The sequence below is a fragment of the Lactuca sativa genome, chromosome 1 (genome assembly GCF_002870075.4).
Source record: "Lactuca sativa cultivar Salinas chromosome 1, Lsat_Salinas_v11, whole genome shotgun sequence".
Lineage (NCBI taxonomy): Eukaryota > Viridiplantae > Streptophyta > Magnoliopsida > Asterales > Asteraceae > Lactuca > Lactuca sativa.
In genome coordinates this window covers 127,524,064-127,668,242 of record NC_056623.2, presented here as the reverse complement: position 1 = coordinate 127,668,242, position 144,179 = coordinate 127,524,064, and the positions used below count along the sequence as shown (strand labels likewise).

The 144,179-nt window shown below is 35.4% G+C and overlaps 7 protein-coding genes across 15 annotated transcripts; 5 read left to right on the top strand and 2 right to left on the bottom strand.

The window, feature by feature from the left end:
- The first annotated feature begins 62,316 nt into the window (after positions 1-62,316).
- LOC111893508 (twinkle homolog protein, chloroplastic/mitochondrial) lies at positions 62,317-69,637 on the top strand. The gene is made up of 21 exons (XM_023889586.3): positions 62,317-62,767; positions 62,951-63,096; positions 63,252-63,307; positions 63,386-63,443; positions 63,528-63,638; positions 64,065-64,148; positions 64,231-64,311; positions 64,394-64,459; positions 64,561-64,677; positions 65,128-65,175; positions 65,267-65,352; positions 65,792-65,852; positions 66,334-66,516; positions 66,620-66,751; positions 67,449-67,510; positions 67,617-67,700; positions 67,877-68,008; positions 68,658-68,754; positions 68,890-69,024; positions 69,109-69,176; positions 69,440-69,637. Exons 1-21 carry the CDS (start codon positions 62,509-62,511, stop codon positions 69,486-69,488), a joined length of 2,115 nt encoding a protein of 704 aa, XP_023745354.1. The 5' UTR covers positions 62,317-62,508; the 3' UTR covers positions 69,489-69,637.
- Positions 69,638-69,970: 333 nt separating this feature from the next.
- On the bottom strand, positions 69,971-71,252 carry LOC111893545 (uncharacterized). The gene has a single exon (XM_023889624.3). The coding sequence runs from the start codon at positions 71,109-71,111 to the stop codon at positions 70,167-70,169; it is 945 nt and encodes a 314-aa protein (XP_023745392.2). The 5' UTR covers positions 71,112-71,252; the 3' UTR covers positions 69,971-70,166.
- Positions 71,253-84,346: 13,094 nt separating this feature from the next.
- LOC111893549 (uncharacterized) lies at positions 84,347-87,201 on the top strand. The gene is made up of 7 exons (XM_023889627.3): positions 84,347-84,697; positions 85,050-85,197; positions 85,276-85,467; positions 85,556-85,684; positions 86,184-86,353; positions 86,541-86,671; positions 86,934-87,201. The coding sequence occupies exons 1-7, from the start codon at positions 84,457-84,459 to the stop codon at positions 87,009-87,011; spliced, it is 1,089 nt and encodes a 362-aa protein (XP_023745395.1). The 5' UTR covers positions 84,347-84,456; the 3' UTR covers positions 87,012-87,201.
- Positions 87,202-90,132: 2,931 nt separating this feature from the next.
- Positions 90,133-93,612, top strand: LOC111893536 (primase homolog protein). Of its 2 annotated transcripts, none has more exons than XM_023889615.3 (13): positions 90,133-90,420; positions 90,513-90,664; positions 90,942-90,997; positions 91,145-91,196; positions 91,268-91,369; positions 91,493-91,573; positions 91,662-91,745; positions 91,858-91,929; positions 92,021-92,137; positions 92,825-92,872; positions 93,018-93,103; positions 93,223-93,283; positions 93,362-93,612. In XM_023889615.3, exons 1-13 carry the CDS (start codon positions 90,273-90,275, stop codon positions 93,449-93,451), a joined length of 1,149 nt encoding a protein of 382 aa, XP_023745383.1. In that variant the 5' UTR covers positions 90,133-90,272; the 3' UTR covers positions 93,452-93,612. The 2 variants fall into 2 exon arrangements, with proteins under 2 accessions (XP_023745383.1, XP_023745384.1); XM_023889616.3 differs by having other exon boundaries at positions 90,134-90,420; positions 91,858-91,923.
- A 100-nt stretch (positions 93,613-93,712) lies between these two features.
- On the bottom strand, positions 93,713-95,225 carry LOC111893537 (prefoldin subunit 6). Its single transcript, XM_023889617.3, has 5 exons — positions 95,037-95,225; positions 94,878-94,948; positions 94,483-94,607; positions 94,257-94,317; positions 93,713-93,958 (listed from the first exon to the last, which is right to left on the bottom strand). The coding sequence occupies exons 1-5, from the start codon at positions 95,116-95,118 to the stop codon at positions 93,902-93,904; spliced, it is 396 nt and encodes a 131-aa protein (XP_023745385.1). The 5' UTR covers positions 95,119-95,225; the 3' UTR covers positions 93,713-93,901.
- A 9,594-nt stretch (positions 95,226-104,819) lies between these two features.
- LOC111893509 (putative ALA-interacting subunit 2) lies at positions 104,820-111,111 on the top strand. 3 transcript variants are annotated; one of them, XM_023889588.2, is made up of 10 exons: positions 104,820-105,032; positions 105,161-105,263; positions 105,904-105,965; positions 106,298-106,372; positions 106,517-106,633; positions 107,116-107,186; positions 107,637-107,934; positions 109,146-109,435; positions 110,589-110,646; positions 110,811-111,111. In XM_023889588.2, exons 2-9 carry the CDS (start codon positions 105,185-105,187, stop codon positions 110,641-110,643), a joined length of 1,047 nt encoding a protein of 348 aa, XP_023745356.1. In that variant the 5' UTR covers positions 104,820-105,032; positions 105,161-105,184; the 3' UTR covers positions 110,644-110,646; positions 110,811-111,111. The 3 variants fall into 3 exon arrangements, with proteins under 3 accessions (XP_023745356.1, XP_023745355.1, XP_023745359.1); XM_023889587.2 differs by having other exon boundaries at positions 110,589-110,668; XM_023889591.2 differs by having other exon boundaries at positions 104,820-105,121; positions 105,195-105,263; positions 110,589-110,668.
- A 9,888-nt stretch (positions 111,112-120,999) lies between these two features.
- On the top strand, positions 121,000-131,477 carry LOC111893502 (disease resistance protein RPV1). 6 transcript variants are annotated; one of them, XM_052763959.1, is made up of 9 exons: positions 121,000-121,199; positions 121,654-122,724; positions 122,891-123,600; positions 124,397-125,525; positions 125,617-125,940; positions 126,020-126,937; positions 127,013-127,643; positions 127,964-128,034; positions 130,874-131,025. In XM_052763959.1, the coding sequence occupies exons 3-9, from the start codon at positions 123,026-123,028 to the stop codon at positions 130,931-130,933; spliced, it is 3,708 nt and encodes a 1,235-aa protein (XP_052619919.1). In that variant the 5' UTR covers positions 121,000-121,199; positions 121,654-122,724; positions 122,891-123,025; the 3' UTR covers positions 130,934-131,025. The 6 variants fall into 6 exon arrangements, with proteins under 6 accessions (XP_052619919.1, XP_042758409.1, XP_052619913.1 ...); XM_042902475.2 differs by lacking the exons at positions 121,654-122,724; positions 130,874-131,025 and adding an exon at positions 131,165-131,477; XM_052763953.1 differs by lacking the exon at positions 121,654-122,724.
- The last annotated feature ends 12,702 nt before the right edge of the window (positions 131,478-144,179 follow it).

The window sequence follows — 144,179 nt, the reverse complement described above, 5'->3', positions numbered from 1 at the left end:
ATATCATTTTGCTAGCATATACAGGCTTTTAGCCCTACCTAGCCCATTACCAATATCAAAAGTTATACGAGTCATGCTTTACATAGTCAAAGGCACAAAGCCAATACCAAAAATATTACAACACATGCTCTACATGATCAAAGGTATATTACCAATACGACAATTGCTCTACATGGCCAAAGACTCAAAGTCAATACCAGAATATCACGGGAAAATAACCCGGAATAATAACACTGAAAAGCACATAGCACATATACCACATAACATACAATTATTCCTATATATTGAACTCACCTTGAATTAATCGGGGGTCAAAATAATAATTTGTGCAGCACTTCATTATAATAATATAGCTTTCTTTGATAAAAATCGGGAGATTTATTGACAACCAGGCCCTGCGAGGGTTGGGCTTCAAAACCGAAAAGATAAATTTTTCGGGCTTCACGGGCACTTCGGGGCATGTTTCGGGTGTTAGAAATGACACCAGGGCTTCGGGGAATGTCAAAATAGTGAAAATATGGAATTAGGGGTGAAAAGGGAAATTTCTCAAAATTACCTGAGAAATCTCGCAGGTCTCCTATTTATAGGGGTGAGGTCCGAACGTCAGCTGAAAAGAGGTGGTGCCAGCGAGGGGCTCGGATGCAACACGCGTCACACAAGCGAAGGCAGTAGGTGGAAGGTGCGAGCTTGAGACACGCAAGGAGGCAGGCGGCACAGCAGCAAGGGTCAGATGCAACACGCGTCGCACCTCAGACATGGCACGTCTCAATGACACAGCTGCTTCGTGCAAGGTGACGTGGCCGGTACTATTCATGCGAACATTCTCGGAAAATGTGCCCCAAACTTCTAAAATCCATAACTTTCGCATACGGGCTCCATTTTTGACGTTATTTATATGCATGCATAGGCGGGAATATATTCTACAACTTTCGCTTAGACTTCGTCGGCTAATTTTGAATTTATTTTTAATATTATTATTTTTAACAGACCGGGACAGGAAAATCCGTTAAAAATTCATAACTTCTTCATCTAACATCCGTTTTCGTCAGACTTTTTACCGTTGTCCTACTATTGACGAGACCTTCTATTCTCATTTAGTTTGTGTTGGCTAAAAATCACTCGATCTAAAATTCGAGTTTTTAGCTGTCTACTACTAACTTAGAAAAATCATAACTTCCTCATACGAAGTGAAATTTTGACGTTCTTTTTATCGAACTTCTCGGTTTAACGAATACTACGACGTTCATTTAGATTACTATGGCTAAAAATTAGTTTATCAAAAACTCACTTTTTACGTCATTTGGCATCGTGCCGGTTTTGTCGCGGATCTTCGATTGGTCATAACTTCTTCGTTATAACTCGGATTTCGACGAGGTTTTCGCCTACAAGTTTCTAACGAGATTACCTACAACTTTAAATAATAAAATTTTACTTATATCAAATTTTATATTTTCGCTAAATTTCACTATTTGGCTTTTAATTGGAATCTCATAAGACTTCCAATATTTTCCGAGTGATTCTAAACATAGTTTTACTTCATTTCTAGTAAAAACTATCTGTTAGAATTCAATACTCAAATTCACATAGTATTTCACGATATTATTCATTATAAAATGTCACACCCCCAAACCAGAAAGGCGGAAATGTTCAGGGGCGGACGACGTTATGTACAATATCATAACAATGCAAGTAGTAAATAAGCAACAACATCATCGATTTCATTAATAGTATAATTTCATACAAGTGTGTTCTTTAATAGTAATAAGACACCAAAATGAATAATCAAAATAAAAGAAGAGTCTTGAAGATGCTCCGTCTTCTCAAAACCTGGCATCGGTACCTATCTACTGATGACCTGAGAATACAAGTTATTTTGAAAGCGTAGATCAGCATTTAAGCTGGTGAGTTCATAAGTATTTAATGTTAATGTTTGTCTAAGTTCGAATATAAATGTTTGTAAAAGTTTGAATGTAAATGTCTGTATATGTTTAAAAACCCCTAGAAAACCCCATATTTCCTACTAGTATAAGAAGTAGTCTTCTGCCAAGACCCGACTGTTTTGAATGTTTATTTCTCTATAAAAGTATATGTTTTTCCCTTGTTTGTAACTATTTTAACTCGAAAATAGCTTGCTTTGACTTTCAGGTAGAACTGTCACTATATGAAAGTAACGGGAAAAGTAAGTACTCAGGGGTCTTCAGAATTGACAACCTGCAGTACTGATTACTAGAAAACATATTTGTTTTATTAAGGTCATAATGTGATAAGTAGTTCCCATACTAAGCGTTCTCCCTACAAGAGATTCTGGAAAACAATAGTGACTTCCGCAACGAATTGCTAGGCTATAGTATCCACATTAAAGTTATATGATCATGTATACCCAATTTATTATCACCTTTTGTTTAGAACAATGTGTTAGTGATCATTAGTATAGTTAGATCCTGTAGTTGTTCCATGCTATAGCATCTTAGTATGTTCTTTCTATTATAGTATCTTAGCATGTTCTTTTATATGATAGTATTCTGTGTTGTAGTATTCTCTGTTATAGTATTCTCTGTCTAATATTTGTATATGATAGTATTCTCCTAAACTATACTGTGACAACCCTATATTTTCCAAAAGCATTGTAACACTCGAAAGCCAAATACAACAGAATTAACCTCGAAAATAAAGTGTTCAAGTATCTAAGTTGGGATGCCTCAAATATTTGATATCATGCCAAGGTTTCCAAAACATAAAGAACGCTCAAAACCGGGTTATATTGAAGAAAGTATAACCACTCGTATATTTACGACACGACGATAAAACATTATTTGACGTAAAAAGTAAAATCTCAATAAAATACATTCTTGCCTTAAGTATCTAAACAAAAGTCGTAGATCTCGTTGAAAGGTGAGCGTGCATAAAAAGATCGCCCAAATTGGACCTCGTATGAAGAAGTTACGAATTTTCAAAGTTTCGTAACAGTAGTAGAGGGCTAAAAACTCGGATTGAAGATCGAGTGTTATTTAGCTATCGCCACCTAAATGGAAGTTGAAGATCTACTCAGTGGTAATAAAACGATAAAAAGACAAACGAAAACCGATGTCGAATAAAGAACCTATGAATTTTCTTATGAACTTTAGGAGGCCCGGCCTATTAAAAATATATCATTAAAAATGAAGTCAAAATTAGCCGACGGAGTCTAAATGAAAGTTGTAGAGCATAATCTCACCTACGCGTGGATATAAAGAACACGAAAAACGGAACTCGTACGCGAAAGTTACGGAATTTAGAAGAGGACAGGCCGGATTACGCCCTGCGTTCTCTGGGAGTACGCCCCGCGTACTAGACCCAGAGTCGAGTCCCATCGGCCCGCCCCCTCTACGCTTAGCTAGCCAGGAGTCGTAAGCCATGATGCCATATTACGCCCAGCGTAACGAGGTACGCGCCGCGTACGTGAGTACGCCCCGCGTACTCCAAAATTACGCCCCGCGTACTCACTCTTCCAGCACTATAAATAGATGGCATGAGCTTCGAGTTTTGGCACACCTTCACAATTCCTCAGCCATTCTCCCAGCTCCAGAGACCATTTCCTTACCTTGGTTTCCGCACTCGAGCCCCCGACGAAGGATCTACGCTGCAGAGATTCCCGAGAACCCGAAGACGCAACTTTCCGCGCTCGAAACTCTACTCAACTCTAGCCTCTCTCTTCAAACTTAACGGGTGAGTTCATACCCCTACCATTCAATTCTTTTCATGTTTTAGGGGGGAAATACAAGTACATTACAAGTCAAAGTATCATTTTATAAACGTAAACGTAATATCTATCTTATAGAGTATCGATACAAACATCTTTATGTTTAAAGGGCTATTATATCACCAAGTTATTTTACTAAATGGAAACATACTTTCTGAGAAACTATGATGAGTATAGTTAACAAGTTATTCATACATTTTGCATATACATCTTGACAAACGAAATACTTTCAAATGAAGTAAAGTCTTTCTTATCGTAAATCTGTTTATACCAAGTAATGTGAGATATTCAAACTTCAACGTACTCATATGTATGCATTTCAAGTCCTGTATTATATACCATAATCTCTTGGAGGGAGAGCGTGATACTTGTGTATAGATCTATACGGGATTGACAACCCCGCACCTAAACTATTAGCTATAGTTAGACCGGCAGGTTTGGGGTGACAAATGTCATAACACTACAACACCTGAAGAATGTTGTTACAGGCCGTCAGTGTCAATAGTATGGTTATAAAACTCACATAAAAGTATAAAAACAAGTTTGATTTACGAGATTCATATATGCATTTCAGTTTTCCATTTTATTGTTAACACAAATTTTATCACTATTATTCAAGTATGGAAAATACTAACGCACTCTAACACGGGAAACTTTTCAAATCATTTATAGAAAATATTGGATTTTCTAAAAACCTCGTTCATCGATTTACTATCAAAAAGGACATACTTTTCAATGCAAAACACTTGTGAACTCACCAACTTAATTGTTGACACTTTTTCGAAACCACTTGTATTTCTCAGGGAATCAGTAATACAGGTAACCACCGGCTTTTGGAGAAGGGAACACTAAGGATGTTTTATTATTGAACATTTATCATCTTATTGTAATATTCTTTTGCTAATATGTATAACGCAATAACATAGGTTTTCATTATATATGTGATGGTTGTGTTACTTTCTTTACAATATTCAATGGTTGTGATACTACGTGAAGTCATCCACCCCCGAATGTTTCCGCCATTCTGGTTTGGGGGTGTGACAGATTGGTATCAGAGCATTGTTTATAGTGAACTAAGTATATTGAACCACATACGATATACAAACTATAAATGCAAAGGGGACCAAAAACCCTCTGATGAAACATTTTCATGAAAAAAATACTTTCTTTTAAAGATATACATTTTTACAAGCAGGCATTAATCTCGTATCATAACAAGTTTTACTAAAAAGTATTAAGGCAAGTTACGACACTACGATTGAGCCCCGGGGTATGTAATCAGGTCGAGAATAAATATAGCATGATCAACTATATTTATCCTGGATTTGACCAACGTACGTCGAGGAATGGTCGTAGTGGACAACAAGCCAAGAACTTACCAAATACAAATTATTTTAGTTTCGCCAAATTGAAATATTATAGGAGTATTATTAAAAATAGTTGTACAAATTATAGTTAAAAATAGTAAGTCGTTAAACAGAATTTTCTTTTCTTATAAAGTTCTCATACATCTATCCTAGTACAGACAAATGGCCGGATTCCATTTACCAGGAGATCCCTACTACCCAAACCAAGGCAACGGCGGTTGGATAGAAGAAGACCCGGAGGAAGACCCAGAGGAAATCGAAGAAGAGGTCGAGGAAGAACCCGAAGGGGTTATCGAGGGAGAATTCGAAGTCGAAGTCGGAGAGGAATTCGAAGTCGACGAAGAGATCGAGGAGATTTCTAGCAGGACAGACTCCGAGCCAGAAGTGTTCGACCCTCCCATCCCTCATCCTCCCGAAATCAGACCATATCAACCGGGACCCATTCCCATGTGGGGAAGTCACCTCTACTACTGGAGCCGCCAGTAAGGTGTACGCCCTCCTTTCGGCATGTGCCGAGATTTTTACAATGTCAGTGGGGGAAGCTCAGCTGATCGAGCACTTCCTGTTATTGTGAACGCTATAGCTACCCAGAACTACGAGACGGACAGGCAAGCAGCCAGAGTTCGCGAGGTCAATGCTGCTACCCAAGGTAACGCCGTTGACATCCGCCGTTTGGAAGGACTACATGAGAATACCCAAATCTACACGGGGACACTTCAGAACCAAATGATAACGGCTTTGGCAGATATAAGAGAGATGAAGGAACAACAAGCAGATCTTGAGAGGCGACTGATGGGAGTCAAACGGTCGGATGCCGAATCTAGCTCCAAACGCCGCAAGTAGAACTTGTTCGAGCCCCAACAATTTTGTTATAGATTAGGATTTCGGATAAAAAGTATTTCCCTTATTTTCCCTGTTGTATCTATAATCAGAGACCTCTAGGAGGATCAAATTTTCCAAACAAAAACATGTAATGTAACACGCCTCAGGTGTGACCTATATGAATATGAAGTATTTTTTATTTTATACCTCTCAAAAAAAATTACGAGTTTTAAATTTCTATGCCTACCTTGAAACCATAAACTAAAGTCAAAACAAATTACAAGATACAACTAAAACACGATTGTCAAAACATTAGAAACTTATAGTATTCATTCTTATTTTTCTCTACCAGAACATGCCTCCTCGTAGATCAACACGCAGAAACTCAACTTCAACACCATCTCCACCACCTCCTCCAATTATGGACACCGTTATGTTCCAGACTGCTGTAACCGCTGCTGTAACTGTAGCAATGGCACAAATGAGCAATATCGGATCGGGGGGAGGAACAAACAGTTTTACAAATGGCCAAGGTCAAAGCCGTTTAGGGGTATGCACTTACAAAGACTTCACCAACGGAAAACCTATCCTCTTTTACGAGACTGGGGGAGTATTGGCTCTATCTCAATGGATAGAGAAAACGGAAGTTGTATTCGAAATCTGTGCATGTCCTGAAGAAAGAAAAGTAAAGTTTGCCGCTTTTACTTTCTCTGAACGCGCCCTGACATGGTGGAACGGCCACGTCCAGACACTAACCCTAGTGGTGGCGAACTCCATGGGTTGGGAAAACCTGAAAAGAATGCTCCTTCGAGAATACTGCCCAAGAGGCGAGATTCAGAAGCTTGAACAGGAACTGTGGAACCTCTCGATGGTAGGTTCGGACATAGCAGGTTACACCAACAGGTTCAGTGACTTAATAACACTTTGCCCAGGAATGTTAACCCTGGAAAGCCAAAAGGTCGAGAGATACATCTGGGGACTATCACCCCAACTTCGAGGAAGTGTATTAGCTTCCAAACCCTTGACCTTTGCCAGCGCCAAGGAACTAGCGCAATCTCTTGTTGATCATGGTGTCTGTCAAGGAGTCGCGAATATTATGGCTGAACCAACCAAAGGGAACAGCAACAACGAGATCAATGCCAACAACAACAACAACAAGAAATTCTGGAACAAAAGGAAGGGGCAAACTTCGCAAGAACCTTCAAAGAAGCAAATGGTTGCGGTTCATGCTGCTACTACCCCCACCACAACTCCTGCTACCTCTGCACCAACAAAACCATATGCGGGGAATCTGCCCAAGTGCAGCAAGTACAACTACCATCACCATGGTATTTGTCGCAAGATGCACTGCAAGAACTGTGACAGGAAAGGGCACACAGCCCGTTTCTGTAAAGCACCGGCACGACCAATCACTCAAGTTTCTGGCACTGGAGTAAGTCGGGCGTGTTATGGGTGCGGGGAGACTGGACACTTCAGGAGGGATTGTCCCAAGGAAAGGAATATTGGCGGTGTGGGGAGAGTGCTGGCAGTAGGACAGAATGAAGCAATAGCGGACCCCACGGTGGTTACGGGTACGTTCTTACTCAACAACACTTATGCATGCATACTTTTTAACTGCGGTGCGGAGAGAAGTTTTGTGAGTCATAAATTCAAACACCTACTTAATCAAAAACCCCAACCACTCAATAAAATATTCACTGTAGAAATGGCAAACGGTAAAACAGAACACGCAAACGATTTGTACGTAGGGTGCACACTAAATTTAAACGAGCGCTTGTTTCGAGTCGATCTTATGCCCATTTCCATAAGAAGTTTCGATGTCATCATCGGTATGGACTGGTTGAGCCTTCACCATGCCGATATCCTTTGCCACGAAAGGGTTGTTCGCCTAAATCTGCCAAACAGCGAAACTCTTGTCATTTATGGCGACAAACCTAGTTCAAGTTTACAAATCATTTCCTGTATTAAAGTACAAAAGTATCTTCGTAAGGAATATCATGCCTTTCTAGCCCACGTAGTAGACAAGATACGAGAATCGAAAAACATTAAAGATATTCCGGAAGTCTGCAACTTCCCGGATATTTTCCCAGAAGATCTTCCAGGAATCCCACCGGAACGTCAAGTCGAGTTCAGAATCGACTTAATCCCCGGAGCTACCCCTGTAGCAAAGTCACCTTACCGTTTAGCCCCAGCCGAGATGCAGGAACTATCCAGTCAATTAAACGAGCTACTGAGCAAGGGATTCATCAGACCGAGCTTCTCACCATGGGGAGCGCCAGTCCTATTCGTGAAAAAGAAGGACGGATCCTTTCGCATGTGCATCGATTATCGGGAACTAAACAAACTCACGATCAAGAACCGATATCCCTTACCGCGCATAGACGATCTATTCGACCAACTACAGGGAGCAAGCTACTTCTCAAAGATCGATCTAAGATCTAGTTATCACCAACTGCGAGTGCTGGAGGGAGACATCCCCAAAACGGCTTTCCGAACACGTTATGGTCACTACGAATTTGTAGTAATGCCTTTCGGATTGACGAATGCTCCAGCAGTGTTCATGGATTTGATGAACCGAGTATGTCGTCCCTTCCTGGATAAATTTGTTATCGTATTCATAGATGATATACTCATCTATTCAAGAAGCCAGGAAGAACACAGCCAACATCTCCGCCAAGTACTGGAAACATTAAGGGCAGAGAAACTTTACGCAAAATTTTCCAAATGTGAATTTTGGATTCGGGAAGTGGATTTCCTAGGACATGTTGTAAGCAAAGAAGGAATACACGTGGACCCCTCCAAGATAAAGGCAATAGATAGTTGGACTACTCCAAGAACCCCTACAAAAATTCGGCAATTTTTGGGACTCGCCGGGTATTACCGAAGATTCATACCGAACTTTTCAAAGATTGCCAAGCCACTTACCACCCTAACCCAGAAGAATGTGACCTTCGACTGGGGAGAAAAACAAGACAGCGCATTTCAGACACTAAAGCGAGCCTTATGTAGTGCGCCCATCTTAACCCTGCCAGAGGGAACGGAGGACTTCGTGGTCTATTGTGATGCATCAAACCAAGGACTTGGGTGTGTCTTAATGCAAAGAGGGAAGGTCATCGCCTACGCCTCAAGGCAACTAAAGACGCACGAAGCGAACTACACAACGCATGATCTTGAGCTAGGAGCGGTAGTCTTCGCTCTGAAGATATGGAGACACTATCTCTACGGCACAAAATGTACCATCTTCACTGATCATAAAAGCCTCCAACATATCCTCAATCAGAAGGAACTCAACATGAGACAGAGACGATGGGTAGAACTACTAAGTGATTACGAGTACGAAATTCGATATCACCCTGGAAAAGCTAATGTAGTGGCTGATGCACTCAGTCGGAAGGAGTACCCAGGTCGCCGAGTAAAATCCCTAACTATGACGATCCAATCACACCTGTTCACGCAAATCAAGGAAGCCCAAATAGAAGCCTTGAAATCCGAAAATGTGACAGGAGAAGCCCTAAGGGGAATGGATAAAAACCTTGAGACCAAGAGCAACGGGATTCGTTATTTCATGGATCGAATTTGGATACCGAAGTTTGGTGGATTCAGAGAAATCATTATGGACGAAGCCCATAAAACACGATACTCCATACATCCCGGCTCCGATAAGATGTATCTCGACCTCAAGAAGTTGTACTGGTGGCAAAACATGAAAGCCGAAATTGCTACCTACGTGAGCAAATGCCTGACATGTGCCAAAGTTAAGGTGGAATACCAGAAGCCCTCGGGTTTATTACAACAACCAGAAATACCCGAATGGAAGTGGGAGCGGATAACCATGGATTTCATAACAAAATTACCCAAAACAACAAGCGGACTCGACACCATTTGGGTAATTGTCGACATGTTAACTAAGTCAGCGCATTTCCTACCAATCAAAGAGACGGATAAATTGGAGAAGTTAACAAGGACATACCTCAGAGAAATTGTACGACTGCATGGTGTGCCCATATCCATTATCTCGGACCGAGATAGTAGATTCACCTCAAGGTTCTGGCAGTCGCTACAAAAAGCTTTGGGGACAAGACTAGACATGAGTACCGCTTATCACCCACAAACCGATGGTCAAAGCGAGAGAACTATACAAACCCTGGAAGACATGCTGAGAGCTTGCGTAATCGATTTTGGCAAAGCATGGGACACACATCTACCCTTGGTCGAGTTCTCGTACAACAATAGCTACCACACCAGTATCAAAGCTGCCCCATTCGAAGCCCTCTATGGCCGCAAATGCAGGTCACCTTTGTGCTGGGCCGAAGTGGGGGACACACAACTAGAAAAAGGGCAAGCAACTGACAACACGCTCACTGGGCCAGAAATCATAAGGGAGACTACGGAGAAGATTGTTCAAATCCGAGAACGTCTAAAAGCATCAAGGGATAGACAAAAGAGTTACGCAGATAAGAGACGAAAACCCTTGGAATTCCAAGTTGGAGACCATGTCCTACTCAAAGTCTCGCCTTGGAAAGGTTTAATACGCTTCGGAAAACGTGGAAAACTGAACCCTAGATACATCGGACCATTCGAGATCCTTGCCAGGATCGGTCCAGTGGCTTACAAACTTAGACTACCTCAGGAGCTCCACAACGTACACCCTACCTTTCACGTATCGAATCTAAAGAAGTGCTTATCCGACAAGACCCTTGTCGTCCCTCTAGACGAAATTGCAATAAATGAAAACCTCCAATTTGTGGAGGAACCAGTAGAGATCATGGATCGGGAAGTCAAAAGGACTAAACAAAGCCGCATACCCATTGTAAAGGTCCGCTGGAACGCCAAGCGAGGACCTGAATACACCTGGGAACGCGAAGATCAGATGAAACAAAAGTACCCGAATCTTTTTCCTAAAACTGTACACTCTATCTTAGATTAAATTTCGGGACGAAATTCCCTTAATAGGGGGATGATGTGACAACCCTATATTTTCCAAAAGCATTGTAACACTCAAAAGCCAAATACAACGGAATTAACCTCGAAAATAAAGTGTTCAAGTATCTAAGTTGGGATGCCTCAAATATTTGATATCATGCCAAGGTTTCCAAAACATAAAGAACGCTCAAAACCGGGTTATATTGAAGAAAGTATAACCACTTGTATATTTACGACACGACGTTAAAACATTATTTGACGTAAAAAGTAAAATCTCAATAAAATACATTCTTGCCTTAAGTATCTAAACAAAAGTCGTAGATCTCGTTGAAAGGTGAGCGTGCATAAAAAGATCGCCCAAATTGGACCTCGTATGAAGAAGTTACGAATTTTCAAAGTTTCGTAACAGTAGTAGAGGGCTAAAAACTCGGATTGAAGATCGAGTGTTATTTAGCTATCGCCACCTAAATAGAAGTTGAAGATCTCCTCAGTGGTAATAAAACGATAAAAAGACAAACGAAAACCGATGTCGAATAAAGAACCTATGAATTTTCTTATGAACTTTAGGAGGCCCGGCCCATTAAAAATATATCATTAAAAATGAAGTCAAAATTAGCCGACGGAGTCTAAATGAAAGTTGTAGAGCATAATCTCACCTACGCGTGGATATAAAGAACACGAAAAACGGAACTCGTACGCGAAAGTTACGGAATTTAGAAGAGGACAGGCCGGATTACGCCCCGCGTTCTCTGGGAGTACGCCCCGCGTACTAGACCCAGAGTTGAGTCCCATCGGCCCGCCCCCTCTACGCTTAGCTAGCCAGGAGTCGTAAGCCATGATTCCATATTACGCCCAGCGTAACGAGGTACGCGCCGCGTACGTGAGTACGCCCCGCGTACTCCAAAATTACGCCCCGCGTACTCACTCTTCCAGCACTATAAATAGATGGCATGAGCTTCGAGTTTTGGCACACCTTCACAATTCCTCAGCCATTCTCCCAGCTCCAGAGACCATTTCCTTACCTTGGTTTCCGCACTCGAGCCCCCGACGAAGGATCTACGCTGCAGAGATTCCCGAGAACCCGAAGACGCAACTTTCCGCGCTCGAAACTCTGCTCAACTCTAGCCTCTCTCTTCAAACTTAACGGGTGAGTTCATACCCCTACCATTCAATTCTTTTCATGTTTTAGGGGGGAAATACAAGTACATTACAAGTCAAAGTATCATTTTATAAACGTAAACGTAATATCTATCTTATAGAGTATCGATACAAACATCTTTATATTTAAAGGGCTATTATATCACCAAGTTATTTTACTAAATGGAAACATACTTTCTGAGAAACTATGATGAGTATAGTTAACAAGTTATTCATACATTTTGCATATACATCGTGACAAACGAAATACTTTCAAATGAAGTAAAGTCTTTCTTATCGTAAATCTGTTTATACCAAGTAATGTGAGATATTCAAACTTCAACGTACTCATATGTATGCATTTCAAGTCCTGTATTATATACCATAATCTCTTGGAGGGAGAGCGTGATACTTGTGTATAGATCTATATGGGATTGACAACCCCGCACCTAAACTATTAGCTATAGTTAGACCGGCAGGTCTGGGGTGACAAATGTCATAACACTACAACACCTGAAGAATGTTGTTACAGGCCGTCAGTGTCAATAGTATGGTTATAAAACTCACATAAAAGTATAAAAACAAGTTTGATTTACGAGATTCATATATGCATTTCAGTTTTCCATTTTATTGTTAACACAAATTTTATCACTATTATTCAAGTATGGAAAACACTAATGCACTCTAACACGGGAAACTTTTCAAATCATTTATAGAAAATATTGGATTTTCTAAAAACCTCATTCGTCGATTTACTATCAAAAAGGACATACTTTTCAATGCAAAACACTTATGAACTCACCAACTTAATTGTTGACACTTTTTCGAAACCACTTGTATTTCTCAGGGAATCAGTAATACAGGTAACCACCGGCTTTTGGAGAAGGGAACACTAAGGATGTTTTATTATTGAACATTTATCATCTTATTGTAATATTCTTTTGCTAATATGTATAACGCAATAACATAGGTTTTCATTATATATGTGATGGTTGTGTTACTTTCTTTACAATATTCAATGGTTGTGATACTACGTGAAGTCATCCACCCCCGAATGTTTCCGCCATTCTGGTTTGGGGGTGTGACATATACCTATAATAGCTTACTAGTAATTTCTATTATAGTATTCTTCTTTGTAGTATTTGAATGATTGACTGGTACTTTTATATCTACATATGTATACATAATATATAACTAATGTTTAGACGACCTTCGGACAACTAACCGATTTCTCTAAGTACACATTCAAACAAGAAAAAGGAAATAAAGTGGGTTAGCAGTTCTAAGTCCTTTAAACATTACTTACATAACTATACATATAGAGGCATGCATTTGACGATATATAAGTTAAAAATGAAGTTTTGTAAAGCCTTTTAAAGAGTTTAATAATAAATATTGATGATTTGATGTCAATTTCTAAAACGATTTAAACGTAGTTTGTTTGAAACATAGTTTGAAGTATATGAAATCCTATTGTTTGAAACACAGCTATAAATCACATATGATTGATTAAATAACAAAAAGTAATACATGACTTTAACTGCATACTTGAAAGCACGTGAAGTTGAATGTCTCACAAAACTTAGTATCAAATAGATTTACGTATGAAAAGTCCATTTATTCTTGTATATGAAAGTATTTCCTTGATATACTACTTATAGTATGTAAAATCTCATGATTTCTTTGTAAACTATACCTATTATAGTTTTTCCAAAAGTATGTTTCGTTTGTATGGTAAACCCTAGCGTAGTGTCGACATTGTATGTATAGTATAACATTTGTATTAACATTTATACTCAAAATATAATTAATGTGTTTGATATTTATATAACAACATGTTTTTATTCTGAAAAGACAATGTGTTATTGCAATATGTGTTGCTTGCAAACGTTTTCATATGATAGTTAAAATAACAATATAAAATGCATAGCAAAGGATATATATTTTCACACGATAATAACCGGGTGTTTACTTGTATTCCCCCCTTAAAAGTGTATAAGAATATTTGAAAACGTAGTTTTAGGGGTATGAACTCACTTGATAGATTGAAGAAAGTGAGACGAAAACCGAGCAGAACTTCGACAGGAGAAAGCGGATTTCTCAGGATTCTCGAGAATCTCGGGAGCGTAAAACCTTCCTTCGGAACTTGGATGTGAAGACCGGGGATTGGGGATATTTATTGCACGCAAAATGGGGAAAAAACGCAAGAGAAAGAGAGAAAATGAGCCCTTTAGCCCGGAACCCTCGCATCCCTTTTATAGGGGGCTGGAACCCTCGCGTACGTGGGGCGTACCAACGAGGTTACGCTAGGTGTTCGCGTGCGCCATGGCTTACTGCATCCTCGTACGGAGAATTGGATGGGACCCGGAGCGACGTGGACGAACCGAGGCCTAGCAACCGAGTACGTTAGGCGTACGAGGGTACGTTGGGGGTAAATCCTCTTGGTTTGTGTGCCTCGAACTTGTAAAATCCATAACTTTCGAATACGAGCTCCGTTTTTGACGTTCTTTATATGCACGCGTAGGTGAGAATGTACTCTACAACTTTCCAAAGACTTCGTTGGCTGGTTTTGATTTTATTTTTAATTATTTATTTTTAACAGGTCGGGACAGGAACAATCCTTTAAAAATCCATAACTTCTTCATCTGACGTCCGTTTTCATCAGAATTTTTACCGTTGTAATACCATTCATGAGATCTTAGATTCTCATTTAGGTCATGTTAGCAAAAAGTCACTCAATTTTGATTTCGAGTTTTTAGTTGTGTACTGTTATGTCCGAAACTTCGAAAAATCATAACTTCCTCATATGAAGTCAGATTTGGGCGTTCTTTTTATGTATGTTTACGGTTTAATGATATATATGACTTTCACTTAGATATTTAAGGCTAAAAAGTGGTTTATTGAAACTTTGCGTTTTTACGTTAGTAGGGTTTTACCGGTTTTTACACAAATCTTCGGTTGATCATAACTTCTTCGTTATAATTCGGATTCGAGTGATATGGATATCTCTGAAAACCTTGAAACGATATCTATCATTTAGACAACTCAATTGAGACTGTTTGAACATTTTATTTTCGAAGATATTTTATTAACTTAAAACAGGTTACAAGGTTCGACTGGAATTCATTACATTGGCTTGAAATTTCAGGTTGTCACATAAAACACGATTTCAAAATGTGTATGTTACAGTGTAGTTTCTTGATTTTGGAAGATTTGAAATGGGTCATCCATTCCTAACTTTGAGGGGGAGAATGTTGGGGTGCAAAGTTCTTCATGTATGACTTTGTCTATGGTTTGACTTTTGTAGACTCACTTGCATGTGGTGCATTAGCCTTATGACTAATGAGTATTAGAGAGTGAGAGAGAGACATGTAAACACCTCTATATAAGGTGGGCTCATACCACTTGTAGAGGTGTGCTTGAGAGATGTAAAAGTGAGTGTGTAAGTGTGTGTTATTTATGTAGACTAGATCTAGATCCCTTTTTGGAACACCAAACTTATTCTATACACCTCTTAAACATCCAAATCACCATCTTCGTTGTGCAAACTTTAATTCCGCATGTCAAACCATGTTTTTTTGTCACTACGGAGGTAGATTAGAAATTTCATACAAAAAGATTGTCGATGGCGAGCATAAGTAATAAGAAAGAGGAAGATGAAGATGAGAATGAAGTATGAAAGTTTGTGGTAAGCAATATCGCTTCATTTGCTGCTTTCTTTTTATCCACGTTTATACTATAATTATTATTTTGGTTGGAATGAAAAATATTATATATGCAGATGCTTTAATTTTTGCCTCTAGATTCACATGAGCAACAAAACCACTTCACGACAATACAAAACAAGAATGGATAATGGAGTTTGCAAGATGGTGCAAGTTAATGTTCATTCCACCTACTACTCAATATTTTTTAACTTATGATATTTAATGGTTCTTATGACACCAATTGATTAAAATTGATATATATATATATATATATATATATATACACACACACACACACACTAGATGTAAGACTCGTGTATTACATGGGTTCATTTAAAAAAATTATATATAAAATTGTAAACATTTGAGAAGTTGAAATTATCAGAAAAATAGAAAAATATTGAATTATTAAAATTAAAGTATTTTTTCTTTTAAATCTAAACAAATAATTTAGATAAATAAACATAGAAAAATAATGGATTTTAATTTAGAAAATTTAAAATTAGAAGAAAAATCAATTAATGAAATTGAAATGTCATTATTATTATTTTTATTGGAATTAATACATTTAATAAAAATGAAACAACTATAAAATGTCATGTGGAAAAAATTTAATTGAAAATAACCACAAAATTACATGTATCCAAATCAATGAGAGTGTGACAAGTGGCTAAAAGTTTTTTATTTATTAGGGAGGATATATATATATATATATATATATATATATATATATATATATATATATATATATATATATATATATATATATAGTTCACAATGGTATATTTTTATTAAAATGGTTTAAAGATTTGTGTGAGTGGTTGAGAGGTAGATTAGAAACTTCATACAAAAAATTGTCGATGGAGAGCATAAGTAATAAGAAAGAGGATGATGGCGATGGGAATGAAATATGAATGTTTTTGGTTAGAAATATTGCTTCATTTTCTTCTTTCTTATTATCCAAATTTATACTGTATAATTATGATTTTGGTTGGAATAAAAAATATTATATATGAAGATGCTCTAATCATTGTCTCTAGAATCACATGAGCAACAATATTGCTTCACAACAATACAAAACAAGAATGGATAATAGAGTTTGCAAGATGGTGCAGGTTTATGTTCATTCCACTTCAAATTGTATAACTACACTTTTAAAAAGATTCATTGGGTGTAATTTCTAGGATGATGTAATGGAGTGCATGTCGTCGTTTAATTTTATAGGTCTTCATATTGTGTTGGATGTTCACAATCGCTTACATGGAAATGGTCCTATAGATGACAATTATGTAGTTGATAAAGCTTATTAAAATTGATTTTGTTATATTCCATAAATATGGTAAATTTGAGTTGTTGATATATCATTACATGCTATTATTTGATTATAAATCGTTTAATCATTCATGACCTTTTTAAACGAGAGGTGTATGATTTAACTGTAAGGTAATTAAAAATGAAATAAGATTTAGTCATTGTAATTTACACCTTTAATTTTATGTTATGCTAATGAAAAGCAAAATGACACGAGTGTCTCACAAAATACAAATCGTTTAATTGTTTTGTAACTTATGTTTTATTATATCATTTGAGGACTAAAACTCATTTTGGGTTTTATAATTATTATTAGTCTGCTTAGAATCTATTATAGAATATTTTGACATCAACTATAACATCTTTTATTTATAATTTTAACTTTTTTCTTTTAATTTGTTGTATTTACATTATCAATAATTTTTATGGTTAATTATTTTTTTATATGTTGTAATATTCAATCAATTTATTTCGTAATAAAAAATTAGAACCCCAATACCGATAATTTTAAGAGCAGTTTTGAAATATTAAAAACCGACATAACATGTTTCAGGATCGGTTCCAATATTCTAAGGTCGTAGGTTCCAATTTTAATAGGCTTATATATAAAAAATGACCAAAACCTATAGATAAAATTATAAATTTCTACATATTTTAACCATATATTTGTTTACAGCGCAACGCTCGAGAATACGCCTAGTATATTTAAAAAAGAGACATTTTTACTTGCGCTACATGCATTTGAAACTTCCATGACTTTTCAATTTCTTTCTAATAATTATTATAAATTGGTTAATAATGTTAAATTAATGTAAAAACTAAATTCTAATCATAAATTAACTAAACTATAATATTAAAATATCATATTTTAGTTCTATTCATAAAATTATGGCTTTAACTTTATAACATATTACTTATTAGTTTATATATGTTGTCATACGTGAGCAATTGTTATTTTAAAGTCACAACTTTTGTATAGTTTATGATTTTATGAAGAAAAAAAATATTAATTTTAATATAATGTTAAATGGTTAACTTAAATCAAAATTTTAGTTAAACTTGAAAAAAAACGAGAGACTATTTAATAAATAGTTAAAAGTTATAAATTATATTGTTAAACCTAAATTGTAATCCTAAATTAACACAAAAAAAAAAAAAAAGCCAGAAAACTATTTTTTTATAATCATTGATAATTTTCAAATAACTAGCTTAAAAATAACTTATAATAAGAATAGTTAAAAGAAATATTATAAAAAAATATAATGTTATCTTTAAAAACGAAAACAATGTTTGTTGTTTTAAATAATTACAATCAACGAAACTCACAACATTAATCAAATAAATTTTAAAAAAGTTCAACTTCTGAAACCAAATTAAAATAATTAAGAGTTTTCAAATACATTATTTTAAATAACTTATAACTACAAAAGTTAAAAATAACATTGTGACACCCCGTTTATTAAATAAATAAATTAATTAATTAATTAATGTATAGTAGCCGTAAAATCAATAATTATATAGCATGATGTTGGTCTCGTGAAACAACTCCTATCGCCGCCGTGAGCCGCCAGGTGGGTGGCTGGATCCTTGAACAAATCGGAATCGTGTGTTGTGTGTGTTTTGTCTAGCCGGAAAATCAGGATTAGCCACCGCTACCACCGTGAGGTAGTGGCTGTCACCATGTGCTGCCATATGTATGTTCATGTTAATCAGTGTGTGTGTTATTTTTTGATTTTGCATTGTAAACTATAATCATGTCGGAATAATAATAGAAATCTCAAAACCACCACCGTGAGGGGTGGCTGCCGCCACCGGCCGCTGTGTCGGGTGGCGGTGTGCCTTGCCTTGTTGTGTTTGATTCTATTAGGATGCTTGAAACCTTAATGGGCTTAGTGAAACCCTAATGGGCCTAGTGAAATCATAATGGGCCTAATGAACCCTAATTGGTCAAAAGACCTAGCTATCGGGCCTATTGGGCTAATATAGGTTAGAAACCCTAATTAGGGTTTGGAAAACCCTAATGCCATGAAACCCTAATTTGGGACTTATCAAGACCGCATCGGAATTATTTAATGAACTTAAAATAGTAATTAATAACCATTTGCAATTAACCTAAGGCCATGTGGGACTTAATGGATTAAGTCCTTAATGGGTTAAGTAGGGACACTTAACCCTAATCATCATTTTATGTGAAATCCTAATTTCACTTGGGCCTTAAGTTGGGCCTTTTTATTGGGCTTTGATGATTGGACTATTAATGGGCCATCCAAGAGCTAGCGAATGGACTAGAATAATTAAATGGGCTTTAGGGTAAGACCCATGTAAGGGGTTGGGCCCAATTTGGAAAATTAGGCCATAGATGGGCCATAGTTTGGGCCTTTATGATTATGAGATATTAGGCCATTATAAATACCAAATGTTGGACTGGACTTTTTGGTTAGGCCTTTGAATAAGACATGTAAAGGCTTAGGCCCAATTTGGAAAATTGGGCCATATGTTGGGCTTTGAGCCATAGTTGGACTTTTGGCCCTTTGGATTGGGCCTTGGGCTTGAATCAAGCCAAGTTAGGGGTAGAGTAGTCTTTTGCCCCAAGCATGGACTGTAAGTCCCCAAATCTGATTGTGTATCAATCAGATCTGTTTGATGGTGCGGAATCCCAATCAAACGAATGATTTCAAATCTAATAGAATAGAAGGAGAAGAAGAAGATGATGAATCTATGATGTATTCAATGAAATGATTGAAGCTCCATACACATAGTTCACACACAGTCCATTTTGAAACTGGGTTGACCTTTGTCATCTTTGCAGGGTACTCTCTCCCATGACATATCCTACTTATCACAAACAGAATATGTGGAAACGTTAGAGTCATTAGGCGATTTGGGAGATTGAACCTTTGGAACCCATTTGTAGTTGGGTTTAACCCATTTCTTTTTCGATCTGATGGGTGGCTCAGTACTTGGTTTTGATCTTGATGTCGGCCGTTGAGATGACTTTGACCTAACCGGTCTTTGTTTCACTGGAGCATCTCTTGGATTAGGCTTCTTGGCCGACATTCCCTTCTTTGCCTTGGGATTCAGATTCTTGGCCATGTGGGTTTGATTCTTGGCCTTCTGTGCATTCCAGTCACCATTGAATGAACGTGGCCTCGAAGGGTTTCTTTTGAAGTATCTCCCAATTGGCACGTTCTGCCAGCCGTGTGTGTAGTAAGGAACGTATGCGCGATTTGGACAGTTTCTGGCAATGTGTCCAGGTGTTCCACAGTGAAAACATGTCTTTTTCTTCACTGTGAAGTTGTTTCTTCCTGCCCCTGGTGGCGTATCCTTGCCTCGTTTCTTATTGTTCCCACAAGCACACTTGCAACAGGCCGTCAGTTTCGCTTGTTTTGGTGGCCTGTATTTCTCAACAGTAGGTTGATCAGAAGCAACTGAGTTCGAAGCAACATATTCAGAGTTCAAGGAGACATTGGTTTGTTCAGTAGTATTCTCCTTGTTCTCATCTTCCGCTACTTGACCTACACAGGAAGTAGAAACATCAGTATTCTTCACCTCAACACCCTCAGTTGGCCCTGATTGTTCAGTCTTAACTGAAGCTGGAGCAGGGATTTGTCCATACTGAGCAGACATTTCTTCCTCTATGGTCTCAAGGGGTGGGTTATAGTTGTGATTAAAAGGAGGTGGCACACTGTGATACCCTAAACCCTTGGTTTGATTATCTTTAAAACTCAATTGTTTTTCTACTAAGGACTCGACTGTCTTACTTGATACGGTATAATTTTTGAAACTAACATCTGTTTTCCACACTTAATTTTCAAAGAGTCAAGTTCTTCAGTTAAAGCAGCAAGTTTGCGTTTAATGTGATCGTAATTTTCACACTTGTTACTTAATCTTCTTGTAATTTCCTAAAGTCCTTAGTCTTGGCCTCTAATTGAGCTTTCAGAGGTTTCTGACCTTTCCTAAGAGTATAGTCTTCATATTTAAGGTCCTCATTTTCTCTTTTTAATAAATCGATTTGATCTCGGAGAAATTTAATAGTAGTTTCACAAGATGGAGTACATGAAACTTCATTTACCGGGATTGATGTGGAACTCATTTTTTTTTAATTGCCCATTGACTTAAAAACCGAGAAAGTCAACCTTCAAATTCAAATTTAAAAAGTCAAACGTAAAAGTTAAATCGAAAGGCTAAATTTTAAAATTTAAAAGGTAAACGTAAAAGTCAAAGTTTAAAGTCAAAGGTCAAACTTGAAATTCAAAGTCAAAATTTTAAGGTCAAAAGATAAAAATAAAATCAAAAATTAAAAACTAAAATTTTTGGGTTGAAAATGGAATTTTAAAATCAAAGAAATTGATTTTGGGGTTAAAAGTGCCAATTTTCGAAAGTTGAAACCGAGAAGGACAGCTTATGTTTTAAATTTCGAAGAGATGACACAAAGCATCTACTAGTCGAGTTGGTAAGGCGCAAACTTGATCTACTAGAAGTCCCGGGTTCGATCCCCGGCACCCCAAATCGGCTTCCAATTTTTTGGGAAGCACGTGAGAGGAAACTGCTTGCGAAGACAGCTGCGAAGCGAGGACGAACGCGCTGCTGGGCCGAGAGCGAGACTGCTGAGCCGTGAACCATAGGCGAGACCGAAAACGTGCCAGAACCGAACACGTGCGAACCTCGGACTGAAAAAGTCGGACCGAACACGTGACTTCGGACTGAAAACTCCGACCGAAAACGTGACCGAGAACCTCGGAAATCGCTGGTTACAACGAAAAACAACGTTTTTTGCTCCTTTTTGCTCCAAAACTCGATCAAAAACTTGTTTTTATGAAAAACGCGAAGAACAAACCCCCCTTATTTTGCCAAGATCTATCCAAAAACGTAAAAATATCTTCAAAATAAGATCAAATAAGCTCCAGATCTGAAAAAATTTGATTGATACAACCAAGCCCTGATACCACTTGTAAGTCCCCAAATCTACTTGTGTATCAATCAGATCCAATTGATGGTGCATAATCCCAATCAATTGGATGATATCAGATCAAAATAGAAGAGAAGGAGAAGAAGAAGAAGAAGAAGAAGATGAATCTATAATGTATTCAATTAAATGAGTGAAGCTCCATACATATAGTTCACACACACTCTTCTCTCTATAGTTTCTCTCACACCTTAGAATACACACACTTAAGATCCTTGGTTACATCCCTCACATGCACTCCTCACCCTATATATATGGACCTAAGGCCAAGCCCAAAATACAAATAATCCAATACAATTTTCGGCTCAAATAATAAAAACAATAAATGCTTAGAAAAGCAAAGTATAAACCATATTGTTGACCCAACATGGACTTATGATTATGAGTTGGAACCCAATTATTAATTGGGTGTTATTTTGATTGTTAACAATTTGGGAATTTGTCATCCAACAGCTGGAGTTAGGTCTGCAGGACCTCAACAGTGTGAGGTGAGTTACCTTCCAGTAGAAATGGGTCTAAGGCCACAATGTCGGCTCATCAGTAGGATAGATGATTGTCTTTGTGATAATTATCTACGTTTGCTACTATCTGATATTTTTATGTGCTAGCATGATATGACGTTATGTGATAGTGGTAGTAGGGGGAATAGTCCCTGGTTACTGGTCGATAGGGCCAAAGGGGTAGTCTAGTACCTAATTATGCTAGACAGTATGTTTATGTTATGTTATGTTATTATATGGTAGTGGAAGGAGTGAAATAGTCCCCGTAACCAGTTAAGATACACCGGAGGGTAGGTCGGGCACCCATATATGCCTGAAAGTGGGGTAGGTTGAGCACCCTGGTATGCTCAGCAAGGTAGGTCGGGCACCCAAATATGTCTGATAGGGTAGGTCGGGCACCGAGATAAGCCCGGCAGTATGTGACTTGTAAGGCATGCGGTATGATGGGGGAACTCACTAAGCTTTGTGCGTACGGTTTTCAGTTTTGGTTTCAGGTACTTCATTTTCAAAGGAAAGGAGTCGGCTTGATCGCAGCGCATCACACTATATTTCCGCACATGAGATCTTGGGGATTACACTCTGATATTGTTTTATGATAATATGTTTTGATTACTTCTACTTTGGTTTTTGACATGAGATGTTATTATGGATGTTTTATTGCTTATGGTTTTATGATAACTTATTTAAAAATGAAATTTTTGGCCTGTATTTTTTAGATGTTACAAGTTGGTATCAGAGCCTTGGTTTGAGGGATTCGGGCACACTCCCGGGTGTGTCCGAACTCAAACTAAGGACTTGGTATGAAAATTTTTAAAAGTAAAACCCTTTTATAAAAAGAAGTTTGAAAAGAATTTGAAAAAAGAAAAGAACTTTGAAAAGAAAAAGGTGTGTGATGCGTGTAATCAGCCGAGCTCAAGTAAGTTTTCCCCAAGATACACATACATGTTATGATATGTTATGTTATGATGTGATTATGACAACTGCATTCTAGATTAGGGCTGAGGATCTAGGAGGATGCCTTATATGCCTATTATATGTGCTTGTAGACTTGCATGCTAGTACTGATCATTCAGTGATAGGATAGCCTGTTTAGGTTATGCCTGATTGTATGAGCCTTTGAATTGCATGTACAACTTCTTGATTAGATGATAGAATGGTTTGATTGGAATATGATGGTTAGATTTTCCATTGTCTGAATGTTGCTTTCTTTGTGCTTTGTAGGACTCTTAGTAATGTGAGCTAGCTATTAAGTGAATATGTTAAGTCACAAGTGGCACAGGCTGGATAATCTCAGAGTGATAGATTTGACCATATTGCGCAGCTCTTGTTTGAGTCCAACCGTTCTAGGGATGCGTCTTTTACTTGAAGGATTATCTGATCTCTGTTGTATGTGGCTATATTCATGAGGTAGCTAGTTGACATTACTGGGAATCTTCCAGTAGCTAAAGACTAGGTGAGTTCGGGAACCTAGGAAAGCCTTGGAGGATTCGGTAGGATTGCTGAGGAAAGTATGGGTAGGTGTGAAAGGTAGTATTGGGCCCGTACTACTGAAAGCACTGGATCCATACTTGAATCAGTGAGAGTCTTGGAGAATCTGAGAAGCTTCGGGGAGGAGTTTGTGACCCGGTTTGGGACAGAGGATGTCCCAGTTGTTGCAGTTTAGTCATTGGCCAGTGAGCTAGTGGGCATGACAGGGTGTCAGACCCTGTAGGATATGACTTTTAAGTATGAGGATGCGAGATCGATTTGGAGCACTTTGAAAAGAGAGGTTCGTGCCAGGTGCGTATAGTAGAGGGTCCCAGGAAGAGACCCACGACTTCTGATCATTGGGTAAAAGGCCAGCAGGGCCCGAGTCAGTACAGCGCGTATGGGAAAGTGCACAAGGGGGTTTGTCGCTCCAAGGGTTTAGGCTGTTATAGGTGTGGCAGGGTTGATCATGTCAGCTGAAGGTGATCAGTATTCCTTCAGATGTTGTGGGTATGCCATCTTCTACTGTTATTAGATGGATGTTGGGAATACGTATCGCTTTGGAATTGTGAGTGAGTTTGGATAAGTCAGATATCGGGTTGGTTGTTTGCTAGTGTCTGGGTTATCAAGGATCATATATGGCATCCTGCATGCCGAAATGTCCTTGATGAACCTACAGATGGATGTATCTTCCAGGGTGGGTTCCGCGTATACCGTTATCGTCCTGTGTCCTTGTCGGGACCCGCTCAGGAGTATTATTTGGAAGATCTTTGGTCGGGAATTAGTGGGATGGTTCTCCAGTGAAGCCGATGTTCAGTGGTTCTATCATGGTTCAGGTATGGTCGACAGTTGTCTATGGATGAACCTTGGAGTTCAAGGCACTACCGTTGCTAGGACAGGACTCGTAACATGAAGAGGGTAGTGTCAGTTGCGGGTGTTAGATGCATAAGTGGTTGGTCATTAGATGTTCAAGAGAATTGTATTTTTGCATTGGCTATGTTCGATTAGAGTTCAGTGGTATTGCAAGATTGGAAGTGGGAATGAGGATTCGTCGGCCAAAGAGAAGATTAAGGCCTTCAGTTGACAACATGGGAGATAGACTGAGGTGTTAGACTCGACCGGATTTGTAGAGTACTCTTCACGATTTCAGAGGATGGGCGATCTCAAGGTTTGACTGGTAATTGATCGTTAGCATTGGTAAGCTCAGATTGTTGACAGTGGACTATTAGAGAGTAAGAAGGATTGGGAACCCTTCGACTCTCACGTGCCGTGAAGACTTAGTCGAATCTAAGTGGGGTAGAGACTTTTTGTAAAGTTCTCCAAATGCGAGTTCTGGTTGCACGCGTGATAAGTTATAAAAACTAACTTGAAGATCGTTTGGATCTTTATAACAGGTGAAATAATGAATACAAAAACTGCAAATAACACAAGTATGGATCAAAGTGTGTCGAATGATTAGATCAATTATCCTCAGCAGAGCTCGATAAAGAACTTCCACTGTAGAGGATTTAGGGTTACAGGAACGATAAAGAAATAATGCTCTGATCTATCGTAATAATCGTTTTCTTTCGTTTTTCTAATATGCATGCAAGCATATATATTTATACTGAACCCTATCAAGCTCTCGGTTGGACAGGCCCAAACCGTAGTTACAAAACTGGATTAATAAGCGAGCCCAATAGACGCAATACATAACAAAACGCTACCCAACAACGCGGTGCAATCTCTTGGGCACCTTGTCAACCAGAAGCGTATTCTGGTCGATTCGGCCAAGATAGAGGCAGTGATGCTGTGGCAGATTCCGAGGTCTCCAACTGAGATTCGGAATTTCCTGGGTCTAGCGGGTTATTACTGGAGATTTATACGGGACTTCTCCGAGATTGCGGTTCTTTTGTAACACCCCGTTTATTTATTAGATAAATAAATAAATTAATGAGTGAATAATAGCCCTAAAATAAATAGTTGAAAGCTTAGGGGTTAAAAAGATAAATTATGGATTGATTTTGAAAAGGATTTGTTGAGAAAAGGGATGTTTAGTAAAATTTGGACTTAAATTGTAGAGAATTGAAGGGGCAGAGTTTAAATGGTAATTTATAGACTTTTTATGAAAAGATTTTATGGAGGAGGGGCCGAAACTGTCAATATGGCAATATGCTTACGGGATCAGAGTATATAAACTCATTACCCTCTCTCCAACCCTAACCCTATTCGTAACTATTCAGCCGCCACCCCCTTTTTTGTTGGAATAGTGTCTAAGGCTGCAACTATATTAGGCAGGTATTTGACCCGGTTGTGCATGGTCCTTTTGGGTTGCCTTCACCATAGCAACTTGATAGGATGATTTATTAAGAGTGAGTAAATATTATTAATATATTATGAGAATAATATAAAGTATAATATATTGTTATTTGATTAATATAAGTCATAGAATTAATTAGAATTAATTTGGTGACTTAAAGAGATTAATTAAATAAAGGGGTATAAACTGTCAATTGTTTGATAGTTAAGCTTTAGACTATAATTCCATATAGATATATAGTGGACGGATTCTAGAAGCTAGGATGAGCTTCAAAATCGTCCATGACTTATCTATGGAATGGATTTGGATAGCCTTAAGAGAAGATTATCCAATTAGGGTTTAGACTGTAACCCTTAAGGAGTCTACAAGTATAAATAGACCCCATGGCTAAGGGAAATCGGCACCTCTCCTAAAGTAAGAGAACCCTGGCCGATTTCCTCCCCTCTCCTCTCTCCTAAATCATCTTCCTTGCTATTGGTGTTTGTAAGCCATTAGAGGAGTGACATTTGTGACTCTAGAAGCTCCAAGACTACAAGATCAACAAGGAATTCAAAGGTATGGTTCTAGATCTGTTTCAATGTAATTATTTAACCTAATTAGTCATTAGAAGTCTTGGATGCAAAGCATGTTTAATTAGAAAGCCTAGATCCAAGCATTAGGGTTTTGCATGCGCACGTAGGAAAGTTCTTATGGCTAAAACCCATCAGTGGTATCAGAGCCTAGCTTGGTTTTCTTTAAATTGTTGCTTGATTAACTGAAACAAACCTGCAAAATTCGATTTTTTGGTTTCTGAGTCATGGACTCGGCGAGTTCCAAAGTGGACTCGGCAAGTAGGCCTGACTCGGCGAGTCCCTTTGTGCACTCGGCGAGTCCAGGCGTCAGGAATGGCCAGATTTCGGGATTTTTTCATAATTATCTTATGGAAACTTACCTTAATCATAATAGATCAACCTAAATCCGATTTTTTGATATATATGACTATTATCTTGATCTATTTAAAGGTATTTATCAACTAATAAAATATTTAACTTCCTTATATGATAATTAATTAATTATTTTAATGATTTTGGTAATTATCTTTCAAAGAAATCTTGAATAAAATCAAATATAGATAATTAGGATATTAATTGTTAATTGGAATTATTTGTTATTTGATCCTCCATGTTTTAAATGTTTAAAACTTACCCTCAAGTTTTGAAATTTATATTTGTGATTAAAAGTTTTAATTTAGACAACTTAAATTTCAAACCCTAGATTTTAAAAAGTTTAAAATACAACCCTATACTAATATGATATTACTAAGAATAATATATATATATATATATATATATATATATATATATATATATATATATATATATAACTAAATGCTAGTCTTACCGTTAGTAGGGCTCATTCACGAAGTCGATCTATAAGGTGGGTATAAGGTTGCGGCCTACAAAATGGCGCTTAATGGGTGTACACTCACACCCATCGCTTGCTTGATTGGTGGAGGGTCGTTAGCCGAACGGGTAGGATAGGGCAACCTCATCCTCTCATTAAAAGTATAATAAGTAATACAAAGTAACTACACATTTTTTAAAATTTCTCAATCTTAGTTACTTTAGGAAAAGTGAATTGATGCAAACCCATGACATTACACTTTGCACCACTGCTAAGAAGTTAGTGGAGCGTGTGTGGTTTACCGGCACACTAATTGGTTCTAAGCAAAGGTGGCAAAGGGTGATTCATTGTTTATCATAGTTCGATGGAGCGTGTGTGGTTTACCGGCACATCGAATAGGTGATCGTTACAATGAAGGCACCATGTGAATTTGCATGGTAATTCAAACCGCTTTGTGATCCTCGGTATCCCAGTCACAAACAAGAGGGGCATATCAAGATTTAAACATGCCATTGAATAGTTTCAATGAATCTCATCCGAACCTAGGAACTCTCAATACACTTAGGACTAATAGTTTAAGTTTTTGTGATGGAGAATTAGTGAATCGTCATTCACTTACCTTCAATTTATTTGCATATTAGATTACGGCATCCCTTTTGTAGTATGTAAATGTTATTGTTGGATCCTAGACCTAATTTTTCTTATTGGGTGATAATTAGGGATTCTTGTTCTAATCTATCGTTGTCCTTTTCTTTTGTAGATGTCGAACGCAAACAACGCTGCTGCTAGTTCTTTCACGTTGATGAGCCTTTGCCAAAAGGTCACCTTCGATGGAACGAACTTTAGCGAATGGATAAGATACATTCGCACCATTGCTCGCTATGAGGATAAGGAGTATGTCCTCGATGAGAAGCTCGAGAAAATCAACCCTGAAATCACTACTCCGGCCGAAATCACCGCTTTTAAGACTCATGAGCGAGATGCAACGAAGGTACATTGCATCATGATTGCCACCATGAACTCCGAATTCCAAAAGTCCTACGAGGACATGTACCCGTACGAGATGCATTAAGACTTACTGGAGAGATACCACTAGAACGCGAGACAAGAGCGTTATGAGATTTTCATGAACATGATTTCCGCTAAGATGGGTCATGGAGAATCTCTTACCGTGCACCTGCAAAAGATGCAAAGGTATGTCGACCGCCTTCGCAAGTTAAATGTTGACTTTGGAGAAGACTTGGCAATCGACATGGTGCTTCACTCTTTGCCTCCGATGTACAACCAATTTAGGATGACCTACCACATGAACAAAGAAGAGGTCACCCTAAGCAAACTCCAGGGTCTCTTGAGGGTTGCTGAGAGCAACTTCAAAGACAAGTCTGTTGCACCAACTCCCAATCCGCCTACTGCTCCTGTCTTGGCTATTGGTCAAGGAAAGGGAAAGAAGAGGAAGGCTTCATCGAAGAACTATCGCAAGGTCAAAGCCCGAGATGGTGCCTCTTCTAGTGGGACCAAAGTTGATCCCGCTAAGCCCTGTCCTAACCCGAAGGAGGTAGAGTGCCACCACTGCCACAAGATAGGACATTGGAAGAGAAGCTGCCCAGAGTACCTGCAAGCAATCAAAGAAGGAAAGATCAAGCCATCTTTCGCAGGTATATACACAATTAAATCTAACGATTCTAATCATGCTATTTCTTGGGTTCTTGATACCGGTTATGGTTATCACATTTGTTCTAATATGCAGGGACTAAGAAGAAGTAGGGATGTGGAGCAAGGAAGGATCAATCTAATCATGGGGAACAGAAGATCGTCGCCTGTGACCAAGATTGGAGTGTATTCTTTAGTGCTTAGGAATAATTTGTGTTTAGATTTGAACAATTGTTGCTATTCGCCAGAAACGGCTAGAAACATTATTTCATTTCATGGTTTATATAGACAAGGATTTAGATTTTCTTTTAATAATGAGAATGGTTCTATTTTGGCTTATCTAAATGGTGTCTTTTACTTTGAAGCTATACCATGTAATGGAATATATGAAACTGTTATGATTGTTGATAACTTAGGAAATGATGTTTTGAATATAGATTCTTCCACTAGTATGGATAAAGCATCCTTGTGGCATTGTCGTCTTGGACATGTCAACAAGAAACGCATAGCCCAACTCCAAAAGGATGGAGTGTTGGAGTCATTCGACCTTAGGGAAGATGACAAATGCGAGTCTTGTTTACTTGGAAAGATGACTAAATCACCCTTCACGAGTACGTGTGAAAAGGGTGAGGGTCTATTGGACCTAATACATACCATGTATGTGGACCGTTTAGATCAACCACGAAGGATGGGAATCGCTTCTACATGACTTTTACCGATGATTATAGTAGATATGGGTATATCTATTTAATCAAGCAAAAGTCAGAAACCTTTGAAAAGTTCAAATAGTTTAAGAATGAAGTGGAGAATCAATTGGGCAGGAAAATCAAGATGCTTCGATCCGATCGAGGAGGAGAGTACCTAAGTCTTGAACTCCACGATTATCTCAAGGAGTGTGGAATAGTTTCGCAATTGACGCCTCCTAGGACACCGCAGTTGAATGGTGTGGCAGAAAGGCGTAATCGAACCTTATTGGATATGGTTCGCTCTATGATGAGTCGTGCTTCACTACCTATCTCTTTTTGGGGGTATGCCTTAGAGATTGCCGCCCATATCCTTAACCGAGTCCCTACTAAGAAGGTTGCTAAAACACCTCACGAGATGTGGATAGGGAAAGCTCCCTCGTTGGCACATATCAAGGTTTGGGGTTGCGAGGCTTTCATAAGACGAGATACTCACGAAAAGCTTGAACCTCGAAGTGAGCGATGTATTTTCATCGGCTACCCGCAGACATCCTTTGGATATCTCTTCTATAGATCGAAGGACAATGTTGTCTTTGTTGCGAGGAGAGGAGTTTTCTGAGAGCGAGAACTCATAAGCCAAGGAGACAGTGGGAGGCAAATCGAACTTGAAGAAATTCAAGAGTCGATAGATGAAGGAACCTCTACCGCTGGCACTCAACCCGAGGAGGAAACTCCGGTTGAACCGATTGACGAGTCCTTACCTCTTAGACGTTCCGATAGAGTTAGAGTTCATCCCCAATTTTATGGTTTTCATATTACTACCGAAGGGGACACGTATATTAGTGATGGTACACTAGTAAATCTTGATGAACCTAATAGCTATAAGGAAGCCATGACAAGCCCTGAGTCTGCAAAGTGGAAAGAGGCAATGGATAGCGAGATCCAATCCATGTATGATAACCAAGTTTGGAATTTGGTTGATTTTGTGCCCGGACGTAAGACCGTTGGGTGCAAATGGATCTTCAAGAAGAAGACCGACGTGGATGGAAACGTACACACATATAAAGCGCGATTGGTTGCGAAGGGCTTTACTTAAACTCCCGGAGTTGACTATGATGAGACCTTCTCACCAGTTGCGAAGATTAAATCTATTAGAGTGATGCTAGCAATTACCGCATTTCATGATTATGAGATTTGGCAGATGGATGTCAAGACCGCTTTCCTTAACAGAAAGTTGGCTGAGGATGTTTACATGGCTCAGCTAGAGGGGTTTGTGGATCCGAAGCATCCGAATAGAGTGTGTAAGCTTGAGAAGTCCATTTATGGACTTAAGCAAGCGTCTCGCAGATGCAATCTTTGCTTCGATGAGAAAGTCAAAGAGTTTGGATTTGTACGAAGCGAAGACGAATCTTGTGTATATGTCAAAGCCAGTGGGAGTATAGTAAGCTTCCTCGTTCTATATGTCGATGACATATTACTCATAGGAAACGACATCCCGACTCTGCAGGAGGTTAAGTCCTAGCTCGGGAAGTGCTTCGCTATGAAGGACCTCGGAGAGGCTTCTTACATTTTGGGAATAAGGATAGTAAGAGAAAGAAGTAAGAGACTAATTGGACTTAGTCAGAATACTTACTTAGAGAAGGTACTAAAACGTTTTAGTATGGAAAACTCAAAGAAGGGAGAATTACCGATACAAAGTAATGCCAAGTTGAGTAAGACTCAAAGTCCGAGTACCAAAGCTGAGATAGCGGAAATGAGCCGAGTACCATACGCTTCCACAGTTGGCTCAATCATGTACGCTATGACTTGTACTCGCCCTGATGTAGCCTTCGCTTTGAGCATGGTTAGCAGATATCAAGGGAATCCTGGCAGAGCACATTGGATTGCGGTGAAGAATATCCTTAAGTACCTTCGGAGGACGAAGGAATGGTTCTTAGTCCTCGGAGGGAGTGATAACTTGAAGGTGCGAGGGTATAGTGACGCCCGTTTTCAGACCGACAGGGACAACTACCGTTCGCAGTCGGGCTGGGTCTTTAACCTAAATGGAGGAGCAGTGACATGGAAGAGTTCCAAGCAGGAGACCGTAGATGATTCAACGTGCGAATCAGAGTACATTGCAGCGAGCGAAGCGTCGAAGGAGGCAAAATGGCTAAAGAACTTCATCGGTGATCTTGGAGTTGTACCTGCCATAAAGGAGCCCATGGAGATTTCTGTGATAACGAAGGAGCGGTTGCCTTGACCAAGGAACCGAGGGATCATGGTAGATCAAGACATATCGACAGAAAATATCACTTCATTAGACATCGTGTAGAAGAAGGACAACTCGTAGTGAAGAGGATATCATCAGAAGATAACCCAGCAGATTCGCTTACGAAGGGACTGAGTAGGGTTAAGCACTTGCAGCATGCTAGGAGTATTGGGCTGAAGGATGATATTAGCATAGATTAGATAGTATTAGAAACGTGTAATAGATAAATGTAATTAACATTTGATGATTAAATAAAGGAGTTTTATTTATGAGTAATGTTACTGTCTTATGTTAATTGTTTAACTATTGTTTCACTTTGCATGTTTTGACTTCCAGAATAATTGAGTTTATTAAGAATAATCGAATTGTTCAAATTGTCCACAATCATTTATATGTTGGAAGTAGATATGAATGAAGATTGTCATGAATTGGTGTGTAGATTGTCTAAATGGTGTTAGACATAGCAAAGGGTTGCTGCAATGTTCATGAGTGCTTATGAACTAGTTTTGAGCATTGGAACAAACTCGCGCTTGCTGGAATCACCTTATGGAATATGATATAAAAGGGTGATCGCAAGACGATAATATCATATAGTCTTAAAACCTAGATATATGGTTTGTTATTTGTTAATCGATTGTACATTGATAATGCGAAAACGCATCAGTAACTCGGTGTTATAAAACGCATTGTTGTGTATAGTTGGTTAATGAATAAGTAAATGCATATAAGTCGAAGTTTATCTGTAACTTTTATCTAAGAAGGTAAAAGCGATATCTCGGCCGCTCGATGATTTGATTTGACTTATGTGTCGGGCCCGGTCAGAACTGAATTGATGTGTTCGATTAAGTTCTATGTCAAATAAATCAGAGATCGAGAAACCTAAATGCTTGACTGACTATTCCATAGGATTGTCAGCATGATATCTAACAGAGGACTGTATGATCCCTTATCTAAAGGACAAGATTGATTAGATCAGTGTTTGACAGCATCTTTGAGAGCTACGATTGCAAACCGAATTGTACTTGTGCATATAGTTACTAGACTTATCCAAGTGGGAGACTGTTGGAATAGTGTCTAAGGCTGCAACTATATTAGGCAGGTATTTGACTCGGTTGTGCATGGTCCTTTTGGGTTGCCTTCACCATAGCAACTTGATAGGATGATTTATTAAGAGTGAGTAAATATTATTAATATATTATGAGAATAATATAAAGTATAATATATTGTTATTTGATTAATATAAGTCATAGAATTAATTAGAATTAATTTGGTGACTTAAAGAGATTAATTAAATAAAGGGGTATAAACTGTCAATTGTTTGATAGTTAAGCTTTAGACTATAAATCCATATAGATATATAGTGGACGGATTCTAGAAGCTAGGATGAGCTTCAAAATCGTCCATGACTTATCTATTGAATGGATTTGGATAGCCTTAAGAGAAGATTATCCAATTAGGGTTTAGACTGTAACCCTTAAGGAGTCTACAAGTATAAATAGACCCCATGGCTAAGGGAAATCGGCACCTCTCCTAAAGTAAGAGAACCCTGGCCGATTTCCTCCCCTCTCCTCTCTCCTAAATCATCTTCCTTGCTATTGGTGTTTGTAAGCCATTAGAGGAGTGACATTTGTGACTCTAGAAGCTCCAAGACTACAAGATCAACAAGGAATTCAAAGGTATGGTTATAGATCTGTTTCAATGTTGTTATTTAACCTAATTAGTCATTAGAAGTCTTGGATTCAAAGCATGTTTAATTAGAAATCCTAGATCCAAGCATTAGGGTTTTGCATGCGCACATAGGAAACTTCGTATGGCTAAAACCCATCATTTTTCCCTTAACCTTCAACCATCGCCACCATGCCATTGGTGGTTTCGCCATCGAAGCATCACCATCATCCTATCGTTGGAGGTTGCGTGAAGCTGGGAAAAACCCACCAAGACCGATGACGTGATTTGGGTAGACTGCTAGAAGGTGGTGCTCTTGGGTCTCGTTGTTGCATCACCGCCTTGAGTCACCAAACATTACCATGCCGCCTCCGCTACTATCGAAAATGAAGTGTATTACACCCGACAACGTGTTGAGCAAGGGTGTCAGGAGGAACCGTTGAGATTTGGGAGGGTGCTGCCAAGCTCTAGCCGCCACTGTTTCATCCGTTGCCGGCGAAGAACAAGGTTGTCAGGAAGGGATTTTCATGGTCGTGGGGAGAAGTCGGTGGAGTCGGAGAGTGGCTGCTATCGTCGCAAAGCCTTTCCCGTCCTAGTTCATTGCTATTAAGCCACCGTCCTTTTTCCTCTTCTTTCTGATTAGCCGCCGCTGCTGCCGTTGTTTTCCACTTCTACCGTCGTCAACCGCCACCAGGAGGGTGGCTGGACCCATTTGCAATCAAGAAAATAGTGTAGGTGTTTGTTTTTTCTATAGCATGTGTTGTGTGTAGCTTGTTGGCCGGAAAAGCCGCTGCCACCACCGTGAGGTAGTGGCTGCCACCATAAGCCACCATGTGTGTGTGTTAATGTAGTTAGTGTGTGTGTGTTTATTCTTGGTTAAGGCATTGTAAACTATAATTAGCTAAAGTATAATGAAAAGAAACCCAAAACACCACCGTAGGGTGGTGGCTGCCACCACCGGCCGCCGTGTCGTGTGGCGGTGTGCTTGCCTTGTGAGATTGATTCGTTTAGAGCCTTGTAAACCCTAATGGGCCCAAAGAAGCCTTAATGGGCTTATTGAAACCCTATTGGGCCTAATGAAGCCCTAATTGACATTAAAGTCCAAACCTATGTCTAATGGGTCTAATGGACCCTAATTGGCCTTAGGAAACCCTAATGGGCTTAAGGACCTAGCTATCCGACCTATTGGGCTAAGATGGGTTGGAAAGCCTAATTAGGGTTTGGAAAACCCTAATGCCATGAAACCCTAATTTGGGACTTAGCGGGACCGCATTGGAATAATTTAATGAACTTAAAATATTAATTATTAATCATTGCAAATTAACCTAAGGCTATGTGGGACTTAATGGATTAAGTCCTTAATGGGTTAAGTAGGAAACTTAACCCTAATCATCATTTTATGAGAAACCCTAATTTCACTTGGGTTTATTGTTGGATCTTTCTATTGGTCCTTGATAGTTGGGTTATTAATGGGCCATCCAAAGTCAAGCAATTGGACTAGAATAATTTAATAGGCCTAGGGTAAGGCCCATGTAAGGGGCTTGGGCCTAATTTGGAAAATTGGGCCATAGATGGGCCATAGCTTGGGCCTTTGTGATTATGAGATATTGGGCCAATAAAAAAATACCAAATTATGAACTGGACATTTGGTTAGGCCTTATAATGAAACCATGCAAAGGTTTGGGCCCAATTTGGAAAATTGGGCCATATGTTGGGCTTTGATTTCCTCATTGACTTTGGGCCTATGGATTGGGCCTTGGGCTTGCATAAATCCAAGTTTGGGGTAATGTAGTAGTTATCCAAAGTATGTACTCATGGTTATGTAGTGGAACCCAATTATTAATTGGGTGTTATTTTGGTGTTGACAGTTCGAGAATTTGTCATCCAGCAACTGAGGTTGAGTCTGTGGGACTTCAACAGTGTGGGATTGTGTCTACGGGACTTCAGCAGTGTGAGGTGAGTTACCTTCCAGTAGGGGTGGGTCTACGGCCACAATGCCGACCCACCAATAGGAGTTGTTGTTAGATGACTGTCTTTATGATAATTGTCTATGTTTTCTACTACCTGTTATGTTTATGTGCTAGACATATTATGATATATGTGATATGATATTATGTGGTAGTAGTAGGGGGTGAAATAGTCCCCAGTTACCGGTCGACGGGACCGAAGGGGTAGGCCAGCACCTAGATATGCTAGGCAGTATGTGATTTATGTGTTTATGCTATGCTTTTATGTGGTAGTGGTAGGGGTGAAATAGTCCTCGGATACCAGTTGAAATATACCGAAGGGGTAAGCCGGGCACCCAGATATGCCTAACAGTATATTCATCTATGTTATGCTATGTTATTATGTTGTAGTGGTAGGGGGTGAAATAGTCCCCGGTTACCGGTTGAAAGATACCGAAGGGGAGGCCAGCACCCAGATATGCTAGGAAGCTATCTGGTTGAAAGAGACCGAAGGGGAGGCCAGCACCCAGATATGCTAGGCAATTATCCGGTTGAAAGAGACCGAAGGGGAGGCCAGCACCCAGATATGCTAGGCAGCTACTGGTTGAAAGATACCGAAGGGGAGGCCAGCTCCCAGATATGCTAGGCATTATGTGTTTATACGATATGTGGTATGATGGGGGAACTCACTAAGCTTCGTGCTTACGGTTTTTAGTTTTGGTTTCAGGTACTTCGTTTTCAAAGGAAATGAGCTGGCTTGATCGCAGTGCATCACACTATGGTCTTCCGCACATGAGATCTTTGGTATTACACTCTGATATTGTTTTATGATATTATGTTTTGACTATTTCTACTTTGGTTTTGACATGACATGATATTATGGATGTTATCTTATACTGTTGGTTTTATAATAACTTATTTAAAAATGAAATTTTTGGCCTTGAATTTTGGGATGTTACATCTTTTGACCTGACTAACCAACAAGTCGGTGGCCTTTCGTTGGGGGCCTGAGCAGCAGGTAGCCTTTGAGACTCTCAGACAGCAAGTTTCGGGAACCAAGTTAGAGCTCTAGTGGGACTTAAGTTCAGTTGTGTGTTAGGTCAAGTGCATGTTCGAACGGTATGGAAAGTGTTGTAAGACTGCGGGGGTAGCCGTAGCATTCTCTAACGATCAGGTAGTATGGAAAGTGTTGTAAGACTGCGGGGTAGCCGTAGCATTCACTAGAAACAGATAGTGCTAGAAGTGTTGTAAGTTTGCGAGTGTAGCCGTAGCATTCACCATGTTGGCAAATAGTGTGAGAAGTGTTATAAGTTTGCGGGTGTAGTCGTAGCATTCACAAGGTTAGCAGCTAGTGCTAGAGTGATGTAAGTTTGTGGGTGTAGTCGCAGCATTCGCTAGATTGGTGGATAGTATGAGCGCGTTGTTAGGACGCAGAAGGAACAGTTATACCCACCAGTTTGGGTGTAGCAGTAAGGATATGGAAATCCACAGATTGGTTTTATGGATTTCCCCAAGGGGATTAGATCTAGTTAAGCCAGTGATACGACTGTAGGAACGTCACTACGGTTATGAGATCAGGGAAGCAATGGACTGCTTAAGGACGTGTGAGATAAGGCTACCATTGGTCAGGTAGCAATCACTTTTAGTCTTGGATTTGATAATGACAGGATTCGACGCATGGACCCGATTGGTTAGATTAGAAAGTTGTTAGAGTTACAGTGGCATGATAACTAGTTGCAACTAGTTCCAGAGAAGGATTTCGTTTAGAAGGTGTGAGATACATGTCACACCCCCGAACCAGACGGCGGAAACGTCTGAGGGCTGTCGTGACTTAATTGAATACCATAACATTGAATATATATGAAACATAACAACATTCGTCACCATGCATTAATATAGTACAACCGGTAAAGTTTACACTGAGTACATTGTTTTAATATTACATTCCCAAAAATAATTTGTTCGGTTCATAGATAAACAACTGCAATCCAGCACTGAGTACATATTTCCTTTGGTTCACTTGTTACCTGAGAATACAAGTATTTTGAAAAACGTCAACATATGAAATGTTGGTGAGTTCATAAGCGGTATTTGAAAAGCAACATTTTATATCATTTTGAAAACCACCAGAAAATCCGATATTTTCTTAAAAGAGTTTCTGAAAAAGTTTGTGAAGATCCATAGGTATGCTTGTTTGTTTCTATAGTTGTAAGAAAATTGTTCATCAAAATTGTGTACGTTTTGAAAATCGTGTGTATTGAAAAAAAAAACCCTAGGAAAACCCGATGTTTTCCTAATTCTTTGAATTCCATGAAGAAAACATAAAACCATTGCAGCACGTGAAGTTATTAATCCCAGGCGACGTTGGATTATTTTTGCGCATGATTAATTGCTATAAACACGCGTTACACAAACGACCTGTTTATAACTATACTAACGATCCTGTAGGTGTCGTCCGTACTAATCACGTTATCCAACCGCCCTGACTTCCCCACATCCGAAGAGAAAGAGGACACGAAGACCCCGATGACTCCATTAACCGGTTGGGGATAAAAAAAAAGGTACGAGGGGCCCTTGACCCGCCTCGCATGAAATACCGACTTTACTAGCAATACCAAAGGACCCTTGGGGACCAATAGTATACAAGCCATTGAAAGTCCTTTTACGTTGTGCTAGGTCATGTAAGACCCAACACCTCGTAAGGTAGAAGTCTTCGGGCCTTAAGATCAGGTCATTGGGCTAGCTAGGCCCAACAAACAAGATTTTACACTTTGGGGCCCAAAGATGGTGCGTAGACGTCTGTGCACTCTCACGTGTGTATTGAATTCCCAAATGTTACTTGTATGAATCGAGTTATCGTCGCGTTAGTAGTTTTGGATTTTTATTGGTTCGAGACCGAACCAATTCGTTTAACAACGATTTTTTTTGGTATTGTCGTGTATTGTATTTCGTCGGTAGTCGCGGTGCCAATATTTGATCAAGTTGCGTGTATTGAATTAGCCTTGAAAGTTTTCTGTTTTCAGCCCCTCATTGTTTGTAAAATTTACTTTTTCAACCCTCTAATTAAATAACTTTCCGGTTTGGTCCTTAAATCGTTTTTCTTGACATTTTAACACCAAAAATTATTGAAATTGATATTTTTCAGCATATTTTTCATCGAAAACAGTTTAAGTCCCTAAAAATGCAGTTTTCTTGGTTATAACCCCTCTTTTTCGCAGTTTTTACAATTTTGGCCCAAACTGGAAATTTTTTGCAACTTTGGTCCTTTTTAAATTTGAAAAGCATTTTAAACCTTTGAAAAGTACTTGGAACACTAGTAGTACACTGTTTTACAGAAAAACACAGTTTTGGCCCTCCAAAACAGAAAATTTCGCATAATGGGCCCTATTGGGCCGAAATTGTCATTTTTAGCCCATTAAGCTTGAAATTTATGTCTTTAATCCTCCAACAAGTATATTTTCAGAAAATACATTATGGAAACGGTTTTGATTCATCTCACCTATCAGATTTCGAAATATTTCAATTTGGGCCCTTTAACTTTATATTTTTAACATTTTATGTCCAAAAATTGAGTTTTTAGCCCAAATAAAATGTTATTAAGCCATTTAGCTATTTTTCTTGGAACACTTTGTATGTAGAAATATATTTGATGCTAGTGTCATTTAACATAAAGTATATCTCGATTTTTAGGGGTTTATGACTAGATCCAACATTATAAACACACAAAAACACACATATAAGCATAGAAATCATACAAGGCATACAAAACACATATAGATCTACACTTTCACTTGTATCCCCCCCCCCCCCCCCACAAAACTCATAAAAATAGAAAATAGGGGGTATGAAGCTCACCTTTGGGTGTGATTTCGGTTTTTGAAGAAAAGATGGAAGAAAACTTGGTGATTTTTGGCCTTAGCACCCTTTTCTTGAAGATCTCAAGTTTGATGTGCTTCTAGGATGTAAGATCACGATTTTGGCATGAATTAGGAAAAGATTTTGATGACAAAAAGAATCTAAGTCATAGATCCAAGCATAATCTTACCTTAGATGAAGAATTTGTGGAAATATCCTCTTGGAAGCTTCCTAAATTTCGAGATCTTTGAGTGGAGAGGGAGGAAGTGTTCTTGAGTGTTCTTGAGAGAGTTGTGAGGTGTGTGTGTGTTTGAGATGGCCGAGAGTGAGGGAGAGAGAGGGAGAAATAGACCCTTGAGGTGATATGCATGGAGATATGGAATAAGTTGCATGGATATCCAAAAGACAATAATGAGGTGTCAATGGCAAGTCAACTCTTCATCTCTCCTTGGGTTTGGGCCTTGGGCCGAGAGTTTTGAAGGGAAAAGGAAAAATTTGGGCTTTTTGCCCCTAAGCCCAATATTAGAGTTAGTTTGGGTGAGTTTCAACCTAAAAGAATGTGGTATGATTTTTACATTTTTGTTGGACTAGTTTAGGTTATTCATGGTTCAAAGCTTTTAACTCATTTCATTCTAGGACCAATATGGCCCAAAATGTTGAAATAAATTAATGTGGGTCCAATTAGAGCCCATTTAAGGGTTCTAAGCCCATGATAGTCAAATTGGAAGCTTATTGGTCCATTTGAGTCCAACAAGGAAGTCCTAGTCCAAGATGGACCTAAACAAGAACTTCTAGGGTTTCCAATTACTTGTTGACTATTTGTAGCACTTGTATGATGTATTTGATTGAAGTTTTTGAAGTCATATAATAGGTATCACACATGCTTTTAAGTTTTTGATTTACATTAACTTGCGTGTATAGATTACATGACACAAAATTTCCAGTGGTGACAATACAACTAAGTGGGAATCCTTTGGCTCCACAGCCTGGCCGGAACTCGGTATTTCAGATGACTAGTTAACGAATTGGGATCCGGGAGGTCTTAGTAGATTTTGGAAGGCAGCCAGGGTGCTACATACTGTTTCAGGCAGTTTAGTGTTTCAGGCAGCTCAGTGCTTTATACAGTTCAGCGTCTCAACCAGTAATGGTGTTTTAGGATTTCATGTATGGCTATAGTAACAGATTGCTGAGTAATGTTAAGTCACCCACGGTGGGATTCATCTATAATGATTCAGTATGAGTGGTTTGTCATGGATTCAGACCATCTCGAGACAACAAAATTAAGACGGAGTAGAGGTGATCATGTTGCGAGGAATAAGTTCACCTATAGATTTTAGGGCTTTACAAAGATTAGTCACAGTTACCTTAGGAAGGCTAGGGTGTGCCTAGGATGGTGACCATGTCACTAGAGTTGTTGGGCATGTAAGGAAGGGTAAGGAATGATTTCGAGGACGAAATCTAATTTAAGTGGGGGAGAGTTGTAACACCCTGTTTATTAAATTAATTAATTAATTAATTAATTAATGTATAGTATCCCTAAAATCAATAATTATATAGCACGGTGTTGGTCTTGAGGAGTTAATTGCTACTATCTTAGAAGTTAAGGGTTAAAAGTGTAAGTTTCAAATTTATTTTATAAGTATTTATGAAGGCAGAGACTAAATGGTAACTTTTGGGACTTCATTTGAAAAGATTTTGGGGCTAAGGGGGCTGTTTGGTAAATTAGGGATCGAATTTGAAAGGAATTATAGAGGCAGGGTTCAAATGGTAAATATAGGATTAAGATTCAAAGGAAATGTTATGGAGAGGGGCCGTTCCTGCCATTATGGAAGGAAGTTTGATAGGGCACGGTATTTAACTGTTTCATTGCTCACCCTAACCCTAATAACATGTTCAGCCGCCACCTCCACCTTATGCCTCCTTTGTCGGCGCTGCAACCACTCCACCTTCCGATCAGCCAGCGTTCATCAAGCGACACATAACTTCCTTCAGTTTCGACCGCTCGAAGCTCATTTCAACTGTGGTCATTAGCCGACGACTGTGCCACCACAATGATGTCACTGTTCCATCGTCGTGATGATGAAGACCACTAGCGAGCGTCCGTTCTGCTGTCGCTGCAGCTGTCGTTTGCGACAACCTCACTCCAGTGCCGTCTTCTTCTGATGCATCACCTCGTGAAGACAAAGTCGTCAACTGTCGTCACATGATTCCGACTATGGCTGCGTTGGTGTGTGTTTCCGTGGGTTTCATGTCGGAGTGTGCGTCCCAGTTGCATTTTGGATCTATGTGTATGCTCATTGTTGGCTGGAAGACATGGGAATTGTTAGATTAATGTCTAAGTCTATAACTATAATTGGTAAGACTTGACCCGACCCGGCATGGTCCATTTGGGTTGCATGACATCATGCATTTGGATAGACTATAATGAGAGAAATAACACTTAAGGTTTGTTAATATATTATAAGTTCTAATATATTAATAAGGTTATTTAATTAGTATTGATCAAGAATTAATTTGGAATTAATTAAGTGATCAAAAGGAGACTAATTAAATATATGGGTTGATTGTGTAAATCATTCATTCTTATATATGTGGGCTTGTGATCCAAGATTCCTTATATTGGACTAAGTCCATGGGGTGACCCATGGATACTCCATGGAGGTTAAAATCCATGGAGCATAAGTAATGGGTAAAGTTATGAGTTACATGGTGTAACCCTAATAGCCACCATATAAAAGAATCCCATGGCTCAAGAAATCGGCGACTATGGGTAATAGAATGAAGGGCTAGCCGATTTCATGAAGTGTGTATGTTCTCTCAAGTTATTCCAAGTGTATTTGGTGTTGTGTGAACCATTTGAGGTGTCACACTTAGGGCACTAGGCACTCAAGCTTCATGAAGATAATCTACAGCAAAGAGGTATGTAATTCTAACTTGATATATTCATTTGAATCAATGTTATTATGCTTGTTAGGATGAATACCTTGGAAAGTTCATATTTGCATGTATAATAGAGAAAACATAGATCCAAGGTATTTAGGGTCGCATGTACACTTAGGAGTGTTAGAATGCTAAAAACCCATCAGTGGTATCAGAGCCTAGGCTTGTTTTCAATTATACTTGATGCAAATTGATGAAAAATGCTGAAAAAATCGATTTTCTGGCTTTCTGGGCACTGGACTCGCCGAGTCCACTGATGAACTCGCCGAGTCCATGAAGAAAATCATCCTACTCATCGAGTAGGTTGATACACTTAACGAGTAGGAGCCCCAGACAGCATATTTTCGAGTTTTTTGGCTAGAAATGAACTAGAAACATTACCCTAAGCTGTTTTTGGACTTATAAACTTGTTTTTGATGTGGTAATGTTCATGCTAATCCAATTTCAAAGATAATTGTAAATAGATTCATGTTTTGTATTAGTTGAGTGATTAGGCTAATTAAATGAAAAGGTTTGATTTAAATTATCTTGTTCTTATAAGTTACTTAGACTAATAGAAAAATTTAATTGATTATGTGTTTCAATCCATTTTAATCTAATAGTTGATTCTAAAATGTGTTTTTTTGTAACTTGTCCTCAAGTTATATGAAAAGTCACATTTAAGTTTCATAAAACTCATAAAAGTTGGCAATGGTTACAAAAAATGAAGAGTCTTGTCCTCAAGTTATGGAGGTTCAAGAGTCACTTCATTAAGTAATAAAATATGTAACCTTAATTAATTCCATAAGTTGCAAAATAAAGAAAAGTTACATTCTTTTATTAGTTTAAAGTCTTCCATAACTTGTCCTCAAGTTATGGAACTTGAAGAGTCTTTTATTTAAAACTACTTTAAACACATAAGTTATGGAATTAATTAGTTTTGAATAGTTTCAAAACTTGCCCTCAAGTTTTGGAATTTGAAAAATTTTCACTTATGAATACTTTAATTCCAAGTTAGCCCTTAGAATTTTAAAAGTTAAAATTCAACCCTTATACTTTATAATATTATAAGTTAATAATATTTATATATATGTATAAGAGCAAGTCAGTCTTACCGTTAGTAGGCCTCATTCGCGAAGCCGGTCTATAAGGGGGTATAAGGTTACTGCCTGTAAAATGGCAGTTTAATGGGTGTTCACTCTCACCCACCGTTTCCTTGACCGGTGGAGGGTCATTAGCCGAATGGGTAGGACATAGACTATAAATTCTCCCTTCATTAAAATTATTAATGAAAAATACTAAGTAACTAAACCTTTTAGAAATACCCAATCTTAGTTACTTAGGAAAATGTGAATAAGGTGCTAATCCATGAAATTACACTTTGCACTTTGTTTAAGTCGGTTAGTGGAGCGTGTGTGGTTAACCGACACACTAACCTGGACTTAACAAGGTAGGCAAAGGGTAACTTAATATTTATCATAGTATCGGTGGAGCGTGTGTGGTTAACCAGCACATCAATTAAGAGGTAAATATGAAGGGTACCCAGTATATTTGCATGGTTAATTCACACCTTGTTTTGTGATCCTCGGCATCCCAGTCACAAAACCTGAAGGGCACACTCGAGATTGAAACATGCCATTGAAAAGTTCAATGAATCTCAAAAGATCTAGGAGTTTCAAATCCAATTAAAAAACCTAATAATACATTTCGTTTATCTTGGTGGAAATTGGTGAATCGTCATTCACCTACCTTCAAATATTTTATAGCTTGGATTACGGCATCCCTCTTCCAAGTTATAGAAGTATTGTGTTGGGTCCTAGCCTTAATATTTCATATTGGGTGTTATATTAAAGACTTTAAATCAACTATCTTGAATATCTCCCAAAAGATGTCTGGTTTAGACATCTATGATCTTCCCAAATCTCTTGAAACAAGTTTTCCTAAATGAAGATGATATCCCATGGAAATCATACTTCTTTCACCTCTTCCAATTATTCTCCCTAACCCACAAGTTCTTGAAAAGTTTAAGGTCACTCAATCCCTATTGGCAAGCAAAGGTCTATGTGTGATCACATCTTGGAGATGTAGTCACATATTGAAAAGCCGGGAGAGTTGGGTGTCAAAGTCTTGAGAAAGTTGGTGGCTCAACTACTTTCTAAGTCACATAGTGAGTTACTTTGGGACTCCTATGAAACAGACTATGACAAGACCCTTAATGATCTTATCTATTTGCTAAGATCAACTTCCAAAACTTTATGGACATTGACAATAATGACATTGGATATCCAGTAAAGCTCTCTCTTCCCAATGGAAAGGGATCGGCCTTAGTCAACCCGGTTAACCAAATGGTAAAGAGAAAGGCTAAGTCTGTGATAGTCCCATGTTCCATTACCAAAGCGTCCATATGTTAAATTGCCAAAGGAAGGGGCATTGGTTGCGAAGCTGCCAATTTACGTAAGGGTGTTAAAGTCAATAAGTTTGACTCTACTTCAGGTAAAGTCCACTATTTAACTCTGCTAAGTTTCTACTCTGAGATTCTTGAGACATGATGTGACTGGGTCACATGGTGATGTTTTAAGAATCAAATAAAAGTGAAGAAACTTAAAGAAAGAATATGTTGAATCTGATCGCGTAGATGAATTTCTATCGCATAGTTTGAAGATCGGATTCTTGAGCTACTTCTTAGGAGTTATGAGATATTGCTTAGGAATAGATAACAACAAGTTTTCATATGGATTGTAAGGATAAGTTTTTCCACAAAGTTTTAAAAATAAAAGGAAAATTTTTGATTTTATTTATTTTATGTATCCTTACAATGGCGTTTGTGAAAAAATTGTTGCTTATATGATTCCATTAATAGCAAGAGTGGAAATATGAAATTGATTCTTTCATTTGTGGTAATGTCTAAATTTACCAAATAAGGAAAGATCCTCATCACCTAAGTTTCAATTGGACCGAAACTTGGAATCATGCAAGTTGTATAGCATGATGAATGAGAATTTTTCATCTTTGGAAAAATTAAGACTAACTACTTGTTCACATGGATGTGTGAGTCAAGTAACGAACTAAGGGATCGAGTACACATTCTCGTGCACTAATTAAGTCCACCACAAAAGATCGATCAGACTATTCGTCATAATTTACTATAGCTCAGTAAATATGGTTATACTTACAAGCTTAAGTGTAATTCTGAGACATTGGAAAAGGTTCCAATGTATGGTAGAGAGAATAAGAAGAATCAAATTATGGCAGAAAGATAAAAGCTTCTCAAATCTGAAAAGATGGGAAAGTACTTTATGATATATGATCATCCTAATGATTAAGAGACCTTATCACAATTCATCCTCTAAGTGCATTCTGATAGTTAAGGAGAGGAGTTATGAATTGTTGAAGTGGTTATATCAATAAGATGATTCATACTTCGTTCCAGAAACAATTCTTAGAATTATACTCTAAGATTGTAAATTAAGTGACATGTCTTAGAGAAGGTTTAAAACACATGTCAAATGTAAGAGTAAAAGTTTTCTTCTCTTGTACATTTGAAATTGGTAAGTTGTGATGTTTTGGATAAAACAAAGACCAACTAAGGTCAATTGTGTGAAGTGTTTGTCTTGATTAGAATTCACACTATCTCCTGAATATCTGACAAGAAAGTATTATATGTCAAGAGGACAGTGGGAGTTTTAAAGGTCTTGAAAGTCTCATGAACTAATCAAGAATAAAAACCCGAAGTTCTTCACTAGCACACGACTTGAGGTTCATAACCTATCGTGTTGACATATTTTGTGCCCATTTCAATTAAAGTTGGCTTTGCATATGAGTTCTTAGAGTTCTCAATTGGTTGCATAACAACTTGGAAGCAATGGCAGGCCCTTGAGCTGCCAGATGACAATAAATTAAGATTGAGTTCTGTCCATATGAGTTTGGATTTGTCATTATCCTTGTCTTGTGACTATGGTTTTGACAATTCACATGGATAAGAACACATAAACCATTAAATCTAAGTGTCGTAAGGTTTCTCTCCGATTCATGAAAATGATGGTGAGGAAACACTTTCACTAAGTAGATTTTAGCTAGATAGCAATTATGATATTTGCATTCTCGAAGTCGTTAGTGGAGCGTGTGTGGTTTACTGACACACTAACATGGACTTGTGAGAAGTGGCAAAGGTCTAAACAATCAAGACTATGATTACGGCATCCATTTTCATAGTTCTTAAAACTGTTTAGACACACCTGTGAGCTATCTAAGATAAGGTGTATGATTATGATAAAGTTTTATCAAAGCAATCTAGTATCAGAAATCTGAACTTTGGTAAGAAGGTCAATAAAGTATTGATTTCTAGAAGCCCAAATGATTTCTAAGTACATGTCAAAGCTAGTGGGAGCATAAGTGTTATGCTAATAATCATCATGTTATTGGGAGCATGATAATTATGATAAGTATTGCAAGTTAGCAATGTTAATTATAGAAAACAAAAAGTTTCAATTGGGTAAGAGTTGTTTTGCTATAATTAAGGGAGAGGAAATTATACTCATCTCAAATCTAAAAGCTTAGATTGAGGTTTTAATCGTATTTAGTCAATGATATATATATATATATATATATATATATATATATATATATATATATATATATATATATATATATATATATATATGAATTTCATATTGGAATGGCTCAACCATAAGGAAACTCTATATATTGGTCTATTATTTGTGTTCTCAAATGTGATTATGATTACGAAAACCCTTTTCATAATCTGAATTATGAGAACTTGGCATATTTATAGCAAAAGACTGGTTTAGGTCCCGTTTGATAGTTTCTGTCTGGGAAAGTGTTGTCCGGTAAAATGTTGTTTGGGAAAGTTTTTCTGACTGGGAAAGAAACCATGTTGTTTGATTGTACATCTGAATGACTGTGTTGAATGATGAAAAAAAGTAATAATTCAATAAAAAATAAATTTTAAAAAAAGTTATTTAAAAAAATTAATAATCCAATGAAGAAAGAAAGATGCGGGGTTTGGTATATAATTGTCTTTCCAGCCCATTCAGCCAGAAAGATATGAATTTGGGGCTTTATGGGAAAGACATATCTTACCGGGAAAGACCCCTTCTTTTGTGCAAATCAAACAGTCTTTTCGGTCCATTCAACCAGAAAGATCTGTTTGGACCTGGAAAGATGCGTATCAAACAGGGCCTTAGTTTTTATGTGAGACATCATGAATCGTGTCCCATATGCTTCGGATATAGGATCGATTACATGTGCTATATTTATCCTTTCTAACATTTTCCAAATGTCTGGGGCATTAAGAAGGGAAAAGGTCTAGAATTGGATATGACTAAAAGGATTAAACAATTGTCGAGGACAATCTAAGGTTTATCAAAGATTGGTTACTCGAGGACAGTTGGAAGTATATTGATAATTCTGGAAGGACCATATTGACATAATTTGTAAGGAGGCAACTCTTGTTCAGAAGTGATAGTCAAAATAGAATATGGAAATGTTTCAAAGTTAGAAATTATTCAATCTGTGTAAGATTAGGAAACTTAATGCAAGAAGAATGTTTCCAAGGAGTTGATCTCCTTTGGAATGCTCTGTAATGGTTGTTGTCAAGTCTTTCTGACTTTGTGCATAATCATTACAAGAGGATCAATGCATATAAGTTTAGAATCTAACAAATTTCAGTAAATGGCATGAATTTGGAATTCTTGCATTTGCAGTAAGGATTTGGGACTGTGAAAAGAGGATCATTGGAGTTATGTTCAATTGATATGTTTCACAAAATAAAGATCATAGGAAAACATAGTATGCATACTTGGTGTATGGCATGACTAGTGTTTAGAAAACATAGTGTACATGCTTGGAGCATGGGACAACTATTGTTTTAAATTCAAGAATAAAGTTGATAGCTGAAACAGTATACAATGAATAATGTGTAATCATATGGTGATAAATAAAAGGTGTTTTATTTATGTTCATAGGTTTTGATACCATATTGGATTCAATTATTATTGTGTTTCACTTTGCATGTTTTAACTTCCTGAATAACTAGGTCATTGTTCTGGATGACTAAGTTATTCAAACCATCCACAGTCGGTCATATGTTGGAAGTAGATATGAATTAAGACTGTCATAGGTTGGCTTGTAGAGGTCTAAGATGTTGGACAAAGGGTTACAACACTCATGAGTGCTCATAAGTTCTGAGTATTGGATTCAACCCGCGCTCATTGGAATCACTTCATGGATTTTATCACGAGTGATCATGAGACGATAGTATCTTATATTCTTCAAACCTAGAGATATGAGTTGTTACTATGAGTTAGTTGTACATTGATTGCACGAAAACGCATTCGGTAACTCAATGTTATAAAACATGCCTTTGTGTATGATTCAACAAGTAGTAGAACAAGCCATATGAGTCGAAGTTTATCCATTCCTTTTACCTTCGGGATAAAAGCGATATCTTTGGGCCCATCGATGATTTGGTGATGACAAATGTAAGTGCTCGGCCGGGGCTGGACTGATTTGATTTGTTCAATTAGTCAGTCGTCATAAATCGGAAATCGGGAAACAACAAATGGACAGAGAGAATGATTATAATCCATGCCTCGGTCCATATAATATCTAGATTGGAGGAATATATGATCCCTTATCTAATGGACAAGTCATTGACAAAGGTCAAAGTTCATCTACAAGGTCAGAGTATGACAGAAGCTTTTGAGAGCTACGATTGCCAGTCGGTTCTTGATGTCATACGCAATAATAGTTTTAGACTTATCCAAGTGGGAGACTGTTGGATTAATGTCTAAGTCCATAACTATAATTGGTAATACTTGACCCGACCCGGCATGGTCCATTTGGGTTGCATGACATCATGCATTTGGATAGACTATAATGAGAGAAATAACACTTAAGGTTTGTTAATATATTATAAGTTCTAATATATTAATAAGGTTATTTAATTAGTATTGATCAAGAATTAATTTGGAATTAATTAAGTGATCAAAAGGAGACTAATTAAATATATGGGTTGATTGTGTAAATCATTCATTCTTATATATGTGGGCTTGTGATCCAAGATTCCTTATGTTGGACTAAGTCCATGGGGTGACCCATGGATACTCCATGGAGGTTAAAATCCATGGAGCATAAGTAATGGGTAAAGTTATGAGTTACATGGTGTAACCCTAATAGCCACCATATAAAAGAATCCCATGACTCAAGAAATCGGCGACTATGGGTAATAGAATGAAGGGCTAGCCGATTTCATGAAGTGTGTATGTTCTCTCAAGTTATTCCAAGTGTATTTGGTGTTGTGTGAACCATTTGAGGTGTCACACTTAGGGCACTAGGCACTCAAGCTTCATGAAGATAATCTACATCAAAGAGGTATGTAATTCTAACTTGATATATTCATTTGAATCAATGTTATTATGTTTGTTAGGATGAATACCTTGGAAAGTTCATATTTGCATGTATAATAAAGAAAACATAGATCCAATGTATTTAGGGTTGCATGTACACTTAGGAGTGTTAGAATGCTCAAAACCCATCAGGAACTACCATGACAGCCCATCATGGTGGCCATTACCTTGCTGTCGTTGTTCCTTCCACTTCCGACGTCGCTGCCGTCGTGAAACAACTCCTACCACAGTCGTTAGCCGCTAGGTGGGTGGCTGGATCCTTGAACAAATCGGAATCGTATGTTGTGTGTTTTTTGTCTAGCCGGAAAATCGGGATTAGCCACCGCCACCACCGTGAGGTGGTGGCTGCCACCATGTGTCGCCACGTGTGTGTTTATGTTAATCAGTGTGTGTGTTATTTTTGGATTTTGCGTTGTAAATTGTAATCATGTTGGAATAGTAATATAAATCTCAAAACCACCACCGTGAGGGGTGGCTGCCGCCACCGGCCTCCGTGTCGGGTAGCGGTGTGCCTTGCCTTGGTGTGTTTGATTCGGTTGGGATGCTTGAAACCCTAACAGGCTTAGTGAAACCCTAATGGGCCTAGTGAAATCATAATGGGCCTAATGAACCCTAATTAGTCAAAGGACCTAGCTATTGGGGCTATTGGGCTAATATGGGTTGGAAACAATAATTAGGGTTTGGAAAACCCTAATGCCATGAAACCCTAATTTGGGACTTATCGGGACCGCATCATAATTATTTAATGAACTTAAAATAGTAATTAATAACCATTTGCAATTAACCTAAGGCCATGTGGGATTTAATGGATTAAGTCCTTAATGGGTTAAGTAGGGACACTTAACCCTAATCATCATTTTATGTGAAACCCTAATTTCACTTGGGCCTTAAGTTGGGCCTTTCTATTGGGCTTTGATGATTGGACTATTAATGGGTCATCCAAGAGCAAGCGAATGGACTAGAATAATTAAATGGGCTTTAGGGTAAGACCCATGTAAGGGGTTGGGCCCAATTTGGAAAATTGGGCCATAGATATGCCATAGTTTAGGCCTTTATCATCATGAGATATTGGGCCATTAGAAATACCAAATGTTGGACTGGACTTTTTGGTTAGGCCTTTGAATAATACATGTAAAGGCTTGGGCCCAATTTGGAAAATTGGGCCATATGTTGGGCTTTGAGCCATAGTTGGACTTTTGGGCCTTTGGATTGGGCCTTGTGCTTGAATCAAACCAAGTTAGGGGTAGAGTAGTCTTTTACCCCAAGCATGGACTTATGATTATGAGTTGGAACCCAATTATTAATTAGGTGTTATTTTTATTGTTGACAGTTCGGGAATTTGTCATCCAGCAGATGGGGTTGGGTCTGCGGGACTTCAGAAGTGTGAGGTGAGTTACCTTCTAGTAGAAATGGGTCTAAGGCCACAATGTCGGTCCATCAGTTGGAGTTGTTTGATAGATAATTGTCTTTGTGATAATTATATGGGTTTGCTACTATCTGATATATTTTATGTGCTAGCATGATATGACGTTATGTGATAGTGGTAGTAGGGGGAATAGTCCCCGGTTACCGGTCGATAGGGCCAAAGGGGTAGTCTAGTACCCAACTATGCTAGACTGTATGTTTATGTTTATGTTTATGTTATGTTATTATGTAGTAGTGGTAGGGGTGAAATAGTCTCCATAACCGGTTGAGATGCACCAAAGGGTAGGTCGGGCACCTAGATATGCCTGACAGTGGGATAGGTTGAGCACCCCGATATGCTCAGCAAGGTAGGTTGGGCACCCAGATATGCCTGACAGGGTAGGTCGGACACCTAGATATGCCCGATAGTATGTGATTTGTATGGTATGCGGTATGATGGGGGAACTCACTAAGCTTTGTGCTTACGGTTTTCAGATTTGGTTTCAGGTACTTCGTTTTCAAAGGAAAGGAGTCGGCTTGATCGCAGCACATCACACTATATTTCCGCACATGAGATCTTGGGGATTACACTCTGATATTGTTTTATGATAACATGTTTTTATTATTTCTATTTTGGTTTTTGACATGAGATGTTATTTGGATGTTTTATTGCTTATGGTTTTATAATAACTTATTTAAAAATGAAATTTTTGTCCTGTATTTTTGGGATGTTACAAACATTATATACAAATATTATATTGTTACCTTTAAAAACAAAATTAATGTTTGATGTTTTACATAATTACAATGATAAAAATCAGACAAAACTGCAAATTTAGTCCTTGTGGTTTGCAAAAAAATTTGGATAGGGTCCAAAAAGTTTCCGACTTGCATTGAATGTCCAAAATCAAAACTTTTCTGTGGTTTTGGTCCAAATAAATATGAAAAGACCATTTTACCCTTATTATTTCTTTTTTATATTTTTTTATTTATTTCAAAATTTAAATAATTATAAAAAAAATTAAAAAAATAAAACTACACCCTTATCCCTCTCGATCGTACCCCTCCCCCTTTCTCTCTCCTTTTCTTTTTTTTACTCTCTCTCTCTCTCTCTATCTCTCTATCTCTCTCTCTCTCTATCTCTCTCTCTCTTTCTCTCTCTTATCTTCTTCTTCCTCCCGACATTTCACCTGCAATTTCTAAATGAATACACCTGACTAGATCCATCATCACCCACCTCCAGCAACCTCGCCAATCTCCAGCCACCTCTCCCATCGTCGACATCCATCGCCCACTCGACCCCACCTAAACCCACCATAGCCTCTCTATCCCTCTAGATTTCTAGGTATGAACATACAAATTCATATGAAATCATTTCTTGTTCTGAGTATCAAACACTCTTCTGTAGTCTCCCCATTTTTGACCTTACTTAATGGAACCCATAAATCAACTTGTCTCCCCCAATGCTATGTCCTAATCACCAACAACCACCCCCCTAAATTTGAAGCTCTAACCCTTATTAGCATATCCAAGAAATCATAATCATCAGAAAACTCGATTTCTCAAGAACCAACCTACAACAACAACAAAATCCTTTGAAAACTCCCACTTGAAGTGCTTCAATGACGAAATCGATTCAGTATCCTTCGATTCAGAGTAAGTTAAAAAGTGGATATGAGAGATGAGAGGCGGGTGTTGACTTCGATTTTAGTTTCAGAAAGAGGCAAACAAAGCTTTTTGATTTGGATCTTATGGGGGAAACAATTTCCAGAAGGAAACCTATACATACACACATACATAAATCGATTGTAGATTGGATTTTATGGGTTTTATTTTGTGAGAGAGATTTTTCGTGTGTATGTTTGTTCATCGGAAATTAGTGGAGTAACTAGTGAAATGAGAGAGAGAAGGGGGGGGATAGAGAAAGAGAGTACGATGGGGGTGGGGGTGAATTTTTTTTAAGAGTAAATTACACGAATGGTCCTTATGGTTTGGGGTAATTTGCGCGTTTGGTCCTTAACTTATTTTTTTAACTTAGAAGGTCCCTACTGTTTGTTTTTGTCTCGCGTTTGATCCTTGTCTTACCTAAAAGGACTACTTTGCCCTTGATTTTTTAATTTATTTAAATAAACACACCCTCAATCTCATCCCCCTCACCTTACCTTACATACCTCATTTTTTTCCCTATTTAAATAATAGTCTTTTTTGGTAAGGCAGTGACCAAACGCGTAACAAAAACAAATAGTAGGGACTAAACGCATGATAAAAACAAACAGTAGTGAGCTTCCGAGTTTAAAAAAATAAGTTAGGGACCAAACGCGCAAATTACCCCAAACCATAGGAACCATTAGTGTAATTTACTCTTTTTTAAAATTAAAATAGCATTAAAATACTTATAGAAAAAGGAAAAAAGAAATCAAAAGGGAATAATCTGTCATTTTAAGTTTTTTTGGACCAAAAACCCAGAAAAACCTTGATTTTAGACCTTTAATGCAAGTTGAAAATTTTTTGGACCCTATCCAAAGTTTTTTGAATACCAAGGGACCAAATTTGTAGTTTTGTCTAAAAATTAAAATCTTAAGCAAATAAATTTTTTAAAAATTAATTAATCATAACAACTACTATAAATATCATTAAACCATATATTATATTTAATATTATTTATGAATAACCTGCAGGTAGAGGCCATTGAGATAATTGAGATTATATATTTTTAAAAGATGTCTACACAAACAATGTTTATACAAAGTTATTATAAAATTTATTATATAAAAAGTGAAAAGAAGCGAAGGGAAATAGAAGGATCACTTTCCCTCCTATCTTTACTTCTGTTTAGGAAGGATTTGGAAACAAAGAACAAAATGATTAATTTTCGTTCCAGTTATCTCCAACTCGGGAACACAAAAGAAAATTTTGTTTTCCTTTTACTTTTTTTTTATTTTCTCTTCTGACTTTATTTTCTATTTTTTTTTCTTTTGTTAAACTCGAAAACTAATCGTTAATTTTTTATTACTTTGAAAAATTTAACCCCTCAAGCTTTATCATTTATATGTATTTCAGTGTTATGTCATTTACGGATCATTTTTTGACATTTTATTTTGACACGTATAACAGCGCAACAAAGCGTGAATTTTCCAACTAGTTGTATACAACATGGACCAAGCCAGTAATCTACTCACTTAATTACATATAAGTTTCCAATTTTATTTTTTCTAATAACTTTTTTGAGAAACCATGTTTAAATGCATTGGTTCTTTGAAAAGCACATATACAATAACAATAATCAAACCTTCGAGAAAGATGTTTTTTATACTTTTGTTTCCATAATGTCTCATATTATTTCAGATACTTAGTCATTATATGTTTTTATGTTGATAATGTTTCTTATTTACTTTGAATACTACCTAAGAGATACTAATATTTCTTATTTGAATTCCGTTTCTCTCAATTGCTCAGTAGAATTTTTTTCAAACGGATCACACTTAATCGTTGACATAACACAACACTTAATCGTTGACATAACAAAGTTCTATAATCTTTCCTAATAAATGAAAGTTTTTTTTTTTGCCACGTGTCATTCTCTTATGCATTATGCCACATGTCATTTTGTTATAATTTTAAAATATTTATTTTTCACTTGTCATTTATTTCATTTTTCAGTTTTCAATTCAATATATCACTAATTTAGTTTCTATAAATTAAATATACCATAAAAACTATACTAATGTGAAATTTCAAATTATCATACATACTTATAAAGCTAGCATTTTTTCTTGAATCTCATGCATTTGAAACCCCCATTCTTTTTTCCTTTCACCACATTCATTTGAAACTCCCAAAACTTTTCAAATTTCTTTATCATAATAATTATAATTTGGTAATTAGGTTAAATAAATATTAAATCTAAAGTGTAATCATATATAAACTAAATTTCAATATTAAAATAATATCTTTAATTCTACTTATAAATTATGTTTTTTTTAACTTTTAACATATTATACTTAATTTATTAGTTTTAATATATTGTTGGATGTAAATCATTATCATTTTAAAGGTATAATTTTTGAACAATTTGTATATAATACTTAAATTATTAATTAAAATATAAGAATATAGGCTCAACTTAAATATAAATTTTATTTAACTTAAACTACCAAAAGATTATTTTATAAAGAGTTAAAAATGATAAATTGCAGTGTCTTTCTATTTATGATTGTAAGTTGGTTAATAAGGTTAAATAAATATCAAACCTAAAGTGTAATTATAAATTGATTAAATTTCAATTTTAAAATAATATCTTTACTTCTATTTATAAAGTTATGTCTTTAAATTTTAACATATTATACTTAATTTATTATATTTAAAATGTTGTTGCATATAAACCATTATCAGTTTAAAGCTACAACTTTTGAACAGTTTGGACAAAATACTTAAATTGTTAATTTAAATATAACATTACAGTGTCAACTTAAATATAAATTTTAGTTCCACTAAAAAAACCAAATAATATTTTATAAATAGTTAAAAGTGTTAAATTATAGTGATAAATACAAAAACTAAATTGTAATATCAGTTTAACTAAAATATTTCCTAAATATATTTGTATAATCGTTAAAAAATTTAAAATAAGTAGCTTAAAATAACTTATAATAACAATAGTTAAAATTAACAGTATATAAATGATTATATTATTATCTTTAAAATCAAAAAATAATGTTTGATGTTTTAAATAATTATAATGATAGAAATTAAAATATTAAGCAAATAAATTTTAAAAAATTAGTTAAAAATAACAACAACTATAAATAATATTAAACCATATATAATATTTAATTTTATTGATGTGTAACTCACGAGTAGAAGTTATTCAAACGGTTGAGATTATGATGTTATAATAGATGTATATATTATCATATAATTCAAAATAATCAATATATTAAATCAAATTTAACAACAACATTAGTGTTATATTTAAAAAAATATATATTTGTAAAGACTTCAACTATATAGGTGTTTCTGCGCATTACAATGTCAACTCAAATATACATTTCAGTTTCATTTAAAAAACTAAATAATATTTTATAAATAGTTAAAAGTGTTAAATTGTAGTGATAAAAGCAAAAACTAAATTGTAATCTTAATTTAACTAAAATATTTCTTAAATATATTTTTATAATCGTTAAAAGTTTCCAAATAAGTAGCTTAAAATAGCTTATAATAACAATAGTTAAAAACAACTCTATATAAATTATTATATTGTTAGCTTTAAAATAAAAAAACAATGTTTGATGTTTTAAATAATTATAATGATAGAAATTAAAATATTAAGCAAATAAATTTTAAAAAATTAATTAACAATAAAAACAACTATAAATAACATCAAATCATATATTATATTTAATTTTATTCATGTGTAACTCGCGGGTAGAAGTCATTCAAACGATTGAGATTATGAAGTTATAATAAATGTATATATTATCATATAATTCAAAATAATTAATATATTATATCAATTTAGTATATACAAATTATTATATCAAATTTAACAACATCGTTATTATTATATTTAAAAACCATATGTTTGTAAAGACTTCAACTATATAGGTGTTTCTGTGCAATGCGCGGGCATTCGCCTAGTATACTTATAAAGGAAGCATTTTTCCTTTCACCACATTCATTTGAAACTCTCATTCATTTTTCCTTTCACCACATTCATTTGAAACTTCCATGACTTTTCAATTTCTTTCTATAGTTAATAAGGTTAAATAAATATAAAAGCTAAAGTGTAATCATATATAAACTAAATTTCAATATTAAAAGAATATATTTTCTTTTACTTATAAAGTTATGTTTTTAACTTTTCACATATTATACTTAATTTATTAGGTCTAATATGTTGTTATATGTAAACCATTATCATTTTAAAGCTACAACTTTTGAACAATTTGTATAAAATACTTAAATTGTTAATTTAAATATAACCTTATCAGATCAACTTAAATATAAATTTTAGTTCAACTTAAACAATCTAAATAATATTTTGTAAATAGTTAAAAGTAATAAATTGTAGTCTCTTTCTAATAATGATTATAAGTTGGTTGATAAAGTTAAATAAGTATCAAACTTAAAGGGTAATCATAAATAAACTAAAATTCAATATTAAAATAAATTTTTTTACTTCTACTTATAAATTTATATCTTTAACTTTTAACATATTATACTTAATTTATTAAATTTAATATGTTGTTGTATGTAAACCATTATCAGTTTAAAGCTACAACTTTTGAACAGTTTGGACAAGTTACTTAAATTGTTAATTTAAATATAACATACAGTGTCAACTTAAATATAAATTTCAATTCGACTGGAAAAACCCAACGAATATTTTGGGAATAGTTAAAAGTGATAGATTATAGTGCTAAATGCAAAAACTTAATTGTAATCTGAATTTAACTAAAATATTTCCTAAAGATATTTTTATAATCGTTAAAAGTTTTCAAATAAATAGCGTAAAATAACTTACAATAAAAATCGTTAAAAATAACTCTATATAAATGATTATATTGTTAACTCTAAAATCAAAAAACAATGTTTGATGGTTTAAATAATTATAATGATAGAAATTAAAGCGTTAAGCAAACAATTTTAAAAAATTAATTAACAATAACAACAACTATAAATAACATTAAACCATATATTAAATTTAATTTTATTCATGAGTAACATATGGGTAGAGATCATTCAAAAGATTGAGATTATGCAGTTTTAATAAATGTATATATTATCATATAATTCAAAATAATCAATATATTATATCAACTTAATATACGAATTATTATATCAAAATTAACAACAGCATTATTGTTATATTTTAAAAAAACATATATTTATAAAGATTTCAGCTATATAGATGTTTCTGCACAACGCACGGACATTCGCTTAGTTTATATGTATTTCAATGTTATGTCATTTACGGATCATTTTTTGGCATTTTATTTTGACACGTATAACAGCGCAACAAAGCGTGAATATTCCAACTAGTTGTATACAACGTGGACCAAGCTAGTAATATACTCACTTAATTACATATAAGTTTCCAATTTTATTTTTTCTAATAACTTTTTTGAGAAACCATGTTTAAATGCATTGGTTCTTTGAAAAGCACATATACAATAACAATAATGAAACCTTCGAGAAAAATGTTTTTTATACTTTTGTTTCCATAATGTCTCATATTATTTCAGATACTTAGTCATTATATGTTTTTATGTTGATAATGTTTCTTATTTACTTTGAATACTACCTAAGAGATACTAATATCTCTTATTTGAATTCCGTTTCTCTCAATTGCTCAGTAGAATTTTTTTCAAACGGATCACACTTAATTGTTGCCATAACACAACACTTAATCGTTGACATAACACAGTTCTATAATCTTTCCTAATAAATGAAAGTTTTTTTTTTCCACATGTCATTTTGTTATAATTTTAAAATATTTATTTTTCACTTGTCATTTACTTCATCTTTCATTTTTCAATTCAATATATCACTAATTTAGTTTCTATAAATTAAATATACCATAAAAACTATACTAATGTGAAATTTCAAATTAAATTTTTAATAAATTTACAGTTTAAACTTTTATATTTAACATTTTGTTATAATTAACACGTTTAGTACATGGGTCTAACAACTAAACAAATAATTTTAATTTTTTTCACGTTTTTTTCTTATAATTTTATACTTATTTTAAATTTTAAATTAAAATATATTTTTCATTTAATCATTCGTATTTAATATTTTATTTTAATCAACCCGTATATTATAACATACGGGTTGATTAAAATTCCAAGAGAAGTGAAATTTTGGAGCACATGCTATGTTTTATAATTCTTTTTCTATTTTTTTCAATAACAAAGAATTTTTCAAAAGTTTAAATTATAATCGGACTTTGAAAATTGATAATTATTTAACTTTTATATTTTTTAATTCCAAAAGTTATATAAAATATAAACACACATCCCACACCCCACCCCACACACCCACACCCAAATACTTTTTAATTTCAAAAGTTATATAGAATATTTTTTAATTTCAAAAGTTATATTAAAAACATTTTAAAAACTCAAACTCATTTTCAATGGGTTAATGTCATAAAAACCCTTAAGTTTTCAGGGTTTTGTCGGTTTTGCCCAAAATTTAATTTTATATATGTTTTTACCCTCATATTTTCTAAAAAATGTTTAGTTTTACCTTTTACCGGTGATAACAAGTTTTTCAGGTTACCATTATATTAAATTCGCAAAAAACCCTTAAGTTTACTATTTTTGTACGTTTTACCTTTAAGTTTATGATCTTTTTACACTTTTACCTAAGTATTTTTCTTTCACAATATACGTATTCATGTAGAAAAATCGTATTTATAAACGAAAAAATGTTTAACTAAATATTGTATTTATATTTTTTTAAAAGAACATATATCAAAATACATATGTACACTTCTAAAAATATATGTATATACTTATATAAATGTAAAAATAAATATTTGCACTTCTAAAATACGTATTAACATTTATAATATATATATATATATATATATATATATATATATATATATATATATATATATTTTGTAACGACGTGAATTTTCAAAACAATTTTTCATTTTTAAATTATACTTTTAATCATCAAAAACAACATCAGAATATAATGTATCCAATGTTATCATAACAAAACAATTCACAAAATCTCAAACATAACCTCTATGAGTGTGTACGGATCATGTCAGCGTCTTCCCGCGATCCTCGCTAATACCTGAAACACATAACACAACAACTATAAGCATAAATGCTTAGTGAGTTCCCCCAAAATACCACATACAACACATACGCCTTTCCAGGCCATAACTCTGTGGGACCTTCCGGTCCAAGTGTCTCAGGGGACTTCCGTCCCGAATCCTGGTAGACCTTTCGGTCCTACCCGTATCGACCTTCCAGTTCGTAACCTCCTAACCTTCCAGTCCATGTCATCTTGACCTTCCGGTCCATATCATCTTGATCTTCCGGTCCTTATCATACATAACATACATATCACATATCAACATATAGCACATACATCTCATAGCATATAAGACCTTCCGGTCACACATAGGTACCCTTCCAAGTACAGTATAGTGAGAAGAGTCACCTTAAATGAAGTCAAATAAACTCTCGTGCTCAATGTCCCGACATAGCCTCCTCCTATCATTCAAATAACATTCCCGATCAATACTCTCTTATAGTCTCATCTCTAAAGATTAGGTAGAAGGTCATTCTATCCCTCCCTGAACTAGTGAACTCTCTTGAATCAATCTTGACCAAAACCCTAAGGTCAACGAAAGTCAACGATCAAACTTTGACCCGACTTGTCGAGTACACATGGGAGACTCGGCGAGTCCATACGGGTCCTCTGAATCCTTTTAGCCTCGCTTGGCACGTTGAGTCGTCCCCTTCACTCGACGAGTTACACCTGCCACGAATCACGGGGCAACCCCAACTCGACTCGTCGAGTTGCTTCCATAATCACACTCAAATGACCTTCTGAGATCAGATATGCTTCTCTAACTTATAGATCTGATCTTCCCAAGCATGATAATCACGTAAAGGTTCGAACTTTAGGCCCATGCATCACACTATCATCTCTATATGCCAAAATAACCCTTCATATGATAACCTAAGCCCCAAACTCATAAAGGACTGCATAAAGCTGGAGAATAGGGACTCTCTGGACCTCTCAAGGTCCAGATCGGATGATATTGACATAAGGGGACATCACATACACTAGATCTCTTACCAAAAAGAAGAGAAAAAGCCCTAGATTTATGAAATCTATTACTCAATGAAGATGGACATGAATCCTTACCTCCCATAGCAGCTCTGCACGAAATGATGGAAGATTTAAGTCCCAAAAGACTGCCTAGCTCGAAATCCTCCCTCCCCTTTGCTAAAACACACCAAATAATGATGAATTAGCCCTCCTCTTGTACTACAAACGTTCTCTCTGCTCTCTAGGGTTTCTCAGGGGTGAAGTGGCCGCAAATGAAGGTCATAAAGGCCTTTAAATATGGCACAAACCCCGAGATTTAGGGTTTCTGCCGCCAGTGCAAACTTGTCGAGTCACCAAGCCGACTCGTCGAGTCCAATCATTAATACAGTCAGCAAATCGCGATCCTACTCGATGAGTCTAGACGCCAACTCGTCGAGTCCTTCTCTCTAACTCAAAAATAATGAACAATATAGAATACCTGGGGATCCGGATGTTATATATATATATATATATATATATATATATATATATATATATATATATATATAGACACACACATACACATATAGAAATAACATTAAAAAATGTAAATACAATATTTAATTAATTTTTTTTATATATAAATATGATTTTTCCGCATGAATACATATAATATAAAAAAAAATACGTAGGGTAAAAGTATAAAAAAAATTATAAACTTAAGGGTAAAAACATTAAAAAAAACTATAAACTTAAGAGTTTTTTTGCAAAATTAATATAATGGTAACAGGAAAACCTGTTATCACTGATAAAAGGGTAAAACCGAACATTTTTGGAAAATGTGAGGGTAAAAACGGCCATAAAGTTCAACTTTGGGCAAAACCGACAAAACCCTGAAAACTTAAGGGTTTTTATGACATTAACCCCATTTTCAATCTATATATATTAAAAACATTTTAAAAATTGTTTGGAGACATATGTTATGGATAAATAATTACTAATTAAATAGATAATCCTCATTATAATTAATCAAATTTTATTTTAAATAACCCAATAACCAAAAAAAAATTGAATATTTATGTTAAAGACTTGTATATGATAAAAGTTAACTTCACATAACACAAGAGCAATATCTCGCGCCCACTTGTGTTGGTAGCTTTTCTCCCTCCCAAAACCCCTAAGCCCCAACCCCAACACCAACCTCCGACACCCTTTTCCGCCATTGAAGGCTTGAAGCTCCTTAAACCCCAAACGCCGCAATGAACGCTACTTATACTCCTACTTAATCAAAGTCGTAGCTCCGAGAGATGCTTCTTAGGCATCGCACCTCTCTCCGTGGTCTCTTCGTCTCCAACTCCCCCTGTCCCATTATGACCTCCAAGCACTTCCTCAACTTCAAACCCACAACCTCTTCATTCAATTATCCCGACAACAAAACCAACCTCTACCCTGCTCACAAATTCATTTCCTCTACTTTTCCCTCAAAATCATCCCCCAAATTGGTTCCTTTATCCCTTAAACCATCTAACTTATCCTTTTCTTCCCACGCTAGTATCCCCAGACCAGGTAATTTCATCAACCATCATTCAGTTCAAAACACCCTGCTTTTATCTCTCTGTTTATCAGTAAATTAACTCTATATCTGCTTCTCGATTGTGTTGAAATTGCTGTTCGTGGTCTATGTTTGAAGAATTTCTCTTTTGGATAACTGATAATAATGGTATTGTTGTTTTTTTCCTTCTGATATAGTTTCTGAAGCATATTTGGAGAAGGCTGATGATGAAATAATAATCGATACCCCACAGCTAAAGGCACTTGAAGTGAAATTGAAGGAGATTGGAATAGTCTCTGAATCTTTTAGTCCTGGACAGAAAAATGGCTTGATTTGCCCCATGGTAAGCATACATATTGCTTAGGTTATAGTTTTTCCTTCATTTCAATTCCATTATGAAACTTTTAAAAGAATCAATGTGATTGAAGATTACACAAATAAAAAATCGGTTACTTTGTAGTTTTCATTCCATTCTAAATGCATCTTTCTACTCAATAGTGCAAAGGTGGCGACTCAGGGGAGAAGAAGCTCTCTCTCTTCATTTCTGATGATGGGTATGTAAATTGCCTCATATTTTTAAAACCAATATTGTTTTTTAAAATTCTGACATGGATTTTTATAAAACATTTTAGTAATTCAGCTGTGTGGACTTGTTTTCGAGCCAAATGTGGATGGAAAGGGAGCACACGAGTAAATATTCTCATTTTTCACTACTTTTTTTCTTCATTTAACTGTTATATTGACCTAATATTTCTCTTTATTCTTTAATTTCAGGCTTTTGCAGATGTTAAATCAAGTTACAAAAGGATGAATGCACTCCCCAAAGTGAAAAAGATTAAGGAACTCTCAGAACATGAATTGAATTTGGAACCTTTGTGCAAAGATGTAGAAATCTTCTCTCCTATTCACTTTTCTTTTTTACTTACAGAAGGGTAAAATGGTCATTTACTCATTTTCTCACATTCAGCCAGTTGATATTATACCTTGTTTTTGTGATTCAGTTACTTGAATATTACTTTTCCTTTTGACTTAATGGAGGATACATACATGCATGGGTGTTTCTTTCTTTCTTTTTTTTTTAAATACAGAAGGGTAAAATGGTCATTTACTCATTTACTCACATTCAGACAGTTGATATTATACCTCATTTTTGTGATTCAGTTACTTGAATATTACTTTTCCTTTTGACTTACTGGAGGATACATACATGCATGGGTGTTTCTTGTTTTTAAATACAGAAGGGTAAAATGGTCATTTACTCATTTACCCACATTCAGACACTTGACACTATATCTTGTTTTTATGATTCAGTTAGTTGAATATTTTTCCGAAAGAATGATATCTGAAGAGACATTACGGAGAAATCATGTCATGCAAAGAAGATATGAAAAACAGGTAAAATTACAGAACTACCCCTTTTCTCCATGTAAAGTACAATGCTATTTTTTTGTTAACTTTTATTCAATTGTGTATGCAGATTGTTATTGCCTTTACTTATAGAAGAAAAAAAGAACTTGTTAGTTGCAAATACAGAGATATCTCAAAGAAATTCTGGCAGGTGAAAATCTATATATCAAAACTTACTATTTATGGTAAAAATCAGTTGACTAAAGTCAAAATTGACATTTTTACCCTTTTAGGAAAGTGATACTGAAAAGATATTATATGGACTTGATGATATAGAAGGAGCAAGTGATATCATCATAGTAAGTTTTCGCTTTTCATCTTGAAATACATAATCTTTTTTGGTGTTTCTAATTTTGATTCATCAAAATATTATATTTATATATTTTTTTTTTATAAAAAGGTGGAGGGCGAAATGGACAAACTTGCAATGGAAGAAGCTGGTTTTAGAAACTGTGTGAGTGTTCCTGATGGAGCTCCTCCAAAAGCTTCCTCTAAAGATTTACCTTCTCAAGAACAGGTTTAAAGTTTTATTCAAATTTTAATTTCATCATTTTTTTTGGGTTAATCTCATAAAAGATCTTATATTTTGTGTTTTTTCTGGATTAAATTAAACCTCCCCTTTATTTTTTGCAAGAAAACAACCCTGCATTTTTTCATTTTTTCCAAAAAAAACCCTCAACTTTGTCTTTTTTTTTTTTTTTTCCAAAAAAACCCTCAACCTTTTAACTTTTTGTGAAAAAACCTCAACTTTTTTACCTTAATTTGAAAAAATCCTCACATTTTACAAGCTTTTTTGGAAAAAAAGACTAAAAGGGTCAGACCGAAAAAAATGAAAAAATGCAAGGTCTTTTTCGGACAAAAAATAAAGTTGAGGTTTAATCTGGAAAAAACACAAAATATAAGGTCTTTTATGAGATTAACCTTTTTTTTCACTTAAATAATAATTTATTGTGTTTTATGAATGTAGGATGTGAAATACCAATATTTATGGAACTGCAAAGAGTATCTGGAAAAGGTATAGTTAACTAGTTTCTATCTTTTTGTTTTTGTTTTTTTTACTATTATAAGTGTAATAAATTTTAATTTTTTTTTTTAATAAATTGCAGGCATCTCGTATAATACTTGCTACTGATGCGGATCAGCCGGGTCAAGCCTTAGCTGAAGAACTTGCACGTCGCCTTGGAAGAGAAAGGTTGATATTGCCCTTACTTTTATTTTTTTATTAATTTTTTTAAAGGGTTAAGTTAATCTCATAAAAGATCTTATATTTTGTGTTTTTTCGGATTCAACCTCAAATTTATTTTTTGCCTGAAAAAGACCTTGTATTTTTTCATTTTTTCCGATCTGGCCCTTTTAGTCGTTTTTTTTTTCAAATTTTTTTTGTAAAATGTGAGGGTTTTTTCAAGAAAAACTAAAAAAGCTGAGGGTTTATTTGAAGCATTTAGAAGGTTCGGGGTTTTAAAAAAAATACAAAGTTGAGGGCTTTTTTGGGAAAAATGAAAAAGTACAAGGTCTTTTTCAGGCAAAAAAGATAAATTTGAGGTTTGATCCCGAAAAAAGACAAAATATAAGGTCTTTTTATGAGATTAACCCTTTTTTAATGCCTCTCAAGTTTTTATATTTTTAAACAGGTGTTGGAGAGTTACATGGCCAAGTAAAAATGAAAAAGAGCAATTTAAAGATGCTAATGAGGTTTGTTAAAATTTAAATTCCTTTTTTTCATAAGGGCAAGTTACAGAATTTCCATTTTATCGATTTAGCTAGTTAACTATTTTTGGGCAAATTACAGGAAAAAAACTATATTTTGGGCAATTTTGTGGCTTATAACCACTTATACTTTATTTTTTTTCCTATCAAACCATAAGAGATTCAGACATTTTTCCAATCTAACTACTTTGACCTGATACAACAGGTCAACATGGTTAATTAATTAATTAATATGGAAAAATACCTGAAATTTTATGGTTTGATTGGAAAAAATAATAAACTATTAGTGTTTAAACCACAAAATTGCCTAAAATATAATGTTCTTTTTGTAATTCTACTTTTTTCAACCACTGAAAAACCAAATTTTCAGTTACCCATTTTTGAAAAAAAGTCAACTCTAAACTCCAAACCCTAAACCCTAATTATTATGACTCTTGTTATTACAATTGATGAATCTTTTTATCAGGTTCTGATGTTCATGGGTCCAGCTGTATTAAGAGGAGTTATTGAAAATGCAGAATTATATCCAATTAAAGGTTTATTTAATTTTAGAGATTATTTTGGTGAAATTGATTCATATTATCATCAAACCCTTGGTAATGAGCTTGGAATTTCAACTGGATGGAAGGCTTTAGATGATTTATATAATGTAAGTTTACACACACTTTATATCTCTACAAACTTGTTCTTAATTTTTTTTTCTAATTATAGAAATGAAAAATGCATGGATGTTTGTGTTGACTTTTGACCAGGTTGTTCCTGGAGAGTTGACTTTAGTCACTGGAGTCCCGAATTCAGGAAAGAGTGAGTGGATTGATGCATTGTTATGTAATCTTAATGAAAATGTTGGTTGGAAATTTGCACTTTGCTCTATGGAGAATAAGGTGAGATTTTATTGTGTTCAATTTTTTATTTTTAAAATAATAAAAAAAATTCATTCTCTATACTTTTACATTTACGTATAATATGAAAGTATAGCCAAAACTTCATAAATGGTCCCTATGGTTTTTCAAAATCCCTAACTTTAAAAAACTTCATGGAAAGTCCATGTGGTTTCCAATTTATATCATGGTTGGTCCCTCGCCCACCTAAAAAGACTTTTATAACCTTTTCATTTCTTTTTTTATAATTAATTTTAACTAAACCTATCTAAAAGAGTAAAGAAAAACACAATAAATAGTGGGGCCCACATCTCTCTCTCTTGTATTTATTTTGTTTTTCTTGATTCTTTTAGATAGGTTTAGTTAAAATTAATTATAAAAAAGAAATGAAAAGGGTATAAAAGTCTTTTTAGGTGGATGAGGGATCAACCATGATATAAATTGGAAACCACATGGACTTTCCATGAAGTTTTTTATCGTTAGGGATTTTGAAAAACCATAGGGACCATTTATGAAGTTTTGTCAAAATTATATGACCATTCATTTCATTCCTACATTCAAACTAAACTTGATAACTTATGCAATGATGCATGCATGAATGAAATATGAATTAATGATTATATAAATTATACAAATATTAATTACTGATAGGTGTTGTTTAAGTGTTTTAATTTTTATGTTTTCTTTCTACTTTTATTAGGTTAGAGAGCATGCAAGGAAACTTCTTGAAAAGCACGTGAAGAAGCCGTTCTTTGATGTGAGGTTAGCTAATTTTTAACTTTTTCTGAAGTTATTTATGAAGATTTTAGATGTTAATGTTCTTTTGTTTGTTTTTCTAATATTTCTTTATTGCACATAATAATCACAGGTATGGAAAATCTGTTGAAAGAATGAGTTTGGAGGATTTGGAGTTAGGAAAAAAATGGTTGAGTGATACTTTTCATCTCATAAGGTGAGTTCCAAGAAATAGCAATGTCTTTGCATATATGTATTTATTTTAGCATCTTACTTTCATTTTGTTCTATTACAACATTGTACTTATAGCAATGTGATTTAAATACAAAGCAAACTTCATTGCTATAATTAGATAGATTTTTCAAAGTCCTAAAAAGTTGAAGGATGTAATAGGTGTGAGAATGATTGCCTACCAAGTATTGAATGGGTTCTTCGCCTTGCAAAAGCTGCAGTCCTTAGACACGGTGTCAATGGCCTTGTCATTGATCCATATAATGAGCTTGATCATCAACGACCTCCCAACCAGTAAGTATTTTTAATAATAAAAAAATTATTAATTATTTTTATGATATTTTCTGTCTTAATTTGTCCTATAAGGTCGCATTTGTCACACAACACATGACAAGACAGAACAGGTTGTACTGCGTTTGACATGCATTGGACTCGGACCGAGACCGATGTCAATGGGAGGACAAAAATTGTAGTTTTTTGTCCCGCACAACAAAAGTGGGACACGGACACGCTCTTGATCTTTCGTATGTGTAAAAAGACGTAAATGCCCTTCTCATCCTTATCATTGAAAGTAGCCGCAGAAAGCTTGTCGAGTCGTGTGTAACAAACGCAGCCTACGGCTGCGTTTGTCAAACAAAACAAGACACGACTCGACAAGCTTTCTATGGCTATTTTCAATGATGATGATGAAAAGGGCATTTACGTCTTTTTACACATACGAAAGATCAAGAGCGTGTCCGTGTCCCACTTTTTTGTGTGGGACGAAAAACTACAATTTTTGTTCTCCCATTGACATCGGTCTCTGTCCCAGTTCAATGCATGTCAAACGCAGTACAACCTGTTCTTCAGACTCATGACACTTGAGATGTTAATAGTTATTAGTTATTACAAATTAATCATTTGTTTTTATTTTTTATTTTTTTATATTTTGTGTGTAAAACAGGACTGAAACAGAATATGTAAGTCAGATGCTGACAAGTATCAAACGGTTTGCTCAACACCATTCATGCCATGTTTGGTTTGTAGCACATCCTAGACAGGTTAGCAATTGGAATCTCTGATTCCATTCCGTGGCATGCAATGTAATTCCATTCCTTCCAAAAACATTCTGCAAACGAAACGCCCGATGAATCTTTTCTTTTTTCTAGATCTAACTTGTGAAATTTGTTCAATAGTTGCAACAATGGAATGGAAAACCTCCAAATCTTTATGATATTAGTGGAAGTGCACATTTCATAAACAAATGTGACACTGGAATTGTTATTCACCGGAATCGGGATCCAGAGGCAGGTCCAATGGATCGAGTGCAGGTACTATGATATTTATAAATTAATATTTTTCTTTTTATTAAATATACATTATTTTTTACTTTATTTTTATTCATTTCTTTTTAGATTTGCGTGCGAAAGGTACGAAATAAAGTCTCGGGAACAATAGGTGATGCATACTTGAAATATAATAGGTATGTTGCTTTTAATTTCTATTTACTTTTTTAATAAATTATCTCTAATTTCACTGGCTTTCTTGAACAAAAAAATAAAGGGCAGATTTGTAAAAAGCTATAACTTATTGGAGAATGTCTCCTTTCACTGGCTTTCTTTATTAAGTCTTTCTTTATGCATCAAGTCAAAAACAAACATCTATTTTCTTGTTTTTTTTTTCTTCATTAAACATATATTTTTGGTGTGAAAAATATTATAAAATTTGTTGAATTTATTGCTGCAGAGTAACTGGTGAATATTTGGACATCAAGGAGACAATGAACAGGAACTGAAGAACACTTCTATTCTAATTCTAATCCATCTTTTTTGTTTTATTTTTATGTATTTTTTTAAAACTTTGTAAGCATAGTAATTTGATTATCATCATGTGCAAATATGTTGAAAGACATTGAATTTATATATATATATATATATATATATATATATATATATATATATATATATATATATATATATATATATATATATAAATCTTGATTTGTATACTAATGTCTATCATATTTGGTCAATTTACATCGTTGTTGACTCCAAACACATGGGTGCGTTTGGTCTTTGTTTTTAAAAAGGGTATTTTGGTCTTTTAATGTTAAAAAGAGATGAAACTCATTCAACTTATCCAAACATGTAATGGAATAGAATCTTGGATTCTATTCCGTTGGTATCCAAGAATCAAATAGACGAAGGGAAACATGAAATCCACAAGAAATATACACAATTTGAGATTTGCATAGAAATATATTTAAAGAAATAAAAGAAATTGTAACTGAAGAATACTTCAGGGGCTATTTATGTAATTCTCACAAACAATTACAATCTTTTAACAAATCGACCAATGTCATGTACAATGTACAGTCACAACTATCCGGTAAACCGGTGATTTCAAACAATTTTCAGTTCTTGAGAAGAACTCCACCGAATATTTGATATTAACAAAATTGAAAAGGGGGTTTCTACCAATTAGGGATAAAAACAACGCAAGCAAGAATTACCATCATAAAGAAGAAGAAATCATCGTCGGAAAACACAAGATCTGAACTACAATTTCTTGCAACTTCTGGTGACGGAGTTAACGTTTCATCAAGCGTCGACGCCGGGGGCGGAGGTGAAGCAGGAGGAGCCGGAGGAGCTTCGCCGTACATTGTATAGTCGAGGATGGCTGCGATACCATGGACGCAGACGGCGGGGTTTTGGTAAATATCAGGTTGCATGATCAAGGAATCATCAATGGTGAAATTGGAAGGGGTATTGTTCGTGATTATGATTGTTTTTGAGGGCAATAGTGTGGGGAGTCGAGTTTGGGTTTTGAAGAGTTGAAGCTCCGAGAACGTGAGTCGTTGTGGGAGGATGTGGTAAGGGATGATGAATGGGTCGAAATTGTAGGCGCCGGTGGCGGAGGCCGAGAGGTGGGACAGAGCATCGTTGCCGGGGACAAACATGGTGGCGGTGGTTGGGATGAGTGCGGCGGTGGTGCTAGTGGGGATCGATGAATTTATCTTTGGATTAAAGAGGATATTTGCCCACGCTGCGAAGTCGCCGGCGCCGATTAGGGCGTCGATTATGTTCTTGAGTTGTTGTTGCTGCATATACTCCGGTCGTGTAGGCGGAGGAGGCGGTGATCGTATAGAGATGGGTGGCGGTGGTGGTGGTGGTGAAATTGGTGGACGAGGGATAGGGTGTTGGGGTTGAATCAATGGGGAAGGTCCCGGCGACGGGGAATTTATGGAGGAGAGGTGGCGGGACTTGGTGGAAGTTGTAGTAATAGCAGCGGCCGTAACGGCGGTGGTGTTGAATGCCGCCACCGCCGTGAAGAGGAGGAATAGAGAAACGTACTTTGACATGACGTAAGCAAGACGGTAGTAGGGATTAAGCGTTTGCCGCCCAATCAAGATTCTCATTTGTATTTGTATTATACTCGTTTAAATTAGGGCCCCATGTTTTATCACACAAATAGATGCGATATTTGTATCATTTTTAAGATCATAACCATATCATTTCTTTTTTTATCAAAAATATGTAATTTTTAATATAAATTCTGATTAATTTATAAGTTATAACATATGGTATTGTTTTTAGAGATAATGTCGTAAAAGAGTAACTTATTTTTCGATTTGTATATACTAGGTGTAAAACTCATGAATATACGGATTGATTAAAAAAGATTAAAGATCAAATGTAAAAAATAAATATTTTTAAAATAAAAATTTGAAATAAGGAATAAATAAACGTATTAATTCCAATTTACTATTACATTTATTAAATTTAATAGTTTATATATATAGGTACATAAGTATTTAGTGGATTTTTTAATTTTAAAAATTGAAAAAACCTAGAAATTGACATGTGGTTATTATATATTTCAAAAATATCATAAAATAATAAGTGTCAAAATTCATGAGAGATTGACAAGTGACAAAATTATTTTCATTTATTAGGTAGGATTTAATCACTGAATTTCTTTTGTCCTCGTTGAACTAGTTGAACCGTTTAAAAACCATCTTTATGACATGCAATCGTAAGTTTAGCTTGTTTTCGACATATTTGACAATTCCGACGTGATTATGATTTTTCTGACGGTATGAGTTCTTGAATGACACACATTTTTCATATTTTTATTCTCTCCTTCCCTCTTTGTGTTATTTTCTCTAACAAAGATTAACACAAATCATATATATTCCGGATTCAAATTCATCTTCAAGCTCAATTTTCTGGTTTTAAAAACCCTAACTCGAGTTTATCTTCAAGCTCATCAAACCTTCAAGCTCGATTTTGAGAAAACTTCCCATGTGAGTGTGTTCATCTTCAAGGAATCCAAACACACACACAAAATCAATGTCTTCTTTGTTCTTGGAAATCGATTTATGGGTTTGAAAACCCTAACTCGACTTAGGGTTATTCACGAGTTCGATTTTTGGTCTTTGTGTTTTAGGAAAACATACAGAGTAATAGTATGGTTTTATGTCTGTGTTGAAGATTGTGTATATGTGTGTGTTCTCATCTGATATGGGGTTCTTGAGTTTATGTTTTCATCAAATTTGATTATGAGTTCATCTGATATTGAAGAAACAACTTATAAAAAAGATGCAAATGAAGAATGACTTAAAAGGGAGAAAATTATGGATTGGATCTCATATTTTCTCTCGTTGGTTTGTGTTCATCTGATAGTTGATGAACATGTAGTAGCAGGTAACTATGAAGGGTTGCTTGTATATACAAACCTAGATCCATGAACTTTTATGTTTTTACAGATGAATGCATACAAACGTTTTGGGTTTTTATTATCAAATGAATACATATAAACACACAAGAACAATAACAGATCGGATCGTCGCCGAAAAAATCATGAACGCTAGAGTCTTATCGGAGAAGATGACTGAGGCATCGTCGGAGTTGTCAAATACATTGTACATTGGCTAAACCTACGATTGAAGGTCATAAGGATGTTTCTTGAATGGTTCAACAAGTTCAATGGAAAAATATGGACAAAAAAAACTCAATGACTAAATGTATGCAAATCAAAAAATAAGTTACCTTTTTTAAGTCATTACCCTTGTTTTTAATACAAAAACTAAAATATTAAGTATTGGACTTTTTTAACTTATATAGATTTTGGGTGATACCCTTATGTTTATTAGTTTTGTCTAAATCACATTGCGAAAATTACCAATAAGGAAAACATCTCCTCTGTTTATGCTCTTATGGCATTTGTTTCGAGTTTGGTCTAAAGTTGATGTGAAATGTCTATTTTGCCATTTTTAACGTTGATTATTATTTGATTAATATTATATTATTGTTAATTAAGTGAGGCCATCCACATTAGGGATTAAAGTGGGTCCAAACCCGACTCGGATAGACTTGGACTTGGAAAACCCGGGAACCGGTTAACAAAATTTTGTAGGTTCCAATTCGGTTTGGGTAAGGTACCAGGTAAAGTGGGTAGAACCGAAAAACCCGGAAACGTCAAAGTGGGTCTAGTGAAACCGGGTAAAATGGGTCTAGAGCCGGAAAATCCGGGAAAACCGGAATTTTTTGGTAATTACTTAGTGGGTTGAACTTTGAAAATGTTCGATTTTGATATTCCGACTTTAGAGGACTATAAATCATTGAATATAAAACCAAAAATGACAAAATTATAGTCTAAAATCAGGTACAAACTCTAAAATACTTGTTGGAAAAAACAGCATACTAATCTTACTTCAAATGAGTTAGATATGTATGCTCTAAAAATTTCAAAGAGTACAAAAAAAAGAAAAAAAAAACAAAAAAGCAGAAAATTTCCGACATTGACATCCCGACTTTGGAAGACTGTAAGTCAATGAATGTGAAACCAAAAATGACAAAATAATACTTTAAATCATGTACAAACTTTAAAAGACATGTTCGAAAAATATGTATGCTAATCTGACTTCAAACGAATTCAATATGTATGTTTTAATACTTTCACATAATAAAAAAAAAAAACTGAATAACAGAAAATTTCTTGCTTTCATATCCTGAATTTAGGGGACTATAAGTCAATGAATATTAAACCAAAAATGAAAAATTATACTCTAAAATCATCAAAAAACTATAAAATATACGCTAGAAAAAACCTCATGTCAATCCGACTTCAAACGAATGAGATATGCATGTTCTAAACTGTTCACAGAAATCGGTTCCAACCCCTAAAACCAGTTCCGGTTCTTAAACATGGTTTACCCAGACCCAATACCTGTTACTCGGAACCCGGATAAAGACATTTGGTGGTTGTCGAGGCCAACACAATTAATAACCCTAAATATTACACACTAAAATAGTGTATAGTGGTAAAGGGATCGAATCCACGGAGATTGGTTCAATTTATAACTCTATGAAAAATCTCTTTGTAAAAATACTTGTAAAATGACAATAAAAATAAAATGGGGGGTTTTGGTGTTTTGAAATACTTGAAACAAACTAGAATTAACTATGATTTAAATAGACAAATGCAACAAAAATAAGAGTTTGATGTAAAATCAATAAGGGAGAGATGGTTGACTTAAAGTTTCCTCACTTTGACTTTTGATGAACATATCATTAGAATCCAATGATGCAATACTTTGATTTTAATCCTTAATTTGGCTATAGTAATCCAAGGAGCTTGAGATTACCTAGACTTTTCTTAATTGTTGAAATGGCTAGAGAATCTCATAACAATTTCCTTAGTCAAAGTCACTAATTCCAAATAGCATGTAATTAGTGAAAGTCAACTAGCATTAAGAACCAAAAAGTCACCAAATCCAAGAGGGGTCAAATGCTTTCACCACCATGTTGGAGGAAATGTTTTTATGATTGTGTGAAGCAAAAACAACACAAAAATCATTTGTTGCTTGGTAATTTGAGGATCCTTTACTTAATCAAGAAATTAGCCAACTAATCACCACAAACACATTTAAACTCATGAACTAAAACATACAAGTAATGATAAGATATTAAAACACAAAACATTCCCATAAAGATTCAAGAACATGTTCATGGATTCTTCAACATTCAACAAAAGTTCAAAGGATTAACCAAAAGTCAACCAAGATTAGTTTAGCCAAGCATGGCTAAACCCAAAGAAACAAAGTTAGAGAAAATTATACCAAACATTAAGCAAGAATCAAGAGGTAAAAATATGATGTACTTCAAGTGTTCTTGGCCTTCAAAAGTCTTCAAAACTCCAGAGAGAATGTCCAAAAATCGGATGTCCAAGAGTCCCCAAAAGATGGGCACCAACCTTCCTCAAATAGCCTTCCAAATGGATTTCAGAAATTACCCCTGCAGAGCCTTGCGCGACCCGCGTGCTGCTGCGCGGGTGGTGCCTGACATGGGCTTCTTTGAGATTTTGGGCCTCCAAAGCATATCCCACTAGCCCAGATCGAATCCAATCACCTCCTAGCCCATTTTCTTCAAGTTTTTCTTCATTTTAAGCCCAATTTGACCTCTCCAAATCCTCCAAAGCTCGCAAACTCGCCCGATTAATAATCTATGCATGCTTGAATATACTCCCGCATCTTGCAAATTTAAATGTTTATTTCTCTCCAAGCCTTCAAATAATCATCAAGCTCGCTCCATGTATCATCTCCACCACCCATCAAGCCTAAGATCCTTGTTTTCCACCAATTCCCATCGCTTTCCATACGTCCCGAACATTCCCGCTCCACTAGTCTCCATGAAATCTGCAATAAAGCTCACGAAACTAGAAAGTGCCCGAAATAGTCATAAAATAACAAAAAGGAAAATATGCATGAAAATTAACTAGATTATGGATGAAATATGCTAAAATAAACTATAAAAAGAAGTAAATAAAATGAAACTATCAACATTCTTTAAACCTAAAACCCATAGTGGTTCTACATATTTCGATTCTAATGGTTCCGATCTGGATTTCTGTTTTTAAATCTCATCCCTACTCCACACCCCATTATATCTCTTTTTTTCTTATGGCAAGGTATTAGCCTTCCCAACTTCTCCGTTTTCTTGTACAAGAGACCCCCCTCTTCTTTTCTTCACACATCTACCACCATCATTAACTAAGGAAACAATTTTGTGGGGATTGTTGGGGGATATAAAGAAATTACCAAATGTGGTCAGTTGTTTGTATGAGAAGACTTCGATTTAATTCGAAGTTATGATTAACTGTATTAGTTAAACATAAAGGTAGAGTGAAACTATTTAACCTACTCATTCCATTCAAATGAATATGTAGCATCCCAAAAACCATGATAATTTTTTTCATTTTTTATAAAAATCATTTCCGAATAACCATAAATACATAACCAGTGTTTTCAAATTATATCCCAGAAAATCAAGTATCAAATCAATTTATCAAGACATAAAACATTAGAGGATGTGTACAATCACACCTTCGGCTTGCCCCGATCATCAGAAGTACTTGAAAGCAATGAAATCAACAACCGTAAGCCAAAGCTTAGTGAGTTCCCCTAAATACCCCATACAACAATGCATATGGAAGCATGCACACTAGGTCCACAATCATCGGACTGGATTACCCTCGGGTCCACACTCATTGGGCTGGATTTCCCTCGAACCATAGTCATTGGACTGGATTGCACCGTGTTTGTTGGTTTACATCAAAGAGCAGTAAAGCCTCAATCCAACTGCACTATGTCGACATATGCAACAGATAAATAATAACCAACAAGTAGAACTAATCATACAGATATACCAATCTAACATATCACTACAACAATACAACATCCTATATACAAGGATACATAATACAATCTAGTTGATCGGTTTTGGTTCCTTCGACCCACGAGTATAGTGAGGAAAACTCACATTGCAGTCTATAAGATAGCAATAATGATCACTGATTTGATAACCACCTCTACAAGTCACCTACGCAACAAATAGGGATCAAGTCTCAATCTACAACTCAAAATACTCAATTTGACCTATAGTCAAACTTGGTAAAAGTCAACGGTCAACTGTCAAAAAGTCAATGGTCAACTCCAGTCAACCTACGCCCCGCGTAACATACAATTCCATGTACTGCGTAGAGCTTAAGGCGGTAAAACGATAAAAATTAGGATTACTCCCCACACAAGGTAGATTATGCTCAACGTAGCTCCTTGATGACTTATCTTAATCATTAAGTCATTAAAACAGGTTATCAGATCCTTATACTTTCATTTCTACACCAAATGGATGTCTTAATGGATAAAGTCTCAGAATTTATCCATTCACATGGTCACAAAGAGCACAGACTCAAAACCTAGGTCTATAAAGTTATATATGATAGGTTTTATAGGTTACAAAAAAAATATGTAGTGGAAAAACTTAACCCTAAGTTCACATTCAACCTATTGGATCTCAGTTTAATCTATTGATTGCAACAAACAATTGAACATCAAGAACCTTATGAATACCCTACAATAATCGAAATTCATAAATGGTTTTAGGGTTTACATACCTTTTGACCACGGGCGGAACACGGACACTAAAACTAGATATTTGTTTTGATTTTTCAACACCTAAATTATACTTTTACTAATAAGCTATTATTAGAAATGAGAAACAAAATCATATTTTACAATTATTATCTATGAAGTTTTGGAAGTCAGTCAACATATATTATATTCATCCATATTATTGATTAGTCCTTTTTTAATCAGAATTACATGAGTTTTCAAAAGGACACTTATTGTAATTCAAAATCTTAAAATATCAATAAAATAATTAAATTACATTACAAGTATATATATTATCTATATATCTTATAAAACTAGCATTTTTTTTCACCACATTCATTTGAAACTTCCATTCATTTTTCATTTCACTACATTCATTTGAAACTCCCATAACTTTTCAATTTCTTCCTAATAATGGTTATAAGTTGGTTAATAAGATTAAATAAATATCAAACATAAAGTGTAATCATATACAAACTAAATTTCAATATTAAAAGAATATCTTTACTTCTACTTATAAAGTTATGTTTTTTAACTTTTAACATATTATACTTAATTTATTAGTTTTAATATATTATTGGGTGTAAACCATTATCATTTTGAAGCTACAACTTTTGAACAATTTGTATAAAATACTTCAATTATAAATTTAAATATAACACTACATGATCAACTTCAATATAAATTTAGTTTAACTTAAATAACCCAAATAATATTTTATAAATAGTTAAAACCGATAAATTGTAGTGTCTTTCTAATAATGATTATAAGTTGGTTAATAAGGTTAAATTAATATCAAACCTAAAGTGTAATCATAAATAATCTAAATTTTAATATTAAAATAACATCTTTACTTCTACTTATAAAGTTATGTCTTTAATTTTGAACAGATTATACTTAATTTATTAGATTAAAATGTTGTCGTATGTAAACCATTATCAATTTAAAGCTATAATTTTTGAACAGTTTGGACAAAATACTTAAATTGTTAATTTATAATATAACATTACAGTGTCAACTTAAATATAAATTTCAGTTCCACTTAAAAAACCCAATGAATATTTTGTGAATAGTTAAAAGTGATAAATTGTAGTGCTAAATGTGAAAACTGAATTATAATCTCAATTTAACTAAAATATTTCCTAAAGATATTTGTATAATCGTTAAAAGTTTTCAAATAAGTAGCTTAAAATAACTTACAATTACAATAGTTAAATATAACTCTATATAAATGATTATATTGTTACCTTTAAAATCAAAAGAAAATGTTTGATGTTTTAAATAATTATAATGATAGAAATTAAAACATTAAACAAATAAATTTCAAAAAATTAATTAACAATAACAACAACTATAAATAACATTAAACAATATATTATATTTAATTTTATTCATGAGTATCTCGCGTGTAGAAGTCATTCAAACGGTTGAGATTATGTAGTTATAATAGATGTATATATTATCATACAATTCCAAATAATCAATATATTATATCAATTTAGTATACGAATTATTATATCAAATTTAATAACAACGTTATTATTATATCTAAAAAGCATATATTTGTAAAGATTTTAACTATATAGGTGTTTCTGCGCAACGCGCGAACATTCACCTAGTATATAATATAGACCCTAACATAAAACAAAAACTAAATAAAATTAGCAAATAAGTCATATTCTAAATAAATTTAGCAAATAAGTCATATTCTTTCGTAGAGATACATTTATGTAAAAGAAAAAAATCAGAAGCTGTTGATATTTTTTGATTTTTTTTCTAGGGTAAATGACACAGAAAACACTCTTTTTACACAGAAATTCGATTTTGACACCGTGTTTTTTTTGTGTCAATTTTGACACTGTATTTTCCAATTTGTTACAATTCTGACCACTTTACCGGTTAACCAGGTTACATGCTCATGTGGTATGCTGACATGATATGCCGACGTGTCAAAATTGATTTTTTTTTTCACAAAAAACACTAAGTTTTCACTTTTTTTTTTTTATTTTGACACTAAGTTTAATTTTTTATTTCAATTTTGACACTATGTTTTTTTTGTTCCAATCGAACATTATTTATCAAATTTTGTTCAATTTTGTCTATATTCCATTTGAAACCGTATAAATATTTTTTTTATTACATTTTAAACCGTATAAACATATTTTTTGGTTTAAAACCCACATTTTTATTTAAATACAAGGTGTTTTTTTTATTACATTCAAAGCATTAGTTATATCATGAGAATCAAACTAACAATAAGCTTCTAATAAAATATAAGAATTTGATGGGTTGCAAACTTGATATCCGAGTTTTGATCGACTACACGCCTCCAAACCTCCAAACACATTTTAAGTTGCATATTTAATGTAAAATATAATTTTTATATAACTAATACATATTTATATATAAAAATATGGTTTGAGTGTACAAAAAAAATTGTATTTGTATAAAACTATGGTTTTTAAATGAAAAAAAATATTTATACGGTTTAAATGTATTAAAAAAATATTTATATGGTTTCAAATAGAAAATTATCAATATTGAACAAAATTGGAAAAAATGATGTTCGATTTGGAACAAAAAAACATAGTGTCAAAGTTGAAAGAAAAAATTAAACTTAGTGTCAAAATAAAAAATAAAAATGAAAACTTAGTGTTTTTTGTGAGAAAAAAATTCAATTTTGACACGTCAGCATATCATGTCAGCATGTCACGTCATCAAAACTGACACGTCATCATGCCACGTCAGCATGTAACCTGGTTAACCGGTCAAGTTGTCAGAATTGTAACAAATTGGAAAACACAGTGTCAAAATTGACACAAAAAAAAAAACACGGTGTCAAAATCGAATTTCTGTGTAAAAAGAGTGTTTTTTGTGTTATTTACCCTTTTTTTTCTAACACATTAACCAAGAAAATAAACCAAACACCTTTTAATTGCTAATATATTAATAGTGACAAAAACAAAAGCTGCCAACAGAAAAGGCTTTTAGCCTTTTACCTTTTACCTTCTACATCTTTGGAGCATTTTAAATAAGCAAAAAAACAAGGGATTATCTGGTGAAAAATACTAAAAGCACATTCAAATATAGATGCAAAAGCAAAACAAAAATGTTAGAGAGAGAGTATGAGTAATGCACATACAGTGATGACGAGATCTCATAGTCGAAATAGGCGAGTGGGGCGCTCGGTCAATTACACAGGGGCATGGTGGATGTAACACCCGAAATCAGAAAGGTCAAGAAAGGAAAGGCAAACCATAAGTTAAAGAGGGTCGACTCGTCGAGTCCAGGGAGGAACTCGACGAGTCGGAGCAGGATCCTGGTGTAAAGTAAGCGACCAACTCATCGAGTCGGCAAGTGGACTCGGCGAGTCTGGTCTGAAGAGAAAAACCCTAAATCCGGGACTTTGTGCACTATTTAAACGTCTCATTCTCTTCCTTAGGGTTCCTTTACAGTCCCTCTCACCCATAACACCAAACCCTAGCCACCATAACCGTTTTTGGAGCAATATCTACTCTTGGTGAAGTAATTTGAAGTTTGGAAGAGAAGAGATTCATAGTGGTGCAAGAGGAGGCCTTGGATCCAGAGTTGGTGGAACTTTTTAGAGCATTTGGATGTAATGAATCGTTATCTTTGGCTTTCTCCTTTCTAGATCCATCTTTCATGGAGTTTTAGGGTTTCTTTGGGAGTATGTGATGAGAAATTAGTGCACAAGTTAGATCTGGAGTTGAAACTCCAGATCTGAGCTGTATTTGGATCATAGATGCAGAAAGCCCTGTTAGTTGCTATGCAAAAGCCATTCCCCATGAGTTAAGCTCCTTTCTAGCTTGGTTTTTGGTATTATGAGGCAAGAAGCATGTAAAGGTAGCAACTTTATGTTGCTAATGGGCTCTAGGAACTCGGATCTATTGTTTGGAGCAAAAGAGTAGCTCTGTGACTCGAGATTATGAGAATACACGTAAGGCCTCGGCGAGTCTGGGAGATGACTCGGCGAGTCGGGCCAAATATCGGACTTAGAGTCGCATAGGAACTCGACGAGTCACATGGGTGGACCCGACGAGTTGGATGAAGTTAGGCAGCAACTCGACGAGTTAGAAGAACAACTCGGCGAGTCTGTTGAAGATTGCCTTGGACTCGGTGAGTCTGTTCTTGTACTCGGCGAGTCAAGTCGCGAAACCCCAAACCCTTCCAGTTAAGACTCGGATCAGTGAGTGGAGTGAAAACTCAGTGAGTTGGTCAGGACAGAAGTCGGAAATCAGTAGACTGGGCGAGTCATGGTTTGACTTGGCGAGTCGAGTTGCGATTGAAAGGGGTTTCTGAGCTTATGAACTCGGTGAGTCAGTAGGCTGACTTGGCGAGTAGGGTCAACCTGGAAGGTTGACTTTGACCAAGAGTTGACCAGTTGACTTCTAGGGGTATTTTGGTAATTATTGGTATTTATTGAGTTCAGTTTTTGGTGTTGACCAGTGGAGGAGTTCGTCTTTGTGGTTGGAGCAGCGTGATCTTATTTCTTCAGCCGACAGTTGCAAGTGAGTCTTCTCACCATACCAATGGGTCTAAGGCACCAAGGTCGGCCCATCTTATGTTGTGTGATATGATAGTTAGCTTTATGTTATGGGGTATGCTGGTAATTATGTGATATGCTAGTTGTCTTTGTGATACTTGCATGGAAGACCATGTGGGGTAGCCGATGGCACGGTGATATAAGACCCTAGGGTAGCCACGACATCCTTACAGGTTTATGTACGTGTTATGTGTAGATAATTATGTGATGCATGATATGCTACTTGGTTATATATGGTATTTGCAGGGAAGACCCCGGGGGAAGCCAGTGGCATTGGATGTAAGACCATGTGGGGGAGCCCATGGCAGTCCTAGGTAAAGACCATGTGGGGTAGCCCATGACATTATTACAGGTTTTATGTATGCAGGGCTTATGTGATATATGGTAGCTTTTATAGCTAACAATATATATGATATATGTGTAGCTTTTATAGCCAACAGGATATGTGATATGTGGTTTGTGTGAATGGTATGCTCTGGGAAACTCACTAAGCTTCGTGCTTACATGTTTGTTTATGGTTTCAGGTATCATCGTTTTGGAAAGGCAGAGCTCGGGTTGATCGCAGTGCACACACCTATGATTTCCACAATGAATGATTTTGGGATAAACTCTGATAAACGATTTGAGTGACTATGATTTGATTGTGTAAATTAAATGGTATCAATGTTTTAGTTATATTAAAAATGAAAATTTTACCCCTGATTTTTGGGACGTTACAGTGGAGCAAAGATTTCCGACAGAAACCATAGCCATCTCTAAAGCGACAACTATAGATTGGAGAGGCGTGACTAGGGTTTTTTTGTTTTTACCTTCGAGCTTTGTTTTCCATAAACGATTTAGATTGAAGAGAATTCGTGGGATTTAATTTTGAATAAGATGAGTTTAAATGAGGATTAGGATTTGTTAAGTTTTGATTTTTAGATTTAAATTACTTATTTTTGTAAGTTTTATCGGATTAAAAAACTTTTAGTGGTTCCCTCTCAAAACTAGAAGTACAATCTTATATTTCACCTAAAAACTAAAGAATATCTAAAATATTTCAGTAATATTATAGGATATCATTTTCTAGTAGCACATCTTCCTTGTTCTTAGTCAAAAAAAATTGGGGGGCCATGGCCTCCCCTGGCCCTTAAGGCGTCCGCCACTACTTATTGTTGTAGTAAATAATCAAACACTTCCTTGTTGAACAAGCTTCAGAAAGCAAACTCTAGAAATCTCATGCCTCTAATGGTTTGTACCAAAACCCTAGCAATTGAAGACTTGAGAGGAAAGATGAGAGGGAATGGAAATTTCGGCTCTAAGGTGAGTAAGGAGTCTTGGATAAGGTAGGTTTATATAGATAACCCTTATCCCCTTTTTTGTTCTTTAAGGCTCCCAAGAAGCCCTAGGAACCTCCAAAACTGTCCCCTCATGTGGGAAGGTTTTGGAATCCTTCAATGCTTAACTTTGAATATTATCGCATCTAGTCCTTATACTTTTAATTAATCCAGAAAATCCAAAAAATTAATTTCAATTAATTTCTTATTAGTTATTAGTTAAATAATACTATTTCTAATTAATATATTATTTTAATAAATTATTTATTACTATTTATTAATCTTATAACAAATCATTAAATCAAACTTTCTCTCCAAAAAAACATTATGTGAAATATTTGGTTTGAGAGCAGCCAAGCCAAAGACTACTTTTAAACTTAGGTGCTGTTTGTTTTTTTGAAGCAAAAATTCAAAAAGTCTGCGGACCACCTCTGCAAACCTCTGCAGCAGAAGAGGTGGACCAAACGGCTGCAGACTGTAATAAGAAACGTGTTTGGTTTTATTAACATCTGCAGACTGCTGCAGACATTAAAAAATTAAAATAAACTAAATAATAGACACTTATTTAAAAAGAAAATAAAAAAATGAAATTCTAGACACTTATTTAAAAAACAACATTAAAATTAATTAACTTATGTAAATTAAATGGGAGAAAAGAATTAAAGAGATATAAATTTAATGTATTAAATGTTAAAGGGATGAAAATAGAATTTAATATATAAGTAAAAGACCATAAATGTAAATTTAAATATACTACATGGAGAAATGTATTATTAAACAAGTTCAATTTTTGGAAACAAAAAAAACACCGATGGTTTTTTGGGGTTGGATTTTTTTAGTTTAGGTTTGAAGGGGTGAGAAGAGGTGAGAAGAGGTATAACAAGTGCTTCCCCAAGAAGCACACGAGCAGAGGTTTTAAGCCCCGAAGACTTCCGAAAAACAAACTACTGCGGGACAAAAAGTGCTGCGCGTGTGTTGCGCCGCGCAGCAATAAGAGTTTTGAAGAAGTTTTTTAAGAAAAACAAACAGCACCTTATTATCATCATTTAAAGTAGTACGTGGTAGTTTTTTTTTCCTCTTAAACTTTTGACCATAAATATTCTACTAAAATCATTGAATTTTTTTTTATCTTAACAATTAATCTATATAAGAAGTCATAGCATATTAAAAGTAGTGGACATACAAAAATAATTAAATTTGGATAAATTTTATTAAACAGAATTAATATATAAACCATACTAATTTTCTTGAAAATTTATTTGATGAATGTTTGGAATTTGATATATATAATTATTGGATTAGGTAAAGAATGCATATACCAAATTGTGAATCTTGGGCGGCAAAGTCGAAATGAATAGAGAGTGGGCACTCCGATCACCTCTTCCGTGGACAGAGTCAACCCCATCATCCACACATTGGCGAAATACAAATGTCAACAACCAACAACTTCCAAAATGGTGAAGTTTCGATTGATCGTTTTGATCTTCATCTGGGTTCGGAATGCAACGAAGAAGAACCAGTAGTCTTGGGTGTCGATGGCGGCACTACATCCACCATATGTGTTTGTATGCCTCTTCTTCGTATTTCCAATTCCCACAATCATCTTCCTGATCCCCTTCCTGTTCTTGGTCGCGCCATTGCTGGTTGCTCCAATCATAACAGCGTCGGAGGTACCCCAATTTCCGATTAATCGTACATTTCGTGTTTGTCGATCTTATGTATATGCTAATTATTCGTCATTTTTCTTTGATTTAACTCCATTATGGTACGTTCTCTCTCACTTCTGAACAATTAACTTGCCTTTCAATTCGTTAAGATTAATACGGAATTCAAACATTTTAGAGTTACTTTTCCTACTTTTAGGTGTTTGATTGTCCGTTGAAAGTGGCAATTCTCAGTTTCTAGTGTCTAGGGTTTAATACTTCGTTTTTTTTTAGAAGGCAACACCATAAGCAACAAACATACTTCATTTATGGAATCTAACATTGTTTTTTCCTGTGTTATCTGCATTCACTGTCACAGAGACCTTAGCCCGAGATACACTGGAACAGGTGATGATGGAAGCCCTTTCAACGTCAGGCTCAAAGAAATCCGCTGTTCAAGCTGTTTGTTTAGGCGTATCAGGTGTCAATCATCCAAATGATCAAGAAAGGATACTAAATTGGCTGAGGTTTGAATGATCTTTAGTTCCTTGACACTCTTAATCCACCAAATTCTTTCTACTTCTATAATCCTTTGTATGATGCAGGGAGATATTTCCAAGGCATGTGAAGCTTTATGTTCAGAATGATGCAGTAGCAGCTCTTGCAAGTGGATCCATGGGGAAACTTCATGGATGTGTTTTGATAGCAGGAACAGGGAGTATTGCTTATGGCTTTTCTGAAGATGGGAAGGAGGCTCGGGCAGCTGGTGGTGGGCCCGTTTTGGGTGATTGGGGCAGGTAATCTTCTGTGCTTCTTCTCTCTTTCATATCTGATTTGAATCTTTCAATATTTCATGTTGTGATGAATGAGAGTTGTTATGTACAGTGGTTATGGAATTGCTGCTCAAGCATTGACATCTGTTATTAGAGCTCATGATGGCAGAGGTCCTCACACAATGCTTACAAATTCTATCTTGAAATCACTCTCTCTTTCTTCCCCAGATGAACTCATTGGGTATATCTCACTCATGAAAACCTTGTAACTAGTTTTTCAAACCATTAAATTAATTTTTTTTTCTTCTAGCTAACATTTCTTACAAAGATCACAAAGTAAATCAATCATATCAATCTCGTGTATTAAATTATAATTCATTATCTTTTCACTCGAGTATCCATCGTGGCCCATAATACTTATATGACTGTCTGTCCACTGTCTACTGTCTATTGTCTACTGTCACCGGGGAAAAAGTTATTCTTGGCCCATAATACTCATATGACAGTCTGTCACTGTCAACTGTTCACTGTCTGTGTCTGTGTCACTGTCTGCTGTCTGCTGTCACTGTTAGTGGGGAAAAAATAAAGATGGGACAAGGCTTTCTTGGCCTATAATACTCATATGACAGTCTGTCATTGTCTGTGTCAACTATCAACTGTATACTGTCTACTGTGACTGGGACTGGGGAAAAAGATAAAGATTTGATTGACAAGTGGTGGTTGTGTTGTGTTGTGACAAGGTGGACCTATGCAGATCCATCGTGGGCCCGCATTGCAGCACTGGTTCCAGTAGTGGTGACATGTGCAGAAGATGGTGATGACGTGGCAAATCAGATATTAAATGATGCTGTGGAAGAATTGGCTTTAACTGTCAAAGCAGTTGTTCACAAACTTGGTCTCTGTGGTCAAGGTATGAGTATCACTTTATTATTAATCATTTTTGCTTATTATAATAATACTCCATTCGCTAAATCAAATATAAAAAAACTAATACTTCAGTGGCTAAATCAATAAAAATGGTTGGTTTATCTGAAATGTAAATAATTATTTAATTGAGAAGAAAGTCTTTTATTTAAAAAATTAATGATTGGGTGCAGATGGAAGTGGTGAATTTCCAGTTGTGTTAGTTGGTGGGGTCCTCATACCTAACAAAAACTGGGATATCGGTCAAAAGGTTGTTGACCGTCTTATCAAGACCTACCCTGGTGCTTTCCCTGTTCTACCAAAGGTCACTTCTCTTTTCTATTTCATTTTATGTCACAAGGGCAAAACCGTCATTTCACTTGTTATAGGAAGCTCTTATTCTCGTAGCTATAACTGTTGCTGCCTTACATCACATGTCAAGAATTTCGACTTAATGTCATAAGTCATGTTTGGTCAAATAAGGGATACTTGATGTAGGGGTATTTACGTCTTTTCACAAAGACTAGTGTTTAGTTCAATGCGTACCAAACACAGTATAACTTGTTCTGTTCTGTCTTGTGTTGCAGGTAGAACCTGCAGTTGGGGCGGCTTTATTGGGGTGCAATTTCTACATGAAGGAAAAGGAGAGGAATGGGGTTATATGATCACAATATTTTCATGAGTTTATTAAATTTTAATTGAACTAAAGTATACATATATACACATCTTAAACCACCTCATTGTTGTATCTATTATGTGGTAATGGTACCTTTTTTTGTATAGTATTTTATGACCAAATTTGCATAGATTTTGTTGTTATTTTTTATGCTTATTTACTACTGTTAATTGATATTAGTTGGAAGTATAGTAGTCTCTCCGGATGTTAAATGTATGTGTTTTGTGTTAAAGTTTATGACTGTTGTCTCTTTACTTCTCCATCATCGTACTTGTGAAAAAAATGTTTTTTTAAGGATAAGTTTTATGGAAATTTAGTTGAATGAAGCCACATACACAATAACTTCATCACTGTTGCACAATGAAACAAGAGAGATTTTACATGTTTGCTAAACGTTCATACATCTCCCAACAATATAGCTAACAAGTGCGATGCCATAGCTTAGCTAACAAATGGTATGTTTTAGTAAACTACAAGGATAATAGGAGATCACAACATATGTTTTAACATCTAAACATATGTTGTGATCTCCTTGTGATTTACTAAAACATCCATGAATTCATGAGTTGTTTTTTATTTGTTTAGTGAGCAAGATAATGCCAATAAACAACTTAAAATTATCCATGAATGAAAAGGACTAATCTATGTGTATAAAAAAAGACTCATGAATTCATCCAAAAAATCCTTCAAAGATGGTAAAAAATTCTTTTTATTTTTGTCATTTTCTCATTCCAAAGCTATAATATCAAACTTTCTTTTGCCATTTTTGAAGATTTCAAACACAAAAAACTTGTTTTTTATGAAATTGTAGAAAAATGTTTTTTTTTTCCTTCACAAAAAAAAAAAAAAAAAAAAAAAAAAAAAAAAAAAAAAAAAAAAAAAAAAAAACTTGTTTTTGGTTGACTCATAACATTTCTATGATGACATCATCATTTTGTAGATGTTGTAATTAGACCATTTTTCATTGTTTCTTGGGGTTAATTAGATTAGTTATTTATTTTTTTAAAATTTTTTTCGGTAACAAGAATGTTGATATTTTCATTTTAGTTAATAGCTAAGAAACCCCATAAATTAATAAAATATAAAATTACAAAAATGTCAATGTGGTTGTCAAAAAAACTAGAGTAAATTGCAAAAATGGTCCCTGTGGTATGCAAAATTTTGGGGTTTTAGTCCAAACAGTGACTTTTTTGGTTTCGTAGTCCTTTTGGAGTGGTTTGTATGCAAAAATGGTCCCTCCGAAAACTGAAATGACTATAATACCCTTGAGGTATTTATTTTTCATTTTTCTTTCATTATTCTTAAAATTTAATATTTATTTATTTATTTTAACAATTAAAAAAATAAAAAAGGGCCCACCTCTCTCTCTCTCTCTCTCTCTCTCTCTCTCTCTCTCTCTCTCTCTCTCTCTCTCTCTCTCTCTCTCTCTCTCTCTCTCTCTCCAGACAAGCCTTCATCTTCCCTCTTTCAAACCTTAATTCGCTGTCAAAATTGAGACCCAAAAAATCGCGATTTACTCATATACACAATCGAGAAATCGAGGTCATCAACTAGTGGTTGTTCATCATCTTCTCCGTCGCCTGCAACTTCGCGAGTAACAGCGGCAATACCTCGAGATCGGAATCCAGGAAGCGTGGTTTTGGGGAAGCAGAAGTTTAATCTGAGCGAAGTAGAAGAGGTAGAGGAGGAGCGCGTCTCTTGAAAGGGCGGAATGAAGACAGAGCTTGAAAGAGCTTCCATGGAGCAAGAACGAAAGATTATATAAAGAGGAAAGGGGTTATAGTTTAGTGAAGGTTGGAGTAGACATGATCAGGTGGTTCACTGAAAACTAATTGGGAAAGTAGTACCTTTGTTCTTCATTTTTCTACAGCCTTGGTGGGGTTGATTGGGGGTGGAACAAGACACATCAGGTGGTTCTTGTTCTTCAATTTCGTTTTATCCATCCCCTAGTAACAGAATGAGATGGTGGTGATTTGTTACTGCTGTGAATGACGGTACTAGGTTGACATAGGGATGGTGCTGGCGAGCCTCAATCAGAACAGTGGGTGAAAAAAAACGATCCCCTTTGGTCGGTGGGTGGATTTGTGTGTCACTGTCGATTTGAATTAGATTTTTTGTTTGGTATTCAAATGTATAATCAGAAACTTTCTTCTAGGTTTGGTCTGCAAAAAATCTGAGATTGTGAAGAGGCTGCAAGTGGTGGAGGAAAGAGCTCCGGCAGAAACAGTGGGGTGGGGATGGTGGTTTCCGATGGGGAAAGAGGTGGTGGCAGCGGTGATGCTATGGTGGAGTAATGGTGGTTAAAGGTGGAGAATTGAGAGGAGGGTAAGGGAGGTTTTACGGATTTTTGAAGGAGAGAGAGAGAGAGAGAGAGAGAGAGAGAGAGAGAGAGAGAGAGAGAGAGAGAGAGAGAGAGAGGTGGGCCCTTTTTTATTTTTTTAATTGTTAAAATAAATAAATAAATATTAAATTTTAAGAATAATGAAAGAAAAATGAAAAATAAATACCTCAAGGGTATTATAGTCATTTCAATTTTCGGAGGGACCATTTTTGCATACAAACCACTCCAAAAGGACTACGAAACCAAAAAAGTCACTGTTTGGACTAAAACCCCAAAATTTTGCATACCACAGGGACCATTTTTGCAATTTACTCAAAAAACTATGGTTTCCAAAAACATTTGGTGGTACATTAGTGATGATACACTCTTAAAGTTACTTTTATATTCCCTCAATCCATTATCGTCGCTACCAAACTGGACTTTCAGTCCACTATTATCCAATATCCATTCAGCCTAATCCCTAGGTTCCTGTTTAGGAGAAAATCAGTCTACCCTTTATTACCAGCTATGCTGGTATATGATGAAGATGATGATGAAGTGTGAAGATGATCGGTTTTAAAGTAATTTTTTTTTATTCAAAACCATCTATTTTTACCACCACAAAAACCATTTTTTTAATCAAAAGTATCAACCATATAGAATAATTTAAAAAAAAAAAAAAAAAAAAATCAAAACCACGTATTTTTTACCACCACAAAAACAATTTTTGCAATTTTGTGTTAATGAAAATTAAATCTTCTCCCAATTAGTCTTATCTTTTAATTTTTTTTCTAAAAAAATACCACTCGCTTTCCTTTCACTCCCCCAAAACTCAAGAATGGTATTCCCGCTAAACTAATGCTCCTTATCTTCGGTTTCGAGTGACAGACAGAAGGTGAAGATCATCCAGCATTCGTCCTTGTTGAAGAAATGATTTCCCTGCATCAAGGCTTATTCCGATCAATTCAAACAGCAATTTACGAGCCTCGTCTCCACCGATTTCAAGCACATCTCGTTTTTTTGCTTCCACGTTACAAGCTCCTCTCTCTGCGTCGTCAACTTCCTCCAAAATCTTCAGGTTTTTATTTACTTCTTCTTTAATCTTCAATGATTTCGTATTCTATTCTAACTTCGATTTCATTTGCTTAATCGTATGCCATTCTGTTCCAGTTTTCGCGAAACTTAATGAAGAGGAGAAGGAAGCACATGGTGTTTATGAAGTAGGGCGAGGAAATAAAGCTTTGAAGCTTAAGGTTGAGCAGATTGGGATAAATTTCGATTCATGTACGCCTGGCCAATACACTCTCCTAATTTGTCCACTGGTATGAATATCTTGATTTGTTAGGTTTTTTTTTCCCCAATTACTTTGACATTTTACATCATACATCGAAACCTTTTGGTTTTGAAATTAAATATTTGCATCAATTTTGAGGAAAACATGGAGTGGGATCAGACATGTTTATTAATCTCAAAAATGGTGACTTTGATTTGAACTTTGAAGATGCTACAAGTAACCCTAATGTTGAAGAGATGAAGTAATAGATATTGAATTTGTTTGCAAATTTTTGCATAAATTAATTTAACCTTCTGTTGAAACAGTGCAAAGGTGGGCAATCCAAAGGGAGGACTCTTTCATTCCATAAAAACCAAAATGAGTAAAAATTCTTATGTCTTTAGTTCATTTAAAGTTGTTCTTGACTTCTTTCTTCATTTAATTCAAAAAGAACCCGAGAGTATTTGATTCCATGATTATATATCCACTCAAACTTCATGAATGACTTATTTTTTCTCTTTGTATTCAGGAAAGTTGCAATGTGGAGATGCTTTAATTTTGAATGTGGATTATCTGGTCATGTATGTACACTTGAATTATGTTTCTCCACTTTTTTATTAAATTATTTGTCATGTAATTAATCCTATTGCAGGTTTTGGCAGATGTGAGTCCTATACAAGAAGAAGTCAACAAAGTCAATGTTCCCAAAAAACCAAGTGAAGAGACCTTGCGTTTAGAGCCCCTTGGTGATGAGGTACTTCACAGTAATTTATAATTTGTTCTCTCTCTCTCTCTCTCTCTCTCTCTCTCTCTCTCTCTCACACACACACACACACACACACACACAATGATCCAATTTTTTATATATATGTTTCAGTTGATTGAATACTTTGCTACACGAAAAATATCAGAAGAGATTTTGAAGAAAAATGCTGTTATGCAAATGATTGATGATAAGGTATAATACTATAATATAAGTATGTTGAATTGAATTCCCTTAAATTTACTACATTTTCTGAAGAACATTTCTTTAATTGTATAAACAGAATGTGATAGCTTATACATATAGAAGAAATGGTGAACTTGTTAACTGTAAATTTCGCAGCATAACAAGCAGAAAGTTTTGGCAGGTTGGTTTTAAACTTTTAATTAATAAATATATATATCCAATATCATTATCATTTTCTTTTTATATATAAATATAAAAATATATGAATAAAGAGGTTTTGTTATAAAATTCAGGCGAAGCATGGAGAAAGGATATTGTATGGACTTGATGGCATAAAGGAAGGACATGACATTGTTATAGTAATAGTAATTTTTTTAACAAATTTTAGATCTATTACTCTAATAGTTTAATGTATATATAATATAATATATGAATTTAATTTAATGGTGATAGTAGGTTGAAGGTGAAATTGATAAGCTTTCAATGGAAGAAGCTGGAATTATAAATTGTGTTAGTGTTCCTGATGGAGCACCACAACACGTGTCAATAAAAGCATCACCCTCTAAAAAACAGGTTTAATTTAGTGCATTTATTTCTCCTTTTTTTAATTATAAATAATAATTAAATCGAAAAAGAAACAATCAAGGGGGGTATAGTAATTTCAGATTTGATAGGGATTTAATGCGAAACAAAACCAAACTATAGAGTTAAAAAAATAAGTTAGGGACCAAACATGCAAATTACTCCAAACCATAGGGACCATTCGTGTAATTTACTCTACCCAAGTGTATTTTCAAAAAAATGAAAGAATCTTATTATAGAGATGAAATTTGGTAGATTTTTCAAAGGTAAAGTGTCAGAAAAGTCCCAAAATTTTCGGAAAGTTTCATTTTTGTCTCGATTTTTTTTGAACATAAAAGTCCCGATTATTTTATTTTGGCTCAAATTAACAATTTTTTTTCTTTTAATAGGAAATGACATTATTGTGTAAAATCAAATAATCAGGACTTTTCTGTTCAAAAAAAGAATTTTAGGACTAAAGTGAAACTTTTCTGAAAATATTAGGATTTTTCTGACAATTTCACTTTTTCAAAATACAGAAGAAATGAAAGTAAGGCGCTATAATAAATGTATGCATAAAAGTACATTGCTATTTATTGCATTTAACCCAAAAAAGTATATTTATTTTTTAATAAAAATAAAACGACCACTCAATTATATATATTAAAGTGTTTGTTATTAAATAATTTTTATGATCAGGAGGCTAGATTTAAATACCTATCGGATTGCAACGGGTGTCTTGATAAGGTGTGTAATTTATTATTATTATTATTATTATTATTATTATTATTATTATTATTATTAATTTTTATTTATGTTAGTCAAAGTCAATGCTGATAAAAAAATAAAAAAATGAGAATTTTTATTTTTATTTTATATTTATTTATTGTAGGCATCTCGAATTATATTGGCTACAGATGGTGATGGACCTGGTCAAGCCTTAGCTGAAGAGCTTTCATGTCGCCTTGGAAAACAAAGGTTTTATTATTATTATTATTATTATTATTATTATTATTATATTAAATGAATAAATGAAAATATATTGCTATTTCATGGTGTTTGGAAAAAAACCAACTTTTTTTACAATTATTTTTCAGATGTTGGGTTGTAACTTGGCCAAAGAAAGATGAGGTCAGCCATTACAAGGATGCAAATGAGGTTAAAATCGTCTTTTTCTCTGTAAAGGTTAAAATAGTCTTTTTCCATAGTAACTAATTAATATGGTTTGTTACATAGGTTCTTGTGCATTTGGGGGCAGAAGCATTGAGACACATTGTGGAAAATGCCAAGTTATACGAAGAACAAAAAATCTATGCGGTTTTATAAAATAAAAAAAAATAATCAGCTCATCTGTTGAATATTTTGCTATTTTTGGAAAGTGAATGTTGCTGAATGCAATTGAATTTTGAAACTAGGTAGAAAATGTAGTTGGATTATTCAGTTTATATTGCATTAAAAATTAAAAATGTTGTTTTACTTTTGGAAAATTTATAGAAAACTACAACGTATTTTTACCATTTTATTGATTTACTACCCAATAAATTGTTGATCCAAATTGAAAATAAATCTATTAAGAACAAAAGAACGAAATTATAAAAATGATTTAAGAAAATGGAAAATATAACATTGTGGTGAAAATCGCAATGACAATTCCAAATATAATTATGCAAAAACCCTACGAAAATCTCAAACTACATGCAACATTTTCTAGATTTTACATGATAATAAAGATGAAACAAATTTCAATCACGTGCACACTTGTTGTCATAATGCAAATTAAGCCTTGGCTTTTCCAGCTTGAAGAGATTGAATCCTTTGCTGTAACTTATAAATCTGTAAAAAGTATAAAAGTAAAAAACCTTTTGTCAATTCTTAGATAATTATTGTCACATAAATTATAAAAACTCATGAGGTAATGGTGATAAATTTGTAACTCCATTTTGTATAGCTTTTCACTAACTTTATTTAACCACTTTTACAAGGTTTTCACTAATTTGTTGTTTTTATGCACATTTAGCAGTTTTTCTACATACAATCACCAACAATATATCTCTTTTTATAGACATCAAATGCCACAAAACAAAACTGAAAAAAATTATATAACAAGATGAAGAGAGAAAAGGTCACTAACAGCTTCTTTCTTGCTATTTTGCTTTTCCTCCATATCCTGAAGAGTTGAATCCAAACGTTTCCTGTTATAAAGAATCATGTAGAAATGTCATATTTGAGGCTATGATATGAGCTTAAGAAGGATAAGACTTATTCTTGTAAGCTATATATGATATGAGTGTTTCTTTTTGACTTAATAATGACTTAATAGAGAAATTAGTTATACAAACATATATATATAAACTTACAATTCAGCTGAAATATATTCAATTCTCTTGCGAACATTTGCATTTGCTTCAGCAAGATCCTGCTTTACAAGCACTGGTCCGATTAATTTGTACACATTTGCATCCTCATTCAACAAATCCAATTCCTATAAACAAAAAAGAGAATCATTAAATCTGAATACAAGTAATTAACAAGATTATTACTTTCACAAATCACAGTGATAAAATGATTGTGAAATGAAGTATCAGATATCTAAAGCTACTCCTTATTTCGCCCAAAAAGTCCATATTCCGATTCTTGATCTCTCAAAATGGCATCGCAATAGAGTCAATTGCTAAAACTAAAAGAGATCCTAAAGAAAAAACGAAACCCGAATTTGAAAAAAGTAAAGGGGGATAATGGGAAAGAGGGGGACCTTGAGGACAAGCTCGTTTTCACCAAGTTGGATGGTGTACTTCTTTCTGACTTGGTGGTTCTTCGATATATCTGTAGGATGTAGACAAACCAAAAATCAAAATATTATGATTAATTCAGTAATAGATGTTAGGTTGATGAATCGCAGGAGATGACTTGCCCTTTTGGATTTTGCTGAGATCATTTGCTTTCCCCTCCAACTCTTTCTGTAGTTCTCGCGCAGCAGTCGATGACGAAGCCATTAGTGAGTCTACCTCGGAGTGTTGTAAGGTTGGAGACGAGGATAGATGGGGGAAGGAGGAGAAGACTGAAGAGGCGTGAAAGAGCTGGGTTTAGTTTTAATGGTGGAATTGGGCATTCATTATTCGGCCATGGCGAATTGGCGACCTCGCTAAAACGGATCGGCTGCATTGATGATGGGCCTGGATAGGCAATGGGTTTAATGGGCTTAATACAGAAAAATATCAACTCATATCTGTTCATTTGTGTATTACACAATTACATACTACATTACAATTACAATGTAGATTTAATTTTCTTTTTTATGATGTTACAGTATTGGTTTTTTTATTAAAATAATGTACTTAAAAATATATTTGATTATAATATAATACTTTTTAAATCTTATAAATACATTATAATAATAAGGACGACATAGAAAATAAAAGATGGCCAACAAATGATGAATAGAACGATAGTTAACCGGGACGGGTCATTCAATCAAACCAATATACTGATGAGGGAGGTCAGGTAAAGTGGTCTTTTGAACACACATGGAATGACTTATTGTATTTTGGTCGATTATATGGATATAAACAAAGAGCCTACAAGTTCGGTGAAGGTCGATGAGACTGGTTGGTCAATCATTGTCAAGTGGACCATATTTTGCTATATCTCTTGAGTAGAAATATGTGATTTTTATGTTGTTTTTCGGGTTTTCTTTAGTTGGTCTTTTTTTCTTGCTACATTAGGAATCATACTATAAATAGGTTAAGTTGTCTTTAAATTATTGAGAGTGAATTTATGAGTTTGAAAACATTTATAAGAATTAGAGATTAAATTTTTAAAGAATAAAAAATTTTCTTTTGGATGTTCTTGAGAATGCACCTCTTCGTTCATGGTATCATAACTTAATTGAGATGATAAGTTGTAGAAGACCTTGTAGGTCATGCAAGACCCACATGATCGTGAACTCTAATCATATATGAGATGTGACACAATTTACATCAATTATGTATCAAAGAATAATTGATGACATTCATAGATCACGAACCAAAACCGAGAATCTATGTTGAATGCAAGTTTTATAATCTATGAACTTGATCGATCGATGGCATCTGTGCCAGGACGCGAGCATCCACAAATTGAACCAATTCATTTTTGGTTTGTAGTCCATGAACTTTTATGGTCGTCGGTGACGCATTCGTGTGTCCATAGAACGTGCGCTCGCTTACAAGTTCAACGACCCAAACCAATTTTGTTCATATTTGCATCCCTCTGTGCACGCACAAGAGAGCATTGATGTTATAAGTCTTACAATGCTTCGAAGCCTTCGCACTTATAAACTCCCTTCTTTTTCCTCCTCCAACCTATGTTGGGTGCTTAAACCCAATAAACCACATTATCCAATTCAACCGACCACTTCATTTTAATGTTTAATTCTCCATTCATACTAAGTCACGTTTTATTTAAAAGTATAATTCAATTCCTACAGTAGGATAATTTGAACCAATAAAATTTCTATACTACGTTCGATGCCTAGCTTAATTTGTTAGTTGTGAAGTTGAGTTGTCTCGTGTTATTTATGTATTATTATATTTAATATTATCATGATAAGAAAAACTCATGAAAAATGAACGACATAACATCATACACAAATGTGACATCCCCATTTTCACGGCCAGAAAAGACCGATTTTGTTTATGCTTTATAAAAAACAGAGTATCTCTTTTAACAAATTAATGACACAGCATACACAAATGACACAGCTGTCAAGCACAGCTGCTAGTTCTATCACTTAGGCGCAACTGCCAGAATTGTGACATTCTATGTGAGGCACAGCGGCCAGTATTGTCCTTCGAGCATAGTTGCTAGGGTTATCTCGTTTATTGACAGTATCGTTTTCGAGAGTCCACTCGCAATACATGTCAATGAGTTTTTAGAGTACACCGGTGAACACATCGTTCACAACACCTACAGGTTGCGAGCATGCTAGTGTTCCACTGGACTGTCTAGAATAGTCTGTGGTTGTCATCCATACTCTTCTAGATGAATGGGCCAACATTTAGGAACAAGGCTTCTCACATCGTCCACCTCTCACCCTTACCTCATGGTCTATATCACCTCTCAGCTCATCATCCAACTCATATTTCATCTACCCATGTTTTACCCAACATATTACGTAGATATAAATACATATATACAGTTTAAATCATATAAAAATTGTATAAAATCGTTCATCCAACATAGATAGCAAGTATACAGATAATATGCACACATAACACGGAGTTTATATAAAATACTTCATATCTATGTGTAAGATGAAAGAGACCATGCACTCACTTGAAAATGTGGTGATTCCGAACTCAGACAGCGCTTCGCTTGTTAAAAATAATTTGCTTCGACGAAACCTAGTATTATTACCACTAGAGTTTAGTCTATTATTCGTCGAGACTAATTAATAGTCTAGATATTATTACTATTATATAAGCATTAAACGATACTTATATAACCCATAATAATAGTCCAAGTACTTATTATAAGTTCCTAATAACGTTACTATAATTAAATAAAAGCTATATTAAAAATAGCGTAGGTGTAGCTCACTTACAGCGGGTTTTATAGAAAATCGGGTTTTGCTTGGAGCAGCGTTCCCGAGTCGAAAAGCTCTTCTTCTCGGAGCTGTCGAGCACTCCGGGGCTTCCGCCTTGTGCTAGGGAGGTTCCCTAGGCTTTTTTTTTTTGGGGGGGGGGGGGGTTTCGGGGCTAGAGAGAGGTTCTAGAGAGAGAGTAAAGAGAAGAAAGAATGAGAAATGTGTGAAGAAAATAAGGGTGAGAGAGGTTCTATTTATCGGATGAAAAATGGTTGAACTTGGTGCGACATGTCACCATCTAGTGGCAAGACTTGGGGAGAAAGCAATGACCAAGATTGTACCACATCACCCATTTTCGCACAACACACTTCCGACTTCTAAAATCCGTAACTTTCACATACGACCTCCATTTTTGACGTTCTTTATATCCACGCGTAGGTAAAAATAAGATCTACAACTTTCATTTTGACTCTGTCGGCTAATTCTCGACCGATCTTAAATTTAAAAGTACGAGGAGATTATACTGTTAAATGTTCGCGTAGAATTCATAACTTCTACATACGGACTCTGTTTTCGTCTGTCTTTTTACCGTTGAGTTCCTTTTAATGAGATCTTCAATTCTCATTTAGGTCTCGTAGGCCAGAAACCGCTCGATCTAAAATTCGAGTTTCGGGGCGTGCACTGCTATGCTAAAGCTTAGAAAATTCATAACTCCTCATACGAAGTCAGATTTGGGCGTTCTTTTTTTGTATGTTCTCGGTTTAACGTATAATACAAATTTTGTTTAGATCACTAAGGCTAAAAAGTACTTTATCAAAAATTCACTATTTAAGTCTCCCGGTGCCTGTAACACCGTAAATTTCAAAACAATTTTTTTCAATTTTTATTAAAACACAAATTCCCTTGATATTCATAAAAACACCCATGTTTAAAATTTAATCCATGTTATACAAAAAATCCCAAGATCACAAAGTCGTAAAATCCCCTGCGTGTGTACAGATCAAGCCGGCGCCTTCCCACGGTCGTCACTAGTACCTGAAACAAATAACACCAAACACTGTAAGCATAAAGCTTAGTGAGTTCCCTAAAATACCACATATAACACATATTAGCCACTCGAGGCTATAACTTTGTGGGTCCGTGCACCCAAACTCTGTGAACCCTCAGGTTCTAACTCTATGAACCTTCCGGTTCTAACTCTGTAAACATGCACAACATAAATCACATAGAAATAATGCAGTACAACACATACATAATATACATAGCATACAAATACTCTTTCACATAACTCTAGTTACCTACTCAAGGTAAAGTATAGTGAAAAGACTCACCTCGTGTATCTCGCTAACATGCAAATCCCGGAAATCACTCGTGCTCGATCCCTCGAGCTATAATCCCCCATATAACAACATATACCTCTAATTAACACTTTTCACAACTAAGGTTGACTTTCCCTATCGAGTCAACATTGGTCAACACTAGTCAACGGTCAACTTTGACCGGACTTGGTGAGTGCACCGAAGCGACTCGGCGAGTCTATACGTGTTCACTGACTCCCTCGGATCCTCTCCTGGCATGTCGAGTACTTCCTTGACTCGACGAGTTCCACCTGGCATGAATCGCGGGGCCACCACGACTCAACTCGCCGAGTCTCAAGAACAACTCGGCGAGTCCCATTTGACTCAGTCTACTCGACAACCCTCTCTGACTCACTGAGTCAACACCTTAACTCGGCAAGGCCACTCGCTGAGTGGTTAAGGACAATCTTCATGCTACTCGCCGAGTCTGTTCTTCAGACTCGGCGAGTCCATGCCATGCATCAACTCAAACTCGTCCCTAAGGTCAGATCCGCTCCATAAACTCATAGATCCAGTCCTTCCAAGCACATTCATCACGTAAAGTCACTATCTTGGCTACCATGCGATGCCTACAAGGCTTCTTTTGGTGAAATGACATCTAAAATGGTAACCTAAGTCTCCAACTAAAAAGGAAAGGCATAAAGCAGAACATTAGGGACTCTCTGGACCTATTAAGGTCCAGATCTAGGTACCATTTCCCCATGGGACCTCTCACACTCCAATTACAAGGTAAACAAGGCATGAAGAAACCCTAGATTTGACCATATCAATGAAAACACGAGAATAAGCTCCGAACATTACCTCAAATCGCTTCCTCTGCCGAAATGGAAGTAGATTCAAGTTCCCCCAACACTCCTAGCTTGGCCTTCCTCTTCCCTTCTTGCTAACACATACAAGGATGGTGAATAATGGTCTCTTTTCTCACTCACAAAGACTCTCAGATGCTCTGGTGCTCTCAAGGTCGAAGGTAGCCGCAATGAAGGGTTATAAGGTCCTTTAAATAGGGCTCAGGGTCGGGAAATTAGGGTTTCATTAAACAGCATGGACTCGCCGAGTCCAGACGCGAATCCGCGTCCAACCCGCGATCCTACTCGGCGAGTTTGAGCTCCAACTCGCCGAGTCCCCTCACAATTTACCAAAATTACAAGAATAAATGATACCTGGAAATCCGGGCTGTTACAGTGCCGTGCCGATTTTGCCGTAAAACTTCGACGGGCCATAACTTCTTCGTTATAACTCGGATTTTGGCGTTCTTTATATGTACGGAACTCTTGAGACATATTCTACAACTTGGTTAAGATTAATGCTTCTAAATAATCTTCCATTAAAAAGTCATTTTTGACGCTCATTGTCTCTAAATTGGCTAGCCCGGATCTGCGGGTGTTACAATTATCTCCCCCTTAGGATGATTACGTCCCGGAATCATCAACGAAACAGGGTAGTATAATGACTCCATACGTTATCTCTTCATCCTAGGTATTAATCGTAACTTCCTTGTTTCTTCGAATGAGTATCTAACTCTTGGACTCCTTGACTGCAGGCGGTGCTCGATCTTGCACTTGCTCCCCATCTCACGTTAGACTCCAAATTATGTCCTTCAAGTCATAATCTCGATCCTCACTGGATACGAACTTAAGATAAGTTCCTTTATTACTACAATGGAACAATGTGTCATATTCTAATGACCTATCATCGTATGTTGCAATGCTTAGACTCGGGTCTATTAGAGTCTTTCAGAACAGACTATACTTTCCTTCATGTTCTAATCTCATGTTAAAAGGTAGCATTTCTAGCTACAAGTAACTATCGCGATACCTCTACCGACCACTTTGATTATCTTTTATTTCAATCTTCCGGCTTAAGTCAGATGTTACATCAAACTTGGTTCTCTGAACCACGTAACATACTTATCGTAGTCGGACTCAATTCGATATGACCACTAGGGTCAGAATAACAATCATCTTCTTAGTCATTACCGAAATGATGGTAATGACATATTTGAATAAAACGGAATCAATTAATAGCTTCTTGGTAACCTTGTGACTTTCCCTGATCCAAGTATGAGTCCTGTACTTCCGGTAGTATAGGCCTCTACTACCTTTCACACCTACTCATACTCGTCCTAAGTATTGTCTCGTTGTTCTCCAAGTTATTATCACAAAAACAATTTTAACACATACAAATTTATCCAACCAATCATATAACTTTCTCTAGACTCTACTAGGACTTCTTCCATGCGTATCTTCAATCATCAATTCTGTTTCAAGCCGGCTGGTGGTGGAAATGTCGGACGATGGGATAACTTCATGGATTCTACCAAAAATATTTCTTTCTTCTAATCGAAAGTGAACTTCTCCCGTACTAGACGTATTATTTTTTAGACGCATTCTAAAGGCAAGATATCACTTTAAAATATCTACCGATAGGTATCATTCACTATCGTAAGCCTTCTCATTTCCTCCATTTGCTCAGTCTGTTATGAGTCCTTATCATGACATTCTATACACCAAAGCAGGCGTTCGGTGTATTGAGACGAGAATATAGATAAAGGAAGATTTAGACGCGTATTCCTCCGTATTACTCCAAAAAGTTACATGCCAGTTTTAATATCATAATTAAACGTTTAGAAATATGAGCACGTAAAATTTCCAGATTTGGTCGGCAACAGACCATAGATCTGAACAAATAATAGCATATAGCACATAAAATCATTTAAGGCATCTTTCCTAAAATAAACTAGTGCTTGGGTCTAAAATATACTAGACACTCATCTCACAATCATCGCTTAGCATTCTAAGTTTAAGTCTAGAAATCCTACAAATTCCTAGTTCTCTTAAACTAATGCTCTGATACCAACTGTGACATCCCCATTTTCACGGCAAAAAAAAACCGATTTTGTTTATGCTTTATAAAAATCAGAGTATCTCTTTTAATAAAAATGTTGCGGAATTTGTTCCCAGAAAAAAACATGATAATTTCATTATCAAAGCATTTCCGAAGAAATGTATTTTTATTCATTTTAAAACATTTGAGATGTCATCGTCAATACAGAAACATAAGCATAAACAGAACTTACATTCATTATCGCTAGTGATTTATATCTCTTTAATCTCTCAGTGTAATGTGACTTCATATCAACACTTGTGATATAAATAAACTGAGTGGGTCAGGTTGGGAAACTTGGTGGGTACATAGGGTTTTCAACCCACAGTAATATAATTAAACTGAGTGGGTCAGGTTGGGAAACTTGGTGGGTACATAGGGTTTTCAACCCACAGTAATATAATTATTATGTTTAATCATCAAACAGTTAACCCAATTACCCATCCCCATTATCTTCTTTACTCTTAAGGATCTACCCTAAGAATCAGCTATTTCTCATTCATTCATTCCTAAGGATTATCCTAAGGAATAGGTACAAAGTCCATTGTTGTCAATGACACAGCTATCAAGCACAACTGCTAGTTCTATCACTTAGGCGCAGCTGCCAGAATTGTGACATTCTATGTGAGGCGCAACGGCCAGTATTATCCTTCGAGTACAGTTGCAAGGGTTATCTCGTTTATTGACAGTATCGTTTTTGAGAGTCCAATCGCAATACATGTCAATGAGTTTTTAGAGTACACCGGTGAACACATCGTTCACAACACCTACAGGTTGCAAGCATGTTAATGTTCCACTGGACTGTCTAGAATAGTCTGTGGTTGTCATCCATACTCTTCTAGATGAATGGGCCAGCATTTAGGAACAAGACTTCTCACATCGTCCACCTCTCACCCTTACCTCATGGTCTATATCACCTCTCAACTCATCATCCAACTCATATTTCATCTACCCATGTTTTACCCAACATATTACGTAGATATAAATACATATATACAGTTTAAATCATATAAAAATTATATAAAATCGTTCATCCAGCATAGATAGCAAGTATACAGATAATATGCACACATAACACGGAGTTTATATAAAATACTTCATATCTATGTGTAAGATGAAAGAGACCATGCACTCACTTGAAAATGTGGTGATTCCGAACTCAGACAGCGCTTCGCTTGTTAAAAATAATTTGCTTCGACGAAACCTAGTATTATTACCACTAGAGTTTAGTCTATTATTCGTCGAGACTAATTAATAGTCTAGATATTATTAAAGATACTTATATAACCCATAATAATAGTCCAAGTACTTATTATAAGTTCCTAATAACGTTACTATAATTAAATAAAAGCTATATTAAAAATAGCGTAGGCGTAGCTCACTTACAACGGGTTTTATAGAAAATCGGGCTTTGCTTGGAGCAGCGTTCCCGAGTTGAAAAACTCTTCTTCTCGGAGCTGTCGAGCACTCCGGGGCTTCCGCCTCGTGCTAGGGAGGTTCCCTAGGCTTTTCGGGGGGGGGGGGGGGTTTCGGGGCTAGAGAGAGGTTCTAGAGAGAGAGTAAAGAGAAGAAAAAATGAGAAAAGAATGAGAAAGGTGTGAAGAAAATGAGGGTGGGAGTGGTTCTATTTATAGGGTGAAAAATGGTTGAACTTGGTGCGACATGTCACCATCTAGTGGCAAGACTTGGAGAGAAAGCAATGACCAAGATTGTGCCACATCACCCATTTTCGCACAACACACTTCTGACTTCTAAAATCCGTAACTTTCACATACGACCTCCGTTTTTGACGTTCTTTATATCCACGCGTAGGTAAAAATAAGATTTACAACTTTCATTTTGACTCTGTCGGCTAATTCTCGACCGATCTTAAATTTAAAAGTACGAGGAGATTATACTGTTAAATGTCCGCGTAAAATTCATAACTTCTACATACGGACTCTGTTTTCGTCTGTCTTTTTACCGTTGAGTTCCTTTTAATGAGATCTTCAATTCTCATTTAGGTCTCGTAGGCCAGAAACCGCTCGATCTAAAATTCGAGTTTCGGGGCGTGCACTGCTATGCCAAAGTTTAGAAAATTCATAACTCCTCATACGAAGTCAGATTTGGGCGTTTTTTTGTATGTTCTCGGTTTAACGTATAATACAAATTTTGTTTAGATCACTAAGGCTAAAAAGTACTTTATCAAAAATTCACTATTTATGTCTCCCGGTGCCGTGCCGATTTTGCCGTAAAACTTCGACGGGCCATAACTTCTTCGTTATAACTCGGATTTTGGCGTTCTTTATATGTACGGAACCCTTGAGACATATTCTACAACCTGGTTAAGATTAATGCTTCTAAATAATCTTCCATTAAAAACTCATTTTTGATGCTCATTGTCTCTAAATTGGCTAGCCCGGATCTGCAGGCGTTACAACAAAAGATGTTTTTGACATCGACAACGGCCATAGATGCCAAATTCAGCATCGTTAACAGTGGTAGACTACTCGATTTCAACTTATAAGTGTAAAAAAATGTAGTATTTTTTTTTTGTATTAAAATGTAACTACTAAAAAAAATATATGCAACAACTGGTATATACCGAATGAAAAAAAAGAATTAATGTAATCACCACTGTAAATTTCTACGTCCGCCTCCGACATTGACACCATAGGAAGACCGGATTTGGTTGTCTATAGAAACTCCCTTTTTGATTGAAAAAACTAATGATAAAACAATATTGAGAAATTATAGAACAACATTTCCAAGAAATACACAATTATTAAAAAATTGTCATTTCTTGAACTACATAGCTCCATTTTGGTATTTTTGTCCTATGATCCAAAATGATAAAGGAATATTCCGAGAGGCATTCTGATATTATAACAAAAGTAAAAGTAAAACAACAGCGACATTCCAAATCCAAAAGGGCAGTTCTACTCCCTCTCCCCTACCTTCGTCACGCGATAAAAGCGTATATGTATCTATGTCTATGTCCTTTTGCCAAAGAAATCAAACTTATTAATCCCTAATAACCACTCCACTTCAGATTCCTTCATATTTATCTCTGCTTCTCCATGTATTTCTCCTTCAAATCTTCACACGTTTTCACAGATCACAGGTACGAACATTTCTTGATCGGGGCTGATTGACTTCAAAACTTTTCAAATTAGGAGTGGTTTCCAAATTTTGGTGAAGTCAAATGACCAAGTGCGTGTTTATGTTTTTGATTATCTGTAAATCAAATAGGATTTTGGGGGTCAATTGATCAACATGGATATAGATGCAGGAGCTACGTCAGCTGTTGGCACTGATAATCAGCAAACCCCCGTTCTTCGTGGCCGGTCTAAAGGTAATAATTCCTTTTGTATCATTTGATCTCCTTTCTTCTCGAGAGAGAAAATCGCATTTGATGCCAAATGGGTTATTTCCGACTTCTTAAATTTGTTTAGTTTTTGAAAGGGTCAAGAGATAAAAGTTTGTAATCGAAATGATTTCTGTACTAATCTAAATTTCATTTGGAATTGGTTGCTGTAATTCAGAGTTCTTACACTAAAATGTATTGTAAGCATAAGTTGTGAAAAATCTGATTTTCGTTAGTTCTATTCCGTTATGATTGTTCTTGAATCTTGCAAGTTAGCCTTCGTTTTAGGGTTTCTCTTGTTATCAGCACTTTTGTCCTCATTATGTGATTTTCAAGCTTCATCTTTTCATATCCTAAGCTTACATGTTTAGGTGATTAGATAGGTGATTAGATGCAACCCCAAAGGTTTTATATGATATAATACAAGGTTTACATAACATTATGTAAAATAAAAGTTTCTGAGATTTTTTTTTTTGGATAAAAGAGAATGTTTTTTTGCAGCTATACATCAGTTCACATTCTGTTCATTATCTTTGTTGTCAATAAATTTAACACCTTTTTTTTTTCTTAAATGGTTTGACTTCATAAATATATCATATAAATGTTTTTCACTTGTGCTTTTTTGCAGCTATACATCAGTTCACACAACAAACTCTCCCAGCTTGTAAACCTGTTCTAACACCAGCATGGGTGAGTGCATAAACACTCTTCACATCTATTTATAAATTACTTAAAAGGGTTAATTAAATGCACATTTATGCAAACATTGTTTCACATTTTTCCTAATTCATGCAACAAAATGGTTTCATATACCAAATATTAGGACCAAAAGATGCCAACACTTTACAGATAACCTGTTTTTTGGTTGAAACATGGTTGCATAACTTGGTAAAAAGATGAATCATTGTTGCATATTTTGGTTCTAAAATGAAAAAATGGTTGTATATTCTTTTCTAAAAAACCACTTTGTTGCATATATGCACATTTAATTCTTACATAAAACTGAATGTTGTTTTTAACAGGTCATTGGAACATTCTTCATGATGGGTGTACTTTTTATCCCTGTTGGATTAATTTCTCTTCATGCTTCACAAAGTGTAATGTTCAATTCCCATTTTTTCTCATAAATGATTTAGCAGTTTATCTTGTTTTTGAATTTGCAATTCTTTCTACTTATTAGTTCTTATCATTAAGTCTTTCAAAGTGGACTTAAAATCTTGAAATGATATTTTGTATTTTAGGTTCATGAAATTGTAGACAGATATGATGTTGATTGTGTACCCGATAATTTCAAGAACAACAAGATAGCTTATATCAAGAATTCATCAGTTTCAAAAAGTTGTCATAGGTATCTAAAGGTAATACTAATGTCTAATAATAGTCTAATATCCTGTTATATTTTTAAGGGTTAATCTCAAAAAAGACCTTATATTTTGTGTTTTTTCCGGATTAAACCTCAACGCCTGAAAAAGACCTTGTATTTTTTCATTTTTTCCGAAAAAGCCCTCAACTTTGTATTTTTTTTTTCGAAAAAAACCCTCGACCTTCTAAATGCTTCCAAATAAACCCTAAACTTTTTTAGGTTTTCTTGAAAAAACCCTCATATTTTACAATTTTTTTTGACAAAAAGTGACTAAAAGGGCTAGATTGGAAGAAATGAAAAAATACAAGGTATTTTTCAGGCAAAAAATAAATTTGAGGTTTAATCCAGAAGAAACACAAAATATAAGATCTTTTTTTGAGATTAACCGTGTTTTTAATTGACTACTTTTTGATTATTACTTTTATACAAAATCCATACCTAATTATTCACTTACATGCATTTTGATTTTCAATATAGGCACACAAACATATGAAAGCTCCAATTTACATCTATTATCAACTCGATAACTTTTACCAAAATCACAGAAGGTTAGTACTTATATTTATTTAGGCTATATTTGGTGTATTAGCTGAAAAATTAGTTGATAGCTGCAAAGCTAGTTGTTAAATAAAAAGTTAGCTAAATAAAAAGCTAGCTGATAGCTGAAAAACCAACGGATAAAAAATTGCGTTTGGTAAAACTAGCTGAAAGATATACAATGACACAAAAGGGCATTTAAAAGAATGTATTTCTATAATTATTTAAGGGGTATATTTGGCAAATTTAAAAAAGCTCCTAAAAAGCTACTTAAAAAGCTAGCTTATAAGCTACTTTTTGGCTTGCCAAACATGACAACTTAAAAAAGTTCGAAAAATAAACTAGCTTATCAGCTAGTTGTGGTGCATCAAACACAACCTTATTTGTTAAAGCATACAAGTTTGATAGTTATTTATTTTTAAAGATTTATGCATATTAATTAAAACATGTGTCCAATTTAGGTATGTGAAAAGTAAAAGTGATGATCAACTTCTACATGGATTAGGATACAACAAAACAAGTTCATGTGAACCTCAAGCATTCGATAATGGTCTTCCAATAGTTCCTTGTGGATTGATTGCATGGAGTTTGTTTAATGACACGTTTTCATTTTCACGTGGGACAAAAAAATTGGAAATTGAAAGAAAAAATATTGCATGGAAGAGTGATAGAGAACACAAATTTGGCAACAAAGTTTATCCATTCAATTTTCAAAATGGATCATTGATTGGTGGTGGAAAGCTTGATACAACTATCCCAGTAAGTGTCCTAATTTAATATTTCTTCAAAACAATAATTTTTATATGAAAATTTACTTTATTATTTTGTTCTTTATCGATAATAGCAATAAACTTACATATTTTGTTGTCTCTATTGTACTTTGTCTATTGTTGAGTAATGAGTTGTAAGTAAATTGCTTTTATGTGTAAAGAAAACTGAGAAAATGGTTAATCTCATAAAAGACCTTATATTTTGTGTTTTTTTTTTCTTTTCCGGATTAAATCTCAACTTTATTTTTTTCATGAAAAAGACCTTGCATTTTTTTATTTTTTCTGATTTGGCCTTTTTAGTCATTTTCCCCAAAAAAGGTTGTACAATGTGAGGGTTTTAAAAAAGTTGAGGATTTTATTGGAAACATTTAGAAGTTTGAGGGGTTTCTTTTTTTTTGGAAGTAAACAGTTGAGTGTTTTTTCGGAAAAAATGAAAAAATATAAGGTCTTTTTCATGAAAAAAAATAAAGATGAGGTTTAATCCAGAAAAAACACAAAACATAAGGTTTTTTTATGAGATTAACCCTAAAGAAAATGTAAGGATGTTGCTGTTATTGGTAAACTAGTTGTGAGACATGTGTACTACACGGGATTTATTTAAAAAAATAAAATAAAATATTAAGGTCTAAACATTTAGGAAGCTTGAATTTATAAGGAAAGTGAGAAAAATATTGAATTATTGAAATTGAAGTGCTTATTTGTCTTTTAAATTTTAACAAACAATTCAAATAAATAAACAAAGAAAATAATTGGGTTTCAGTTAGGAATTTTGAAATTAGAAGGAAAGTTGCATTAATGAAATTGATATCCATTTATTATTACATTTAAATACCATGTGGAAATTAATAAAATGGGAAAAAAAGCCATAAAATGACATGTCGAAATTTTTTAATTTAAAATAACTATAAAATAACATGTGGCAAAATGAATGAGAGTGTCACATGTGACAATTATTTATTTATTTATTAGAGTAGAAATGTAATTACAATTTTTAATGTTAAAAACTAAGTATATTTCTTATACTGTTAAAAAGAGTGAAGTACTTTCTTATAACCCTTTTTCTATATCATATAATGATGTAACTCCCATCAAATTCCATGAAAAATCAGATTAATATTTAAAATTCATTTTTTATTTCCTTCAAAAACTAATTCCTTATATTATTTCTCGTGCTTTTTGCTTAATCTTAAAATCATTAAGCTAAGTGATCAAGAGGATCTTATTGTGTGGATGCGAACTGCTGCTTTTCCAAGCTTCCGGAAGCTTTATGGAAGAATTGAAGAGGATCTAGAAGAAGATGACATCATCATAGTACACCTCAAAAACAACTATAATACTTACAGTTTTGGTGGAACAAAAACACTTGTCCTTTCAACATCAAGTTGGTTAGGTGGAAAGAATAGTTTTCTTGGGGTGGCTTATATTTTTGTTGGCTCTTCTTCCATACTCATTGCCTTCATCTTCTTGTTGCTTCATGTCAAAAACCCTAGGTAAATTTACCTTTTTGACCTTTATCACTTAATCTTGATATCTATACATGGCTTAATGTATTAAGATTGATCAGTATTGTGAAATTTGTTTTTTGAAATGTAAGGGTAAAATGGTCATTTAGTCTTGTTCAGACGGTTTATTTGGTCTAGATAAGAAACAAGTTAATCTTGATAGCTATACATGTCTTAATGTATTAAGATTGATCAATATTGTGATTTCTTTTTGGAATGTAAGGGTAAAATGGTAATTTAGTCTCATTCAGACAGTTTATTTTGTCTAGAAAAGAAACAACTTAATCTTGATAGCTATACATGGCTTAATGTATTAAGATTGATCAATATAGTGAAAATTGTTTTTAGGAATGCAAGGGTAAAATGGTCATTTAGTCTCATTTAGACGGTTTATTGATAGCTATAAGTGGCTTAATGGATTAAGATTGATGAATATTGTGAAATTTATAAGGGTAAAATGGTAATTTAGTCTCATTCAGACGGTTTCTTTTGTCTAGAAAAGAAGCAACTTAATCTTGATAGCTATACATGGCTTAATGTATTAAGATTGATCAATATAGTGAAAATTGTTTTTAGGAATGCAAGGGTAAAATGGTCATTTAGTCTCATTTAGACGGTTTATTGATAGCTATAAGTGGCTTAATGGATTAAGATTGATGAATATTGTGAAATTTGTAAGGGTAAAGTGGTAATTTAGTCTCATTCAGACGGTTTATTAGGTCTAGAAAAGAAACAGCTTAATCTTGATAGCTTTACGTGGCTTAATGTATTAAGATTGATGAATATTGTGAAATTTATAAGGGTAAAATGGTCATTTAGTCTCATTCAGACGGTTTATTCGGTTTAGAAAAGAAATAACTTAATCTTGGTAACTATACATGGCTTAATGTATTAGATTTATGAATATTGTGAAATTTATTTTTTGGAATGTAAGGGTAAAATGGTAATTTAGTTTCATTCAGATGGTTTATTTGGTGTAGAAAAGAAACAAACGTTATGTATGCAACACTTTATCTAGACAAACATTATTATCCGTAGAGGGCATAATGGGAAAGAAAAAGAAACAATCCTTGACTATATTTTGAGGACTTTTTAATTAATTAATTAATTAATTTTTTATTATTTTCTTTCTTTTTGACAGACCATATGGGGACACGATGTATGTTAGTGGTGGCAGGAAGGATATTTCTAGTTAAGAGGTAGTTTGCATATTTTAAAAAGGTATTAAATATTTAAATTAATTTCTTATAAGAAGCCCTTTACTCAAATTTTTTTACATTTTTAGTGTTCTTTTTGTAATCTTTTTATATATGTCACACTTGAATTAGTAACTGATAATGTGACTTGATATTTAATTCAACAGATGATGATAGTTTTTTCAAATTGCTGCTTGTATCGGATGATACATCTGAGTTGCTGCATGTAATTATACAAAATTTTCTCCAAAGAGACATTTGTTTCTCCTATGTAAAGAGATTTGCTAAAATGCCACCTAGGCAGCCACATACACCAACGGGTCCCACATGAACGAATTAAAACGTTTCTCCATGTATTGTGGTGGTATCTTTTGTTATCTTGTTGCTAAATGTGGTATTGTTGAATATGTTGGAAGCAACATGATTATGCTATGATGTCATTTTGCTAAAAGGTTATACTTGGATTGATTGTTTTTGCTTTTGATTAGATCATCCTGTTGAGGGCCTGTTTGTTACATGGGACAGACAAAACATAATATAATGATATAATGATTTTATAAAATGATTTTGTTCTGTGTTTGATATGCATTGGACTGAGTTTTATAAATTAAAAAACGTACAATTTTTTATTTCACCTAGAAAGGTTGAATAAGGTGGGACAAAGGCATATCCCCAATGATACCTTTATCATCCTTATCATTAAAAACAACTTTAGTAAACTAGTCTACTCATATCAACTTCTATTTAAGATATACAATCTAAATGATATCTTAAAGAAAGAATTGTGTAAACGATGTAATGTCCAAAGTAGAGGTGCATAAATCCGATAAAAAAACTGATGTTTTATTTTTTTAAGGGATTGAAATTTTAAACATATTTTAAAAGAAAGATAAGTTTTGTTTAAAAAAGGCGGAAGGAAATACAGGACGAGCAGAAAGAGTTCAAGGGGTTGTCTGCTACATTGAGTTCTAGACCTAAAAATCTGTAAACCCATTAAAATTCCACACCAAAAAATATTAAATCCTAAAAAAAATTTACTCGTGTTTTTTTTAATTGGTAGACAAATTCATCACAAATACAAGAATAACAAAGACTCACATTGAAACCTCTGTACAAATACAAGAATTCAGTCTCTACCATGGCTACTTGAATCCTCTATGAAAAACAATGACCCCATCTCCTTATGCGTTCTGAAAAACATCCCCTTTCTCGTATTGTAAGGTCGTGCTTTTTATTGATTTTTTCATTTATGTTTAAAACATTTTAATAGAAAACACAACGAAAGACTATTTGTTCATTTCAAACATATCAAAACAAATCACAACATTATGTTCGTTAAAAACCAATCAACCAAAACCATTTAACGGCAGTGGAAGCAAAATACATAAGTAAATATATGAATTTAAGTGGCATCCTTTATATTAGTTCAACCGCATAACATACATGTAACATTTCAACCACATTTGTAGTTATGTGTCCCATAGTGATACCAAACCCAAGGAATTACCATGTTCACTACTTGTGTGCTCCATCGGTTCAATTCCTTTAGTGAGTCATGACTTCCACCCGAAACACCTACCCCGGGACTTCCCTTTTTGATACTCCAATTTGTAAAATACAAGTACTTTGCAATGTCGTCCAATCGGTACAAACAATGGCAATTATACCGCTACACCTCCCGATGACTACGCGATGCTTGATCTCGCTACGAACGAAGTGTAATTCCCATGAATATTCTCATTAACATGGAAAGCATATATTTAGAAGAGATTACAAATGAGACCTTGAGCCTGTACGAAATGAAGGTGTACACTAATGGGCTACCATAATACATACACAAATATAATACACTAACATCCTCCAACAATTGTAGTTGTGAGAATGAATGTTCAAACTGTATCTACTAAGAGGTGGTTGGAACATGAAGAACACAAATATCACCGATAGCCACTTTGTCTCTATTGGATCTATATGTTCAAAAATCATTATTGAGTGATATTGCTAATAATGTATGATCCTATAAGCTCACGCATTTACCACGTTGGCACAATCTATATATTTATCATTAATATGATTATTAATAAATAATATCAATTTTTGTATTTAATTAGGGAATAATTATTGTTTTGTGAAAATAATAATTAAAAGAGAGCATAACTAGTTATTATATCATAGAGTATGATAAAATAAGTCATGTACAAATTTTTAGACATTTTGGTTAACCATCATCAAATTAGTGAGTTTGTATACTATGGTTAATAAACTAGCTAGAAATTTTTTGTCTTCTTTGAAGGCATGTCTGAAGATTACAGACATGGGAGGTTTCTTGTCAACATTCCTCCTTTTCCCCATGCTTCAAAAAGCTACTAATATTTTATATTATTATAATCTAAAGGTATGCCTTGCATGAGAGTATAAAAGAAAAGCTTTTGCATAAGTTTTTAGCTAGTTGTTTTAACTTTTTCTTTCTCTCTTCCTCTCCCACTAAAAACCGTAGCTTTAAGCTTCTTCTTCCTCTGCAGAGTCTCTATTTGTTGTGAGATGACGAACCTTAGTTAATGTATTAATTGAAAATCGTTAGTAAATAGAGAAGGTTTTCTTGACTTTGTTATCTAATGTATTTACAAGGTACTTAAGTGTTTCATAGTTTGATGTCGAGTCCTAGTATTTTTTGATTCCGTGAGTACCCTATAAATATGGTAAGTACTGTAGAGAGTTAGTATGACTTTTTTCACACTTGTAACTTTCTATGTACACATTTTGGAAGTTGGTTAGATGGAAAGATGTAACAACCCGTTATTTTTCTAGTAAATACAAATCAAATATTTTTAAATAAAATTTCGATTTGTGTTGATTTGGTTATGATCATAAGGGTTAAAAATGATTTAAATTAGACAAAATTGCAAAAATGGTCCCTGTGGTATGCAAAATTTTGGGGTTTTAGTCCAAACAGTGACTTTTTTGGTTTCGTAGTCCTTTTGGAGTGGTTTGTATGTGAAAATGGTCCCTCCAAAAACTGAAATGACTATAATACCCTTGGGGTATTTATTTTTCATTTTTCTTTCATTATTCTTAAAATTTAATATTTATTTATTTATTTTAACAATTAAAAAAATAAAAAAGGGCCCACCTCTCTCTCTCTCTCTCTCTCTCTCTCTCTCTCTCTCTCTCTCTTCCTTATGATCCATCACCCTCTCCGGCTGTTGCTACCCTTCTCAACCCCCACAACCCCGATTGAAGGCTTGAACCGCCAGAAAAATCGACTCCTTCATGCTTCATAACGAATCAGGAAAAGAAGAAAGAAAGAAGATGTTGCTTGCGATCCCTTTCGAAGGTATTGTAGCAACAAACACGATTTACTACACCCGAGATTGAACACACACCAAAACTCGTCAAACTAAGTTGAATTAGGTTTTCTAAAATCGAACTAGATAGAGATACGGTGGAAATCAAGTCAGAAATCGAAAACACGTTTAGAAATTTGGCAGAATCATAATTTGGATTATGAAATCAGTTCATACATACATATGCTCACAAAGATTAATGCAGAAAATCTAAAATAGATTACAAGAGAGCAGATATTAGCAGCGGCTTAAGTTGGAAGAAGGAGGTCGGCCGCCGGCGAATTGAAATTGAAGAAAAATGATAGAGATTTGAGGCGTTTGATCGACAGAGAGATACGATTCTGATTTTGGGTAAATACAGACATTGCAGATGTGGATTAAAATGGTTTGATGATTATGATTGAGAAATAATAGAGAAGCTTCAATCGATTATCCATAATCATTTTATTCCGACAAGTTCGGGTGATTGAAGGAGGATAAGTTTCAATTGATTTGTCCCAGTCTCTCTACCAGTCTTCATCTCTCAAAAAAGCAATACGATTACCAATGGGTTGCTCCGATCAACAGAAAAAAACAAGGAGGGAGGTGGTTTCATGGTGGTCCCAGCAACAGCAACACCATCGTTGGTGGTGGTGGTGTTTCTCGATGGGAAAGAGGCAGTGGGTGGCGGAGGGAGGAGCTCCGGTAGCCTTTGATGCTTTTGTTTGGTCTTCTACCGGCGAAGACAAAGGAGGGAAAAAGTGGCATCGGTGATTGCTGGAGTGACTCGACAGAAGAGGGCGGAGGGAGGTGGTGGTCGGTGTCAAGTTGGTCGGTCTTTTCCTTCGGCCGGTGAGATACGAACTGGAGGGATCGAGATTTGCTATAGCAGTAGCTGGATATTTGGGTTTAGTGTTATGTGTGTGTGTGTGTGTGAGAGAGAGAGAGAGAGAGAGAGAGAGAGACCAAATTAGTTATTTATTTTCTTTTTCTTTTAAATTAAACAAAAAAAATACAAAAAATATATCAGAAAGGGCATTTTAGTCTTTTCAGTTTTCCGAGGGACCAAAACCACAAGCAAACATGGTCAAAAGGACCACCAATCCAAAAAAGTCACTGTTTGGACTAAAACCCCAAAATTTTGCATACCACAGGGACCATTTTTGCAATTTTGTCATTAAATTATATAAATGATGTTTTTATATAAGTATTTGGAATAAAATACACTTAAAAATCAAAGTTTTTCCCTTTGGAACTGAGAACCCTCGGACCGAAAACCTCTTTTCGGCTGAGAACCCTCTGACCGCAAACCCTTCGGACCGAAATCACCTTTCCTGCCAATAACCAACCGTTATATATATATATATATATATATATATATATATATATATATATATATATATATATATATATATATATATATTCCTCGAAAAATAACTCATTTTCTCACCTTTTCACTTGAAAACACTCTCATTTTGCTCCCAAGTACCATACAAGAACCTTCCAATCTTCAAGAAAAATCCTTCAAATCTTCATAATTTTCACTAAGAACACCAAGAACACCAAGAACACCAAGAACAATCTTCAAATCTTCAAGCTAGCTGAAAACTCATTCAGGACCGAGAACTCTCTAAAGCCATGAACTTGGTTCTCAGTTAAGGTTTTAAGACCAAAATCAAAGGATTTCGGTGGATGCTAGACCGAAAACCCTCATCAACACTTCATACAATTCTCAGTAATTCTTGTGAGAAATTTCCTTACATAAATTAAGTGTTGTCAAAGGTTTTTACTATTTTTCAATGTTTTTAGGGGGGGGGGGGATACATGTAAAACACAAGGATTCTTGTGTTAATATTCAAACGATTTCAAAACCATTTGCAATTGATTCAAGCTGATTTATTACTACATTTTATAAAAATATATGTTTATATATTTTTAACCCATTTGTAACATGTCGAGCAAAAGGGTGTTTATCACAAGTTTCTGACTACTACTTTATACATACAGTTAAATTGCAAAGGTTTTCAGTATATTACAGAGCATACATTTAAACTATAATTGGTATAGTTTGTGAACTACTACACTATTTTGCTAAGTACAATACACATAACAAGAACATACATTTAAACTATAATAGGTATATTTGGGAAGACACTAAACTATTTTACAAGTTCAAGAACGCTATACAGAAACAAGAATATAAACTATAATAAATATAGTTTATGGAACACCACTCTATTACAATGATTCAAGGATACACTACTAAATAACTATTTAAGTATAATTATTTTACATTATAAAGTACACTACTACAAGGTGATACATATGATTTCAAGTACAAGAGAACACTACTACACTACACGTAAACTAGGAAATACAGGGTTGTGAGACACTACTTCAATTGTACCCATTAGGGTACAAGTCTAAGTCCTATAAATTATAGCAAGAGTCTCCTAGAGGGAGAGTGTGACTTTGTGTATAGATCTATACGGGATTGACAACCCCGCACCTAAACTGTTAGCTATAGTTATGCCGACAGGCCTGGTGTGACAAACGTCATAACATTCCGACACCTGAAGAACGTCATAGAGGCCCCTAGTCAGTTTAGCATGGTTATATGAAACTCACAACAGTATTAACTAAAACATTTGTTTACGGGATTAACACTACTTCAATTATTTTATTTTAATTAATAAAACTACAGTACACTACTATACACTACAGCTGGTGGTATCCAGACATTCAAACAAAGGTTTTCATACAAACACTACTACTATACACTACAACTGGTAGTATCCAGGCATTCATTCAAACATTGCACTACTATACACTATAGCTGTTGGTATCCATACATTCATATAAAGGTTTTCATACAAACCCTACTACTATACACTACAGTTGGTGGTATCCATGCATTCATACAAAGGTTTTCATACAAACAATACACTACTATACACTACAGCTGGTGGTATCCAGACATTCATACAAAGGTTTTCATACAAATAGTACACTACTATACATTACAGATGGTGGTATCTAGGCATTCATACAAGGGTTTTCATACAAACACTACTACGATACACTACTTTCCTAGTATAGAGTACACTAGTACGACATGCAGTTTAGGGAAACATACATGATATGGTTTTTTCATTAATAAGACTACATATACTATTACAGAATACAGTAACAACCATACATTATGGTCTTAAGGCCTAAAACTACTTTTCATTACTAAAGAAAATATTGGGTTTTCTGGAAGTACACTATAACATTTTCAAGGAACAAAGACAAGCTTTTCATCTCAAAAACATACTTATGAACTCACCAACTTAAATGTTGATACACTTTCAAAACCACTTGTATTCTCAAAGAACCAGTAGACAGGTACACCCGCAGGTTTTGAGAAGACGAAGCTTTTAGTGTCGCATCTTTTATACTTTTGTTATACACTTTTAATGTCATACAAACTATGTATCGAATAGTTGTAAATACTTTACTTTATCAATGTAATGGTTGGGTTTGCTTTGATTACTATTATACAATTGTTGTGATACTGTTCATGACATCCTCCACCCCCGAACGTTTCCGCCGTTCCAGTTTGGGGGTGTGACAAAAGAATAGTTTTCTTAAGGTGGCTTATATTTTTGTCGACTCTTCTTCTATACTCATTGCCTTCATCTTCTTGTTGCCTCATGTCAAAAACCCAAGGTAAATTTACCTTTTTGACCTTTATGAGTTAATATTGATATCTATACATGGCTTAATGTATTCAGATTGATGAATATTGTGAAAGTTGTAAGGGTAAAATGGTTATTTAGTCTCATTTAGACAGTTTATTTGGTCTAGAAAAGAAACAAATTAATCTTGATAGCTATACATAGCTTAATGTATTAAGATTGATGAATATTGTGAAATTTGTAAGGGTAAAATGGTCATTTAGTCTCATTCAGACGGTTTATTAGGTCTAGAAAAGAAACAACTTAATATTGATAGCTATACATGGCTTAATGTATTAAGATTGATCAATATTGTGAAATTTGTTTTTAGGAATGCAAGGGTAAAATGGTCATTTAGACTCATTTAGACGGTTTATTGATAACTATACGTGGCTTAATGGATTACAATTGATGAATATTTTGAAATTTGTAAGGGTAAAATGGTAATTTAGTCTCATCCAGACGGTTTTATTCGGTTTAAAAAGAAACAACTTAATCTTGATAGCTATACATGGCTTAATGTGTTAAGATTGATGAATATTGTAAAATTTATAAGGGTAAAATGGTCATTTAGTCTCATTTAGACGGTTTATTCGGTCTAGAAAGAAACAACTTAATCTTGATAGTTATACATGGCTTAATGTATTAAAATTGATGAATATTGTGAATTTTATTTTTTCGAATGTAAGGGTAAAATGACAATTTAGTCTCATTCAGACGGTGTAGAAAAGAAACATACATTACGATATTACCCATAGAGGGCGTAATGGGAAAGAAAAAGAAACAATCCTTGACTATATTTTGAGGACTTTATAATTGATTAATTTTTTTTTATTATTATTATTTTTTTTGATAGACCATATGGGGACACGATGTATGTTAATGGTGGCAGGAAGGATATTTCTAGTTAAGAGTTAGTTTGCATATTTTAAAAAGGTATTTAATTAATTACTCATAAGCAACCCTTTACTCAAATTTTTTACATTTTTAGTGTGCTTTTTTCTTTTTGTATATGTCACACTTGAATTAGTAACTGATGATGTGACTTGATATTAATTCAACAAATGATGACAGTTTTTTCAAATTGCTACTTGTATCAGATGATACATCTGAGTTGCTGCATGTACTTATACAAAATTTTCTCCAAAGAGACTTTTGTTTCTCCTATGTAAAGAGATTTGCTAAAATTCCATCTAAGCAGCCACATACCAATAGGTCCTACATGAAGAAATTGAAATGTTTCTCCATGTATTGTGGTGGTACCTTTTGTTATCTTCTTGTTGCTAAATGTGGTATTGTTGAATATGTTGGAAACAACATGTTTATGCTATGGTGTCATTTGTAATCTTTTGTCATGTTTATGCTAACATGTTTATATGTACATTTATATATTCATGGTCCTGTGGGAGATTGTTAGAAAATCATAGGACCATTCTATAAATGTGTGTGCGCACACACACACGCACACACACACACACATATATATATATATATATTATTTAAATTCAGAAATTTTATTTTAAGTGTATAAGATTGTGGATGGACTGATATTCACTTAACATTTATGGCTTAAGTTCCCGGTTTGACTCAAGATCCTCAAGATCTCTTCCATTTATCATATTAAGGTTTATCTCCATCTATAAATACATGTGATGAGGAGCAAATCAATACACACAAAATTACACAAATAAATTTGTTTTAGAGTTTGCAAAGGGGTTTTGGAGGAAGTCTTGAGATCAACTAGAAAACCAAGTCTCTTCATCAGATCCAAAAGCTTCAATGGAAGAAGGTACATATTCTTCTTCTTCTTCCGTTTGATTTCTTTCATACATATTCGAGTATGACGTTTGACTTCTAAGCTTCTGCATATAAAGATTAAGTTATCAAAATAATCAACATTAGAAACGTTGAAATATCACATTGCATCATTGTGAATTTGCCGTAGTTGTCGCTCGTATTGTAATTTTTGTTTATATTATGATTTTTGAATGAATGAATTTAATAATAATTAAATTTATGAAATTATTATTTTGAATTATGTTTATGTTTGTATTCTTATTAGACCGGACAAACGTGTCGTGTCGTACCGTGTCAAGACATAAAATGGGTTAAGAGGGATTGACCCTAACCTGACTCGCTATTTATCGTGTTGTGTTAACCCATTTATTTGCATGTCAATTTCATGCCGGGTTTCGGGTAAAGGTTTACCTTGTAAATATATTGTGTCATGTAGGGTTGAAACATTTTAAAAGTTGGAAACTAAGAGACGGAGATAGGAAAAGGAAAAAGCGAAACACTAAAGTTAGGAGGTGAAATGATAAAGTTCGTAGTAATAGTTAGAGTTGGAGAGCCAAGGGAATTGGTGGTGAGCATGAGTAAGTCACTTTAAATGAATGAATTTTAATTTTAGTTCTTGTGTTGGGCCCACTACAAGTCTGTAATATATTATATATTTATAAAAATATGAAATTTATAAAAAAAATAATATATTATTAAACGAGTCATAAGTTATATTCGAGTTGAAAGTCTTGACCCTAACCCTATATGCAAGGTTTTAAATGGCGTGAGGCGTGACGTGGCGGTAAGGCCAAGCCTCAAGCTTAACGAGCCATGACGTTTTTCAAGGCGTGATGTAAGGCGGCGATTTTGTATTAATTTAAAATTATATTACCACATAAATATAAATTTATATTAAATATAACTACTTTTTAGAAGTGTTAGATCAATAACTAATAACAAAAAGTTAACAAAAACCACAATACTAGTATCTCCGATTTGAAAAGACATAACAAATAGCAAAAAACTGTGTCTCAAACGAAAAAGCACGCGTCATAACACGCCATAACGCGCCATGGCGCGCCATATCACGCCTTGCCACGCGCCACGCCTAACAGCAACGTTATGAAGCTTTTCGTAACGGCGAAGCCACGCCTCACACCATGGCGCGCCTTTTAGAACACTGCCTATATGTTGAAAGTCTTACCTAAACCTGCTAATTTCGTGTTAAGTTGTTGTATAGTATCAGATTTTGCCGGATCTAATCCCCCTATCTAAAGTTTTTACTTTGTCACTATATAAATATATAATAAAATTTTAAAAACTAATAGCGTGTAATGTGAAACTATTTGAAATTTTGAATAAATTATGTAGAACCACTTATATCCAATAAAGTATGTAGAACTAATAAAAAAATATCTAAATAAAATATCCAAATAAAAATTGACTGTCAATTCTTTCATTTTAATAAAATTAAAATACGAAAGTCAATCAAAAGCTATAATTAAATATCTTAGTTTGTCTATAAGAATTTGAGGCTTGCCATCCCTTAAAATCCCCTATCCAGTTGTAGAAAAGAACCACGGTGACTCAGTTCTCTCGCCGTCTCCCTCCCTGTTCTCGTTGACTCGCTGTTTCCTGCCGTTGACTTTATTTCTCTTTTACCGTTCATCTTTCTCAGCCTTGTGGCCGCTTGTTCGTCCTCTATCGTCGCCGTTTCACGTACATTTTCCGTTTGGTAAGACAGTAACTATGGAGGCACACACTTACAAGTTAGTTTCACATATTACGACAATTTCATCTTATTAATCATAAATCACATCATATTTAGTTGTTTTTATTTTATTAATAGGTGATTGAAAAATATCTTTATGTTTCAATTACTTTTGTTTAGTTTTAGAACACAGTCGGGCATGTTCTTGCGTGAAGTTATTCAGAATTATGAACAAAACTTTGTGTAAATCGGGGAATTCTTCGTCTAAAATAGAAAAATTTAACATTTGGAACAAGCCCATTAATGGTAGTGCAAATCTTTTAAATCTATGCTGATACTAGACTATTGATGGAGATTGAAATTTGATAAGATTATTCTTAAGCTAATGTTGCGGATCTATAAACTGACAAGTCAAGAAACTTATTTATTTATTTTTTGTTTATGGTTTTGATCTTTTAATTGGCTATATGTTTTGCAGTTCCTTTCATGGAAGGTAAAAGTGGATCTTGTAGTTGTCTCTACAATGATATTCGGTGTTGATTTGTTTGAGGATTACCTAAGTGAACTAAAAATCGATTTCATTTAGACAAAAGTGGGGATGTTTATGTGGGTTAAGTAAATCAAAATAGGGACGTTGTAGGTCAAATGAATCAATATAGGCACATGAACCACGTAAAAACTGGTTAACCAGTTCAATACTTAGCCATATATATGTTGGTTAAAGCTTCCAAAAACTTGTCACATAAGTGCTATTGCAATGATTAATAGCCCTTTTCGGCTTGAAAAGAGAAAACGTACCTGCCTCTCTATGTATTCCAACCGAGTTTAGAATTAATGGCCTTTAACGTAAAAATCAAAAGCAAAGGTTAAAACATACGTATACACATTATGCACCATATAGCTTTGTGGAAATTGTGCCTTCCAAAATTGTCAAGTTTCAATACTTCAAGGACTAAAATTTTAACTTGACGTGACATGTTTTCACCATTAAACGGTTGTGGTAGATGCAATTAATGAGGAATCAGATTCAACGACAACTTTCTCTTCTTTTCAAAATTTGTTTGGTGGCTCCATTAATATGCATGTACTAAATATTCCTCGTGTTGGGTAGTGACTTAAACGTCACAAGAAATATATAACGCTGAAGGTCTGAACCAGTTCATTTTGATCATCACAAAAATATACATCACCATTTTTAGCTCTTTGTAATCTTTTTGTTCCAATTTTGTAAACACTGAAGTTACAGTGGATTGTTTTTCGGCTTCCCACCCTCATGGTTTTTCCAGATTTGGGTTTTCCATGTGAATCATTGTATCTTTTTTATGTATCGTTTTCATTCATTTTTCATTGGTGGTTGATTATTGTTTGATATTTTGATCTTATTCCGCATTGAACCAATATTATTCTAATTTATTCGGATTCTTGGAGTGCAACCACATTGGTCTTTTACTACATAGCTCCAAAGGCAAATTCAAAACTCAAAGGCTGGGGATAAAAGTCAACATATTTACAATTAGGGTTCATACAATGAAATTTAAACATTTTGCAGGTGTATTTCGTATGAAAAGTTTAGAGGGGCATATGTATTGTATTTTAATCACTTAAAAGTTTTATTTTTAAAGAATTCGAAGATATGATTCTTATTATTGAGCTTTTAATTGTTTGTTGAGACTTAAGTTGCATATTATAACTAATATTATTTCAATTTTATGTAGAAACATTATATATGTACCGGATCGTGATGTCGAATCATGAAGAAAGCCGGTGAAACCGACTTTCATAAACAATAACGTGTGGAGGAGTTTCGAAAATCTTGGGAAGGGTGAAGAGTCATCGACACATAACTCGTAATGGTTGTTCTATTTGAACTTCCAAAAGGATCTTCACCTTCTTCATCAACTCATGGCCATATTATATCAACATGTGGTCCTAGATCATCAACTCAGGATGATAGATATGATGTATTTTTAAGTTTTAGAGGTGTTGACACTCGTCTTAGTTTTACTAATTATCTTTATGAGGCCCTTATAGATGCCAATATCAATACCTTCTTGGATGATGAAGAGATTGAAACAGGGGAAGATCTAAAACCAGAATTAGAGAGCGCAATTAAGGCATCTCGGGCTTCTATTATCGTATTGTCTAAGAATTACGCTTCTTCAACATGGTGCCTCGATGAATTGGTGATGATCCTTGAGCAACGTATGTCCTCTGACCATATTGTAATCCCCATCTTTTATCATGTGGAGCCCACCCATGTTAGGAAGCAACAAAGTAGCTTTGGAGATGCCATGGCTAAACATAAACAAATGATGAAGGTAGAGACAAATCCAATTAAAATAAATCAATGGGCTAAAAAGATGGACCGGTGGAGTAAGGCACTTGTAGAAGTTGCTAATTTAAAAGGAAAGGATGTAAAAGGAAGGTAACATCTTTCTTACCCATATTTTCATACACCTTCAACTTTGTTTGAGTAAACACATGAAATTTCATTACCACATTCTCCATATGCATTCAATAATTTTTTTTAGTATCATCAAATTCGCATATTCTTCATTCCTTAATAATGGGGATGACAAAATGAATCTAAGTATCCTGTTATGTGATCCCATAAATCAGTTTATATAGATAGATTAACTTTTACGATAGTTTTTTCACACTTGTTACACATTTAGTATTTTATCATAGGTTAGTTCATTTAGATAAATGTTTCACTTATTTTTATATGCTTCTATTAAAAACCAAATTTTAACCATTTGATTTGCGTCTACTGTTAAATATACAATACCACTTCCAAACACTCGTTTTTATGATTAAATAACTTCTCTTACATGTAAGTAAAAGATATCCATTCTTCACTCTACACGTATCCTTGTATCTTTTCTTTCTATAGACTATCCACGGCTGAGGCTCATTGGGCTTATCCAAATTAGGCTCACATGTGTGGTGCGTGGTACTGGGATACGATCCTTATAAAGTTAGATGACCCATTAGTGAAATCTTGTATTACATTTGTAGCTTTGGTCTTATTATACATATATTTATGACCTCACTAGCTTATATGGTAAGTTCAAACACAATATGGTTTTGATGTGAAAAACTTATTAAAAGTACTAACTATTATATAATTTCGATTTAGATCTTTAGATGAATTAAATATCCAAATCTGCTTTGTTAGTTTGTAGATTGTGCATTGAAGTTCTTCTTAAATCAACTTTCAGGTTTGAGAGTGATTTAATCGAAGAAATTGTAAAAGACATCTACCGTCGATTACGTATACCCTTAGGGAGTGTTCGATCATTTCTTATTGGGATGGAATATCATATTAATTTTGTCACTTCATGGTTGAAAGATGGATCCTCACATACGACAGACATACTTACTATTTATGGTATAGGCGGGATCGGGAAGACATCATTAGCCAAACATGTCTATGGGCTATATTCTCGTGAATTCCACACAAGTAGCTTCATTGAAGATATCACAAGGAAATGTGATGAACAGTTTAATGGGTTGCTTGATTTACAAGAACAACTCTGCAATGACATTTCAAAAACAAGTTCAATTAAATTTCATGATGTTTCGATATACACCGCAAAGATAGAAAATGCACTGGCCCGTAAAAAGGTGTTTGTAGTTCTTGATGATATCAGTACCCTTGTTCAGTTGGAAGCATTACTTGGAAGCAAAGGTTTTCATCCCGGAAGCAAAGTTATAATAACCACAAAGGACAAATGGTTGACAGAGAGTTGTGAACTATTCAAAAGAAACATTAAACCCAAACATGTAAAAGACTTCCTTGAAGGCTTACATGAGATTAAATCACGACAACTTTTGTGTTCCCATGCGTTTATGTGTAACCATCCCAAGGCAGGTTATGAAGAGGTGACAGATAAGCTTATGAAGTATTGTCAGGGACATCCATTGGCTCTTGAAGTTTTGGGTAAGTCTCTGTATAATCGGGATGTGGCTTACTGGGAAGGGTGCATGGAAGGGCTAAAGAAAGAAATTAGTTCCCCTATAAATAATGTCTTGAGAATGAGCTTCGACACTTTGCCATCAAACAACGATAAGGAGTTGTTTAAGCATATTGCTTGTTTTTTCGTCGGAACAGATAGAGATGTTAGCGAAACAATATTAGAGGCATGTGATATAAACACAAGATCCGGAATCACGAATCTCATTGACAGATGTCTTCTTAGTATTGGACCGAATAATGAATTGAAGATGCATCAGTTGGTCCAAGAGATGGGAAGATTTGAAGTACGTCAAGAATCACTTGACAAGCCATGGAAGCAAAGTCGATTATGGTGTCATAAGGAGTCATTCAGAGTGTTGAAACAAAAAAAGGTAAGAGGCCATGTATACTTTTAGTAGTCTGAATGCCCAAAATATTTTGCATTGCCTAATTTGCTTATTTGCCTTTTTTTTTTCTTCTTAGGGTAAGGGAAATCTTCTAGGCCTTGCCCTTGACATGCGCATGCTTGAGAAAGAGAAGTTGGGAGCATCATTTGAGCTGAAAACAGATGCATTGAGTAACATGGATAGTCTTATGTTACTACAACTCAATTATGTGCACATGTATGGGTCTTATGAGAACTTTCCAGAGAATTTACGAGGCTTATGTATGCATGGGTTTCATTTAAAGTCTATACCTGCAGAATTACCTATAGTGAATCTTGTTGGTCTTGACATGTCATATAGCAATATCGAATCATTTGTAAGTTGTTATAGTAATCCACAACGACTTGAGAAGAGGCAAAAGGTAAACCTATCTTGATTTATTATTCATCCACGTGAGTTGATCAAATTCAATACTATACTAACTTATTTCCATTTTGTAGGTGGATGGATCGTGCTTAAAAGAGAAAATATTGTTTGCTTCACTAAAGATTCTTAATTTAAGTTTCTGCAAACAACTTCATAGTGTTAGTGACTTTGATCAACTGCCTGTGCTTGAGAGGTTAATACTTAGAAATTGCATTGGTTTGCTTGATATTTGTGAATCAATTGGGCAATGTGTTGAACTTGTCCTCATTGATCTGAGCTACTGCAAGAAGCTTGAAAAACTTCCAAGAAATATAGGGAAGTTGAAGAAGGTTAAAACAGTGTTGCTAGATGGTTGTAATCTTGATGAATCTCGAATCAAGAATATGGATGTGGATTCACTGGAAATATTCACGGTTAACAACATTCGCATAAACAAAAGAACCTCTTTCTCTTCCTTTGTGGGTTCCATACCACATGATTTGAAGTCCTTTGCAATGTCTTTACCGAGGTCTTTAGTAAGGTTGTCACTTGCAAATAATAAATTGTCCCATGAATCCTTTCCCACAGACTTTAGTTGCCTATCCATGTTAAGGCATTTATATTTAGATGGTAATCCTATCATTTCCATGCCTAGTTGTGTGAGAACCCTTCCTAGACTTGAGATACTTAGCATGGAGAATTGTAAAAAATTGAAGTCAGTCGAGTATCCTCCACGTACACTAAGAGAGTTGTCTATTAATCCTTTTGATGTGCATTATGTAAAAAAAGTTGTATTTGATCCAGAAATGTGCCCACTCAAGCTATCCGTAAACTGGTTAAATTACTTATCTTCGGTAGATTGCACACGTGGGTCGTACGAAATTGAAGGTGTGGTCAAAATCCAACCAATGGCTAGTGTTGAGGAAAAAGTATTACATCGCTTGGGCTGGACTAATTTAGACTTCCTTAATGAAACACGTGTGGGAACTAATTCTTCAGAATCTAAAATCGAGGTTTTGTCTAGTATTTATGTGAATATGTATAATATTATTATTAATGTGATTAACTAAGGTGGTTATATTTGGCAGATGATGATTTACGAATTTGCAATATTCAGCACATTGTATGAGGCGGAGGAGATGCCGAGTTGGTTTAGGCATAGAAGTGTGGGACCATCAATATCATTTACCATCCCATCATCGTCATCACCATCTCCAAACAACCTTACAGGACTCAACTTCTGCTCTATACAAACATCAGAACCTTCTGCTGAGTGTTTTTATTTATCATATGGTCAGTTCCCCATTACGCCAATGATGACAATTAGTAATATAACAAAAAACCGTAGGTGGATATACGAACGTTACAGGGATAAATTTAGTGAAGGTCTAAAGTGTTGGGTGATGTTAAGTCATTGGATGTTTGGGATGAATGAAATGGAGGCTGGTGACCATATTACTATTACTGTTACAGAACCATATGGTGAAGTTATAAAGGAGTGTGGGGTGAGTCTTGTGTATGAAGATGGAGAGAAGAAGGATGAAGAAGAAGATGTGTTGGGTTATTACAAGTCATGGAATCACATAATTGGTGGAGATCTCTCTCCTTTTCAAACAACAACCGGAGAATACCTCCTAAACAACACACGTTTTTTTGAGACTGGCATTGAATTGTATCCATATCATCGTAAAGTCATTACTGATGGCCCCAACTTTCAAGGTAGATGTTATTTTTGTTATATACATTACAGTAATGTCTTATTTGTAATGACTTATTTATTTTTAGTAGATAAATAAATGTTTCATAAAATCCAAATCCACCCATTATCATTGATTTTGTTGAACTCTACTATAAGAGTTTGTTTTTATAAAATATGAAAAATAAAATTTCTACTTATAATTTTTTAAAGTGATCTGTTTGAATGGGTCTATGTTAACTGATTAAGTCGTCATATGTTGGATGACATAAATATTGGGACCCAATACAAAATCATCAAACCTTCTATGTTAATTAACACATAACTGTTTGTCTGTTTTCAGAACAAAACGAAAAGTATTGGTTCAGAGCTTTTTCTCAAAGAAATTCTAGCACGATTGGTAGCGCACGTGAGGTATACATTTTTGACACCCAAACCTTTCTCTCATCAAATGAATAAAAGGCATACACAACCAAAGATGTTGTCATCAAATTTCTTGAATGGCTTAGGATGTAATAAAATAAAAGGAGTTATAACCTTGCAATGGATGCTTGAAAAAGACAACATCAAAACATAGTTGGGGCTGATATGATAGGGCATGAAATTTGTCTAATATTCTCTAACTTTTAATCTTAGAGTGGGTGCATGCGAATTACGATACCTAATTCCTTCATTTAGGGCTCTAAATTCGGTGTTTTTGGTTGTTATCAAGGTCTTTTGGTTTTTATTTATTTACGATCAAATGTTTGACGCTATCGAGTAAATTTATCTTTTATTTTATTTTATTTTTTTGAATTTTAATCATACAATTGAGTTTCCTCTTCTGTCAAAACCTCATACAATGCCTCTACTAGTCTACTGTACTTTTCTAATACAATCTTAATATTGGCCCTAAGGGCCTCTTCCTCATTCTGAACATCCACCAATTCATTTACCTACATTTCATTTTCCTCGGCTTTTTTGAATCTGAATTGATTTCTGACCCTTTAATAAGTTTGTTGATATTGGAGTAGTGACCATAAGGAAGAAGTGGGCTTGTTTATTAGAGTTCTCATCAGATGATGACCAGATCTCCACTTGAGTTGATATTTCTCCACAACTTTTTTCCCATGCATGTGCACTTTCTCATTTGTCTCAAGTTCTTGATATTTCTGGAAATTATATGATTCATGCTTCACAACTTTTTTTTTTTTAACATTGAAATCATTGGAAAAATGATTTTTTCGGCCATATCTGTGAAACTTAACAGCATGGCCACTTCAGATTTTATGGTGGTTTAAACTTTCTTCATCTTTGGAGGTTTATACTGTGGGGTAGCATTCTGGAAAGTGTTAAATGGAGGTTGTACGTTGTTTGTAATCTTTTCTAAAAGATGATTTCCTCTGTTTGGATTTTTTTATGAATTTGTGGAACTTCTTTGATAGAGAATCCAAAATTTTATCACATTTTTTGGAACCCAACTTTCCGCGGACTCTATCTCTGGTTAATTTACCCCAAATGTATTGGGGTTCACTTCGTAGTTTGTATTTCCTCCAAAAAACTTTATACAATTTTGAACTATTATTTGACTACCAGAGATCATTATTCATTGGATTCCCTCTAATCAATGGAAATGGTCCCACCGAATTGTATTGGACTTTGAACAAACAATTTTTTCGTGTTATGCTACTTCTCCATGAACATCATGTGTAGTGATAAACTGCTAAGATATTTAGATATTTAGATCACAATTCTCCCTGTTTACCATTGACCTCCTAGACTAGACATAAGTTTAAGATTTATATTTTTTCACTTGAAGCCTTTTCAACTTGCTAACAAGCATACTACACAAGTCAAGGGTTTCGGTTAGTGACTATTATAATTTTTGCATTCATTTAGGAGTTGTAGTCTTCTATTGCTATTCATTAACATCTTTCACGTATATTTAGCTGATTCACATATATCTACGAACAAACTTAAAGAGATCTTGTTGTATTGTATTGTCATCATGTTTCAAAGTCACTAGGGTTGAGTCTTTCCATTCAATGCACAATCTAATAGATGTTTACAGGTCTACCATGCTAATAACAATCTATCACACTCTAGAAAACAATAAGGAATTGTTTAAGCATATTACTTTTTTTTTATGGAGTGTTATTAATAGAGGTCTTCTTAGGATAGGACCAAGCAAGAGGTTAAGAATGTATAAATTTTTTCAAGAGTTTTGGAGAGATGTTAATAAAAAATCTAAGAAGCCATGAAAACATAGTCGACTATGGCGTCACAAGGAGTCATTAAGTCTTTTGAATCAAGAAAATGTAATATAATATAAATATTCCTAAGTTTCTATCTGTTTTCATAGCATTTTGTATCATATCTCTATATAGTTATATAACTTTTAAAATTTTCTTACTTTTCCTTTATTCACAGGGTAAGGGGGAATCTTCTAGGTCTCGTCCTTGACATGAAAATTCTTGAGAAAGATGGTTGTCTGAATTCATAATAGATGCATTTAATAAGTTCGGTACCTTTGGGTAGCAAAGGTATACGTTCATATTCACTTACATGGATACTTGTACCTAAATACTATATGAAGAGAATACTAATACATAGATGATATATGATAAGATACTATTACATATTATATGAGTAGATACTATTATATACGCACGGGACTAACCATTCTACGCCCAAGACTGTTAGCTACAGTAGGGAAAATGCACATCGACGGATGTCTACGGTTATTACATTTACGGCGAGTTTCCACGTCGTGTTTAAGTCATTAGATCGTTACCTTCGTTTTTGTGACACAGTCACATAAACCACGAGGTAGACTAATACTTATAAAATACATTTACGGCGAGTTTCCACGTCGTGTTTAAGTCATTAGATCATTACCTTCGTTTTTGTGACACAGTCACCTAAACGACGAGGTAGACTAATACTTATATTATATATATTATTACTTTTATTTTGTGATACATTCACATAAACGATGAGGTAGACTTTATATATTGTTAATAGTAGTCATGCGAGGGAAAAGCCATCTTTGTTACTTTCAAAACATTCGGGTCTTGGTAGAAGACTACCTTTTATACTAGTAGGAAATATGAGATTTTCTAGGGTTTTCACACTTATACTAAATGTTTCATTAAACATTCACCAGTCTTTCAAAACAACCTATCAAAGTAACGACATTAAATACTTATGAATTCACCTGCTTTATTGCTGATACTCGCTTTCAAAATAAATTGTATTCTCATGTCACAAATAGATAGGTACCGATGCAAGGTTTAGAGAAGACGGAGCAGTCAAGACTCATCTTTTATTTTGAGTATTCATCATGTTGTCTATACTATGAAAGAACACACTTGTAATTAATATTATACTGTTAATGCAATGGATGTTGTTGATGCTTGTTTACTACTTTACATTGTTGTGATACATTACATGACGTCCTCCGCCCCCGAACGTTTCCGCCGTTCCGGTTTTAGGGTGTGACACATAAGGACCAAATTGGAATATATAGATTTACCTAAAAAATGACTCCTTGCCCAATGTGCAGGAGGAATTTGCTTCAACCATTCACATGCCTCCTTATCATACTGACTAAACTCCTTCATCAAATGTTCAAACTCAAGAATGGTGGTAGCTGATGCACACCTCCATAAGTGGTCCATGTACTCTGTTTGCCTCCATCTTTTCCTCATATTGTCATGAATATGTCTGATACAATATCTATGCTCAGCATTAGGAAACAATTGCTCAACTGCAGTATGTAAACCCTGCAAGAAGCAATTGTCAATCATTAGAATTAACTTAACACTTTAAATGAGCAAATGTATAAAAACCACTTCCAGCTTTACCTTTTTTTTTGTCACTTATGAAAGTAAAATTTGTGTTTCTTCCAAGGTCCAAGTCATCCCCAAGGTTATCTAAAAACCATTTCCAGCTTTCTGTGTTTTTAGACTCAATAATCCCATATGCTAATGGGTAAATTCCATTATTGGAATCAAGACCAACTGCTGAAAAGACCTGCCCGGGGAATGGTCCTTTCATGAAGGCACCATCAAAACCTAATAAGTCCCTAAGGCATGCCTTGAGGTTTGAACCCTTTTTTCAGTGGACCCAAACACATAAATTCTTCTAAACTGCCTGGTTGGGGAATCAGGGTTAGGCTCAGAACATACATCTATTTTCACTATGGTGTCTGGGTTGGTGGCTTGAAGTTCGAGAACATAGTCCCTTAAAAGTTCATACTGCTTTGTGTAGTCCCCAGTTATATGCTTTCTTGCCTTATCCTTTGCCCTGAACACCTTGTCCATAGTAACACCCACTCGGTAGGTCTTTTGGAAGTGATCTTGTATGGCTCTCAAAGGTATATCTGGATTCGCCTCAACTCGATCAAAGATTTTCTTGCTGATTAAAGAAGCAGTACAAGCCTTGAGTTTCCTTGTTTGCAAACATGTGTGAGTTTGGTTTAAGGTCCTTATAAACCATTCGGATTCAGGATTTGACCTAGACGCATGAATGTACCAACCACATGTTACTTTTTGTGTCTTTAATTCTTTACCCTTTCTTTTTGAAGTGGTAGCTTGACTACCCACTTGGCCTTTATTGGTGACAGGTACAACTCCTTTACATGGTGCCCTAAGCCTTACATTGTCATTTTTTTTAAATAAAAGATTCCTTCTTGATTCTAGTGCATGCAGATCAATTGCCTCCTTTAATTCTTTTTTACTATTAAATTTATCTGTGAGAACCCGAAGTTCGTTTCATCAATTGTAACCCTTTTCGTTAATATATTCGTCGATTTCAATTTCGTTTCCGTTACGTTGTTAAATTTAGTCCTAATTATGGGATTTCTATTATGACTTAATGGATGTCTAAACATGTTTAGAACTCATATTAACACTCCATATTAGTAATCGGAAACATTTTAGAATCGACCATATCGGGTTACGGTAACTTAATCGGGTGCGACCAAAAGCATCGTATAACGTCGGTATCGGGTAAAATTCAATCGTGTCCCAAACCTGGAACATATTTAAAGTGGTTTAAGCTTCCATTTGAAGCTTTTACTCTCTCTCACTACTCTCTCTCTAACCTCTCTCCTCAAACCAAATTTAAGGTCCAAAAACATCAAATTTAAGCTCCAAATCACCAAGGTAACTTCCCTAACTCTTAGTATAGCATCTTAGACCTTCAAATCCGAGTTCAAACTATGATTTAGGACCATTTTCATGTGTTTACGGCCTTGGAACATGCTTGGGCCGTAAACACACATATAATGGGTTTTTGAGCCTTTAAACCCTTCCAATCGACCTTTGGAGCTTAGATATGGCTAAATGGCTTAATGGAATGGACTTAGAACACCTTGAATCCAATTTTTGGGGAGTAAACATGAGTTTACTGCCCAAGAACATGCTTGGGCCGTAAACTCATCTTCATGGAGAGTAAACTCATATTTGAGTGTTTAAAAGCCACTTAAACACACCAATAGCCTTGGATTAAATTCTAGAATCAACCACAATCGATTTAGGGGCCTTAAACTTGATGAAAAACACCCCTAGGAGAGTTCACGGCCATAAACTCCCCTAGAATGGGTTCCTGGGCCGTAAACTCATAAACACTAGCCAAATGATGCCCTAAATTCATTCTAAGGCTTGTAAAATTGGTTTGAATCACATGTGATTGATCTAGGGCCACCAAATTACGAAAGGAATGGGTATATAGGAGCTTACGGCCATAAACTCCTAGTTTAGGGCCGTAAAATCCCTTTGATGATCCCTTTGGTGGTAAAACTCATTCCTGTGCCTTAGATTAAATCGTAGCAATCCTTCCCAAGTGTTATTTGACCATTTAGCACCATAATACCCCACATTCATGAGTTCACGGCCGTGAACTCATATGGTCATGGTCTTAAGGCCGTAAACACCCTAAGGAGTTTACTCTTGAAGAGCAAAATCATTTTCCAAAGCCCTATACGTACGTAGATGTCACCCGGGTCAATCCAAACACTTGATTGAAGTGTTTTCTCGTATTGGAGTGTATAATCATATCTAATTAGTGATTTAAAGTCTAATTAGATACATTTGTATACCATTTCATATTACATAAGAACGTCGCGCGTTATCAAGCCCCGAACCGACACATAGCATCCAAACCGACACGTTTTCTCGTCTGGTGAGTTCATACCCTTACCCATTTTCAATGTTTTCACTGTTTTCAGGGGGGAATACAAGCAAAGTACAAGGAGTACTTGTACTCAAAACTTGTTTTATATGTGTTGTGTTTCATATTACATATGCTTTTAACACTGACAATCGTAACAGATAACCTTTTGAACTTGCAGAAAACGCTATCATATTATTTGTGAAAAACATTATAAATTGTTGTATTTTATATTTTCAGAAATGGTTTTCTCACATCATAACAGTTAAAAGCATAACATTGAACTTTGAACCTGAAACTTAGAACATTGTTTTGTCCTCGGTAATACTCCACAGAGATACGCGAGTGGAGGATAGTCATTTGATCTTTCTGTATTATTACTAGTAAATTTGTTATTCCCATAGATTGGAGACACGTCCTCGGAAACACTCCACAGAGATACGCGAGTGGAGGAACGCCCCCGTAACCAGAATCTCTTAGATAGGGAGCGTGACTTGAGTGTATAGATCTATACGAGGCTGACTACCCCGCACCTGGCTGCTAGCTACAGCCGAACCGAAAGGTTCAAGGGTGACGAAAGTCATAAAGTGAGATGGACTACTTATTGCCATAAATAGTCTATCGTATGGTTATGGAACTCGCAATTTGGATAAAAGAGATTTACTTTTTAGTAATAATGGATTTCAGTAACTAGTTTACTTTGTAGTTATTAGTTTTATATACTTGTTAAAACTAATACATTTTCAGTGTACATCTTTTACATTACATTTTGGATTGGTGAACTAACATACACTTTACAAGGATAACCAGGTTTTCAGTAGACATCTTTCACATTAGGAAAATATGGGATTTTCCTGGGATAACAGTTGAACATAACCAGAACTGTGTAACATAACAGACAACCAAACTTTACATATAAGAAAATATGGGATTTTCTTAGGTCGTAACATTTTCAGAAACCAAAAGGAAACTCGTACAATTTCAGAAAACAAAACCACTTATGAACTCACCAGCTTTATGCTGATTTTCAAAGTGCTTGTATTCTCAGGTCCGCATTAGATAGGTACCCGATGATCCTTTTGGCGAAGACGGAGTGCGTCGAAGACACGTCTTGTATTCGTTCATATATATACATATGTATCACACTTGTACAACTTTACTTTTGAACAAATGTAAATTCGAATATTTAATGTAATGGTTGTTTACTTTGCTTACTATGTACATTGGATTTGATACTCAACGTGGAGTCTGCCCCGAAAATGTTTCCGCCTTGGTTTTCGGGGTGTGACAGATTGGTATCAGAGCCCTTGTTTATAGTGAATAAAGTATACCAAACCTTACATGGTATAAAACTATAAACACTAAGGGGCCTAAGTGCTCTGAACTAAAAGTATACTTCAAAGTATAAGTATTTTCAAAAGTATACAAGTATACCTAACCGTCGAGATCCGTAACTACAAGTAGAACAAAGCATAAGTAAACGGGTGTTGTATGATGTGGTTAAACCTAGGAAGTTATGTAGTCGTCTCTAGGATCAATATAGCCTGGCCAACTATATTCATTCGAGACACGTCCAACATGTGCTTGGGAGTGACTGTGGTGTTCAGCATGCCTAAAACTTACCATAATACCCCAAAAAACGAGCTGTCGTCACAGCGAATCATGAAATACTATGGGAGTATTTCTCGAGCCAATTTTTTGTAGAAATCCTCATTCAAGCGTTGTTCCCTGATCATTCCTCTAGCGACAAATTATCTGCTTTGATAACTCTTTCCTGCTTTATCGCTTATTCGGAAGATATAACTGTCATATCTCTTGATTCAACTCGGAGGACTTATCATCCTCTCTTTCCTGATCTTATTAGATCAAGATGCCTCCAAGAAAGAGACCCAACTCAAAGACCAACAACCCTCCGCCACCACCTTCTCCTCAAATTGATCTTGTAACGCTACAGACAGCTATTACTGCCGCAGTGACATCCGCCATGTCACAAATGAACCCCGGTAGTTCAGGAGGTGGTCCCCAGACCCAAAACCTAGACGATAGCCAGAGACACCGAAAAGAGGGTTATTATAAAGATTTCATGAGCGCAAAACCCACTTCTTTTGATGGCACTGGAGGTGTCATTTCCCTCACCCAATGGTTCAAGAAAATTGAATCTATCTTTGAAATCTGTGCCTGTTCGGAACCTGACAAAGTGAAGTTCGCAGCCTGTACCTTTATCGATAAAGCCCTGACTTGGTGGAATGGCCGAGTCAAATCCCTAACCCTAACTGTAGCCAATGCTATGGAATGGGAAACCATGAAAGAACTTCTTCTAGCGGAGTACTGCCCTCGGGGCAAAATACAGAAGTTAGAGCACGAGCTCTGGAACCTGAAGATGAAGGGTTCCGATATTGCAGCATACACCTCGAGGTTTGATGACCTGGCACTACTCTGTGTGGGAATGGTTACCCCGGAGAGTAAGAAAATAGAGAGATTTATTTGGGGGCTGACCCAACCGACCAAAGGAAACGTCTTATCTGCGAGGCTGGATACTTATGACAGTGCCAAAAGTTTAGCCCAGACCCTGATTGACCACAATGATGATGTTGAGGAAACAACCACCACCCTTGAACCGACCAAGACTAGTGGCGAGAAGAGGAAGTTTTGGAAGAAGAAGAAAGGTCAACCTTCTCAAGGATCTTCAAAGAAACAGCAGACAGTAGCAGTCCATGCTGCTACTACCCCTGTTGCTGCCGCTTCTGTTGTGGGATCTACAGCTCAAACCCCTACCAGTAAGTATGCTGGTAACCTTCCTCTGTGTGAAAAGTGCAAATACCACCATAACCCTGGCCCCTTCCGTGACCTAACATGCACCAATTGTGGCAAAAAGGGGCACACGGTCCGATTCTGCAAGGCACCAGCCCAATCTGCAAATCAATCTTCTGGAGCAAGTGTTGGTCAAGCCTGCTATAATTGTGGAGAAATTGGGCATTTCAAGAGGAACTGCCCCAAGAAGGCGACAACTGATAATACCGGGAGAGTCCTAGCCATGGGACGGGAGGAGGCAGTCGTCGATCCCACCGTTGTTTCGGGTACGTACCTTCTCGACAACTCTTATGCTAGTATTCTTTTCGATTCGGGTGCTGAAAGAAGTTTTATTAGTCATTCGTTCAAACATAATCTCAAACCTAATCCCCAACCGTTAACCGAAACGTTTACCGTCGAGATGTCTAACGGTGAGAAAGAAAAAGCGACATATTCATAGGTTGTACCCTTACCCTGAACGATCATTCATTTCCCATCGATCTTATGCCAGTCTCCATAAAGAGCTTTGATGTTATCATTGGCATGGATTGGTTGAGTCCCAATCATGTTGATATCCTTTGCTACGAAAAAGCCATCCATCTAAATCTTCCTATGGGTCAAACTCTTATGATCTATGGCGATAAACTCAGCTCCAACCTTTGCATCATTTCCTGCATCAAAGCTCAGAAACTCTTGCGAAAGGAATGCCAAGCATTCCTAGCCCATGTAATCAATGAGAAATAGGAAATTAAAGACCTCGCGAGCATCCCCGAAGTCTGTAACTTTCCTGATGTCTTTCCAGAAGAGCTCCTGGAAATTCCTCCTGAACGTCTGGTCGAATTTTGCATTGACCTAATTCCTAGAGCTACCCCCATAGCCAAGTCTCCATATCGCCTAGCTCCAGCAGAAATGCAGGAGTTATCCAGCCAACTCAACGAGTTACTCAGCAAAGGGTTCATCAGACCGAGTTCCTCACCCTGGGGAACCTCGGTTTTATTTGTAAAGAAGAAAGACGGATCCTTCCGGATGTGTATCGACTACCGTGAGCTGAACAAGTTGACCGTCAAGAACTGATATCCCCTTCCGCGAATAGATGAACTCTTCGATCAACTTCAGGGAGCCAGCTACTTCTCAAAGATAGACCTTTGGTCAGGGTACCATCAGCTACGAGTTCAGGAGAGTGATGTTTCCAAAACAGCTTTCAGGAGTCGGTATGGATACTACGAGTTCATAGTGATGCCCTTCGGTCTAACCAATGCACCGGCTGTGTTCATGGACTTGATGAACCGAGTGTGTCGTCCTTTTTTAGAAAAATTCATCATCGTGTTCATTGATGACATCCTTGTCTACTCCAGAAGCGAAGAAGATCACAAACAACACTTGAGATTAGTGTTGGAAACCCTTAGATCCGAGAAGTTGTATGCGAAATTCTCCAAGTGTGAATTCTGGATTCGGAAGGTGACTTTCCTCGGTCACGTGGTAAGCAAGGAGGGTATTCATGTGGATCCTTCCAAGATTAAAGCGATAGAGAAATGGTCGGCACCGAAAACACCCACAGAAATCCGTCAATTATTGGGTCTCGCCGGCTATTATCGGAGATTCATCCAGAATTTTTCCAAAATCGCCAAACCCCTAACCACTCTAACACAAAAAAGGTGTACCCTTTTGTTGGAGTGAAAAGCAAGAAACAACGTTTCAGACATTAAAGCAAGCCTTGTGCAGCGCGCTTGTTCTGTCTCTACCCAAAGGGACAGAAGACTTCGTTGTCTATTGTGATGCGTCTAATCAGGGCTTAGGCTGTGTGCTTATGCAAAGAGGAAAAGTAATTGCTTATGCCTCAAGACAGCTGAAGGCACACGAGATCAACTATACCACGCACGACTTGGAGTTAGGAGCCGTAGTCTTTGCGCTGAAAATTTGGAGACATTATCTCTACGGAACCAAGTGTACGATCTTTATTGACCATAAGAGCCTGCAGTACATCCTCAATCAGAAAGACTTAACCATGAGGCAACGACGATGGGTAGAGCTGCTCAACGACTATGAGTGCGAGATTCGCTACCATCTTGGCAAGGTCAATGTGGTAGCAGATGCCCTTAACCGAAAAGAAAGTTCAAGCCGTAAAGTGAGGATACTGACGATGACTATCCATTCCCACTTATCCATGCAAATCCGAGACGCCCAATTAGAAGCCCTTAAACCCGAGAACAAATCAAGCGAAGCCTTGAGGGGAATGGATAAGAAACTTGAGATCAGAGGTGACGGAGTCTACTGTTTCATGGACCGAATATGGATTCCAAAGTCCGGAGGATTCAGGGAGATTGTCATGGAGGAAGAACACAAGACCAGATACTCTATTCACCTAGGTTCGGACAAGATGTACCTAGATCTCAAGAAACAATACTGGTGGCCAAACATGAAAGCCGAGATCGCTACGTTTGTGGGCAAGTGTCTGACTTGCGCCAAGGTGAAAGTCGAGTACCAGAAACCCTCGGGTCTGCTCCAGCAGCCCGAGATACCCGAGTGGAAATGGGAGATGATTACCATGGATTTCATCACCAAGTTACCCAAGTATCCGAGTGGGTACGATACCATTTGGGTAATTGTCAGTCATTTGACCAAATCCGCTCACTTCATCCCGATCAAAGAGTCATTCAAAATGGAAGGACTCGTGCGGATCTATATCTAGGAGGTAGTTCGACTGCACGGTGTGCCTACGTCCATTATCTCTGATCGAGATAGAAGGTTTACCTCTAGATTTTGGCAGTCTCTTCAGAAGTCCCTTGGAACTAAACTAGACATGAGCACGGCTTATCATCCTCAGACTGACTGACAGAGTGAGAGAACTATCCAAACCCTGGAAGACATGCTTAGGGCATGTGTCATCGATTTCAGAAAGTCTTGGGACACACATTTGCCTTTGATCGAGTTCTCGTACAACAACAGTTACCACACCAGCATCAAGGCTGCTCCGTTTAAAGCCCTCTACGGTCGCAAGTGCAGATCCCCTCTGTGCTGGGCCGAGGTAGGGGACACGCAGTTAGCCAAGAGTCAAATTTCCGACAGTGCTCTCACTGGTCTTGAAATCATCCGTGAAACCACCGAAAAGATCATCCAAATCCGGGAACGATTGAAAGCTTCATGAGATCGCCAAAAGAGTTACGCTGATAACCGACGGAAACCTCTGGAGTTCTAGGTTGGAGACTGTGTCCTGTTGAAGGTCTCGCCCTGGAAAGGCATGGTACGCTTTGGAAAGCGTGGGAAACTTAATCCGAGGTACATTGGACCCTTCGAGATCCTCGCCAGGATCGGTCCGGTAGCCTATAAACTTCAATTACCTCACGAGCTTAGTAACATCCATCCTGTTTTCCACGTCTCTAATCTTAAGAAGTGTTTAACCGATGAAACCCTCGTGATTCCTCTAGACGAGATCGAAATAAACGAAAACTTGAACTTCGTGGAGGAACCAATCGAAATCATGGATCGAGAGATCAAACGCACAAAACAAAGTCACATCCCGATAGTGAAGGTTCGCTGGAATGCCAAGCGGGGACCGAAATTCACTTGGGAGCATGAAGACTCGATGAAACAGAAGTATCCGCATCTCTTCCTAGATCCATGATTTGTATCTTAAATTTGAATTTCGGGACGAAATTCCCTCTAACGGGGGGATAATGTGACAACCCGAAGTTCGTTTCATTAATTGTAACCCTTTTCGTTAATATATTCGTCGATTTCAATTTTGTTTCCGTTACGTCGTTAAATTTAGTCATAATTGTGGGATTTCTATTATGACTTAATGGATGTCTAAACATGTTTAGAACTCATATTAACACTCCATATTAGTAATCGGAAACATTTTAGAATCGACCATATCGGGTTACGGTAACTTAATCAGGTGCGACCAAAAGCATCGTATAACGTCGGTATCGGGTAAAATTCCACCGTGTCCCAAACTTGGAACATATTTAAAGTGGTTTAAGCTTCCATTTGAAGCTTTTACTCTCTCTCTCTCTCTCACTACTCTCTCTCTCTCTAACCTCTCTCCTCAAACCAAATTTAAGGTCCAAAAACATCAAATTTAAGCTCCAAATCACCAAGGTAACTTCCCTAACTCTTAATATAGCATCTTAGACCTTCAAATCCCAGTTCAAACTATGATTTAGGACCATTTTCATGTGTTTACGGCCATGGAACATGCTTGGGCCGTAAACACACATATAATGGGTTTTTGAGCCTTTAAACCCTTCCAATCGACCTTTGGAGCTTAGATATGGCTAAATGGCTTAATGGACTGGACTTAGAACACCTTGAATCCAATTTTTGGGGAGTAAACATGAGTTTACTGCCCAAGAACATGCTTGGGCCGTAAACTCATCTTCATGGAGAGTAAACTCATATTTGAGTGTTTAAAAGTCACTTAAACACACCAATAGCCTTTGATTAAATTCTAGAATCAACCACAATCAATTTAGGGGCCTTAAACTTGATGAAAAACACCCCTTGGAGAGTTCGTGGCCATAAACCCCCCTAGAATGGGTTCCTGGGCCATAAACTCATAAACACTAGCCAAATGATGCCCTAAATTCATTCTAAGGCTTGTAAAATTGGTTTGAATCACATGTTATTGATCTAGGGCCACCAAATTATGAAAGGAATGGGTATATAGGAGCTTACGGCCATAAACTCCTAGTTTAGGGCCGTAAAATCCCTTTGATGGTCCCTTTGGTGGTAAAACTCATTCCTATGCCTTAGATTAAATCGTAGCAATCCTTCCCAAGTGTTATTTGACCATTTAGCACCATAATACCCCACATTCATGAGTTCACGGCCGTGAACTCATGTGGTCATGGTCTTAGGGGCGTAAACTCCCTAAGGAGTTTACTCTTGAAGAGCAAAATCATTTTCCAAAGCCCTATACGTCCGTAGATGTCACCCGGGTCACTCCAAACACTTGATTGAAGTGTTTTCTCGTATTGGAGTGTATAATCATATCTAATTAGTGATTTAAAGTCTAATTAGATACATTTGTAAACCATTTCATATTACATAGGAACCTCGCGCGTTATCAAGCCCCGAACCGACACATAGCATCCAAACCGACACGTTTTCTCGTCCGGTGAGTTCACACCCCTACCCATTTTCAATGTTTTCACTGTTTTCAGGGGGAATACAAGCAAAGTACAAGGAATACTTGTACTCAAAACTTGTTTTATATGTGTTGTGTTTCATATTACATATGCTTTTAACACTGACAATCGTAATAGATAACAGTTTGAACTCGCAGAACACGCTATCATATTATTTGTGAAAAACATTATAAATTGTTGTATTTTATACTTTCACAAATGGTTTTCTCACATCATAACAGCTAAAGCATAACATTGAACTTTGAACCTGAAACTTAGAACATTGTTTTGTCCTCGGTAACACTCCACAAAGATACGTGAATGGAGGATAGTCATTTGATCTTTCTGTATTATTACTAGTAAATTTGTTATTCCTATAGATTGGAGACACGTCCTCGGAAACACTCCACAGAGATACGCGAGTGGAGGACCGCCCCCGTAACCAGAATCTCTTAGATAGGGAGCGTGACTTGAGTGTATAGATCTATACGAGGCTGACTACCCCGCACCTGGCTGCTAGCTACAGCCGAACCGAAAGGTTCAAGGGTGACGAAAGTCATAAAGTGAAATGGACTACTTATTGCCATAAATAGTCTATCGTATGGTTATGGAGCTCGCAATTTGGATAACAGAGATTTACTTTTTAGTAATAATGGATTTCAGTAACTAGTTTACTTTGTAGTTATTAGTTTTATATACATGTTAAAACTAATACATTTTCAGTGTACATCTTTTACATTACATTTTGGATTGGTGAACTAACATACACTTTACAAGGATAACCAGGTTTTCAGTAGACATCTTTCACATTAGGAAAATATGGGATTTTCCTGGGATAACAGTTGAACATAACCAGAACTGTGTAACATAACAGACAACCAAACTTTACATATAAGAAAATATGGGATTTTCTTGGGTCGTAACATTTTCAGAAACCAAAAGGAAACTCGTATAATTTTAGAAAACAAAACCACTTATGAACTCACCAGCTTTATGCTGATTTTCAAAGTGCTTGTATTCTCAGGTCCGCATTAGACAGGTACCCGATGATCCTTTTGGCGAAGACGGAGTGCGTCGAAGACACGTCTTGTTTTTGTTCATATATATATATATATATATATATATATATATATATATATATATATATATATATATATATATATATATACACACACACACACATATGTATCACACTTGTACATCTTTACTTTTGAACAAATGTAAATTCGAATATGTAATGTAATGGTTGTTTACTTTGATTACTATGTACATTAGATTTGATACTCAACGTGGAGTCCGCCCCAGAAATGTTTCCGCCTTGGTTTTCGGGGTGTGACATTATCTCTGACTGAAAATGATTGTTTATGTACTGCCCCAAGACTGCACCTTTTTTCTTTTCTCAAATTCTTGATAAGAGCTCTTCTCTCTCTGTCTTGGTCAGATTCTTCATCCAAAGATTCAAATTCCTCATTTTTGATCACTTCCATGTCTTCAGGTTCATGCCCATGAACAACATTTATACAAGAACCTTCCACATCACTTTCAACATTAAGAGTGAAGTCTCCCATGTCCACATCCACATCTTGTATATTGTTGTCAACATCCATTATGTCATCCACATGATCTTCATCTTCTATTTGTCTCTCATCTTCATCATACCCTGGATCACTATTTTCATATTCATCATACTCTTCAAAATTTGGATCACTTTCTTGAGATTCATCATCCTCTTCATACTCTTGATTACCCTCTGCAGATTCTCCATCCCCTTCATACTCTGCATTATCATCATCACTCCCAATCAAATTTTCTATAAGGTTATCAAATAACTCATTCATTTGTTCATCAACATTATTAACAGGGGGTGTTGCAGCATCCTTCATTAATAGTTGATGCCTCTTGAACAACAGTTGCAGCCTCCCTAACACCATCCATCTCATCAATATGAACACAAGTTTCTGCCTCCTGAACATCTGTTGAACCATCCTGATCATCATTCTTTTCCTTTGAAATGTGAACACCCTCATCAATATAGTCTAAATTAAGCCTCTTGCTACAAGAACTTTCACCTATATTGGAATTCCCAACCCTACCCCTTCTATACTCTGGTGAGAAACTATCATTCGTACTCCCAAAAAGAATCAGAGACATGAACTCACCAATAGGCTCACCATCACCATGGTTCACATTTTTCAATGGAGAATCTTCATGTACTTGACCCTCAACTTCAGCCCCTTGATCATCATTTTCTGGTAATTCCTCAATGACAACTTTACCCTTTGTATTTGGTGACATGAAGTAAGTCAGTAAATTTGTCTTTCCATGCTCTGTGTACACCTCAATCAGCTTGTTCTATGTAATGTATTTAGAAAGGTTGATCACATCCTGATCGTTCCCTAAATCTCTAAGACCAAATTGAAAGTCACCATTGGGTATCCTAAAATGGTAGTATATAACTGGGGATTCATCAGTGAATTCAGAATTCCG

Bases quoted from the DNA above. Each gene is read 5' to 3' on its own strand.
- LOC111893536 (XM_023889615.3), top strand. From the start codon at position 90,273: ATGATTTCCCTGCATCAAGGCTTATTCCGATCAATTCAAACAGCAATT. The intron at 91,574-91,661 runs GTATAATACTAT...TTGTATAAACAG, and splicing joins TGCAAATGATTGATGATAAG to AATGTGATAGCTTATACATA. The intron at 91,746-91,857 runs GTTGGTTTTAAA...TATAAAATTCAG, and splicing joins CAAGCAGAAAGTTTTGGCAG to GCGAAGCATGGAGAAAGGAT.
- LOC111893545 (XM_023889624.3), bottom strand. From the start codon at position 71,111: ATGAGAATCTTGATTGGGCGGCAAACGCTTAATCCCTACTACCGTCTT.
- LOC111893502 (XM_052763953.1), top strand. From the start codon at position 123,026: ATGGTTGTTCTATTTGAACTTCCAAAAGGATCTTCACCTTCTTCATCA. The intron at 125,526-125,616 runs GTAAGAGGCCAT...TTTTCTTCTTAG, and splicing joins GAGTGTTGAAACAAAAAAAG to GGTAAGGGAAATCTTCTAGG. The intron at 127,644-127,963 runs GTAGATGTTATT...GTCTGTTTTCAG, and splicing joins TGATGGCCCCAACTTTCAAG to AACAAAACGAAAAGTATTGG.
- LOC111893508 (XM_023889586.3), top strand. From the start codon at position 62,509: ATGCTTCTTAGGCATCGCACCTCTCTCCGTGGTCTCTTCGTCTCCAAC. The intron at 64,149-64,230 runs GTAAAATTACAG...TTGTGTATGCAG, and splicing joins AAAGAAGATATGAAAAACAG to ATTGTTATTGCCTTTACTTA. The intron at 64,312-64,393 runs GTGAAAATCTAT...TTACCCTTTTAG, and splicing joins TCTCAAAGAAATTCTGGCAG to GAAAGTGATACTGAAAAGAT.
- LOC111893537 (XM_023889617.3), bottom strand. From the start codon at position 95,118: ATGGCTTCGTCATCGACTGCTGCGCGAGAACTACAGAAAGAGTTGGAG. The intron at 94,608-94,877 runs GTCCCCCTCTTT...TTTTGTTTATAG, and splicing joins AAAACGAGCTTGTCCTCAAG to GAATTGGATTTGTTGAATGA. The intron at 94,318-94,482 runs GTAAGTTTATAT...TCTTTATAACAG, and splicing joins GAATATATTTCAGCTGAATT to GAAACGTTTGGATTCAACTC.
- LOC111893549 (XM_023889627.3), top strand. From the start codon at position 84,457: ATGTCAACAACCAACAACTTCCAAAATGGTGAAGTTTCGATTGATCGT. The intron at 85,198-85,275 runs GTTTGAATGATC...TGTATGATGCAG, and splicing joins AGGATACTAAATTGGCTGAG to GGAGATATTTCCAAGGCATG. The intron at 85,685-86,183 runs GTATATCTCACT...TGTTGTGACAAG, and splicing joins TCCCCAGATGAACTCATTGG to GTGGACCTATGCAGATCCAT.
- LOC111893509 (XM_023889588.2), top strand. From the start codon at position 105,185: ATGGATATAGATGCAGGAGCTACGTCAGCTGTTGGCACTGATAATCAG. The intron at 105,264-105,903 runs GTAATAATTCCT...GCTTTTTTGCAG, and splicing joins TCTTCGTGGCCGGTCTAAAG to CTATACATCAGTTCACACAA. The intron at 106,634-107,115 runs GTAATACTAATG...TTTTCAATATAG, and splicing joins GTTGTCATAGGTATCTAAAG to GCACACAAACATATGAAAGC.